At 34.9% G+C, this 144,179-nt stretch overlaps 1 pseudogene; it reads left to right on the top strand.

The window, feature by feature from the left end:
- Positions 1-95,444: 95,444 nt before the first annotated feature.
- On the top strand, positions 95,445-134,115 carry LOC150106758 (alpha-1A adrenergic receptor pseudogene; annotated as a pseudogene).
- Positions 134,116-144,179: the final 10,064 nt, after the last annotated feature.

Below are 144,179 nucleotides of genomic sequence, written 5' to 3'. Positions count from 1 at the left end.
AAACTCAATTTTGTCCATTTCAAAAGAACACTTTTGTTTCAGACAGCTGTATGAAACAAACTACTTGATAGAATGACTTGCAAGTTCACATGGATACGTATGATAGATGTACCAACGTAGAAAAAAATCGTACAGATAGTGTTGCAATCTATGGTCGAGGCCGAGAATCTTTTATACCACCCTCATATTTGGAGTATCTCATGTATTATGGTCTCATGTTGTAGATTCTAAAATTTCCCTTTCAGTAATGTCACATGATACATTGGTACAGATGAACTCATCTTAGCTTTTTAATATATAATTCAGTTATGTATTTATATAATATATAATTAAGCGCTTGATTTCGACAATGCGTCGTGTTATACGAGTTCCTGAGTTGATAGGAATTGTTAATAAGGCATAGCATATACTGTATATATATATATATATATGGCAACACCGCTAATGATAGTATCTGATAGTAGCCAAATCTCTGCGTACTTCCGTTGATTTAAGAAGGGAATTATCAGAAAATTACCCGCCCGATGGAAGTGTAGATGACGAGAAATAAAACTGTGGAAGACTGCTCAGTTTACTTCGCATTGATCAATGTTAAAGGAGGAACGAATTTTTTTATGAATTTTTATGAGTATTTTAAAAAGTCCGTGTAATTTAATTATGTGATTACGTTAAGGCCAATAAATTGAACCAAAATCGATGAAAACACTTTAGACCATTCCGAAAACAGTTTTTAATAAAGAGAAGCTTCTTATTCTATACAACCAGAAGTGTACATATGAAAAATATATAAAACTGGGATATGAGTCCAAGCGTATGTGTGTACCAGCATCTGTCTGTTTATTTATGCACTTCAACATTATGAACAGCATTTGACTGCTGCCTGATGCACGTGACAGTATCACTGAAACTACAGCACTGCAGGAGGAAGAGGATCATGCACAAGATTGTCCGGAGCATATCCACCGTGCTACAACACCAGAAATGTTTAATCACTGATAATCATGTAGCCAAATATAGCTCTTTGATGTTATAGATTGACGGAGGGTGTCACGAGAATCGTGTCACGTAACAACATAATACAACAGTGGGCGAGAAAGGAGTAACGGGAATGCACAAGGACCTGCTATGGATGGAATATATCAAGAAACACCTTCTCTACACATAAATGATATCAGCTAATCACAAATATATATGAGTATAATTGGGGAAGGAACACTGATAATGGATATTTGAGGCCCAAAAATTGTTGCCTGATTCTATCCCAGAAGAGCCAATGGACTAACAACTGTGAATTAATAAACCAATCATTAGTATTTTTACAAGTTAGTGGTAGGTAGGAATATTTTTTTCATACATGTCCTATGATAGCAATGGAGCAACTTCTGTCTATTTGAACATGATTGTAGACGAGGTGCATCCATTCCAGCTCACAGTTCATCTCATCTCGCGGTGATAAATTCCAGAGGTCAGTAGGCCATATCGCAAGCCATGGATCTTTTTCCAATGCTTCAGGGATCGTGAAATGACTTTTCCATACTTGATCGTCCTTCCCAATTATTGTATTTCTACTTATTTGTACATCTATGATTACAAAATGACCCAAAAGGAGTTTTCCCAAAATGGATCCGCCAGTGTGATTTGAAGTAAATGAAGGATGCCATTGAGTCTGCATCTATGTGGAAAGTTTTCGAAACCTTGACGAGTCCTTGGCCTGTCTCCGACAAATGAATTATTGTAAGCTTTGTTAAGTTTTAACATTTGACATTTTTTAACATTTATTAATAAATAAATTTACATGTTAAAAAATTACTTTATTAAAAATTATAAAAAAAAAATATTTCACCCTCACCACGAACAAACACCAATAATAAAAGTTTCGTATTTCACAGAAATAACGCGCGCAAGCATACGATACACTGTCCAAAGAACAGTGTGAAGCGTAAACGACTATCGGCGAGTCTACCTTCAATTGGCGCGATCATTCTCACACCGCGTTAGATCGTAGTGCATTTGTTTCGTGTAACCATAATTGATAAAATATAATTCTTTTCATATTTTCAACAGTGACACTCGTCATAATTCAGCCTTGTATCTATAATAAATAAATAATTATGTTATTTTAACGGAATAAAATAAGATTTGCAAAAAATAATTCATCCTTTTGTATCTCACAGAAATAACGGGCAAGCATACTATAGACTGCCCAAAGAGCAGTGTCAGATTCACCAGTTACGTGCAGTGAGAAGCGCAAACGAATATCGCCGAGCCTGGCTGCAATTGGTTGAATGTGATAATATGGAGACTGCGTTAGATCTGAGTGCATTTATTTCGTAATCTAAAGCGTTAATCGAACAATTCCAATTATTAACTATTCAATCAATGTCAAAACATAAGCTGTAACCTTTAACATGTTGTACTGTATTTATATAATGTTGTATGCATTGTTATTATTTATAAACACAAACAAAATTTAATTTTTTCATTTTTTCCTTAGGGGTGCTGCAGTGTCGCAGTGCTTATGTACGGACCGCCACTACTTAATGCATTTGAAAAATAGCCATTAAAAGGGCACCTCACAATGTGTAACTCGCATCAATTAATCATCATACATAATTATTTTAAAAACAGTAAACTCTGAAATTGATTATAAAAAAGCAACATGAAAATCTACGTAATAAAATACTTTGGAATTACTTTTTGTTCAGAAAATAGCAATAATTTAAACTATGATTTCCATAATTCATATAATCATAATTTGACTTATATGAATTATGGTTTACTTCAAGTTTACCGGAATCCTTAACTATCCGAGACATTTCCAGTAATACCCACTTGGTCATTAGCCCAATGATTCATTCTCATGAAGAACACAAAATACGTCTGGAAATCATCAAGTCCATTACCAAAATGATTTCCTTAACTTAAAAAGGCATTCGTTAATTGTCTTCCTGCTCAGAGAGAGAACGTTCACTTCATTAAATTTAACAGGAATATAGTTAAATACCATTAAGTTATTACTGAAAAGGTATATTCATCTTTCTGCACACTCATAGGTTTGCATCGTTATTTTCGCTCTGCGATTAAAGATGTCTGTAGCTATTTCGACTTCATTTCAAATAAATAAATAATAAAATGATCACTGAATAATGGTCTTCCCATGCTTGTAAGCTAGGTGGCATTTAGGTTGTAAATATGCTGTTGGTGGGTGATTGCAGGCTCCGTTTTTCTGTTTACAGAAGAATAGCTGAGGTTGCTGAAGTCAAACCTCTCATTTCCCAGAGCGTAAATAAATGAAAGCTCTAAATACTTATATGGCATTCTATTTTATAAATTATTTTTTGTCTATCTATTTAGTATTATTATTCATAATCTTATTTATAACGGAAGCTCTGTTTCATGTCATATTTAGATATTTTTTGTGCGGCAATACTTTTTTTCGTAAATATTTGTCAATACATCCTCTTAACCCCAAACAGAAGTCTACTAAGTTCATAAGGGCTGTCAAATAATACTTTGCCATTTCCTGTAGAAATAGGAGAGCACAAATCAATATGAAATAGGCACCAAACGAGCAGTGATAACGTAATCCAATGGTAGAGATCCCCTGTAGGCATTCATTAGAACCACCTCAGCTTTCTCTTCTCGTTGTGGGATTTAAATGCAAACAATAGAAATCGTGTTCGAATGGGTGCAATGGCCAAGTAATGACCTGAGTGCCACAATGAATGTAATAGTCAGTCGAATGACTTTCAGAGTGCGTCTGTTCTCGTCTACCGTTCAACACTAATGATAGTTCGTCGAGCCGCTTCCTCTGCGAACGAACACCCTGGCTCGTTCTCGAAAACATAGAATATTATTTTCTTCGAGGCGTTCCCTTATTTGAAGGAGTTATGTCGTTTTAAATAACAAGGATGTTCATAAATGAATTACTAAATGAATATCACATTTTAAAATTAATTATTAGAGCAGACAGCGAGATGAGTGTCCTCCAGTTGAAAACACTAGGGTTCGAGTGTCATCAACGAAACAAGGAATGCTTATTAGAGTTGATTTGAAATTGCTGCTCGAAGAATTTAAGGCCATGAGAATAGAGTAATATGTGAGTTTACTGTATGTAGTCTTCTGGATATGTCTCTTTTGAAGGATAAAAAAATGCAAGTGTTCTTGAAGTAAAATGCTTAACATCTCTGCATATTTGATTATCCCCGTCCTTGAAAAACAGACAAAACCGAAACGAGAACAATCATTGGATAGCTATAGTATGCTATAAAGATAGGAATAACGGAAGATTAAAATACTCTTCAGTCATCCCTATCTTCCTGTAGCCTATCAGAAAATAAAGTGTGCCGTTGTGTCCTATCAGATAGTAAAGCTTGCCCTGTCCCAGGTGAAACAAAACTTATTGAAACCATATCTATCTGTAACAATTAATTTGGCTGAACATAGAGAGGATGATATGAGAATAGCGATAATTGGAGTTTGAACTATTAAAAAGACCGTAAAATCATACTATGCTTTAATCGAAGATATTCTTTAATCTATCAGATAACTTGGAGTAATAGGAGACACACACACAAAATGTATTCTGTGTAGATCTGAATTTCCAAGAGAAAATATATATATATATGTGTATGGATATATCGATTCAGCGGATTCTCCGCTATATGACACAAATGAAGAAATTTAAGAAGAAAAAAAACAAAAAATATATACATTACAGAATAACAACAGCTATAAATTACGATGCCAACGTATCTTAATTTATATGACATTTGATGGCATTCTGGATGCCATAATATTTGGGCACGTCATGCAGTCATGATCTCGTGAATGCCAAAACTGGATAGCCGAAAAGTGACAATCAGATATGTTATAGCCAAGGTTAGCATTAAGATGGACCAGACTTGGGACAATTTCTTTTGATTCCACCATTCTTCTCTCCAGTCCATCGTAGCATCTAAAATGTTTTCTGATTTGTTCCAGATCATTAGATGAATGACAGAATTTACCTCGTTAGGAAGAGCAGAATTAAGAACGGGATTAGATCGCGCGCTGGCTCTAGTTCTGCCATACGAAATGTTTCTCATATGTGCTTCCATACTCAACTCAACGTATTTCTCCGCCTGCCTAAAATAGGGTACATTGCAGTTACACCAAGGAGGGTAAACTCCGGGATACTTTAGGCTGCCATGTTTTGGTTTAGCTGTACTGGATAATGAACGGAGTTGGGTTAGAATAGTAAAAGAAGTGTGGATTTTAAATGTCTTGAGAATTTTAGCTGACTTTGGTGAAATGCAGCTGATATGTACGGTAGAAATATAAAGCCTTTTACATCCGTACTATCTTCAGTGCGATGACCAGTCGTATTAAATAGCAGCTGACAACAGTCTGTTGATGATAACCGCTTTTCTGAAAGGTTGTAAACTAGTTCTTTGCTTATCTCTTCTTCAAAAATGTAACAAAACTTTATGCACTGGGTAAGAAGTGACATAACCTCTTCTATTTGCCTGTAGGCACATCAGTAAATAGAGAAATAGCATCGAAACTTGCCATATTTTTATCTTTTTTGAAGATGTGTCTTTAAAAATCGAAACAAAGTGTTTAGAATTCTTGAGAAAAGAGTTAGCCAAGCATGGTAAACATTTAAAAACAGTTAAAAAATTTTAAAACTGTTATGCACCCGATGAAATCTTGTAAGAAGAATAAACTAGTTGTGCATTCAAATAATAAATAGTAATCATAAATAATAAATCTTCTTCAATTCAATTAATAAAGATGCGGGAATATGGAAATTTTAGACCAAAAATGAACGAGGAATTCACAGGAAGTTTCAGTTTCTTTTCTTAATGAAAAAAAAAAGAGTGAATAAATTTGTGCGCTTTTATGTGTTGGTAGCATTTACAGAAGATTAAAAGGAAGAAAAAAAAAACTGAGTTATTCTGTGATATTAGAAACACAAAGAGCATACCACAAGTTACAAAGAGAGAGAGAGAGAGAGAGAGAGAGAGAGAGAGAGAGAGAGAGTTATTATCAGTGAGAAGTGAACCATAAAGAACTAAAACGTTTCACATTCGAAAGAGAGAACAAAATATTCGAATCCCTAAATCAACTACAATAATGAAGAAATTTACTAAATAAAAATGCGTTTGTGAAAGTCAGTCTTCTATTGTATGTTTATGAATAAGTCAAAATAATAAAAGATATAAAACCTGCTGGATAAACACTCAGTTAAATTTTAGAAAAAGGAATTTTCAAAGTAGGATTAGTCGCAGCGTGGCATGGCTGATTTCAATACCTGAGCACCTCATTTTATTATGAGCCATTAGACGAAAGAAAATATCGTATCTCCTAGCAATCTATTTCATTTTTTCATTTATTAATACAGATTGTTGGAGATTTGTTATATCCAGGCAAAAATCCAATTTCTGAAAAGATCTTTATTTGATTTACGTTAATGTGAGATTTACGTGAAGTGAGAAAGGATAACGAGTGAGAGAAAAAGAAAGAGGATAAAAGTAGAGAGGGTGAGACAGAGAGAGAGAGAGAGAGAGAGAAGGATTATTATATATCTCACGTATTCATTATGACAGGTTGACGTTAATTGTTACTGAATCACAATGCTCTGAGTTCGTTAGAGAAGCAGGGAAAACTTTGAAAAGCTCGATGGGGGGAGGGGGTAAAAAACGATAAAAACACGTTGTGTTTTCAAACCGCCTTTAGTAAAGAGGCTGATTCAAAAATGTGGATGAAGAAGCGACAGGACGCAGACAGTAAAAATATTAAATTAAATATATTTGGAGCGTGACAGGAACAACGATGAAAGGAAAAACTACGTCATACATTTGACGTGGCGATAACGAATTTAATTCAAAAACGAAGTGCGAAAGACGGTAATAATGCGAAAGGATTATCAACAGCACTGGAGTTAACGAACCACCAGTCCAGTTTCAAAAGACTGTCTGTCCGTCGCCTTTCGGTAAAATTCTTAATAACGGAAAATTCTGTTGAAATAGAGGAGACGTCCTCGTTTGGATAGGAAACAAGACATCAAAGACTACTTTAGAAGAAATTTCCTTCAGCAACGAAATTATTATGGGGGTGAGGGGGGATTCGCTTTCGCAGAAGAGTTTCCAAAGCCTCACATTTATAAAGTTTGATGAGAGTAAATATTAAAACTGAAACTTCTCCCGTTTGCACACAGTTGCTCTTATTAAGTGATATCAATTCGTAGCATGTTATTGAGTAAAGAAATATCAATTGCGTGTGTCCATATGCTCACACATTTAAACTTGAATTTGCATGTTTTGTAACATTTGGTCTTAACTTTGCATACTTGGCAACAATTACCTTTAATATGTGCACATGGCTCTGTCTGTTTGTGCAAATTCTCTCATTATAATCCTGTGAATAAGATTTGAATTCATCGGACATTGCATGCATAGAACTTTAGAGTGAAAGAACAAAAGAAACAAATGAAGAAAAAAAGAGAGAGAATAAAATAAAGCAAATGAAGGCAAAAGAAACTTCAAATTATGAACTCCAGTTTATGTTTTATTTCACAAGCTTCGTTCCTAGTTATCTGTCACGCAGAAAAGAAAGTTATTAAATTTTCAATTTGGTAAAAACTCTTTCAGCCCTCATTAACTCGTAATTTGAGTTGACAGTCGATTCCCATCGTCGTTAACATTATTTAAGTTCATTGCTACTGAAATTTCTAAACATCAAGGCGAGAGAATTACAGACAACTGCTTCCATCTCGTATTCCTAAAGCCTAATGGAGTTTTTTTTCTCTAAAATAGTATGAACTCTATGGTGTATGTTTCTGAGTTGAGGAGTTAAAAATCTCTTTTAGGAGAAAATAAAAACCTACTTACCTGCACCAGGTAGGTAGGTAGGTAGGTAGGACAAAATTGCCGATTGAACTGTTCTTATAGTTCATGATCAGAAATAAACCAATTTTTATTTTGGCAGTCTCTCATTATGGAAGCAGAAAAGCTTACTAGCAGAGAGAGGCAATCTAAGATTTTATAGGAATGAGTTTAAGAGATTGCAAAGATTTTTGGAGGTTCTTTGAAACTTTTTACTATATGAAAACGATATCCTACTTTATCACTTTCCCTTCTATGAAAGTTTTGGAGAGTTTATCAAGTTTGGCAACAACTGATGGTTTTACTTTATCCTAAATCCAGTTATTGTAGCGATTGGAAAGCGGAGATATTCCAATAAAGCTAGACTCTTTTCTCTCTCTCTCTCTCTCTCTCTCTCTCTCTCTCTCTCTCTCTCTCTCTCTCTCTCTCTCTCTCTCTCTCTCTCTCTCTCTCCCTCTCTCTTCATAGACTTCAGCAGTATGCATATTGGTCTTCTTTACGTAATCTTCTTCTTCTTTCGTAACCTCGTAGCTAAAGCCGACCTACGATGAAAGAAAAGTGTTTTTTTTTTTTTTTAAATAATTTATTTATATTGCTGAATATCGTTTACAGTTCGTTAAATACTTTATGCATCGATTTCTCTCTTTGGTCGCTTTAATACATTCTTCAAAAAAAAAAAAAAAAACTCCAGACCTTATCATTTAGATACAATTTTTCGCACTTTTTGACAAAAGAATATTATATTATTTGATAAATGATTTTTTTTGACTGAGCATACCGTTTTAACTGGCTAACCAAATATCTACGAGATCTTAAGCACTTCAATTTGACTGTAAAATTTTATTTTTTGCTTCTTGCTTAAAATGAAGGATCACGTCAGAGTTGGTGATTTCAACAATGGAGAAAGTCAATCATAATAATTATTATAAATAAATAATGTAATATAAATAATATAATAATATAAAAATCAGTCCAAATGGTTTGATTGCCTTCGTTACATCAGACAAGTATAAAAAGTTATACAAGTATAACTCTTGTAAGAATACTTACAACCACACATTATAAACGCAAATTTATTTATTAATATTTCCATCAATGAATGGTGTTTTACTTTCTCATATTTTACTTAATGATTAATTCTTCAACCGTAAAAATTTAACATTTATATGGAATATTTATATAATTTAATTTTTTTTCTATATATTATTATATATAATATATAACATACCGTAAATTAATCCTATAAAACTCTTTATACTTGTCTGATTCATTTTACTAATGATGTAATGAAGGCAATCAAACCATTTGGGGACTGATTTTTATATTATTACATTATTTATTTATAATAATTATTATGCTTGACTTTCTCCATTGATACAATCGCCAACTCCTGACGTGATCCTTCATTTTAAGCAAGAAGTAAAAAAAAAAAATAGAACGTTCTCATAGCTTTGACGTCATCGCTCACCTTTTGACGTTTTTGGTTTTCCTGTTCTTTTCTTAGTTATGATTTTTGTAATGAAACGTGCGCAGATATCACGTATATCATCATCGATGAGGGGTATGGCAACTTCCATATAAAAACATTGAATGTGCCGTGGATACTCAATTAACATTAATATAAGTCATATGTTTTGTCGGCGGATACATTTTGAAATATCTTATTAAGATATTATTTTCTATCTTCTTGGGTTTCTCTAAACTATTCAAAAACTGCTTACAAACACCCGAAATAGATAGATCTCTGTAAACCTTTTCGTCATCGCGATTTAATGTAAAATTTGACCTTACCTAATCTTCGTACGCATTTTGACTTGCAACATTATGAAACAGTATAAAATAGTACACATGGAAAGCGTAATAAAAGACCAAAATATCATTCATAATAGTCTAAATTAATCACATGAGTTTTTCTTATCTTTATGTTAAAGGTACATTGCAAAAAAGGCATACATTCCTACATTTACATGTTGAAACCTGTTTGGATCTTATAACATATTGAAATTTCTCAATTAATTTGCGTTAATACAATATTTTAAATAAATTAATAATACACCATTTAATATTTTTTATACATCGGAAAGATATTTCAGTTCAGTTTAAATAAAATTAGGGTGTTCAAAACTGATCTATTACTCTTAGTTTTTTTCTTGCTCATTATATTATAATATTAACTTTTGTACTGATACGAATTGTTGTTGTTGTACAGTCAAAATATTCTGAAAATATGAATAAATATTTAACATTTGACCATTCCTTCAGGTTATTGACACTTGAAATTTCATCTATAGTTTGTTAAAAATAACTGCAAAGTTTTGATTTGCCATTTGTTTCTCAATTTTGTTTTTACTTTGTTATGTATTTTTCCAAGTATTCAGCACGTTCAGTCACTTATCAAAATCATTAACTCACAGTTAATCGCAGTGGGAGCTTACGACACTGCAGCACACCCAAGGGAAAAATGAAAAAATTAAATTTTGTTTGTGTTTATAAATGATAACAATGCTTACAACATTATATAAAAGCAATACAACATGTTAAACGTTACAGCTTATGTTTCGACATTGATTGAATAGTTAATAATTGGAACTGTTCGATTATCGCTTTAGATTACGAAACAAATGCACTGTGATCTAACGCAGTGTCGGAATTATCACGTTCGGTCAGTTGGGGCTAGACTCGCCGATATTCTTTGCACTTGTCACTATACGCAACAAGTGAATCCGACACTGCTCGTTGAGCAGTGTCGCTACAGATAAATTGTATGCCTGCCGCGCAAAAATATTATTGAAAAATGTATTAATATTAAATTGATTAAAAATATTATTTGAAAATAATATTTTTAATAAAGTAAATTTTTAATATGTAAATTTATTTATTAATAAATTGGTTATTTATTAGGAAAAAATTAGTTATTTTGCTTATTTTGCATATGCAGCATCCCCACTTAAAATTATCACCAGCTGCCACTGGTTTATCGTTTTGATATAAATCTATACTTTTCTTTCGTTAAAACCTCGAAATAATAAAAAATCAACTTCTTTCTCTTAGAAAAGCAACAATAATCATGTTGCTCTTGCAGCTACTTCTCATCAATTAAATTTAATAAGATAACTTAATTGAGTACAGTGATATCCAGATATAATGAAGAGAAAGCACAATAATAGATAAATATAGATAAATGGATCGATCACAAGTTCACATTTTTCTCATTATTGATCTCGTATAACAACTCACATTCCGATAATTCTCCTCCAGATAATCAAATATCTAACGCATTAAAAACACTACATCAAATGTTTATCCGTCAAACTAAATATCATCGCCATCCTCCAGATTTTTGATACCTTTACGAAGCTGAATAAAATGATATCTTAGGAAATACTATGAAAGGAGTGGAACGCATCTTAAATCTCTACAAGGCTTTGTTTCGCTGCAGGGGCAAAATCTGCGAACGTGCTTACACCACCAAAGGAAAATCCTGTTTTAGCTTTTCCACGGCACGTGATCCTCGAACGCTATCTCCTCGCGGCACCTTCACAAGTACTCCGTTACAACAGCAGACAATACAGTCGTCCTGAAGTATTAGAAGCTTCATCGATATTTCAGAGGAAACGAAGCCACCAGACATAAGGAATATCTTTCTCTCCATTCTGGCCCCGAGCTCTTTTAGTATTCTCCCTCTTTTGCAATCAGAAGGGTGTGAAACCTATCAAAAGATAATGTGAACGCTGCCAAAAATATAATTTACATAATGTCCTTTGGTTGAGTATTTTAAGAATTTGCAAATTCTTAATGAACTTTGACCTATTCATATCACTTGTGAAATACTCGTAAAATCATCTGAAATCCCCCATCACTCTCTTATTGTTAACTGGATAGTACTCTTGGAGAGGCTGTTTCAAATTAAACTTCATTAATAATTTGAGAAGCTTAAATTAGACTTTCAGTTAATCATCAATTTGAAGCTTTATTCCTACATTTGCTAATTTGATGATCACATGACTTTCTTCGGATCGTCAATATTAATTGGCCATCCTTTTACCTTCCTGCTACCGCAAAAATACTCATGACTGTACTTTAGCTCTAACGATCTGATATAATTTGCCCGAAACATCTGTTAGGACTTTTTTCAATGATCGAGGGATTAGTCTGTGTCGAAATGATGTGCTTGTATTTTCATTTGGAAGTTCTGGTTTTCCTCAGCAAAGCCAGTTTGTCTGCTTTATTGGAGTAACACAAGCACACATCACAGTCTTAGTTTCCTCATTGCACTCCAAACCATCTGAAATCACGAAAACCACGTGCAATTGACGAAACTAATTGTCCTATAGGGGATATGGAAAAGCTACTTGCATCATGGATAGATGACCTGAACCAAAAGCGCTGTCCCCTTAGCACTATGACCATAATCGCTAAGTCTCTTCAACATGTTGAAGGAGAAAGGAGAGCCCGATTACGACTACGAATTCAACGCTTCTTCCGGTTGATTTGCGAGATTCAAGCTAAGTTTTGCGCTGCATAAAAGTGAAAAGTATGGTGAATCTGTAAGTGCCGATGAAAAGCCTGCCAAGGAGCTTGTGGAGAAATTGGATAAAATTATTACGGAGGAAAATTATTTGTCACTCCAAATATTTAATATGGATGAAACCTCCTTGTTTCAGAAAAAATGCCCGAGCGGAACATCCACAAAAAGCTAAAATAAAATCTCTGCCTGGTTTCAAAGCTTTTAAAGACCGTATTATGTTTCTGTAAGGGGGGTGGGGGGGGTAATGTGGCTGGATATAAACTGCAACCATTTGTGATATGGCACAGTGAGAATCCAAGAGCCTTCATAAACATTGGGAAGCATACTCTTTCAGTTCATTATGGAGCAATAAGTCGTTAATGTCTCAAAAATTGTTTGAGGATGCCTTAATTAACTGTTATGCGAGTGAAATGGAAAGCTATTGTGTGAAAGAAAATGTGGAAATTAATATTTTATTAATTCTACATAATGCTCTAGGTCATCCACCTTACATCAGTGATCTTCACCCCAAGATCAAGGTCATGTTTCTCCATTCAAACACTACTTAATTGATTCAACCGATGGATCACGGAGTTATTGCAGTGTTTAAGGCTTATTATCTACGAAGAATCTTTATACAAGCCATTTTTGCCACTGAAGGAAATGATCAGACTCTCATGCAATTCAGGAAAGCATTCAATATTTATCATGCTCTTAAAAATATTGCTGTAACTTAAGACGAGGTGACCTCTCAATATATGAGTGCCATACTAATAAAGAAATTGAAAAGGTTTGTGCACGATTTTGGAAGTTTTGAAAAAAAATAAGACCTTTTTAAATTGAGTGAAAAAATAGTGGGTCTAGCAAACAATCTGAATCTCGAAGTGAATGATGATGACATAATTCAACTCATAGAAAGTGCCCCTGAAGAGTTGACCAAGGAAGAATTGGTCTAATTGAAGGGTTGTTGCAGAAGAGGAAGAACGAGAAAAGAAAGAGGGAAAAGAGAAACAAGAAGAGATAGTTAAACAATTCACAGTGAAGAATCTTGCAGAAATGTTCTCTGAAGTTAGCGATGTTCTAAAAATGGCTGAAGGCATGGACACAATGTTGAACGCTATTTTTTAATAGAAAGGAAAGTACATGATGCGTTTGTTTGCTAAACAAATTTATGATGAAACGAATAAGAGAAATAAGCAAAGCACATTCGACATTTTCATAAAAAGAAAAAAAAGGTTACACCAGAAGAGCCACAGCTTAGTCCTTCACATAGGGAAGATAAGGAAATGTGATTGTGGAGGAAGATTTCGGTGATTATTCACCTGTTTTATAGTGGCAGTAACAGTAGAATTTTATAAGGTTTAAAAATTAAAATGACAGTATAATTATTACGGTTAAGTCCCTAACCCTTATGACTGTTGATTTGTATCGACTTACGTCCTGCTGGATGGAACGGAACCCCGACATAAGTCGAAGGATGACTGTATATTTATGCAAGGCAGCCCTTCCGTCCCGGCTTGAGTCTTGTGTACATCACTGCATATTATTTACTCGAAAATAAGCCGTTTAATGAACTATTTTTTTCTTATCTTCTTTACTAATACCAATAAACGTAGTTCAGTTTTAATTAGGAAGATCACTGCGTTTCTCTATTCGCAACTCTTATTAAATAACATCCTTGAAATATTTCTTGGATGACATAATCGAACCTTCTACACCAAATGGGAATACTTTCCATATATTTTCTCCTCTATATCGCCTCTTCGTACTTTAATTTCTTTACGAGGGATTGCATTTCATGGTAACCGTGCCGTATTTCATATTTCTCATTGCCACAAGAATGTAACCCTCCGCGCTTAAATTGTAACGTTCACAAAAAAAAAGGAATGATTGGAAAAACAAAACGTTCACCGTTCGTTGACATTTTTAGCATCTGTGTTATACTCTTCAGGTGGAAATGCACATGATTCCAGCCATGATAAGATAACAAAGCTCTGTATAGTTTTATATATTTATTGCTTAGAACTGACGTCTGGGACCGGAATGCGTTTTGTTGTATATGAGTGCAGACACAGATGAGAAAAGAAGGATTGCCAATATAAAAAATGATGTATGTATTATGTTTTGTTGTATTCTTTTGCCTTGTGTGGTTTCTTTTATCCATTCTGTATTTCCTGATCTATTCTCTAGCGTGTGTGTTATTAAAATCAGTATGTTTTTGTTATGCTTTCTTCCGTATCATTCCAGAGAGAGTTCTTCAGATGAGATAAGAAATTTCTTTTCATCATTCCGTGCGTTCCAATTTCTATAGGTGTCATCGCATTTGCTAGGTTCTATGTCCTTAAAAAAATCAAGTCTATTTCTCTTCTCCTTCAACAATTCTTTCCATCTACATCCATTCATCCGTCTTAATTTCTAGTATTATGTGTATCGGCTCACCACCGCAGCGAAATGACAAAAACTCACACACGCAAAGATAACATCATGCATCATCTGCCCATGATGTCCACAACATTATACTTAGATGACACGGACGAGGAATCTGTTGAAGATTGTTATATGACAGAGGAAGAAGAAAATACAACTGAATGGGGGGGATGTGTGGAAAGAGAGAGAGAGGGGGGGGATAAAGAAAGAAAGAAAAAAGAGAGTTTTTGTATCAAGTAACTATTTTAATTTATGATAGTGCTTTACGATTTTATCACAAATTGGTTCGTACAACACAGAAAAAATGTAATTAGAGAGCAACTTGTATATTTTTATTCTGCTTGTTTCTTATAAAGTATATTATTATGCCGTTCATTTTATAAGGAGAAGCGAAATTGGAAAAAGATAAGTTTCATTAATTAATTTTATTCTTTTTAGAGGATGTTTTCTAAAATATGAATCTTTCATGTTGGAAATTGAGCAACTCTATCAGAAACTACACAAAATGAAATGCTACGAATGATAACAAATAAGTTGCTATTCGTTAGAAACTCTGCTGCTTTTGTTTCAAGAATATGAAAGCAGAGTTTTCAAAATAATGACTAAAGGAAATAGTTGGAGCAAAAGTCAAATTAAACCATCAGTAAAACTTCTGTGCAAGAGAGTTATTTAGATGGACTAAATGCAGTTAGAAAATATCACAAAATACCTTAGAAACTGTGAATACAAAAGGGTGGATGAAATGCAACTTGACTTTGAATAAAAGCAGAATACTTAAGTAAATTAAATTCTAAATGCAGATGTTAAAATAATACCTGTTAACTCTTATGTATCCATCTTGATTCTGGATGCAGTTTTCCCAATGTTGAACTCAGAATTAGAAAAAAAAAAAACTATATCGGCCTAAATTTTACCTATTCTTCCTGATACCAGAATTTTTGTTTCTTTTCATCACTGTTAAAATAATATATCTGGAAAAATAACTTTTTAGGAACTCAAAAAAACTGGGACGAAGTCTAAAGCACATCCTTCCTTGAAACTTAAACTTTCATGGACACTCTAGAGGGCATACAGGCTACATTTTCATGATGTAAGGGTATATCGGTAGATGAGAATCCACTCCAATACTAAGCGAATCTCTCAGGTGGTAGATGAGGGAAGTCCTAAAAGTTTTGTAATAAAAAATAAAGAAGGATTCGAGAACAATGAGTATTTCACCCATACTGCATAAAATACCTCTGCGATCCTACCACTTTATTTTCAGCAGTGGATTCACTCCAAACCCATTGTTCACATCTACGCTGTCCAGCAAAAAAAAATCAGTGCCGTGTTCATGACGAAGTCAAAGGGTCTTGTTCTTGAAATATATTGCATTCAGCTTTGCATAAGAAGTCAGGAAGACACGGGTTTGAGTTTGCAACTAACTTCTACATAGGCACTTGGAATATCTGTGATTCAGAATGATTCTCTTGACATCATTTGCAGAGAGACGGAGAAATAGTAGACACCGAGAATTAGAGACTAAATTAGGCCGGCCTGCTTGGCCAAGTGGTTAGCGTAACTGCTCTCCAGCTCAAAAGGCTGTGGGTTCGAATCCCGCTGTGGGCATGGATGTTTATGATTGTCTGTTAAAATACTAATAGTGGCTAATAGTGGTGATGGATAGTAGATGGCGTTTGTGTAGATGATGCGGTTCTCTGTAGTGGGTGGATTGAGTAGTGCAGATGGAGGGTTGTAGAATGGGTGCCCTCTTTCGATGAGTCCTTGGACTCCCTGGCGGTGTCACGTAATAATAATAATAAAATAGTTTGAAAACGAACATTTTCGAATTCAGGAGAATAATGGCTAGCTATTTACTTCCGACAGTAGGAAGGAATTCGAATTACAATGGGGTAAATCAATAGAAAAGGTTGGTGGGATAAAGCTTCATATTACTGGTCTATAAGACGCACAGACCTAATGGATAAAGTGGAAAGCTCTACAGAAACCTACAGGCTAATTTAAACTACCTGTCAAGAAAACATGAAATACTGCTGGCTTCTAGAGAAAACTAAGAGACCCTTGAATTTCAGTGTCAGCATGAAATTTAATCATAAGCGGGGGGGTGCAAACAGATACGAATGCTAAAGAACACAAGAGATCACATAGAGAAGTCAGAAAGCATATTATTCAAGACAAGAACAGATTTTATGCTAAGAAAGGTAAGATACAGAATCTCAGACGAAGAGGCATAATTACGGAGGGGGTATATTAGGCTAGTTTGAGAACATAAACTTTATTCCTAAATTGCATGCCATCTAGAACAGGAATGAGACAGTCCTAATGAACGAACATGAGTTTAAAAAGAGATAGATGAGAAGAGCACTGTGAGAAAGTGTTCCAGAGAAGACAGAAATAGGAAAATTTAGAAGAGAATGCATACTTGGTAAATATTGAACTTTGCTCCGCTTAGACATTCAGTTGGAATTGAAACTAAAGAGGTTAATAACTTAAACGCTCCTGGTGCACGAAAGCAAGCAGACTTAATTAAGGGGCAGGAAACCGAGGGATAAGAATGTTTCATGGGTTGATTATACTGATATATTTGTATGTTTGTATGAGCGACACAGAGAGAGAGAGACAGGGGCATGGCACAGAGACTGGAAAAGAATTCATATTGCTACCTGTCTACATGAAGGATAATGTAAAGGACTGTGAGAACTATAGAACCATTATTCTAAACATGATCGAGACCAAAGGCAGAAAAGCCTGAAAAACAGTAGATTGCGAACAGGACAGGAACACCGAAGATCAGATCCTTTTCGACAGGTGTGTCATTGAAAACAACAGTCTCTCTTTGGTGATGTGCTTTATAGATGAGTCAAGGACATTTATCTGAGTTCAGCACGTTAGATTGTAGTAGATGATGATGAAGAAGGAAATGAGCTTTCCTCAACAAGATATCAGACTGATAGTTAAATTCGTTCAGGAAGCAAATGGCCACAGTGAAAATGGTTGTAAGGTTGTTTGGATTCGCTGGTAACGATGGTCTCTGTAGCCTTTCCTGTTCGCCCTAAAAAGTTATGAATGTGGATAAATAGCAAATAGAAGAGCAGATTATGGTATAGTGATGATATAGGGCACGTACGTATTGAGAGAGAAAAGAGCTAAAACGAATCATTTAGATGATTCTTAAGATCTACCACAGCAGAGGTTAGAAACTTGCATCAGAAATCCAATCAGAAAAGGAACTGTAATGGGGTGTTGCTTATTGCAGGTATGTAATATCAGCGAATTATTTATCATCTTTCATTAATGTGAAGAACTGGTGTTTTTGAAGACATCAGTAGAAGAATGGGAAGTGGCCAGAAGAGTTTACAGACAGATAAAATCTAAAGGGATGAATCAATCATGCCAACAACGAAGTTGAATGCTGTCATTAATATGAATTGATAATAGTGAAGATTCGTTTTGAGGCTTCAAGAAAACCTTCGAATATAACCAACAGGTAATTCGTGTTGTTTTTGTTGTTATCTGAATTTATGGCCGAAGCATCTAAGGCTATGAAGTCTCGGTGTATTCTTCGTTAATTGTTTTCTTGGTCAGGTTGCCTGTATTGAAGGATAAGAAAAACACGAATTTTAAAGGGAAACATTTTAGGGAAACCTCTCATTCTAAGGTTTCCCTTAGTATGAGACTGACTGACTCATATTCATTTGAAAAGATCTTATAAAGGTTCTTCGCGTTGTATACGGGAATCGAACCCAGATTCAAAGGGCTCTTCGATACCTAGTGAGCAGTGGACCCTCCGGCAATTTGCGTGTAACATCACAGAGGTGTAAAATGATCAACAGTGTCTGTTGATCTCCAGTGCAAGAATCGAGTGAAAGGTTATGTCGAATTATTTAGCATTAAGTTTTTTTTTTCATAGAGTCTTCAGTTCTTGTTGTTGTTGTTTTTCGAAATCTAACACACCTGTGAGTTTATGGTCCCGAGTGGATTTTAAAATGTAAAATCCAGTTTAAAATTGGAGGCATCATCTTGAAGATTGTGTGGAAGGTTTCAATGCATTTACAGCCTAAGCAACTAAGATTTCTACGTATTCTTTTCTAGGAGAGAAAAAAAAATCCTTCCACCTTCCTATGAAATCGGCCAACTCATTTGTCGATGAAAGAAACTTATAAAGACTGTCACTCCTCGCATCCGAACTCTGAATTAAACCCAACTACACGACGGGTTCGCTGGAGAAAATGGAAAAGAAAAGGGAAAAAAATGCATAGAAAGGAAATGAAGAAAAGAGAATAACTGAGGGGGAGAGATAAAAGTCGGTATTGAAAATAGAGTGACAGAGAAAGAGAGAGAGAACATAAAAGGCGTTAAAAAGAGCAGGGAAATTCAGGTTTTCAAATAACCCAGCCAACGAGTGTGATTGAAATTCTAAGTTCAATGAAATTCACCCCATTCAGCCAGTCGGTCCACCCGTTAGTTAACACCAACGCTCTGGTCTTTCGCATGTTGTTTAGTGAACGGTGCGAATTGTGTCACACTCGTGCGAACGGAATAAAACCTGAATGCTCAAAGAAATGGCATAAGTAGTCGGTTGCCATGACAACGACTCTATTCATTACATTTCGAAGCACGTGGTAATGTTATTTATAGCCCACTACGGCAATGCTAATACGCTCCCGGTTTTCGGCGTTCGCTCCTGCTGACCACAGAACAATCGCCAGGTCGCAGTTGCGATAAAGAAGGCCTTTTGTTTTAGACATGCGAGTTAAAGTGCTATTCTGTTCTGTGCTCATTAACCAACCCCGGAATCGGTTTCAAATCAGAAAGGTAAAATAACAGAATCTGAATGATACCATAATCCCTAGAAGTTTCATTTATTCTTCCCCACTATCATTTTAAATCGCCTATTCTTGAACTACTTCGACCTGTTATACTGGCGCTTAAGAAGGAACAGTTCCTTCACATATCCTCTTACCATTTTCTAATAATAATTATTCTGCGGATATTGGAAGTTATTATGGACTTAGTATTACTTCGAGATTTATTTGATAGATTTAGGGTTACGTCTCGAGTTCTCCCTTCCAGCAATTTCATATTAGCTCTGGAATTCATTATTCATGGATATCAGTTCTAGGATTCATCGTTCAGGGATTGAATATTAGTAGTTCTAAGCCTCATTATTTAAGGGATTTAATATTTGTGTTAGGGTTTAGGGTTCATCTTCTATGGATTCAGTATTAATGTTTCAAATATTTTGTAAACTTCTATAAAGAAGTAAAATACTGTACATCACAAATTATCTTCTTCTTGGGGAAATCGGTAATATTCTTTTTCTGAATGAATAAAGATGGCATCCATAACACTTAAGCCTTCATTTTTTGGTCGACTATCAACTTGTAGGGAACAAATCGCGAATTCAATTTACGAAGGCCCAAACTCTGGGTCAAAATGTTGTGCACAGTTGATTTTGGAATCCCCAATTCATCTTCAGTCAATCTCAGGAACCATTTCGGGTTTTCTTTGATGAAATCACGCACTTTTTGGATGTTAACATCGCTCAGTCCAGTTTTTGGACGGCCCGGCTTTTTGTCATCCTCATGCCTCTCACGACCACTTTGAAATCGTTTAAACCACTCGTAAACTTGAGTACGGGATAAGCATTCATCACCGTATGCTTTTTGAAACATTTCATGCCTTTCGGTAAAACCTTTACCAAGTTTAACACAAAAGTCATTTGCAGCTCTCTGTTTGAAACTCATTATCCGATGGTTATCAAAACCCTGTCACTCTTGGCACTATAACTCGGCTTTTAATGAAACAAATGTGATAAACAGTTGACAGAACACTAATGAAGGTTGCCACTTTCGACAACAAAAATACAACAGGTGGCGCCACTAGTTTCTTCTATTTTCGAAAAGTTCGGTTTCTTTTTGGACAGAGGGTGTAGATCCTTCTGTAAAGTTTCGAAAGGGGTATTCTTACTACCGTCTACTCAGAATAATTAAGGAAGGGTCACTTCTCTCCAGAAGGAAACAGCGATTTTAGAGATTAACAATGAATTAAATATCACTGTAGAACTTTATGAAATGTATGCAACCAGCATATATAATTCAACCATAAAATTCACAGTTGGATTATAATGTGTATCACTTGTATCCCGATTCAGTCTTCATAGTTCACAGTGGAAAGACCCGGTTTCCCATCTACTATACGATTTAAGAGACTGCTCCTGCAGAAGACAGTTATTAAGCGTAAGCGGTGTTCTCTCACAAAAGGAGCTAAATCTACCAGGATAAACATAAATGGCTTGCATCACACAAATTATACCTCGAAATGTAATTGCCTACGCGTTAATCCGAAATAATTATACTTAACTCCAGTTCTTGAGATAATGTTTAGCCAATTCTAAATAATTTCTCTTCCTTCAAGAAATAATTAACACGAGGATAGAATCTTGCACTGTAATACTTCCGGAAGAACTATTAATAATACAATCGTAGTTTTCATAGTTTAACATACATCTCTAGGCGGCGTGAGTCTCCATGACTACAATCTAAGAAATAATAATTCGTTTGATATTAATTGTTTCAATTACAATCGAAGCAACTCTAGTTTATTATATCAGTTCATTTTGTGTGTTCTGTGAACTCTTGTGTAAACTCTTCCAGAGAAGACATCTTAAGCTCGCAACTTATGTAAGTCGTTCGCAGTTATTCAAAAACTTCTTAATTTGCAGAGATAATTCCCAGGTTACGACACTTGTAGAAAATCGTTATTCGTTATCCAGATGAAGAAGGAATAGCAGCTGCCATACATGAATGTTTAAAAGCAAAACACAGTTTTCTGTTTTTCGTTTTTTTTTCCCAATAATTCCTCTTTGATTATATATATAGAATTTCCAAGACAGAACTTCGATATTTTAAATGCAATTCTTTAAACCAACAGTTTCTGAATCGTTTAATCACGCGTGCCAATTCTGAGCAATAGAAGTGAAGATTGGGACAAATTTTTACATGTTTTGTGGCACACAAAATTCGAGACAAGGATTCATGTGCAGCGAAAATTTCGGGGCATGTCTAAGATTAACCCACTTTATGATAATTGTAACAGTAAGTTTAGAAAACCAACGGAAATAGACCATCTGCTGAATGCCTATTTCCTAAATTAGATGAAATTCCCTAATGCACTTATTGCAGCGTAGTCTAGACTTTGCATCGTATGATATTTTTCTATTGGATTACGTGTAATGATAAAATCAAAATTAACTTAAGAGCAAGATTACAGACTGCAGACCTATGTCTACTGTTACTCGAAACAAAACATTGTTGGTGTGCACAGTAAGAGCAGAGTTATACATTGGACATTAAAAGGAGCTGCACAAGACGCTCGTACTGAATTTCTTTTTCCGAAACAAAAAAAAAAAATCTTGTAACTTGCCATTCACAGTATGTATCGATGCTGTAACTTAAGCTTAAAAAAACTAATAAATATTTCCATTTAAAATATCAGTATTAACTATGGATCTAGCGGTTTTGTAAAACAGAAATACATGGAGATGAAAGTCTAAAATAACGGAAGTAACCGAGGCATTCAGCGTGCCCTATATCATATAAAAGAAGTAACTGAAATAACCCATAAAAGAACTTCTATCTAATGTCACTAAGAAAACTTTGGATGGAGGCAATAGCCAGTAATCCACCTTTGAAAGGACAGTCATCATCCGCCAGCCCCCTGCCAGCAGTAGGACACTACGATTCCTAACCCCGCATCGAATTTTGCGAAGAATGTGAGGTTGCACCATTATCTCAGTCTTTTCAATCAAACCTGGCAGATGATCTCAAATGGAGGTGGCAGGCTTTTCTTTACAACACTTAGAGTCCAACATGTGCTCATACTACACTCCGTCGCCTGATATGATACTCGCTGTGAAGATAAAGCCTGGAATATTTGGAAGGATATAAAAAAGAAAGTATAATCCGTATAATGGAAGCAAATAAGCATCTGCGTCTCATCCAAAAGTTTGCAGGAAATCACTGCATCAAAAGTTTAGATCATCCCCAAGAAAAAAGAATCAGGAAGAAAATACTGGTGAATCAGCGATAATAATTGTTTACCTGTATAATTAAGTGGAACCAACACTCTAAGAATCACCTCAACGTGAACCATATTATTTTCAATAACCACCTTGATATCGGGAGAACCTCATATTGGCACATTTATCTGCTATAAATCAGAGATAATACACATTTGAAAACATACGAAAAACAAATATTGTTTCCTCTAAAATATCACTTAATAATTATTAAGTGATTCAAGATTCAGATTTACAGTAATCTTTGAATGTTTTCATCTCACTTGAATGAAAGTAGCATTGCCAGGTGCATTAATTTTGGTGATTTCTGAAGGAACAAAAACAGCTCTTAAAGCACTCGAACTCCTTATGATGAAACATTAGTAAGCAATGTTTATTTCTGAAAATTTCAAGGGAAGTTACAAATGACTTCAATGAATATTCTGGAGTTAAATCATTGATCCATATTTGTAACTAGATGTGACAGGTTTGAGAAGACAGAAGACAAAAATAATAAGATTCTAAATTGTGGTATGCACACCTGTTCAAGCAAAATTTAAAACATTTAATGAAAGCTAAAGGAGTGTTTTGTTGACATGGTGTCAAAAAAGACTATAGGCAAATGATAGTTAGAGGTTTTTGGATCAGGATAAGAATGAATCATATAGAGGAGTCATTAAGAGGAGTCACAGACAGATAAAATCTAAAGGGTTGGCAGGATTCTTCATGCTACCGTGGTTTCATAAATACAGATCAAACACAAATAAAAAAAAGCCAACAAATTCAATGTTTTCTTGTGAAACGGCGAAACCAATCATTTTCACTATCAACACCACCTTTCTCTTATCACCAGAGTACTCCGTTCAAGGTGGTTTTCAACCAAGGCCTCAAAAACTCATCATCCAATATCACAAGCCTGATCACCAACTTTGTCGTAATGGCAGGACGTAAGTGAAGTCTATTAATATTCATCATGTGCGTTCTTTTTATTATTAAGCTAATTTTTCTATATTAGCATCATATAGAATTACGACTTTGAAAAAAGCATACGAAAGTATGGCAGTACTGTGTGTGTGTACGTGCGTGCGTGCGTGCGTGCGTGCAGCAGACTAAGGTCTGGTAGGCTGTGTTGCGGTATAGAATAACCTTGGTAGTACGACGGTACAGGAATAAATTGTAAATTTTCCAGAGAACGTTTTCAGTCAGACTGTGGCCAAGTGTGCAAATGGTGTATGAAAGATTTGAAAGACGTTTCATAAACACACATACAGATGTTCCAAAAGATAATTGGAGCACACTAAGTGTTCATATGGATGAAGTACATACGAGTTTGGTGCGCTCCAGTTACCTTTAGTTTGATTATTAAGTAGTGAAGATAGTTTTGCGCCACTCAGGAAACTTGAAGGCACATATCAAAAGAATTTGCTACGAAAAAATGTCGTTACGAAGAATGGTTCATGAATTGAAACTTTGCCATGTTATTTGCAGTTTAACGATCAATTGCAATTTAGAGATTTACAAAGATGCTTATTTTGTATTTACCGCTTTAAATATTTACAAAAAATAAAATAAACATTCCCTTTGCAAGGTCTGGTTTTCGGAATAAATGCCACATTATCATATTCGGGTATATAAAATAGGCGAGGAACACTGTTCTGTGTTTTGTCTCTAGAACAGGGTTTTCGGATTATGTAACCCTTAGCTCTACTCTAATTATAGTAATTTTTATGTTGTCTTTCTTGGATGAGATTCGCATAAATAATAAAAATAAATAAATAAACCCTGAACTAAATAAACACTGAAATAAATAAACACGTTTCATGCCTGAAATGATACATTATATGATGCATAAAAAATTATCCTGTCATTTATTCAAAATACGGAACGATTTTGTGAAAAGAAAAAAAAAATTTACTTGCATTAGCAGTGGTTCTCTTACACTACTAAGAAAGTTTGCAGCTGTGAATATTGACTGGTTCCAGCTGTCAATATCCGGAGTATGTTTCTAATCTCTGTTACAGACATGAAAAATGTTCTGAAAGACAGCACATACTTTAGACAACTACCTACTGCCCTTAATATCTATTTCCTTTAAAACACTACACAGTTTTGGATTTAGCAATATAATGAATATTTATAAAACTATGAAATCCATAGTTTATTGTTTTATGAACTAAGGCGCCATCTGCTGGTAGTAATTCCAGTCTTCCAATGTTGATATGGGAAAAAAAGCAAAAGCCGAAGTACCATTTAGAGAGCTTTTTAATATTTTTTTCTATATTGAAAACAAAATGTTTCCCCAGTAATTTAGAACTTAACAGAGAATACCACCTTAAAGCTAGTTATGAAAGTTCTCTCATTTTGTGTTTCTCATCGAACGGTACAATCTACAAAAAGGGGTTAGAAATTCATTTTAATCTTTAATTCGCAAAGAATTTAAACATATAATTACTTATATTTTATAATATGAATGATTAACCTCAATAAGAAATACAACAACAACAACAACATGAAAAGCGCTCATTTTATTCAGTATTTTTTTCTAATTTGTATTATTGAAAGAAATTATAAACTAACCGATTTTAAAAGTATTGTCTAAAGACTGTTTTGAGTATATTGCTGTATAATTGTTTTTGATTTATATTAATTATGAATAATCAACATTAAGAACTATTCATGTTTTTATTTTTTTAATCAGTTTATTTCCTAAATGTCTTTCGAAATCAAGCAGTTGTTATATAGTTGGGCTATTTAATATTTTCCTGAGAATTATGCACAAATGATTCTTGGACATCTTTCTCTGTATGTTCAATGGTTTCTAAATCTTAAGTGAATACAGAAACCAACGTTGCAGTTAAGGGAAAACACTGCTTAATCTTTAACTTAAATATCACACCACAAACATGGAGAAAATGAGCAGTGCTCGTATATGAAAAACAGCAGATGATATTTTTTGAGTGATAAAATATAATACAGGGTGAGAAATTGAAATGCTGAATCATCTTTGTACTTCATAATAGCTAACATGTCCGGTCGTTATGTTGGAAATAACTCACAGCGTATTCCCAAAGAATTTATTGTTATAACTTGTCTAGAGTTTTCTAAGTTCGTTTCCGTATAAATACGTTTCCCTCACGATCTGCTAACAGTTCTCAAAAGTGTTGACCTCCGTGGTTGTTTCCAGGCAAAAAGATTCATTAAATATTTATCCTCTTAAATCATTTTTCTGACCTGAAGTTAAATAATTTAACTTCAGGTCAGAAGTTTTTGTTTTTTTATGGATTTAATATAAGGTAATTAAGTCGACAGGGTTGTGAATATGGTCTATTATTTCTGTATATTCTTAGATCGTGCTGTTCTCTGTATTAAAAATATAGATTCCACAGGAAATACGACCAGAAAATGAAACGAAAATAATACTATGCTAATCAGTAGCGCACTCAGGATTTGATCTTGGGAGGGGGATCGAGTTGAGTAGACGATTTGAGAATACACACTACCCATCGCATACGACCTATGGCTGAGCATCTGCAATGATCGCTAATTCATAAGTATTATAGAAGACACGACACAACATAAATTAAAAAAAATGAATTTTAATTAGGAAAAGATTTTTGGAAAATTTTCTAGTTTTTTTTCCCTTTTTCTTTGAGGGGACCAGGCCCCTTGTCCCCCCCTCCGCTGGGTGCGCCACTGATGCTATTATGCTAATATAAAACGATGTGTTATTTCATCGGAGGAATAATACTGATGATGCATTGTATCATGGCGAGGGAGAATGATGATAATGAATTATGAGGAATTTATGTATTTAGCGTATGGCTCACACATGAAAAGTTACATCATATTAATCCTTAATATATATGAACATAATAATAGACACATGCACAATAATAACATAATAATACAGTCATAAAAGACACACACTCAAGAATAATGATGTTGACCAAGTGATGATGAGGAAGAATACTCATAATGGATTATATGATTGGCACTTAATATGAACGAAATTCTAGAATTTTGCCACATATTTAGTCAAAGCGATTTTTCCCAAGACTAATTAAATTATGTGTTATCATATTCCGTTTCACATCGTTCAAATGACAGATATCTCGAAAGAAACATGAATATTATTAGTACATGCTTATTCGATGAATAAAAGCAATCCTGTATTAGATAGACATACATTTAGTGTGTTCCATTTCAGAAAATCCCGGTAGAATAAGAAACCATTGTCTTTTCCTGTTAAGTGCCATCTCTATCCAGGAGGTTGACTATTATGGATCTCTTCCTGAAGTCCAAAATGTGCAGTAGAAAGATAGAATGGGGAGTCTCTGATCTCTTCCGTCTCTCAATTAGTATCCCATGTATAGACGTGCATTTACAGGGCCTGGTTTGCCTGTTTTGAGAGAGAAAAACCATACCTCCGAATGATACTGGCTAACTCACCATTTGATTGTAAACACCACCTCATAAAGATTCCTCTCGTCATGAACGGGATTTTAACATGGATGTTTCGAGCCAAAGAACTCGTTTAAAGAATTCAGTTACGGCGACACTTAGCAACCATTAAAAACATGTAACGTAATATTTAACAATGTTTACAAAAAAGGCCAGAGTTCGTTATCACATGATAGGATTATCTTTACTTTAAAACTAAAAACAGCTCCAGAAAAAGAAGAAAGAAAGAGAGAATATTTTTAATGATAAACCCCTACAGCGATGTCAACAAAAACACTTAGTGAGCCATGGAAGCAACCTTTAAAAAATAACAAGGCGTATCACTCTGGAGCGAACTTTGCCTACTTACGCTGGGAGTAAGTAGTTCAAATAATTCTTGTAGTGCTGAGCTACTAGACAATGAAGTCCTTATCATGGATGTATTCTTATACTGATGCGAGTAAGCAGACTTCAAAGTCGTTTTAAGAGGTAAAGATAAAAGTATTTCATCCTTCGTATAATATTCAAATTAAAAACTATATATATATATATATATATATATATATGTTTGGTGTTGTTATTACAGCTTTCATTTCATCAACTTCCTGTTAGATCTCTCTCTCTCTCTCTCTCTTTCTCTGATTTAATTTATGATGATTTTTCTAGATTATATTCTAAACAATTTGTTGTAAACATTCTTCGGATCACAATGCAATTAACGTTAATCTATCCCAGTTTTTCTTTCTTATTGGACGTAACTTAGGTTTAACTTCATTTTTAGGTCTCCGTTACTTCCCACTGTATCTGTTCCATTCTCTTTTCTCTTCATTATTATTCGCGTATTTCTCTTTTTCTCTGTAAATAAGTAAACTGCTTCCCTGCAATGCAAAGAGAAAAGATAAATGACTTTAGATTTCTACAAAGAGAGAGAGAGAGAGAGAGAGAAGCCACTCCGGAAACCACTGTATCTCATTATATAAATACGCTACAATATTTTTCACTTTTCCATTAAATCAAATAATACAACAACCAACTGTGTTGTCATTGTGGTTCACCAACACCAATCACGTTTATCTCGTTTGATACCGTAATGCACTCGTTGTTGTTGTTTGCATATTGAATTGTTACATTTGGTTAAGGCATACTGACTGTTACTGTGGCATGCGATTAATCCTTTTCACTGTCTCACTGTCTTCACTTCTTTTCGCCACATCATTAACTGATTTCTTATATATTATAAAAAACGCCATATGCTGAATGAACTTTGTCCTTAATAGTGAGAAACGTAAGTTTTTCAGATGGTCTTTCACTAAAATTATACCATTTACATCACTTGACTTAATGTAAAATGGGGAAGAGTATCAGCAAAATACTATCAACTCAATATGATACCAACAAACCCTACGTCAATGTTGATAAATGAGGATAACGTTGACGGAATTTATCATTCTACAAATATCATTAGATCGAATCTCAATCTTCATTTCGATGAAATGGTAATCCCTTGCTTTCGATTTAACAGGAATTCTCGTTTATAACTCGAAATTTTAGCTGTGAATCGAATGCAGCGCATTGTAAAACTGTTTTCCCATCTTAGAAAGTCGACACCAGAGCGCAGTATGATCATTGTACATTTTGTAAAAGAGTAATAGTAGTATTTTTGGGACACTCACGTTTTGCAGCTCATCTTTCTATGGTGAACTGAATGCAATACTATTCTTCATCGTCCAAGCTATGTTAAAAATCACATAACGTTGCACATATGTAGTCCAAACAGAGTCAAGTTTATATAATATCGAAGTCTATCTATAATAGAAGAAAGAAAGAAAAGAAAAATCATCAGTTGATGAATAGCCGTCTGTGTGTTTAGAGATACGAGTTTGAGGATATCGTATATTATAAATGGCATCCGTAGGTGCTCTTTCTAAGCAAGAATTCAAACAGAATGCTCTCAGTCCTCTTCCTTCATCCGTTTCTTATCTACTACTCTTTGCATAGCACTCTGTAAGATAAGCAACCCCGTATTTCCTGCGGCATTTATTTTGTTATAGACTGAATGCATTAAGTTATATCTTTCCAGTCCTTTTATATTCTTTTCTCTGTGTTCTTTTAAATCCACTCTACTTCTTCCTTCCCGGAGGCTTTTATCAGCTCAATGACGTGACTACCTTCACATTTTTCATGCGGTTTAAAGCTTCCATCTTTTATTCTGCTTTCAACTTCGGGTTTCCCATTATGCAGATTGCTATTAAGAAAGTTATATTAAACTTTCTTAATAGCAATTCTCATTTCAGTAATATTTAACGGTTTAGTGATTAATAAATTAAACACGTTTAAAGACTATTCATTGAAATGAGAATTGCTATTAAGAAAGTTTAATATAACCGCAATGACTAAAACATTTCCAGCACATCAATTAGTTCCATAAACTATAAAATTTAATTAAAATGTATTTATACTTTATTTTTGCAATACAAATAATTGACAGGAAAACAAATAAAAAAAAGAGAAAGACATCGTTCTTCCTTCATTTCTTCCGATAACCACATTATATATATTTTTTTATTTCTTCGGCTAAATCGTACAACTAACTATTACGCCACGATAGTTCGCCAACATCGATCGCACTAATCTCGTTTTTATTGAAATGAAATGAGGAAAGAATTGAATTGTTTAAGCGCAATAAATGATAAAAATCAAAAGGATTAGAGAGAAAATATACAGCGAATGGAAGCCAGAAGGCTCCCAAAGAAAATAATTAGAACCTGAAGGAGAAACTAGACCTGGTTTTCCGGGTTGTTAACGTACTTTTCCAACCCAACAGTTTGCAGGTTCGTATCCACAATGCGCCTCGTTCACGAGAGATGAATTACATAGCCCGTCTGACACCACTTCCTCGCTTACTTTAGGCAAGAGTGACTTGAAAAAGTTCTGTTTGGTCTCTTAGAGAAGAGTTTATAGAGCATGTAAAAATAAATACATTTAAAAAAATGTATGCAGAGTTTGGTATTAATAATATTATTTTTTATAATCGAGTTTGATCCTCTTTTCAGTTATGAATTTGGTTATTGATCCCATTTGTTGCTTAGGATTATTAGGTAGCATTGCTATTATAACACATATACGTCTTTCAATACGTTCGAACCTATCAAATAACTTAATTGAATTAAACACAGAAGAATAAGCAGGAAAACTAGGTGGTAACTTCTGTTGTTCAGCATTAAAGGTTTGTATTAGTGAATAATAATGCCTTAATTAATTCACTTTGGGTTTTCTTAAAGTTCACACGCTGAGGGATAGCTAGATGCAATACTTTATACAAAAGCCAAGATTACCGTGGATTCTCTTGTGAATTGCAACATCAATTATCCGGTTTAGAGTAGCATATAATTGGAGAATGTAATCAAACTCTACTAGTAATGGGAAAACTTGATATTTTTCGCTAATAATTGAGGATAGTTTTAATAGAATGGAAAGGCTATGCATTGTTTTATATATGCTTAAAATAAAACCATTATACACTGGAGAGATGCAATATTTGGCTCCGAATTTACATTAAATTACATTTAATTAAGTTTAATTTACAGTAAATTGGATTCGGTTTATTTTTGGACTAGTCAGCACGCGCCACTTTTCCGATGAGAAGCAAATAGTGCATAATATCAATTTAAAAAAATGTTCATCACCTTACAAGATAATGATGTTGAGTCAGAAATATCACTATTCTGCAATAAACTTTAGCATGTAATCCCACGAAAGTTTATAAGATGAAAATTAGTAAATAATCTACACTAGCCTCCAAAATTAAGTGAATGATCGTAGTCCTAAAATAGGAATATTTTGTCAAACAAAATCTATGGTTAAGTTATGATGCTAAAATGTATGGCTTAATCCAAAAAGGGTTAGGTTATGATGCCATAGCTATTATTCGAGCCATTATTTCACACTTTAAAAAACGAAATTAATAAAAACATTTTAAATAATATAATCTTTAAAGTAATCAAATGGATAAAACTTAAAAGATAAATTTAATATTTGTCCGTATAAAATTTAATTTCCAATAACCGAATTCTTTTCTTTAAAATATATAAAATAGTTCTGATTTCTATGTAACAACCCGGAAATCAGAATTGTAACATTGTTTACAAATGTCGGCAATATTTTGTTTACGGGAGGTTTACAAGTGTTTCTCCAACATAAATGTTATCATTTGTAGAAAACAACTCCAAACTAATAAATCTTATAAGCAGTTCGACGAATATTTCTTTTGTAATGATCGCATCAACCTTTTTTTGCAACAACGCAAATCGTCAATTTAGTTGCAATTTCGTCGTGTCATCTATAGCTTAAATAAAATCCAGATAAGTGACCATTTCGTCTGTTTCTGTTTCATGGTATTTGTCATTATATTTCAAAGCCTGTCAAATCTATTTCCTCGGGAAAGAATGTAAGTTTCGATCTAAATGTCCTTCCGTTCAGCATTCTAAGTTTGAATCACGTAGAAAAAAATCAACAGATAAAATAGCCATAGAAAATAATCTTTATAAATTGTGTTCTTTCAAATAAAAATATATTTACTAAAGATACGCAAAACTCAACAAACTTATTAACCAGAAAATGAGGAACAAAATATCTATACAGTTGTTCTGATGCTAAAGTAACAAAACAAAATACCATAATTGATTCTCCAGTTCGGTTCAAGTACATTAATCATAGAGATTTATGTTCTTATGTTAGCGACACATATTGTAACACCATTAAGGTATATTAAGCTGTCGCAAAGAAAATAACGAACCATGTTCCATAGATCAATGAATTATAAATGACAGTCCTAAATTCAGGATATTGTTAATAATATCGGCGTAACATTACAATTTTGTCCATGCATTGTCTTTTGTCAGAACACTTATCCGGTAAAGAATGAGGAGAAAAACGAGCGATAAATAACTGGGATTAAATATTTGAATGAAATCGTGTCTTCAGCGACTGAGATTGCATCATTGGCCTCCCTATCTAAACATTCTTGGCTAATTCTTAACCAGAAAAAGACAATGGAAAATTCAATGAAAAAATTAAATTATAATTAAATATATATGTAATGCTTCTTACGTCTATATAATAATATGTGTAATAATTATTACATATACATTTTCAGAGAAAAACGTTGGATAGAAGGACTCTTTTCACTGACGCTGTATACAAAACATAAGTTAGTGGAACTCGATCGGAACATCAACTTATATAAATGATTCTATCAGAGATTAGAGTAAAATTATATCCTTATTCAGAAGATTAGAAAAATTGAGAGCCTTAAAGAGTGAAACTGCTGTTACACTATCAACATGTGATCATCGGAATGCCTAGCATATTGCTGTCAATGACCTATCTAGCGGAAGTGTGTAGAAACTGTAAAAATCAATCATAAATCTGTTAATTCTTTACCCTTTTTCTACGAGAGAATTAAAAAAAAGTATCTTTTGACTTACATCGCATTCGCACGGCACAGTCTACCAGAATAAACCTTCACATCTGTAGCCACTGAAGTCTCGCTGTAAGCCTGTTGAGATCTCTAACACACACAGAACAAGTCTCTTCTCCCACAGACAGAGGAGATATGCAACAGAACGCCTGCTGCTGGTCGCTTATAGGAAAACGGAGCACAATCCGCGAAGCTTCTGTAAATGGCAGGTGTTTACATGCGCAGGCGCAGGCAACTCGTCGGTGGATGACATTTTTCCCTGTTTTATTTTTACTTTCTGTTCTGGTGTGTGTGTGTGTGTGTGTGTGTGTGTGTGTGTGTGTGTGTGTGTGTGTGTGTGTGTGTGTGTGTGTGTGTGTGTGTGTGTGTGTGTGTGTGTGTGTGTGTGTGTGTGTGTGTGGATTCACGCTTAACGTAGACAAAGTTTAGGATATGGATTAAAGTTATGTGAGAGAGAGTCTGCGCAAATGAGATGGGATAAAGCAGGTAAAATACGCTAGTTTGAATCAACTTAATGACAAAAGAAAAGTTAGAAAATACGTATTTTTGTTCTTAATTTCTTATTTATGTGATTTTAATTTGTTAATATTTAAATCATAGACTCTTTCTAAAGATAGCATCCGATTCTTTTAAAATAAAAACAAAATGTGTATGAATTCTTTATAATTCTGATTATAACTATTCATTTAATGTAATTCTCTAATAAAATTCTTTCGAAAGAAAATCAATCACGTTTTTGAAAACAAAATGTATGTAAACGAGCGAAACATAAAAGTAATATACATTTTTAGTGTTCTCATTAGCCACCAGGTGGATGCACTTGTGTTTAAGAGGATTCTAGATAAAACCAAATAATAAATAAAAAGTTTCAGAAATATTTTCGAACAATTCCATATGTAAACTTGGAGGCGGGGGGGGGGGGAATTCTAAACTAGAATTATTAATAGATGATAATTTTAAGAATTACATGTATTAACCTTGATCATATTTATGATGCAGTAATTTGAAACTGCATAAAAGATTTATTAAAAAATACACATAAAATGAATTTATAAATTATATGTATTTATTTATAAATTTTATAATAATAGATTATAAAAATTTCTTCTTATAATTTCTTATAAAAATTTTCATATATTAGAAATGAGAAATTTATGATTAATGATATTTATAATAATATACCATTATAAATTTATCATTATACAGATTTATTATTTTTTTTATCTTTGAAAATGATCTTTGTAGTGGATGTACGTGCTGAACCAATTACTGTATTGCTCGAGATTGTTGTGTTTAAGAAGCGGAAGTTATGTCATTTTTATGCAAACTTTTTAGGTAGCTACAAGAATCTGGTTCTTTTTTGAAGGAGTGTCAACAGAGAAATTCACTTAAACAAAATAAAGAATATTCGATAAAAACAGGCCAACATGGTCTTTGCTTCCTTCTTCTGGCAGGAAGACGGCATCCTGCTGGTAAACTTACGGCCAAAGTGCTGATCGCAGAGTGGAATAACTACCGGCTGGAGTTACCGAATTAAATTCTACTAAAAAGTTTACTTTTCAGAGTTTCCAAGATTATTGCATCTGACAAATGTTGATTAAATTCTCTGTCACAGGTCTCGACAGGAATTACGGGTTTAACTTAATACGTTGTGAGGGTTCTGTGAAAGGACTCATGTATTGTTATTCATTTTTCAAATATGTTAAAGGAGAGCGAATTATAGTAGTGATTCTAGTTATAAATATTATCGTTATGTAATAATATATCCGAAGCACCTAAATATCGGAAATGTTGTTGGTTAATGGTAGTACGTCTGAAGTAATTAAATATCAAAGTTAATATTGGCAACAAATTATTAACACGATTTAAATTTCACAAGACAGTTAACGTAATACAAATATCAGAAGCACAATCTACACAATGAAAGTTGAATTTCAAGGAAGCGGAAATTCATTAGCTGAGGAATAAACGAATGCTTACATTTAGCTACACGTATTTGCACAAGTTCAGCAGAAACCAAACAAACACCGAAGCGCTGAATCCTTTGTGGGATCTATCAGGCGCACTCTACAAATATAGAAAATATATTTTATGTGTTCGAATTATTTTGGATTTCCAGAGAACTATTGACTAGCTCAATTGTAAAAGATAATTTCAAAGGAATTCAGAGTCATTTTTTCCTATGAATACCATGAACATTATAAGAGCGACATGTTTTCGTCTCAAGAAAGGTTATTGTCAAAGGAAATTATGTTTTTTTTTTGTTTTTGCTTATTTTTATAGGAAATAAGGAACTAAGTTTCAACAGCAGCGAAATCTCTTGCATTGTTTCAAGACATGAGAAAGGCAGCGCAAATAACTGGAGTCGAAAGTATGTAAAGGTAAAGGACTCTGTGTGTGTGCGTGTGTGTGTGTGTGAGAGAGAGAGAGAGAGAGAGAGAGAGAAAGCGCTGAGTAGTTAAACCCTTCAGTGATACAGTGGTAAGACATAATAGTCAAAACATTTGCTTCACTCTCAAGAGCACAGAGTTGTAACATCAATTAATTATATACAGTTTTATAGAAGAGATGCACCTTGTTTATATTTTTAATTTTTCCCAACACTAGTTACGATTTGATAGGAGAACATTCTCGCTGCTATTCGCTGGCATTATTTCTCTTAACAAATACGTCTCGTGATGGTCATAAAATCAAAGAAAAATAGCATGCAAAACTATTATGCAAAGAGGAATTTAAAGCCATTAAACTATCAAATTTATGAGAAACCGCAAGTATGCGAATCAATAAAAAAAAACTGCAATCAGCACGTTTGAATTATCCACATGCTCCATTCTCTATAAAAAAATAATTTTTCTTTCCTCTTCTGGTAATAATGATGTAAAGAAAAAATAGAAAGAACAAGAAACTATATATGAATATGTTAAACAAACTAGCATTTAAATAAGAGGTAAAGAATTAAATTAAAAAAAGGGTTGGTTGTTGGTTGGGAATGCAATACTAATACTAATTTTAAAAAATGCATGCCTTTATTTTCCGAGATATGCACTGTTTAAATTATTTTAAATTAAGTACATAAAGTTTAAATATTAATATTTAAATTAATAACGTTAATTTCCACTTTATATTTATAACTGCATATCGAGCATGTAACGCATCGTATGGGTTATGAAAAAAAAATGAAATTCTAGGATTCTTACGTTGAAAGAATGAAGCATGATCAAAATGTCTGCACTACGAATTTTAATTTCGTTATTTTTTTTTCCCTGCTTCCTATTAAAAAAATGGCTTAACTGACATTTGTACGGAAGCAGTTTAGGTGATGGTCTACCGAATTTCAATTAGTATAACAATTTTTTTTTTCTTTTTTGCCTATAAGTAATAAGCAAGTTACTTATTTGTCATGCGTCTTTTTTTTATGATTTGTCTTAAAAGGAAGAGCTAATTAATAGGAGAATTAAAAGTATAAATTAATTTTTAAAAATATTTGTTATAGACAACGTATTATTCAGATCATTACGTACAAAACAGATTCCTTTTTTATAATATTTTGTCATTTTTAAGAGAATTTGTTTCGGGACTACCCCATGTCGATTTACATCTTCTTGCGGCAGATGTTCTTGTTCTGCATGTCACTCTCATATATCAAAGGGGAAAAAGAAGAGAAAAAATTCCCCGCAATACTAGCATTATTGACCATTCACTGTGCAAATATGTCTTCAAAGTCTGCTTATTCTTTCTCGTGTGACGTACGATACTTTTAGGAACGTCTTGTTATCTTGAGCACCGCACATTTATGCGAGTGCGAGGAACAAATGCTCCCCTTATGCCGATTTTTCAGAGCTCCCAACCCTTCTCACAGTTTTATTGCGCTTTGTAGGCTTATCGTTGGAAGCAAATTACGGCCACCGAATTCTAGGAAAGAAATTTAATTGGGTAAATGTCACACGGCATGTGGTATTCCGTAAATTTATTAATTCATTATTATTATTTGCATTCGGTTTATATTAATGTTTATTCCAGAAGGACAAAATGTCCATCGTACTTCACCAAGAAGCACAAACTAACGTCTGAAGTAAGAATATAAATAAATCTGAACGTGAAAGGGCTTTTGTAGCGCAGAAGAACCATGGGACAACGTGTCCTTCGATTGAAAAAGGCGATTCGCTTCAGTTGGAGATGAATTTCTATAGGGACGTTTTTTCCACTTAAAATAGGAAGTTAGACGATTTCATTATTATCATAAATTTTATATCTTCGCAATTTTATAAATTTTCAAGGCTTATATCATCTTTTTAATCTTATTTTATAGATTTATAAACACAAAAATATTTTATAATATACCACTATATTAACTATTAATATCTATTAATAACTATTAATATTAACTATTAATGTCCACAACTGCTGGGCCCCATTTTCATTGGGGCTCAGCAGTTGTGGACATCCAAGAGGTGCAGATCTGGGCGATGACTAGTCTCACAGCAGAAGAGGTCCATTTAGCAATAAAATCGCTAAAATCGACAAGGCTGCTGGTGATGATGAAATTCGGCCCGAAATGCTAAAAGCCTTAAATCGAGACGGCGTTCTTTGGCTGACGTTCTTGAGTGTGTCAGGCTGCTTGGATATCTGAGCGAGCATCAAAGCAATGACAGACATGCATAATAATACCAGTCTTTAAGAAGGGATACCAGAGATTGCAACAACTATCGTGGAATCTCTCTGCTCAGCCTACCTGGAAAAGTATATGCTAGATGCTTGGAAAGAAGGTGAAGGAGCATAGTTGAGTCAAAGTTCCAGGAAGAAGAATGTGGCTTTCGTCCTGGTAGAAGCACAACTGACCAATTCTTCACTTTAAGTCAAGTCTTCGAGAAATCTTGGGAATATGCCAAGAATGTCTACACATGTTTTGTGGACTTGGAGAAGGCATATGACCGGGTTCCTCGGGATAAGCTTTGGCAAGTAGTAGAGGAGTACGGAGTGAATGGCCAATTATTAGCTCTCATCAAGTCCCTGTATGAATACCCGGAGATTTGTGTCAGGATAAACAGCACAACGTCTGAACCTTTCTCAGTCTCCGTTGGCCTCCGCCAAGGCTTTTCATAATATTTACGAACTGGATTGATAGGCACAGCCGAGGCAGTGAGTATGTCAGAATTGGAAGATGAAGCATTGGACATCTGCATTTTGCAGATGACCTAGTTCTGCTTAGCTCTTCCACAGATGACCGCCAGAGGGCCCTGGATAGGTTTGTAGCTGTTTGTGCAGAAGCTGGAATGAAAATCAGTGTGGCCAAAACTGAAACATTTGTGGTCTCAAGACAACCATCCCAATGCACTCTACATTTGAATGGAGTCCCACTGAGACAAGTGGAGAAGTTTAAATACCTTGGGTCCATATTCACGAGTGATGGAAAGTGGGCCGTACAGCTAGATAGTCAGATTGGCTCAGCAAAAGCAATATTAAGGGAGTTTGGCCGTTCGGTAGTATTGAAACGGGAGTTAAGCCAGAAGGCAAAGCTAGTTGTCTTCAATACCCTCTATGTCCCCATCCTCACTTATGGTCATGAGAGTTGGGTAATGACTGAAGGAATGCAGACACGAATCCAAGCGGCTGAAATGAGGTTCCTTCGAGGGGTTTCAGGGCTGAAAAGACTCGACATATTCAGAAGCTCTTCAATTCGGGAACTCTCAATACTCAACCGTTGCTTCTCCGCATTGAGAGATCACAGTTACGTTGGTACGGGCACCTGGTCACACGAAAGGCTCCCCCAGCAGGCCATCTTTGCCAAGCCAGAGTGGGAGGCCACATAGAAGGCCAAGGACTCGCTGGATAGATTATATCCAAAACCTTGGGTGGACACGTTTGGGAGTCCCACCAGAATACCTGAGCTTGGTGGCGGAGGATCGTGACCATTGGAAGTTTCTCTTGCAGCTGCTGCCCCCACAACCCAATTAGAAAAGGTGGGCCTTGAAGATGTTTGTATGTATGTATACATGTATGTATATTTACAATTTTTTCGAATAATACAAAAATTACCGTTTTAATTTTTACATATAGAAGCTATAATAATTCGTTTTCTTTCAGTTTTAATGTAAATGGGAAATCCAGGGTAATGGATGGAAATTCTGTAGCCAAATAAGTTTTAACTGAGGCTCGGCTATTGCCGTTACCCTGGGACGTTGTGTATCACTCTCTTAGGTTTTTTCCGAATTTTTGCTCCCGGTGAGGGAGGGGCTTAGATTTCGGGGGATTTGCCCTGAGAGAGCATTTTGAGTCTCCGGGGAGGGTGTTCTTCGGCATGGCCTGGTGAGGGGCTGTGTCGGTGGATGCTTTTCCCTAGAATATGAGCGGTTCTACTCGGTGGTGAGGGAGCTCGTCACTGAGTGGAGCCAACACTGAGTTGGACGGTCTTCCAGCCACCATGGAGTGGTCTGGGGATCGTCCTAATTTTTATAGATGGCTTTACTTATTCAGTAGCCAATGAAGTTTTAACTGAGGCTCGGCTATTGCTGTTACCCAACCATGACTAGAGCTTTTATCTCAGTAACACCTCATTTGCACAGATTTTTCTTCAATCAGATGAAGGGATAACGAGTCAAGGACTTGGTCCATCTTCCCCCCCCCCAAAAAAAAAAAAGTTTTAATGTAGGTTTTTCGTAGACTTCGGTATATTTATTTTCTCTATATCTAATTTATTTTTTGATTTGTTTTAACATAGCGAAATATGTTATTTTTTGGAATTACATTTAAAGTATATAGATAAGTTCTATTTTGTGTCCATCACAAGTGAAATATCCCAAGAAGCAATTAATAAATTACCAATTATGAAGATCAGGTCCTTTTAAAATTGGCACCTGTTTTGATCTTATATATTGACGAACTGTTAACTTGTCGGTTAACTGTATTTGGTGTTTTTCCTTTCGTTGTTGTTGAATTAAGAAATAAAATCAGAATTATCTTACGTGGAGATATCGATATGGATTGCTAATGGAACTTGAAGATCTAATAAACAATCTCGCTACGAAGATCTCTTCCCTTCTAATACCACAATAAAGTGACTGACTTCTTGCGAGCTATGTTGATTATGCTGTTTATGTCCCAGAAATATCAGCCAATCCAAATGAACCGAGAGGAATCAAACTAGCTGTTTCTTCCTTGATTACCAAAGTATGTGAAAGTTGTTGGGTGGGGGGGGGATCAGAAATAGTCCTGGGATTAGTGCCCTGATAAGGGTCTCAGGCATCATTCTATCTTTTGATCCTAATCTAAATTCCTAATTTTATGCCTCTAGATCAAATTTATGATAGTCTATCTCCTAATTCAGATTCTACTTACGATGTGATTAAATCCCAAATAGGACTAATCTTGTTCATATCACCTGTAGAGGTCTCAATAACAGAGTTATATTTCAAGAAACATTATCGCCTTGATAAGAAAAGCAATCACTTCTTTGATGACATCAAATGACCAAGGATTCTTTCACTAAATATTTAATAAAAGCTTAGGAGATGGTTCTTATTAGCAGTGTAAGTTTTAAGTCTTTCCGATATTTTTGAAAGAAATGTTTTGAACTATAAATATCATTTGTAATCCTGTGTTTTAGCCATGTGTGAAGGGCTGATGAAGATGATTATTTTGATACCGATTCCGATAGTTAATTATAATTAAAATCTTGTGCATCGATCAAGACATTTCTTTCTCTGTTGAATCGTTCCATTACATTCTGATGAGCAGTTAGAGTGTACTTAAGAACAAGCACCTTGTTTTCTGTGGTTGTGAGTGGGTTGATGAAGAGCTGTGCAAACAAAGCTGCTTGGTTCACATATCGGTAATCAAAGAATGATCAACAACGAAATTAAAATTATTAGCAAAATATCAAATTAAGAGTAAAAAAATTCTATAGATTTACTGACATTTCATTAATTTTCGACGACGAAATTTTCCATGATCATGAGAAAAACAGAATTTTATCACATTCTGTTTCAATGGCTGAAATCATTGCTTATATGCAGAAATATAATTTAAAATAATTTCTAAAGGTTACATTGCTAAACCTTGTAAAAATATGAAAGACGTTACATCTTGAACTATCAGAAAATAATTTTGAATGCAGAGAGAAATGTAAATTGGAGAATTCATCGAATAATAAAATATCCTCATTGTTATTGTATTTGTAGCCAAAGGACTGTCGCTAATAATAATAGATCCATAATAATAAGTTGTTATAGAGTACGAAACCAAGCTAATTAAATGACTACAGATTCTATAGTGAAGTTCATATTTTTACGTATTCTCCTCAAAGTAAGTTTGCATAATATATTCTTAAATAATAGATATAATCTTAAAGTCGCAGACAGACAGAAAAAAATATGTGAATGTCGAACATAAAGAGACAACACAGATCTTCTGGATGCAATTTGAATGAAATAAAAATGGATCTCTATGACACTCATCGACTCGAATAGAAAAATGGCTTGTTTAAAGGTGCAATGATTATAAAGAAAACACAGGGTTATCTGAACAGAAATAAATGAAAACTGAGTATACCATATAGAGCTCATCTATGAACCTAATTAAAGAAGTGGAGTATGACTATTTGAACCAAGTCAACAGTTAGGAACTCAACACATGAAACTGTACATGTTAAATATCAATTATTTATATTTTAAACGTGATTCAGAATAGTGCTCTTGCATTCCTAATTAAAACAATATTTTAAATAATTTTATATAATTATAGTTTGTTCTTAATATAATTAATAAAAAGAACAATTTAAATGTTATATATTAAAATATTTAAATAAAACTGCAAAAAAAATTAAATATACCTTTTTATTTTAATTCAAATTAAATATCATTAGTTTGAAGTTTAGTGTAATCATTGTTTAATGTTTGTCTTTATTTATTTATAGATAAATGGGTGTGTTGCTTTGACAAAAAAAAATGCGTTATCTAAAAACACTCGATTACGTTCCTAATGAAACTATAGTGAAATGTGTTTTTTAAGAATTTTTTTCTTAGCTTTTACTACCTTAGTTCCTTCAAACGGAAGTTTATTGTTTTGAATTGAGAATATAACAAAATACAGCTTGAAAGTAATATTCGCATATATTATTTTCTACTTGGAACAAGAAATTCCCTTGATTAATCCCTTTATCTGTATGAAAGTAAAAAATTGTTTCCTATCCTGTGTTGGTTAATTCTAAGCAAAACAAATTTTGTGATATAAATCTAGTTGACCTAGTAATTACTAATGTTACCGTAATTTACACGCTATCCAACTCCCATCCATCCCTCAACACTATCTGTCTGCTATCGAAATTCGATAGCTCACACACAGAAGATGAGCTGTTGTCATAAGCAGAGATGAAGACACACAATCCATGCCATATGCCACACTGACCACATTTTGTTGTTTCCAGTCTAGATAAACAAATAGTTTCTTCCACCACAAGCTGTTCTTCCTCTCGGCTAAAGTTTTATTCCACTAGGTATAAAATGCGTGTGAAACGTCTAGTTTGGAACTTTCTTAATAAACAGTATGATAGTGGAAATGTCATGAGCATTTTTAAACAATGAATGGTGATAAAACAACAATACAAAAAATTGTAATGCTTGAAGTTATTGTAAAAATAGTAGCTAAAATTCGGAAATCTAATAAAGTGAACTAATTTTTCGCGAAAAAAAAAAAAATTCTAAAATTAAATCAAGTTTAACCCACTGTCAGTATTAAACCTCTTTCAATGGTAAAGTAAGTTTTTTTGTTATTTCCTATCTAAATTATTTATTTTTATTTGTTCTAAAACAAACTTCATGAATCTGATTACAGGCATACCTCAGCGTCATGTGGTACATTAGGTTCTAATGTACCATATGACACTGAGACGTCTATAAGACGTACCATATGACGTCTGTAATGCTGTTATAGACGTCTTAAATCATTACATGCATCGACAAGCAAATTTCTGGCTTGTAGATGCATCACGTAATGGTTTAAGAGCGTTTTTAAGGAGTCATATATGCGCGTAAATGACGTAAGTAAAGCACTTATTTACGTCAGATACACAAATAAAAAAACAATTAGAATAATTTTCGCAAACAAAAAACGTTATTCTGATTATTTTAAGAGAACACGCTAAGTTTGGTCCTCAATTCTACACCACTAAAAGTTTTTCACTTTCTTTATCTGTCATTGTTCACAACAATAAAGTAAAATAACAATTATAAACAGTCCACTAACTACTCTGCCACCTAGTAGTCCTAATCAGAACTAAATATTTTTTATGAAAACATGGAATCATATCATCAGTTTTAGTCAATCAAACAAGCAAAAATATATACGCTTGCGTGCTAAATGGTTGGAAAAGTCTCAACTTTAATGCTAACATTTTTTTTGCATGACTTTTATAAGCTGGGGTGGTGGTTGAAACGGAGAGAAATCGTATTTTGCTACATCAAATGAGTATTGAGAAACGGTCTAATGGACCAGACTAAACATATCCTCACTGGATTGTCTGAGCAGGAACAACATTCGTTTGGATATTTTATTCTCTTCATGCTTTGTCTTAATTGCAATAAGATACCTCATGAGTATCTCTGCCTGCCTTATTCAACTGTTATCTTTCTCCCTATATGAACTTTTTGAAAATAAAATTTTGTGACACGAAAACCCTAAACAGTGCTACTAACAGCTTTGAGCGATTCAGCAAATTTGATATCAAATGAAATTCTATCGTACCGAAAAGATGAGACAAGTGAACCATGTTATCTATGAGGGAAATTAAACCCCCTCATTCCAATAAATGAAAGCCTTTGTTATCCCAACAATCTAAGGAGATTCGAAAACGTATCGTATATACTCGAGTTCAGTGATTTTCGCTTTTGAATTCTCTTCGGTGGATTTCTGATGAGCGTACCTAATAAGAATTTTAATAAGCATACAACTGATTAAACTCATTTCGCTAATGCAGTAATTACATAAAATCTGACAGCCGTAGGCATACAAATGTTAAATCTTGGTATTCGTCTGTCAAGCAAATCGGCAAAACGAAGATCATAGTGTAGTAATAATAATTTCTTCATCCTTTATCAATGCGGTCACGAACCAATTTCTTACGGTTCTATTAATCGACGATTAATGCACTGGTTAATTGTGGCATAAGTCTAGCGTACAACGTTAATGAAGAGACAATTTGATCTTCTTGTAATCCTACGTTTATTTCGCTAAACTTAACAGCTATCCGTAAATTGTTAATAACTGAACGCAGATCAGTTAATCAAAAGAATTATTTAATCATTTTAGCTTTATGGAGCATTGTAGATAGTGTACCTTCCTAAAGTATAATATTCCATTATTTAAATTTCGATATAGTTTGGTAATTATATAACAGTAAAGCCTAAACCGTATTCCTGTTATGCAATATATTATAGTAATGTAGGGACAACATATGTGATAAACAAACTGATAACTTCGAATTACACTAAATGTTGATTTAATAATAATACTGTAACGTTATAAGGACTTGCAACTAATGGATGATTACTGATGACAAATGAACATTAAGTTTTACTTCTGGTGTTCAAGAATTGTTCCATATTGTTCTTATGAATTTCTGACGTCATTGATACAGTGTTAGTAAAACGATCATAAATTGCAATAAATTTTTAAATATATAATTTTAATATATATTTTAAATATATAATTTTAATATATATTTTAAATAAACAATTTTAAAGAATAATTATAAAATTAAATTCAATTAAAATTATTAATTTATTTTTAATTAAATTTCATGTAAATAGTTTTTTAATTTTGAGAGAATCAAAAAAGATAAAAAATATTTTTAAAACACCATTGAAATATTTTAATCAATAAATTATTTATTAATTTTATACATGTAATTGTAAGTAGAAGAGTCATTTACTTTTGTTATTATTGTAAATTTGTTTTCTTCGGTAGCGTGATCCATACATTAGATCAGCGGTCCTTAACCTTTTCGAACTCACGGAACACTTCTGATTATAAGAAAAATTTGGGGAAAACCAAAAGTTTTAGCGTCATTAACCTAACAATAAAAATGGAACTTATATTTTAATGCAATACTTGAGCTTGTCAGCTTTTTCAGATTTCAGCAATATCAAGTCTAATATATGTGATATAGCTACTCTCATCTCTTTGTCTATATTAGTAAGGCTTTCAGCGCTTTTTAGTTTTTATATGGGATAATATTTAGAAACCGAGCTCACACAAATATGATGCTGAAAACTGTAACAAAAGTTTCAGTACCCTTGTGGAGAGAGCTGGGTGTTCGGCTTGGAGAAAAATCCAAAATTCCTCAAGATTTATTTCAAAGAATTTCATTTTTAGAGTACGATCCGTTGACAAGTTAACTAATTGTTCTTCTTCTTGCAAGGAAAATTCACAACTCGATGTATTAATTACACTCAGAACTGTGACTTCTTTCACCGGCGGAACACTTGTAATCAGTTCGCGGAACACAAGTGTTCCGGGGAACACAGGTTAAGAACCACTGCATTAGATGGACCAGTGGCGTAGCCAGGTGGGAAGGGGGGGTCCGCCCCGGGCGGCACTTTTCACGTGAGACACAATTTTATTTTTTCGACGATTCTTTTATTTATGTTAACTTAGTAATTTTTATTACTTAATTAATAATTAGTTTTTAGCAACTACACTTACAACTAAACTAAACATAAACATAGTGTTTTAATTTATTTCCCTATACGTCGTTTTGACTTTTTTGTAGTATTTTTGGTGTGTATTGAGAGGGGCGGCAAACTCAGGAACCACCCCGGGCAGCAAAAGCTCTAAGCATTGAGATGGACAGACAACAAACACGTGTAGTTATTATACACATACACGTGGAGAAGTAACAAAAAACCATTCCAATATCCATCACTAGAGAGTACGTCCGTCAGTGATCACAGAATAACAAGCGAATAAAAGCCAACAGATGATCGGTTTACAGAGATGCGGTATAATAGTTTTCTTTCAAGGTCAACTAAGGACAAGAAACGATAAAAATAAATTGAGTAACGATATCTTCTGGTCAATTATATATTTTCACAAAAATCAGAAAAAAAACTGATTATCACCTTATGTACTTCTAAATAATAATGAAGGCAAATTAATAGAGGAATAAAGAAATAAAAATCACATTTCGTCCATTGGCAACAGTTGGTAAGCTACAATAATATCGCAGCTCTCTCATAATGCTTCCTCATTATTTTGACTATATCGTTAGACGTATTCCATCAATGAACCACAAATATTATTGAAGGAAAATACAATAGTCGTGTTTCCTTTCAATAAAGTCGTTGCTGGCTTTAGAAATGTTCGAATACATGAAATCTCTTTATCTGTCTCTCTCTCGATCATTCTGCAAGCGGGTGTTTTTTCTCAAAACGAATGTAATAAGACAATAAGAAAAAAAATGGGGGAGGGGGGGATAAGTCAATAGTATTTGGCTACTTTGAATGACACAGATGGCGCTACTAGCCTCTATTACAGGTGGATAAAGCGTCGCTTCAAATCCCATTCCAATATGAATATTTCTGATACTCTTTACGTGATCGATCTATTCATTTCGAAATGCAACACTGTCCTGCTTAATAAAGGTCTGAAATGGCTCTAAAATATTTATTTTGTTTATTTAGTCGACAGCACAGCTTAATTTGTAACGTCGCTGCTTATTTACCGCAACGGTTTTCAGGTTCAAATTCTGTGGAAAGCATAAAAGTTTCTTTTAAAAAAAAACTCCTCTGATTATCTTGCATCGTTCCATGACTTTATAAGGTGTAGATTAAAACAATAAATTAAATTTTAAAAAATACATTTAGATATATGCATGTTTTTTTTTTCAGGAAAAAAAGTCCACATTTCAACTTTACATCTTGCAAAATAAGTATACATATACGAGGAGGAGGCCTGAAAACTTCTGATAAACACCTAGAACAAAAATTATATTAAATCAGCTGATATAATCACAAGAAAAAACATATCTTAACGCCTTTAACTCACATGTTTCTTCAAATTGTAATAATTTGTTCCTTTTGTTTTAGGACATATAAGATGACATGTCAGAGGTTTTGAAGAAATTCGAAGACCCCCTATGTCTTCGAATATGTTCGAATCATCACGTTTATCGTGCTGCAAGAAACGTCCGCAACAGATTCACCAAACTCTGTGTGAAACTTTAGGGGACTGTGCTCCAGCATATACAACAGTTGACAGATGGGTGGCCAAGTTTAAAACTGGGCAACCTGAGACAACAGATGCCTCCAGGTCAGAAAGATCTTCCACCAAGATCACACCTGAAAACATCGATGGTCATTATTCATTGGGGTCATTATTCACCACCATCTGGACATGCAGAGTCTCTCAGTGACGTAGATCCCCATATCTTTGAATGCCGACGATGTGCTATAATCTCAAGGGATGTTTGGTCATTTTGAGAAATCAGGTGCACATTTTTGGCTCGTATTGTGACCGTTGATGAAACATGGCTTCATCGCTATGAGTGAGAGAGAGATCAAACAACAGTCAATGGTGAAGACACAAAGATTCCCCACGGATAAAGAAGTTCCGGACCCAAACGTCAACAGGGAAGGTTCTTGCCATTGTATTTTGGATCAGTTTATTCAACAGCATCAGTTTATTCAACAGCTCTGAAAGAATTGAAGGAGGTACTGAAGGAAAAACGCCACTGGAAATTGACAGAGGCGTGTTGCTTTTGTAGGACAACGGATCTGCTCACTCTGCTCATGAAACCCAACAGACAATACACAACTTGGGCTTTCTATGTTTGCCTCACACATCCTATTCGCCAGACCTGGCCCCATTTGACTATTTCCTATTCTCAAATTTAGAGAAACGCTTGAAAGGATCAAAATTTACCACAGATGATGTAGTCGTATCTGTAGATGACGATTGAAAACTGAATTTGCTCAACTAGGGAAAGACGTTTTTCTCAGAGGATTGCAAATGATGCCACAACATTGTAACAAGCTCATTCCTTTGAGAATAAAACGGCGCTGGAGAATTTATTATTATGAGATATTTCTCTAAGCTATATGTTTTTTTATAAAACAGCATAACGTGCTAGGGCCATCCCTAAAAGTTTGCACACCAGATTCCGTTGTTTAAATAAGCATTTATTTAACAAAACAGATTTACAAGCCTTCAATATAATCTCTGTCTTATCAATTCTGGTAATTCTTGTCTTCTTGTTAGAAAATGTTTTGCTTAAAACCGTCGTCAGTGGTAATGAAACATTTTCTCCACACAGTGGCTCTTTCAACTTAAGAAAGAGATCGAAGTGCGTAGGGTTTATGTTGTGGGCGTGAGCCCACAACATAAACTTCACATTCACACTTTTCCATAACGATCAAGCACTTCACATCCACACTTTTCCATAACGATCAGATACCGTAAGTGAAATATGTATCCTCATATTGTCTGGAAATTGAGGGATCCAGCGCCGAACATTAGGCATAAAAATGTCTTCTCGAATTTTCTTGTAGCATACAGAGCTCAGAGTTGATCCTACCCCGAAGGTAATCTGTCTGTCGCTGCCGCTGATGCCTAAAGTAGGCGATTAGTATCATTAATATTCTTCAATTGTTGATATTCTGACTTTTTTAAAACAGGAGAGGCTTCAATGCTTTCACTGTGAGTATTCAAATTTTAAATGTTTTAGTTTCAAATTTCTTATCTGTGTTTTTCTGCGGCTCTGTTCAAACCTTTTTCGTGTTCAGTCTAGTAACTATACAGTTTATGTGAGCATTCTTTAATATATTATAGAGAAATATATAGAGTTATTTCTATAAGGTAAAAATTGTAGACATTCTACGAGATATATATCATTAAGTCTTTACGCGAATACTTGTTATTAACTTTAAAATCCTTGTGCACTTATATTAAGCAATATTAGTTGGATCGTAAATCCAAACCTTCACTCAGTCAACTACGCCAATAATATCAAGGTACAAAAAAGTGTCCATATTATTGTTTATTCACTACCTCCATTTAGCAATCATTAGTATTGCTTAATAGTTTTCATCAGTTGAAATAGGAAAACATAATCAAGCAAAGTGCTTCGAGTCAGTTCCTTTGAATTGAAGAGTCCTATTTAACGGAGTTTTCTTCATATGACTGCAATATCTCAAAAGAGAGAGAGAAAGAGAGAGAGAGCCTTGCTAGATAACAGGAATGAATTATTCATGGTAGTCTTATCGCTTTCTGATCAGTTAATTAACATTCTGAAGAAATTCTTTCTTTGTCTCATCACTGCATGTGCTTACTCCATGTCCTTTTATCTAGTGACTCCTACTTGTATGTGTGTGTGTGTGCGCGCGCGCGCGCGCTCTATTCCTCTCACGTTCTCTTTTCTTCATTTCTATTGGCCACCTTAATCCTTCTTAGATGCTGAATGCAGAGAATATTTTTTTTCTTCCATCAGATTTTCCGTTGCTCGCTTGATGTCTGATTTAAAGAAATGTCAAATATGCAGAACAACTGTCATTTTAAAATCGGAGAAAGTTTTGGAAAACTGATGCCTTTGAGTAGGAGCCGTAAAAGCAGAACTATTTTCAGGAAATATTAAAACAAAACATGGATATAAATCAATCAAAAATGTGCTTGCTAAGTACCACAAAAAAAGAAGAAAAATAAATCAATATGAAAAACGTTAGAAATAGTTTCCAGCATACGCCTACCTAACAACGAGAAGAATACGCAAGAAGAAAGGGAAAAATGAAAAACAAAAAAAAAAAAACTGCTAGGATAAATAACCCATCTTCTTAATAACACCAGTGGTTCCTCTATCGGAAGCCTATTCCAGAGCAATCAAACTTCATTTGAGAGCGTTCTAGAATTACAGCCAAGCCCAGTAAAGTATGAGATAAACATACTTTCTTTATTAAGTGTGTGTTCACCATTTCGTCTTCTTCCACTTGAACTACTGCGTCATCGGCAAATTACCCTGATCTTTAATAAAGGTAGTAAAATTTCTATTCGCTAAATGTTTTCAGAAATAAAGTCGAAGACAGACACTAACCTTCTTTCAAAAAACACAACTAAAAGCGTATCGTGGAGCCACACAAAACCTCCAAGCACTAACATAAATGCAAAAAGTTTTCAGCATCTAAAATACAGCAGTGTAGCCGCCAGCTATTGCTGTGTGGTCAACATAAATAAACAGCTATCTCTCTCTCTCTCTCTCTCTCTCTCTCTCTCTCTCTCTCTGATACAAGCTTTCCCTTCACATCAGTCAACATGCTTTCTCCTCTCCAAACAATCGAATAGTCCTGGTAGTTTCCTATTTAGTGATAATACTGATTCTGTTTACTAATGATTTAAATTTTTTTTTTCAATATTATTTTTTATTTTTAGACATCATTGTTACACGATTGCACACTTTACAGGTCTTTTATATCTTCTTCTCCTTCCCACTACCTTTAGCACAAACAGTTCACATATCTTTAGATAACGCATCCTTCTCCAGGTGGTGCCACACAAATAAAGTAAATAATGATTTATAATATTTTAAAATACTTAAAATATGATTTCATATGATTATAAATTAACATTGTAAAATGTAATTATAAATTATATGATTTATAAGATTTTAAAACTTTTTGCATATCCAAATTTCTACGAAAATGCTTCAAATTAGGGATGTGACATCATTCCGGTCATGATTCATTTTACATCAAGTCTTTGCAGTGTGTCCTTCGTTTCCATTGCCAATTTGCACCGACATAAATACAGCCTATACGCTGGTATTAAAAACCTAAAGAGAACACTATTTCAGACGAATCAGCTGGTGGAAATTTGTATAAATGACGATTTCGAGTAGAAAGCGGGTATACATTCAAATTATCGAACCGCGTGCAAATAGTTCACGTAGTAGCACTCAACAGGATAAAAGGCAAATGGCTGCGCTAAGCGAACTATGTTTGCTATGAAGTTCTTTTCGTGGTAGAATAACGTTGCTAACTTGTATAGCTCGTAATGACTCAAAGACATCACTAAATGATTTCACGCAGGGAAGAATTACTGGAAAGCTTGAAGAAGGCCGTAGAATTAACAATATTGCTAGAGAGTTTGCAATCTTGCATAGAGTTGTATCCAGGCTCTGGACAGCGTTTCAAACTAATGGAATGTGTTTCAGACGTTTTCTAAGAGGTCTCCCTCGTTCTACCACGGAGCATGAAGACAGAGTTTTAGTTATAACAGCAAACGTAATCGATGCATCACGGTAGGTCAACTTGCAAGTTGGCTCCATTCAAGCACAGGTACGCGAATAACAAAAAACTGTGGCATGACATCTGCGACAAGTAGTCCTATACCTAGGAAGGCCTGTAGTTTGCGTCCCTTTATCCCAGCTCATCGCATGTTGTTTTAGTGGTGTTGCATCCATGAAAATTGGAAAAGACACCAGTGGGCTAATGTAATCTTTACAGACGAGAGTTGTTTAAGTCTTTCCTCCGATTGTAGACGACACTTGATCTGGCGTGAAAGTGATACTACTTACCATCGTGAGAATGTTCTTGAAAAGGATAGATACGTCGGTGCTGGGTCATGGTGTGGGGAGGAATTATGCTTAATGGATGCACCGAGCTACAAGTGCTGGGAAAAAGTACTATGACTGCTGAACGATATTACAACGAAGTTCTTGAACATCATGTTCGATTGTGTCGTGGTGCTGTAGGCGACGAATTCATTTTTATGGAAGACAATGCCACACCACATCTTAAACGAGTAGTAGAGACACTTCTGGAGTCCTCTGGATATTAATCGAATCAAGTGTCCAGCAAGCTCACCAGATCTCCACTCCATAGAACACGTTTCGGATGCAACACGGAGACGAGACTCGTTGCTGCTTGAAATTCCCTTCCATAAAACAAACAAGGCCTTATCCTTACTCTGAAAGAGGAGTGGGTCAGTTTGCCACAAGAGCTCCTGAATCACTTGTTGCTGGTACAACGTTGCAAGAGGTGCATCGCAGTTCGGGGTGGACATATTCCATACTGAAATGTCTCTCCGCATAGTTTTCTGTAAGGTTTGTACATTAATTCCTTGACTACGTCCTTAGGAAATTTGTAACTTTTACGAAAAATGCATTACAGTTAATTTGTACGAAATTTATAATACATTGTCTTGTGTAAAATAATCTATTAGTATTCTGGCAATAAATGGATATTCATATTTGGCTGTAGTCATGAAAATTTTTTCGTACACAGATAAAAGTGTAGTTCGCCCTTAGCTTTTGGAAACCATTGTGTGATTGTTTCGTATTCTGTTCCATTTACCATTGTATACTGTGTTGGGAACAGCTGTTTCTCTTGGCAGTTTATCTTTTAGGCAAACTTTATGTATATGTGTTTGCTTCTTTTTTTATTTGTAAAGTGACGTATCGAGAAAGGAGACATTGTGATAAAAAAGGAGATCAAAAAAAAAAAAACTTGGAAAAATCTGTCATTATTTAAGTATGACTTTTTTCATTTAAAATAATATCGCCGGTTTTGTGGTTTGCCTTTATAGACACATTTGAACACAGAAGTCTTTGACGTGATAAACATTTTGTGATAAACATTCACACGCAAGCACGCAAAACCATATTTCTTTTTTACATACTCAAGCAAAGCCATCAAAGTCATGCTTTGGCTAGCGATAAAATCCATTCAATTATTTGTATGTCCTGAGCAGACTGCTGTTAAAAGAACTATTAAAATATTGTGATAGACTTCAATTCAATTCAAAGACCAGAATTCAAAGTATTTTAAAAGTCTTCATTTTTGAGTTATGCGTCCCTTTCTTTGCTTGCATTATTTTTATTGCAGTGCAGCCAAAGAGAAAAATCCGATATTGATTTTCTTTCTTTCTAAACACATAAAAAATAAAATAAAATAAAATGGAATCCTCTTTAAATATAGTAACTGAGCATCCTTTGTCTATAAAATAAAATATGGGTAGGAAGGATGAGAGTATACTTAAATATTTCAATGCTGTAATAGATACTGCGTAGGTATAACACGTGGCTGAATAGTCATCGTATTTTCAGTTCAGTATAATTTTAATGCTATACTCGACAATAGTCGAAATCACTTTTGCAGGGAAAAGTTTCGTTCTGACGCCTTTTTTTTAATTAAGAATGTGCTCTGTGAAAAAAATGTAGTCACATTAGAGAGCTTGGCCACTGAAGAAGACGTTCTAAATTCGATTCTAGTCGCTATGTAGAAGAACATTTTCTAACTTTTGTGCGACTAATCTGAAGATTACATTTTTCAGCAAGACGGAGCACCGCCACATTGGAACCTCCAAGTTCTTCGGTTTCTAAACGAAACATTACCTCAACGTTGGATTGGACGCACAGGACCCTACTTGGCACTACACTATTGGCCTCCAAGATCTCCAGACATCATACCTTGTGACTTCTTTTTATGGGGATACGTAAAAGACTGTGTTTATGTTCCTCCATTACCCGCTGACTTGGATGAGCTCAGAACCAGAATCACGGCTGCAGTAAATTCTGTGACAGAAGACACTCTCAGACGCGTTTGGGATGAATTCAGCTATCGGCTTGATGTTGTCCGTGCATCGAGTGGAGGGCACGTTGAGCATTTGCAATTGTGTTGAGTGAAACTTTAGGCCTTACTCCATACTTGGTAATTTATTTTGTAACTGTACCACCTTTTCATTATTAAATATAATTATTTGAAATCGTGTCATTCTTTTTGAAACACCCCATATTTTAATTTTTCCAAAGGGGGGGGGGGCTTTACATTCATAAGTTTGGGAAGCAATGATCTAAACAACCCAGAAAATTATAGAGGAATCACACTAACTCCAAACCATACTCAAAATCTATAAGACATTGCTTATAAACCGAAAAATTATTATGGGATACCTTTGAAAATTATAAAAGGAATAGCAATAACAATATCATACCAGAATTACATAAAGGAGTAATTGTTAATAGACAGATGATGAAAACTTTCGTATTTCCACTCGAGTTCATCAGATAAACTATTTTGCGCCACATCTTTTGATTAGTACTCTTAACTAAGTATTCAGACCCAGACTAAGTATTCATAGCGCACACAGATGAAATAGGTGCAGAATGACTCTCGATGATTTGGCAAGTCAAATCACTTAAGTAGCCTTTGCTTTGCATAGGATGCTGTGCTACTCGACTATCACATTCAGATTATCCAAAATCACCGAGATAATTTATGTTAAAATGCAGCATTGATTGCATTGCCTGCAATCAATGCTGCTATTGGCCTCTTGCCTTTAATACAAAACATCATACATCCCCTCCTTGGAGATGTGTTTTGGCATTAAGGGTAAATATTAAGATTAGTGATCAGAGCTTGCTCCACTTCTACCACGAGTTGCCTTGGTCTTGCACTACCTGTGGGATCAGCTAGTCTTCATATATTGCAGGCGCAAACTTGACATTTTGTCTGTTTGCTTACTTGGAAAAAATGGAGTAAAACCAGGTTTAAAATTACTTGGTATCTTTAACATAATAGACAATGGGTTGTTGTTAGATGCATATTTCACTATAAAAATCTGTATTCGTGCATGAATAAACTGTGCTGCTGCTGATGATGGAAATATTATTATTTATTCAATCCCTAGATCTAGGAAACGATTTAATTTCATTTTAATCTTCTTACTCGTATAAGCAATGATTTCAAACAATAATACTAAGTCAAATAAAATGAACAGAATATCTTTATTTATTTACTTTTCATTTATTAAATCATATTTCAGCATTTCTTAAATCATCATTTTAATTTTCACCCAATAAAACAGAACTTGTTCCTATGGAAACGTTACGTCACATCCGCCTTGACAAACAAGTGGAATTTTTCGATTGTAGAGAGAAATGTGCGTGACTATAAAATCTGATTTCATGTGCACTTTAATATAGAACTTAAACAAGTAAAAAATCTGCCTAGACTTTCTCAGTTTATAGAAACATCAAGATAAGCATTTTATTGTTTTGTCGAAATATAGTATGATATATTGTGTGAGTTCAAGTCCCTCATCATTGGCCTTTCGAGTATATATACAGTATATAGCTTTGTTTTAATTTTATTACTATTTTTTTCTGCCAAAGTTTCACTATCAACCTCTTAACTTTTTTCCTCGCTTACTTTTATAAAAATCCTTTGCTTTACTTGGCAGTATTTTTTTTAAATCTGTTTTCAGTTTAAAATAATTAGACTTGAGATTATATGATGTTCTTAACCCAAACTGACTAAATATAAACGCATACCCTCATTATTCTCTATAATGAGAATATTTTGAAAACTGTTTTCAAAATAAATCAGCACTGATTGAAAGGAAAATCCTTAATATGGAGCTATTTAAATTGATACTTTATTAACGTGATTGCAATGGAGAGATTTATTTTTAAATATACTATTTTATAAATAAACATATACATTTAAAATGCACATATACATATACATACATATATACATACATATATACATACATATACAATGCTTTTGTTTTTAAAAATATAAGTTCTGTTGGCATAATCATAATTCATATTAACATTAACTGCTCGGCGATAGAGATGAAAACATTTTATATAATATTTATGGAAGATTTATAAGGTGTTTAACTGTGTTTTCTTAAATAAATTTCTTTAAAAAACGATCTTTTATATGTTTTCTTTCTTAATTTTACTATTTTTTTTTCTTTTTAGAATATTTCAATGTTTTAAATGCAGAAGCGTCAATAGTTGCCTTTCTATTTCCATATCTTGTGTCCGTATAATAGAATCAAAGAAGAGAGCAACTTTGGATACATAAATTGTATAAGGCTCGTCTACATGCTTACGACCTGGACACTTACCGCCATCTATCGTACGATATTTAACTTATTAAAAAATAGAAGTAGAATTGTCATATTATATATATAGTAATGTAAACATGGCGCTAAATATGAACAGCTTAAAATTAATAAAAGCATAATTGAGATTTTTTTAAAAAAAAAAGTCATGTTTCAGAATTCTGAATATTTTTATGTTTGTAGACTTCCAACATAAAATGTACTGCAAATATACCTAATAATAATTCATCGAAAAATATAAAATAATAATAAAAATAAAAATAAACTACATATACTACTGAAGTTTGTACAATACTGATATTTAGTTATAAATATGAAATATTATATTTTTGAATATATTATTATATATTTATATTTTATATTATTGAAAACTAAACTTATCCTAAATAACTCTTCTAACCTATTTATTGACTAAAAATATTCTTTAGGAAATAAACCTAATAGAACTGCTACCTAGCTCACTAGATATAAATATTAAATTATTACACGCAGATGTATTTACGACGGTTGCTATTATCATTACAATGAACAATTATGTAGCACAATTATTACTTCAGATTTAATAGGGATAACAACCGTACATTAAGAGTTACTGATGAACTTTCAAGTTGACCTGCGCTTATACCTATTATTTATACAAATGCCGGTCTCTCTCATTTTCTGATACTTTAATAGCAGTGCCTGTATAACCAGATGGTATTGTTTTTGCTTTCATAGCCAAACAGCAAGAAAAAAGACCATTATAAGTTCATTTCTAGATTAACGTTTTTCTGATCATCTATGCGCCATTTTAGAGTTATTCATCTCGAAATAAACTGATGTCTTACTTCTCCAAAGAAAGATCGTGCTTCACTCTCCTCACCTCCATATCCTCCTCCTCTCCACCTACAAAAACAGATGGGTGGGTGGGGGTGGGGGTTAACAAAAGAAAAAAATAGGCTATCAGAAAAAAAAAAAAGATCATTGCACGTTCGATTTTAGTTACTGATTAGAAAACGTTTTTTTTTCGGACGACTTCCTAGTTAGACAATCTCCAGAACCCCCCCCCCCACGAAAATCCTTACACGTCAGGCGAATCTACATAGAACGCATGATAATAATAGGAGAGCTATGTTCATGGAATGATGATGGCAACTGTCCGCTATAATCTCTCCTTAGTGAGATGAAAATTATCGTTAGCCATGAGCTCAGCGACCAGTGATGGCTAACAAAGTATCCCAACTTCTTACTGATATCTAAAAAATCAGAATCAGTTAGCAATAAATGAGCTTTCCTTTTAGGGAATAAAACTTATACGATTATAAACTAGGGTGATCTGAAAAATTCTCGGCCTCGACTATATGTGGCAAGACTATCGGGAAGATTTTTTTTTCTCAGTTGTCTGTCGTAAGCATCCATGTGAAATTGCAAGCCATTCTATCAAGTAGTTTGTTTTAAACAGCTGTCTGAAGCAAAAGTGTTGTCGTATTTCTTGAAATGGATACAATTGAGTATCGTGCCGTTATAAAATTATTTTTATAAAAAGGTTCAACGCCAAACGAAATTCATTCGAAGTTCATAAGAGTTTATGGGCACACTTCTCCTTCGTTTTCGACAATTAAGAAATTGGCTGCCGACTTTAAATGTGGCCGTACCAGTCTTGAAGAACGTCCAAAAAGTGTATCAACACCAGAAAGCATTGATCAAGTGCACGATATGGTATTGGATGACCGGCGAGTCCAAGTGCGTGAAATTGCTGAGACTATAGGCATTTCAAAAGAACGTGTAGGATATATTTTGCATGAAGAATTGCAAAAAGCTTTGCGTAAAATGGGTGCGCGCTTGTTCACAGCAGATCAAATACGCAATCGCATGAAAATGTTTTGGGATGCTAAAGGCATTTTGTTTATTAATTATCTTGAAAAGGGTAAAACAATAATTTGGGAATATTATTCCGATCTTTTAACAAGATTAGACGAAAAACTTCCTGAGAAAAGACCCGGTTTGTAGAAGAAAAAAATCATCTTTAATCAGGACAATGCACCTGCCCACAAAGGTGTTTTGGCAATGAGAAAATTAAGGGATGTGCACTATGAATTGTTGAAACATCCACCCTATTCCCTAGATTTGGCTCCCTCTGACTGCTATCTCTTCCCAAAACTAAAACTCTTCCTCTCTGGTCAGATATTTCTTCGAATCAAGAGGTGATTGTAGCTGTGGAGGGGTATTTTGCATGACTTACTGAGAACCACTACAGGAACGGGATAATGGGGCTGGAGCATCGCTGGAATAAATGTATTAGTCTTAAGGGAGATTATGTTGAAAAAGAAAAATAATTTTGAAATTATAAATTATTTTTTGTATTGTTAGGCCGAGAACTTTTCAGCCCACCCTATAAAATATTTCGTACACACGCACGTATGCACGCACACACACACACACACACACACACACACACACACACACATGGTGTCCGAAAAAGAACTCTGGGGTTTCAATGAAATTTATTTTATAACATTTTGAAGCAGAAATGTATGTGACATATATCATCAAAGTACAATGTCGCAGGTTAGATTGCCTGTTAGTTTAACTCAGTGTGTGAACTATTTACAACCCTACAGACATCAAAACCGAATTCGACCTCAGACTGCACTCGGATAAGTTTATCCAAAGGAATTGCTTCTATGGGTGCTGTTATTCTTTGCCGCAGGTGCGCAAGGGACTAGACGTTTTCTTGATATATAATGTTTTTTACGTAGCCGCAAAAGAATAAATCCATTGGAGTCAAATAGGTGGCCATTCTATCTATCTATTTGTGGATAGATAGAATGGATTAGAGAGGTGGCCCTGTCTATCCATTTTCCTGGAATTCGGTTGTTGAGTGCAATACGCACAATCGCTGCATAATGTGGCGGAATCCATCTTTGGAAAATGAGGCCTTCTACATTCTCAATCCAGGGAAGCAAAAAGTTCTCTAACATATCTATCCCGGTATGCCACACTGTAATCGTCTTCTCATGGAAAACAAATGGTTCAACAATGCAATCATGCATTATACTACACCAGATATTGATTTTTGGACTGTTACGGATGAACTACACCAGTTCATGGGGATTTTCTGTCCCCAACACCCGACAACAATGGCGATTCACAACTCCATGCACATGAACCATTGCCTCATCAGAAAATAAAATGTTCTGGAGGTAGTTGTCATGTTCAGCAATGAGGTCTAACATGGTCACAAACTGAACTCTTTGTGTCCTATCAATAAGCTGGATGTGATGAACAAGCTTCAGTTCGGGTAAGCGTATGCATAAAGCTTCAATCTCTTATAAACAACATCACGCACTGTTGTTTTCGGAATATTTAATTGACGACTCACACTATGATCCAAACGTTTCAGGCTACACCGGAAAGACAATCAAATTCGTTCCACGTTTTCTGCCCTTGTTGCAGGAATACCCGGTTAGTCCTTTTAAAATATTTTCCTGTTTCCAAGAGCTGTTAATGCCATTTATGGATGCTTTTGTCATTGGGAGCATTCCTACCATACTCCGCCTGAAATTTCTTTTGACAGTTGTCACTGACTTCGTTTCTGCGAACCATAGCACACACTGTGCTCTTGTGGCAACGCAAATGGATAGGCAGAGAAGGTCCGTTGCTTGGCCACTACACAAGCCTGATTTGACTCCAGTGGATTTCTTCTTTTGGGACCACCAAAAAGATATTGTATATCAAGAAAAAATCCAGTCTCTTGCCCACCTGCACCACAGAGTAACAACCGTAAAAGTAATTCATAGGGTTGTTGTTATTCTTACACACTTACCCGACCCCATATTCGTTGGAGAGAAAACAAGGATCGGGATTATTGTGTGGAATGTTAGAGGGAAGCATTCATGCCAGGAAGGATGATTTTAGTTTTTGGTCATATCAGATGTTTGAATCAAGAATATTGACACAATAATCAAAACATGGAAAGGAAAAATGGAAGTCGCAGAGATCTTATACGGCACAGAGATCGTAGATATCTTATATGTGGCAAAAGCATACGTATAATACTTTAAAGATTAGCATTTCGGCTCACACAGTGGCATTCAATTATTGATATCAATTTTAGTTCTTGAAATTAATTTTTAGAAGTATTTCCTCAGTTTTCAATTACCCTCTTGAAATTCTTATCTACCTATTTTATTTTCTAATCTGGCAATGTACATAATAAAAATTAGTCATTTCAATATTTAGAAAGGCTATATTCTTTTAATTTCCAACTTCCCTTGAAAATGTTTATAAAAATATAAATATGAATAAAATAAACAGTTCTGTTCAGTTCATAAATTAAAACTTTCAATAAAAGTGGCTGAAATCGGTTGAATTACGTTGAATTATGGTCGAAGCAACTCAGCATATGATGATAGTGTACTTATGTCTGTAAATTGGGTGTGGTCTTGTGACCAGTTTTCCTGACTACATTATGAAAAATCCCCATTCCGGAGGGGGGAGGGGACTTCTTTCACCTGTGAATGATATCGAATCGACTAACCTACCCTCGGTTAAAAATAATCTTCTATGAAGACTCCTAAGCAAAGTAGATGAGACTCGAACCTGGGTTTTTATCTGACCGAAGTACAAATGTGACTTTATTAGCAATCGCGAGGATTGCTAATAAAGCACATGAATGTGATTATCATCCAATCACCATCACTAGTTTAAAATGCTCAGTCTTAATACTTTCAGACAACTTTATGAAGTCTACCCAGCAAATTTCATTCTTCTTTATCCTAAATTAGCATAAATATTCAAATTAATAATATTAAACATGGGATAACCATCTAATAATTTACAAAATATGGTTATATATACAATGGTTCACTCAGGATTTAATCTTGAAGATGGGACCGAATTGAGTAGACGATTTGAGACACACTATGCATTGCATACGACCTATGACTGAGCTTCTGCAATGATCGCTAATTCTTCTATTTCTATACTACTTCATAAGTAGTATAGAAATAGAAGACACGACACAACATAAATTTTAAAAAAAAGAATTTTAATTAGGAAAATATTTTTGGAAATTTTTGTAGTGTTTTTTCCTTTTTCTTTGTGGGATGACAGGGCCCTTCCCCCCTCTGGGTGCGCCACTGTATATATATATATATATATATACACATACACACACATTGCTTGGTAATAAATAAACAGACATCCTCCATGGGCAAAGTACATCGTACCATGTAACTAGTCACATGAATGTAGCCAGTATAAATTGCAGAAGTATTATGTTCCCAAGTCGTGCAACTGTTCCTATCTGTTCGGCAAATTGTAGTCAACGAGTGGTGGACAACAATTTGCTGATTATCACTGATGGTTGACCTGGAATGTTGGCCAACTATCATTGATACCATAGTGAGATGGAAGCGCGCAGGGAGTCAACTGCAAATGCTACCCACAGTGGACGACTCACCACCGAATCAGACTAGGGCGGTACAGAAAATATGTAAAAACCGCCATTTGTCGGCCGATGCGTTGAAAGTGCGGGGTTCCGGGCATCTTCTGGAACATGAATTCGCACAAAAACAGTCAGAACCGAGACTCGCACCATAGGTTTCCATGATAGGGCAGCAATACGCAGCCCCCCCCTCACACACACACACACAATAACCGAACCAACATGCAGCGTCGTCTTCAGTGGTGCAAGGAGTATGTACGCTGAGAAATGGAAGCTTGTAAAGCTATATTATGGAGTGACGAACCACGCTAAGCCCTCTACCAAGCAGATAGAAAGGTGTGGGTGTGGAAGATTCTCAGCGAACTTCTCTTACCAGAGTGCGTAACCTCAACTCTGAAACTCTGAGGTGGAAGTGTGATGGTATGGTTATATGATCCAATTTTTGCTAATTTAGCCTCTGACCTCTGTTTGAAATGCTACGAACATTGACCTCTGAGAGATATCTGAACATTCTAGACAATGCAATGCTTTCTGCTTTGTAGCTTTTCTATGAAACTGTTTTCCATTATCTCCTGACTGCGTGGTTTGTGGACATGAACGTCACCACACTTGATTGGCTTCCACAGAACTCTGATGTCAATTGATGAACTGGAGTGTCAGGTGAGGTCAATGGATGTCCGCTCCACAACAGTCCAGGACCTCGCTACATGTCTACAGGAAGAATGGTCCAAATTTTCCATTGATCGCTATCGTACGCTTGTAGAAAGTAGGCCCCATAGGATATCTGCAGTCATCTCAGCGAAAAGAGGCCCTACATGTCATTATGGTGGCCGTCATTGACTTCTTTCCAAGCTTAGTATATTAAATATGCTAAGTATAAAAAGTATAAATACTAAGTATAAATATAAAAAGGTATATGAAGCGCTTGTTTCCCTTTTTTCAAAAACATAATTTATTAACACACACTAAATATCAGTTTCTGTATTATAACCCCAAAAAATATAATTAAAGTAATGAAATATCACCGAGAGAGGGAGAATGTCCCATTTCTTTTTACTATACAGAAAAGAGCTTAGTAAGCTTCATTTAGCATTAAATAATATTTAAAAAGAGATGATAAATATTCTAGCATTGTTTTAAATCCAGGTGAGAAAACGATGGCTGTCCTTGAAACTCTTTTTACTATACTGTAATTAAAAATACAAGAGAACACCACGTGCAGTAGCACATGGTGTTCTCTTGTAAGAATGAAAGCGTTAGTGCACTTTCATTTTTACCATGAAAATATCAGAAAGGATTTTAAAAATTAATATTTACGCCCCTCGTTATGATAGCAGCCTTACTTTAAAATAATGAGGATTTGGTCAGCTTCGAATTAAAATTTCAGCTATTTCATATCAAGAGTGTTTTCGTCTATGTCGCCCATTGCTATAAAAAGAGACAGAATAAACATGTCAAAGAATAACATTTGTGTTGGTATTTACCTAGTTACGTATCTAGGAAAAAGATGAAGTCATTCAAGTTAAACCACAATGTCAACAAGGCTTTTGAAACCTCTTTAGGAGATTTCAAATGCGATAATTTCACACAGTTTGGATATTCAAATAAATCATTGAACTGAATGGGGTAGCATCTCCAGACAGTATTATTTTCTTTTAGTTCAAGGACGTCTGTATGTCCCCAAACCTTTTTTCTTTCATTTTATTAACGGAATGAATTTATGCAACTTATAGATTTTTTTCTTTTTTTTTCACTGTTAAATATCGAAATAAAGCTGTATCGTTGAAGCTATTTTTGTGCTGTATTGACTTGAAAAACCTATACTGAAAAACTCAATTGCAGCGGGATCACTTAGCGACACCATAATTCATTAGAATTTGTCTCTATATTTCCACTAGTCGGCAACACTTAAAGCTTTTTAATAACAAGTACCGACTTTTCTCCTATTTCATACTGTACGAAACATTCACTAACTATGGCGACAATAAGTTTCATCATGCAAAGAAGAAACTATTGTTGCCATGGAAATGCAGAGGCATTATATGACATCCCTCTTGATCATCACAAGCAAACAAAGCCATTTCAGTTTTGTTTGCTTGGTATAAATTGTTTAGTTTTGAAAAAATGAATAGCACGTCCAATCAAAGGTGGTATTTCCTTTGCATACTACCTTTGATTTTATAAAATCGATGGCTGCGGACGTCAAAAGATATCCTACTTAAGTAAAAGTGTAAATCATTTCTTTTATACATCGTTTTGTTTGGTATTTTATCGTTACTCTTCTCCGTTATGTAAAACAGCAAAATTCAGCTAAACATTCTACTGCTTCTTTATGTCAATTTTCAGTAACAAAATGTTGTCAACCTACAACACATAAGCTTTAAGTTTGGAAGGACTGTGCCGATCATGTGATAAGTCCCTCCACACATAGCAAAGGGACGGCGGAATTAATAGTATGAGATTACCAGTGAAATCCAACAGACTATACTATATTATTAAAATGAAGAACTAGTGTAATTTTATTATTATGGAATTGTAAAGGTTATTGGTATCTGCAAAGCATTATTATATTAAAAACAATTCTAGTGAGATAACTTCGAACTGACTAGCTCTGTGGGATGAACATCATTCTCAGTTCGATTTACGAGCTGTTACCAAAATTACCAAAATTTCACCATATTTGGAATTAAATTGAAAATTTCCATATCCACATAATTTGCATTATGACTACCTGCCTGATATCATGTGGAGCCGCTTTCTCCTTTACATTGATTCCAGTAAACGATTAATGACCTTGATGAGATTTATCATGGTCGTGATACAAGAAAGCATCCCACAGTCCCTGAATGAGGATGCAGAAAACTTATACATTTCACAGCATGTTTCAGAACAAATCCCGTACATCGCCAGATTCTAGATGGGTGACGCCTTCCGCATGTTCCTCGAACTAACTCCTTGTGTTCCTGATGACATTATCTTCCTTGAAGATTCCGTCTCTATGTGGTTACTGCTGCAACGTGGCTCAAGCCTTTACACATTGTTTTGTTTAGGGTTTTGATCGTTAAATACGTCCGTAAAAAGGAAGATGAATGTCGTCCATCAACTCCCATCAACACTCTAGAAAGCGATGAAATTGATTGAGAAGACTCAACCCACAACCAACTTCCAAATTTTTCGCTACCTGGAGACCCATCTACGGTCTTCTTGAGGTTTATTCTACAGCTGACATTCCCACTAACTTTAGCCACTTTTGGACACAGGCCAAGGAAACATTTTAAGAAACTCCATGCGGTCACTCATTTCCAAGGCAATTAATTGTGTCTGACAAAAATGTCTTCTAACCAACATCTCATCTTATGTTGTTCCTGCTGACCTTTGTGACTGAACCATCATTTTCCTCTATCAATTATTTCTTCATCAATTTCCCTATAATTTATGACGCATCCAATGGTTTCTGTATTCTCTCCCTCACACTCTTCCTCCTATAAATCAATGACCCTCTTTCTCAAACTTCAAATCCTCTCCATAGTTTTTGCAATGACAGTACTCTCCTCCTTCTCTTTTTTGGAGAAATGCTGTAATAGTCAAATGATTAATCTTCATGATATTTTGCATGACCATTGTTTGAGCCACTGGTCTCCGCATCATTCTCAAATGAGCTAAGATAATATAGTGAATTTTAATGCCGTCAAAGCACACTTCTCTCTTATTACCCGAAAGGAAGATCTTACTTCACTTCCTCTTATTTAATTTTGCAATTTCCAATCAACATAAGTTCGTGAGCTTACTTCCACATGTAGCTTACCCCGGCATAAACATATCTTATGCATGACCTTCTCAGTCTCCAAAACTTGGTGGTTTTTCCATTCAAAAACACGACCTCTTTCCTGCTCGACCTCTAACACTATAAATCCCAAATCCAACTGACCTTAGAATATTGTTCTCAAATTTTGAGTAGCTCACCCAAACCCTCCCTAAGAATTCTCGGTAGTCCGCATAAGAGGAGAGTGCACCTATCTGGTTTTACCACCTCTCATTTGTAGGGTTAATATTAAATAAAAGCTGGCAAGAATCATATTTTACTTTGCATTCATAATTTATTAACGTGATTTAAAAAATTAAAAGAAAAAAAAAGAAAGAAAAAGAAAAAAAAAGAAAGAAAAAGAAAAAAATTAAATACAGGAAGAAGTGAAGACATTTTTTTTGTAATGTGCAGATACTGAATACTGATTGTGCTTTTTTCCTGAGACACACACACACACACAGACCTTAATTATTTTGTAGTTTATTCTTGTTAAGGTATGGTAATTTTTAACCTTCTCTTCAATTCAATAATGATAATGGAAATACGAATCTATAGCTTATTACGATAAAATAACAATTGAATGTACTTATTTATATCTTCATTTAATTCCAAATATTTATAACAAAGGACTTGTACCCCTCGCATAATGGAATCCTTATATAACTGGGAATATAATACACCCTCTGTCCAAAACGAAACCGAACTTTTCGAAAATAGAAGAAACTAGTAGCGTCACATGTTGCATCGTTTTGTCGTCGAACGCAGCAGCCTTCATTAGTGATGTGGCAACTGCTTATGACATTTGTTTCATTACAAGCCGAGTTATAGTGCCAAGAGTGACTGTGTTTTGACGAATGGTCGGTCGTCACAATATTCATGCCGTACGCGACGAATTCTCGCTATCAATCGCTTCAAAGATTCGAGATAAAACTCACCATTGACATTGGCCAGGTGAAACGAATCTTAGAAGCAAATCGTAGAAGGAATCGTAGAAGCAAATCAGCATTGTCTTTACTTTTAACTTCTCCAAGCGACTTTTTTTCGGATGCCCCTCTTCTGCTGGTCTCCACTCAGCACTCTGGCGCTTTGTTTCCACTCATACTCAAAACACCACGTTTCGTCACCAGTCACGATCGTTTCAAGGAGGTCTGAGTCCTTACGAGCGGTTTTAATGAGGTACTTGCAGTGTTCAATTCGATACATTTTTTGGTCGTCGGTTAACTTGTGGGGAACAAATCGCTAATTCAATTTACGAAGGCCCAAACTCTCGGTCAAAATGTTATGCGCAATTGATTTTGGAATCCCCAATTCATCTTCAATCAATCTCACGGACGATTTCGGGTTTTCTTTGATGAAATCACGCACTTTTTGGATGTTAACTTCTCTCATTCCAGTTTTTGTACGGCCCGGCTTTTCGTCGTCTTCAAGCGTCTCACGACCACATTGAAATCGGTTAAACCACTCGTAAACTTGAGTACGGGATAAGAATTCATCACCGTATGCTTTTTAAGCATTTGATGCGTTTCGGTAAAACTTTTACCAAGTTTAACGCAAAAGTCAATCGCAGCTCTCTGTTTGAGACTCATTTTCCGACCGTTCGTCAAAACACACTGTCACTCTTGGCACTGTAACTCGGCTTCTAATAAAACAAATGTCATAAACAGTTCACACAAAACTAATAAAAATTGCCGCTTTCCTCAACAAAAAGATACAACAGGTGGCTCCACTAGTTAATTCTATTTTTGAAAAGTTCGGTTTCTTTTTAGACAGAGGGTGTAACATCAACATCGTTACCATAACTCGGTGGGAGACGAATCTCATCGGCCAGTGTGAGACCAGCATCCCATTTACTGGAGGCCTGAAATGAGCGTAAAACTTCCATGCTTGGTCTCTAGAGCAGTTTTTTCGGACTAGATTAAAAAATAAACAAAAATAAAATTTACAAAAAGTAAATTTCAATAATAAAATAATAATAAAATAATAAATAAAATAAAATAATTCCTACCAGCGGTACAAATATGTAGATTTACAATAATAAAACCTTTCTTACCTGGGTATTAAAAAATAATAAGAAATGAATAATATAAGAACGAAGAAATAAAAAGATAATTAAAATTATGCTTGCAATGCGTGAAATAAATGAAAGATATTAATTGTAACACAAACACACTTTCAGAATGGGAAATTTCACAGTTGTTTATAAGCTGTAGTTAACAGTTTAATGTTTGATTTTGATTTTAGGTGGATAAAATGCCAAAAGTTTACTCTGGCCTTGTATCGTTTCAATGCTTGCAAATCATTAGTGTTTGATATTAGATGATGCTGCCCTCTTGAGGATAAACCGCGCTCCATATTTTAGAATTCTTTTAAAAAAATTAATAATAATAAAATTAAATAAATAAATAACTACATATATAAAGACACAGTATAAAAGATTACGCCAAAATTCGATACTTGAAATTACTAACAGAAACACAGAAACGTCAGACGCATAGAGAAGAAGCAGATTACTATTATGTCGATTATTTATCTCTCAACACAATCTTATTGAATATTAAAATGCACTATAAGACTTCCCTGAATTTCACTTTCTTGAATAGTAATCTATCAATTGATTTTTGATAATTCAATTAATTATTAAAGTTTTATGTAATATTATAAAAACAACTCTAGAATATCTGTATATTCCTTATGGGATATCATGCTATTCTATAAAGGGCCAATCATGAACTATTAATAAACTTAACAATGCTAACTCAGCTATAAATATGTATTGTATTTTCCTGCCATCTAGTGAACATTGTTGAAATTTCAGATATTTTCTCATTATGCGATCTATAACTATTTGAAGTAATATTTTATGGTGATGTTATATGGTGTACAATAAAGACAAATACAATCACTGATTATAACTACTGTCATTTATTATTTCATATTTCATGAAATGGATCATTTCATGGATAATAGGGGTGAATGGATCATTTCATGGAAATGATCCATTTCCATGAAATGGATAATAGGGGTGACTGAAACAAAAAAGACCAAAACTGGTGAGATCTTTCTGAGCAATAAATACAAAATGTTATATTCAGGCAATGACAATCAAGGAAAAGAAGGAGTAGCCATAGTATTCAACACAAAATACGAGGCTAATCTTCTTGAATGGCAGTCAGTCTCAAGTAGAGTAATGTGGGCAAATATGAGAATGGGGAACTGGACAATGAGACTTATTTGTGCCTATGGTCCCACAGAAGGTTCTACTAAGGTAGAAGTGGAGGAATTTTTTGAGGCTTTAGAAAAAGCAACTGACACAATGAAAAAGGAAAAGTTGGTCCTTGTTGGGGATCTAAATAGCAGAGTAGGAAACGATTGTGAGACATACAAAAATATTTTGGGAAAATTTGGAGAAAAGAGCAAAGCTAATAATAATGGCAAATATCTGTTGGATTTCTGCTCAGGACATGGACTGGTTATTACTAACACCATGTTCCAACATAAAAATGTGCACAAATTCACATGGAGAGAAGAGGCTAGGAATAAGAAAAGTCTCATTGACTATGTTATTGTTGATAGTGATGTGTTCTCCCTGGTGCAGGACACCAGAGTGTACAGAGGATTTGAAATTGGAAGTGATCACTACTTAGTCTTGAGCAGGATAAAATTGAATTTCATGTTCAAAAGAATAACATGTAAGAAAGTTTTAAAGCGAATAAAAGTTGAGCAGCTCTCAGATGTGAACTGTAGACTAAAATACAGAAATATTATTGAAAAGAAAATGAAAGAGTTTGAGAACAGGAATCAAACCTTGGAGATTCAATGGCAAACTCTGAAGGAAACATTGATTGATTCTGCCAGAGAGGCATGTGGTGAGGTTGTGTGCAAGGATAAAAAAATCAGAACTCCCTGGTGGACACAGGAAGTTAAAGAGGCAGTGAAGGAAAAGAAGAAAGCATATCAAAAGTTCCTGGAAAATAAGTCAGCCTTTACTCTTACAGAATACAGAGACAAATGTAAGAAAGCTAAACAGTGTGTAAAACTAGCTAAACAAAAGTCATGGGAGGACTTTGGCAAGAATATAGAAAATAAATATCAAGAAGGTGGCAAAATATTCTGGAGGTTGTTGAAGAAGCTTAGGAATGGAGGAAAGAGTGCTGTAAAAGGAATTAGAGATGATAAAGGTGAAATGAAAACAGGAGAAAAAGATATCCTTGAAGTATGGAGTAATTACTTTGAAAAACTGCTAAATGAAACAAGCAGTGATGACAGCACAGTGATAAAAAACACTGACCAGGCATGCAGTCAGGAATACATATCCATACTTGAAGTAGAAAAAGCCATCAAAGGCTTGAAATGTGGAAAGGCAGCAGGAGTAGATGATATTCGACCAGAAATGCTGAAGTATGGTGGTATAAGAGTCTTACAATGGCTGCAGTGCATAGTTCAGAAAGCCTGGACAGAGGGACGAATTCCCGATGATTGGAGTAGAGCTCTCATAGTACCCATATATAAAAAGGGAAATAAAACTGAATGTGAGAATTACAGAGGTATTTCCCTACTGAGTGTTCCTGGCAAGATCTATGCAAGTATACTTGAGAAACGGTTGAGAAGAATTGTGGAAGGAAAGCTTGGTGAAGAACAAGCTGGATTCAGGCCAAATAGAGGCTGTCAGGATCAGATCTTCACTTTACGACAAATAGTCGAGAAAGCATGGGAATATAACAAAGATCTGTATTTAAGTTTTGTCGATTTGGAAAAGGCATATGACAAGGTGCCAAGAGAGAAGCTATTCAATACGCTGCAGTTATATGGTGTCAATGGGGCATTATATCAAGCAATACTTAGTCTTTATTTGAGTTGTGAGTCAGCAGTTAGAATTGAAGGAAGTACAGAAAGATGGTTTAATGTTAAATCTGGTGTGAGACAAGGGTGTACATTATCCCCTCTGTTATTCATTATCTATATGGATCACATTATGAAGGAAAGTGGTATTAAACTTGATATCAAAATTGGAGATGTTAATGTTAGCTCTTTGCTTTATGCGGATGATGTTATACTTCTAAATAAATCCGCTACAAGTCTGCAAGATTCTCTGACTAAATTGTATAGCTGTTGTAATAGATATGGTATGAAGGTCAGCATTAAAAAGACAAAGACAATGAAAATAGGCAGAATCATTGAAAATGTCAACTGTGTTGTGAATGGAGAACCTGTGGAACAAGTAAAACATTTCAGCTACTTAGGCACAATTTTTACTGAAGATGGTAAACTAAATATAGAAATAGACAACAGAATCAGCAAAGCTGGTATCGTGGGAAGTCAATTGAATAAATTCATATGGAATAAGAAAGAAATTAGTCGGAACACTAAATTAGCTGTATACAAGACTGTGTTCAAACCAATTTTAACTTATGGATCTGAGAGCTGGGGCAGAAGTAAAACACTTGACCAAAGACTAGAGACCGCAGATATGAGAGTCCTGAGAAAGATTAGAGGCGTGAACAGATGGCATCAATGGCAATATCATATTAAAAATGAGGATATTAGGAAAGAACTTGACATTGTCAGCATCCAGGAATGCGTTAGCAGAGCTAATCTCAGATGGTATGGTCACTTAAATAGAATGGGAGAGGAAAGATTAGCAAAACAAGTGTTCTCTGCCAGGTTGGCAGGAAAACGACCCAGAGGAAGACCAAGATATAGGTGGATTGATACGGTACAAAGTGCCTTAGACGATAGAAATATAAGATCTGATAATGTTGGAGTCTTGACAAGCAACAGACTGATTTGGAGGAAAATTGTAGATAGGAAGTTAGTAATTATGTAATTTTTTCATGTAGTACTGTCATATCCTGTACACCCCTTGAGGGTACATGGCAGGAATTTGATGATGATGATGATGATGATGATGAAATGGATCATAAAAACTGACGAATCACAAATAACTTACTGCATGTTTTATTTTCAACTTGAAACAGACAATAACTGTCAAATAATAAAAAATAAAAAAAAAATTCGGCGCTTTTGTACCGTTTTTGAAGTTTCTTAGTGAACTTTTTTTTATTGAAAATTGCTAGCTGGAAGTCACATACGCCAAGGGAATTCACTATTTGTATACTATCAGCTCTTGTATTTTCTCCGCTTTCTTTTGCTCTACAGCAATATTTGGATTTGTGTGTTGATCCGAATGGCATGTTTATTTTTGTTCGATGCCTTTAAAGAATTTGCAATGTCAAACACAAGTCTCTCGATGAAAGAGTTTACAGTGAAACGGAATAAAAAAGAAATCTTTACTCTTTCGAAAACATCTGACGATGTTGTCGAAATTTACTGCGACCTCGAAGAAGGAGAAAAAATTATAATAAATGTATTAGGAAATGTGGATAAAGGTGCGAAAAAATGCTAAATAGACTTTAATTTTAAACATCTATGTTAATGAAATATAAAGTACGGGAGATAGTTATAAAAAAAAGTTAGTTGTTTTTTTTTTAATATATATAAATTAAATATGAAAAAAATGTTTCCATTTAATTTTTAATTTTTAAGATATTCATGACTGTCGGAAAATAAATATGAAATATTCTCTTAGCCATTTAATAATAATTAAAGTGTCCATAGCAGAAGAGAAAACCGGAAGTCTGCCTATCTACTAGTTTTCTCTTCTATTTGTTTGATTTGAAAGTTATGTTGATGTTCTAGACGTAAAAGCTAAACTTCTGTGTTAAATAAAGTCTTATGCAAGTATTAAATCCGTACTTAGTCGTTTTTTATTTAATTATTCCGATGTACGTACCAGTTTGTCATTTCAAATATTTATGTTATAACACCGATATTGGAAATAAGGGATAAAGCTTTTTTTTTTTAAGTTTCATTTGTATTACTTGGAAGTTTGTTTTTATTATAAACGGCACCCTAAATTCAAACTTAAAAACATAATTCTAAAATTCATGGAAAATAGAATTCGTGCCGACCACAATGCCATAATTGATCTTCTTTGACAGCATAAAAATTAAAATATTTACATTTTTTATTCACGATAAAACTGTTTGGTATTTTGTTGCTTATTACTTATGCAAGGGATGGGAGTTTTTCCAAAAAACATTTATGGTAATATTAGAAGATATCTTTATTTAATAGATATCTAGTCCTATTTGCCTATCATAAGTTTGCTTCCATAAAACCTCAATCGTTATTCTACGAATGGCCACTTGTCAAGGTTAATAAATCATGCAGAATGTTTGCAGAATTTTATGATGATCGGAAATATGAGACATTTGTATTTATGTTATAGAGAAGTACAGATAATCAATAAAATTCTCATATACGACATGAATTACTATTCTTCATTTTAATTTTATAAAATTTCTGTTTTTTTCTCTGTTTATATAGCAGTAATAATTAAAAATAAACATTTCCTGTTTTAAAAAAAAATTGAAAGCGAAATATATCAATTTTGTTTCTTTACACAAATTATTTTTTGTATTATAACAGCATTACACATAAATATTGGCATTATTTTTATTTCTAAAACAAAATCTACTCTAATGTTCTTTCAAATACAAGTACAGAAAAATTTAGATACAATGCTTAACTCGTAGTTAATATCCAGATGAAGTTGAAAAGGATATTAGGACTTTAAATTAGTTATTTTGGCTACTACAAAGCCTGCTGTTAACAACTGTTATTGCATCGAATTTTGTTTCCAGCTAATGCATACTTCATTCGTTTAACGGAACTGGCTTTCGACAGGTTTAAAAAAATGTTTTTCGTGTTATAGCCTCATTGCTGCTTTTACAAACATCAATTAAAGAAGCGTCAACTTATTTTTGAATACAGTATATCTAAAAATAAACATGACCGAAGGGTAGATCTATGTGTGTCGTTATATACACTGTTGCAAAAATTATCAGGACACTCAAATTTATTCCGAACAATACATACGTAAAAAAAAAAACAGTTGCGCACACAAGAGGACCTCCTCATAATGATTTTAGTTGTATACATTACTCTAAATAAAGCGTGGTTTACGGTTAATCAATCCACTTTCGACGTGGTGTTATCATACGCCCTTCATCAAGCAATTCGAGGACTGCAGCAATTATTGTGTCCGAAATCAATTATGGCTTGACAAAAGTTGCATCGTACTGTTCGCCAGTAGGATCGACTCTCTCTCTCTCTCTCTCTCTCTCTCTCTCTCTCTCTCTCTCGCTCTCTCTCTCTCGCTCTCTCTCTCTCTCTCTCTCGCTCTCTCTCTCTCTCTCTCTCTCTCTCTCTCTCTCTCTCTCTCTCTCAACCAGTAAATGAGGACGTTCACAACTGTAGATGACAGCATTCTTTTGCTTTTGATAAAAGCACTGCTCTACTATATATCCCCAACGATGTTCAGGTTCCACATGTGTGTGTGGTGTGGAACCCGCTGTCATTGGGTAGCAGACGTCTGAACATCTATAGAGAAAGTAATAACAACTGAAATTTGTTATTTATGCAATTTATCAGTGACTTTATTTTTCAGTGACTTTATTTACCCTCTCACCTATTAAGTGTTGTTGCGATGGTATTATGATGTGAGAAAAAGTCATATGATATGGTCATGTGACACTGTTCTACTGAAAAAATATACACCAAATAAAATGACATTTGAAACAGTTCTGTATGATCAATGCTTTGGTGGTGGTAGTTCATTGGAAGCAACCTAACTGAGTATTAATATCTTGCTGAAATGAATCAGTGATTTTGCTTCACAAAATGAAAGTGTAAAGATTACACTGGTCCTCAGACATTCCAAACAGTCTCAGGCAGAACCGTATATAGCACTACTGAATACATTTATATGTGGGTTGAGGGTCACACTAACGTGTTCACCTTCACTGAAAGAAGTGATTCTTGTTTTGATTGAGAAGTGATACAAGAAATCTTTATCGACAAGTATAATGGAATATCTGTACAAGAGAGTGGCATCTGTTATCCTACCAAAACAAACATTTCTTTTGTAAGCACTATGCTGCTGCAGAAATAAAGTTTATACATAAAGTTATATATTGCGATAACTCTAATATTAGGCTAATAGCTGACCTTAATTTTTGTTAGACGTTTCGTGAGCACGAAGGGCGTAAACGAAGATTTAATTAGGAAAGAGATAGCTTGAAAAGTGTCGAATGAAGTTCTGCCTCAGATGACCGTGTTGGATGCAAAACATGTGTACCAGCACAACTGGAGAGAAATGGCATCCAGAGCAAAAGCATATCGGTTGCCTTTTCTTGCAATTTGTATATTAGTTCAAAAATATTTGTAATCAAATAAAAATTATTAGCAAGTAATACGTGTTAACCACCATCGTCTTTCTAGGGGTCTTTTTAGTAACTTCTTTTTAGTAACTTCCTATCAACAAGTTTCTTCCACATTAGTCTGTTGTTTGACAGCACTTCATTATTGTTAACTTTTATATTTTGATCTTCTTAGGACTTCTAACTGCATTAATCCATCCAGATGTTGGTCTTCCTCTGGATCCTTTCCTGCTAACTTGGCATTATACATCTGTTCTACTAACTTTTCGTCTTCCATTCTGTTTTACTGAATACAGTCTTAGATTAAATATGAACATACTTTCCACATATAGGAAAGTATTATTAACTAATAATACTTTCTTATATGTGGTCTCTATTCCTTAATCAACTGTTTCATTTCTAACTTAACCTCCATAAAATAAAATCCATTTAAACACTGTTCTTATTTTAACTAATTTCTCCTTTTTTCCATATAGATTTGTCCAACCTCGTGATTCATCTTGAAATATTATTAATAAAAAAGCAGCTAAAATATTATTAAAATGCGAGTAAGAAAAAAAGATTCTCCATCGTTGTAGAGCAAGGAACTGCAATGGTTTTCTTCACAATCCTCATCTAGAAAAAAATTTCAACACGTTGCTGAACATATTAGCGCTACGATTGATTTAATAGTTTCAGCTATAAAAAAAACTGATAGTAAGTTGCCATCCTCGTCTTTCTCTGTTAAAGCATTCCTTTATCAAATTTGCAAATAATGTGTTTATATTTCGCATGAGCAGAGATGACCATATTTCAAACGAGTTATTTATTCAATCTTCTGTCAACATTGCACGAATTTTCTTTGAAGATGATTAATCTCATAAGAAAGGCGGAAAAAAGTAACCATAAAGAAAAGTAAAGTATGAATAATCACTTCGGATGTCTTAATTTTCATTTCTTTCTCAATTACTCTGACAATAATTTATCTCCAAGAAAAATGGTTTCCTTAATGTACATACAGCGTTGTACATTTGAAATGCATGTCTCAATAAATCGATGTAGAAACAACAAGCATTAGATAATGAATGCTTCCTACATCTATTAATACATTACGTGTTCTACAAGTGTCTCATCGATTACAGAAATATTTTCTTAAAGACTGCATCAAGATGAGATTATAAAAAGAGGGAAAAAAGCAGTAAAAAATTCCTAAACAGATCACGTTTTTTATTGTGATGTCTTCATGTTTAACTAATGAAGGATAAGTAGAGGATGTTTATATTTATAATTTTATAACCGTAATAGAAAAGAAACGGTATAAAAGAAATGTCTAAATCTCTCCTTCGATTCTCGTGTAACAGACAGCTTTACACGTCAGTGAATGGATAGTAAGAGTCTGCAGTTTCGCCACAGTAGATGGCGCTGCGATCGGTCACATGACCGCAGTACACAAGTAGATCAAAATGCGGATTTACGTCATAGATGCGTGAACGAAGCATAGAGTGGTGATTGAATTTCTTACCTCAAATGTGAGTCTGAATTAACACCAGTGTGAAAAATGCCTACGGAGACGATATTGCTGACGTCAGCACAGTTCGAGTCGGGTCAGACACTGGAAGAGTGATCGAACGACTCTTCAAGTGTTTGACCAAACTCGACTACAACATTTTTAGTTAAAAATTAAAATAAAAATTTCATGTAATCATATATATTGCCTACCTTTGCTGTACGTTTGGCAATAATGATTTTTTTTTAAATTAAAAAAAAATATTTTCAAAAGTGCAACAAAGGTCGGTAATACATATGATCACTTCTTTAAAATTTGATTTTAATTTTTTAAATTACAAAATAGTAATTTAGTAAGTTGATACTAACAACGTTTTAAAAACGTTGTTAGTACGTTGCTAATTTAAGATTGTTATCTGTGTTAGTCGATTGTTCCAATACGCCAATGTATTGACCAACCTCTAACAGACGTGCGTTTATGAAACGGACCTAACAAAGATGTTCTCTTTTTTTTTTCTTTTGCCAGAAGCTTTGTAACAAGTCAATATTTGTGACAGCACCTGTCAACAGATACACAGCAAGCTGTTCATAATAATGTAATTATTACGGCCATCAATATTATCTATATTTTTCAGTCTTATATATTATACGTATTTTAAGAATTATTTTGACTGTCACGAAAGAGGGCGTGCCAACAGATTATACGGTTTTCTAATTTACTCGCAAAGCTATGAAATCACTGAATAGTTTTGGAAATGCATATGAAATCCTAACCTATAGCATGTTAATTAAATTATAAAAATTTGTAATATACAGTATAACTGAATTCTGTCTTTATTTTTAATACATAAACGAACTTCCTGTATTCTCTATTGTTAGTGTATATGGAAAGATACGAAAGGAAGCATTTACTGAGTACGTTCTTTTTTTATAATTCTATAATATTAATAATAATAGTTTTAATATTTTGCTAAATAGTCTAAGGTCATTTTTTTCGTAAATTAATTCTGGAATAGTATACCATAAAAAAAAATAATAACGAATTATAATTTTCTTTTTCAAATTTCAAATCTAAGTTATTGTGAGAAAGCTTGGTAATGAATGGTGAAATATTTAGCGATCATCTGTGATGAATAGACAACAGTCTCCATGGAAGTGCCTGCGTAGCAAAATAAGTGTTTTTTTTTTGGGGGGGGTTTTTTTAATCTTGAATAGACAAAGTGCCAAGCTAAGTGGGGAGGGAGGGAGATGTGTGGTATAACTTTCAAACATTTTGCGTTGAAATAGTAATAGATAACAAGATCTTAGAACAGGTGAATTCATTTAACTACCTAGGATGTATGATCACATATGAAAATGAAAAGATATAAACCTAAAAATTGAAAATATTTAAAAATAACAGGTGTAATTAACCCTATATTTAAACCAAACCTAGTTCAAAAACAAACCAGACTAAAAGTATACAATACATTAGCCCTACCAGTCTTAATGTATGGAAGCGAAATCTGGACAATAAAACAAAAAGACAAACAAAGATTAACAACAGCAGAAATAAAGTTTATGAGAAAAACTGCAAAGTATACTCTATTTGATCACAAAAGAAACGAAGAAATTATGAAAGAATTAAACCAAGAATTAGTTATAGAAAAATTAATAAATATAAACATAAATGGATGGAACACGTTCAAAGAATGAAAATAGAAAGATTGCCAAAACAAGTCTTAAAGTACAAGCCATTAGGAAAAAGAAAATCAAGACGTCCTCTTAAAAAGATTCAACGATGACTTCTAAGGCCGGAACAGGACACGCTAGGCCTAAATCCTTGATATGTATGATAATGATGATGATGATTTTGTGTGGAAGCTTTATCACATATATATTATTTTTGAAATAAAAAAAAAATTTAAATCAAAAATTAAAACCAAAGTAAGTGCTATTCTACCGAACTGTGCGTACCCAAAGGTTATTACATTTATAAAAGAATTTAATTTTATAATAAGAAGGCATTAATTCAACATTAGATAATGAAACACTGAAACTTTTTAAATAACACGCGGATGAAATTTATAGCACGTGAGTAGCGTCAGTGGACTAAGGATTATTAAAGTAAAGCATCCCTCCTCCCTTTGATGATACTTCAGGACTTCATTAAGGAAGACGGTGGCCTGACAGCAGATCAACATCGCAGAAGATTGCCTAAATATTTTACAAAACATCGAAGTCACATTTTGAATCCGTAGCATGTCATAGTTGCAAACGAAACGCTTGTGCTATTTACTTGACCAAAAACAGGTCAACCAATAGAATAATTTAAAACAAATTATTTTGTAAGTTAGCGCTAGCATTCTATGACGTAACAATTCGTTCCTATCAGTAATAGAAGTCTGATGTAATTATTATTTACAAAGTTTACACTTTAATAATATTTTTTTTCGAATTAAAACTGAATTTTTCAAAAAAAAAAAAAGTAATCTAAGAGAAGAAAACAGAATGGAAGATAATCTGGTCAAACCAAAATAAATTAATAAATAAATAATATCAGCATTCATTTTAGACGATATACTATTACTAAGGTTTTTCATGAAGTTCCTTCTATATATATATATATGTATATGTGTGTGTGTGTGAAAAAAATAATTTAAAACTTCCAGAAAGAATGAATAAATAATTAATTACGGTCTACTCGTTTAAGCAGTTTCAATGACTTGCCTTCAGAATTAAGATATACGGTGTACTTAAGAAAAAAGAAACGGAATAACGCCCATATTTTATTCAAAATTGCTGATTCTACTTACAAAATTACAACTATTTTGCTGTAGTGTTAAAATAAAAGAATTTGTAAGTTAATAACTTTCAATATCTTTGTTGATATGTAAAACAAAAACTATCGCTATAATAAAATGTCTTGATTTGGAATTTTGTCGTCTCCTTAAAATGTCCTTTTTTTTTCCTCTTAACTTTCCAGCAAGGATAAATAAATCCATACAACATCCAGTGTTTCTGTTTCTAGGTCCACAGAGACTAAACTGTCCCTGCATATCTTGCAATCAATAAATGCTCTAGATTGTCTGCATATTTTGGATTAAAAGGATAAAAGGAAATCATACAAGAGATTTTTTTTCATTGAAAAATAAAACGTACATAATAAATGTAAACAAAGAATAATAAATGGATAAACCAAGGCTTATAACATTGAAATACAAATCTTTGGAAATAAAGAAATTCAATTACACGATTGAATACTAAATTTATTTCAGGTCAGGTGATTTATTTCCCTTCGACTGAGTTTTCTTAATGCAGTTAGAGGACCTGGAAAAGATTTTCAAGGCCATTTTTTCCCCAATCTATGGGATGATATACAGCGCCTTGACCTATTTTACAATAGTAGTAAAGAGTAATCGAGCAGTCATTAGAAATTGAAAACTGAAAAAAGAATCAATGTAAAAATGACAAATCTGACACACACATAACATACGTAGGACGACGTCGGAACCTAACTTCAAACATAGGAAACATCCCAAGTTAGTAGGCTGTGACAAAAGTAACTAGGAAACTTCACTTCCGTAAACATTTTAGAGGACTAAACGTAAAAGTAAAGAAGAAGAAGAAGAAGAGAACAAGATCACAACATTAATATCATAAAAATGCAAAAAGTTCGGAATTTCCTAGCACTTCAACTGAAGAAAGACGCCAGACACGAGTCTAATAAAGCGAAGATCAATTGCAGCTGACGGAATTGTATTTCACCATAGCATAGATGAAAAAGGATGGTATGTCGATTGTCAGGAATTACTCCTGAAGAAGCTAAAGCTACGAGTCTAGTGGATTATGTCTTTTAATTGCATGTTTTTTTTTTCTCCAATCAGCTTTGCTATTCGAACCAATTATAAAAATCTTCTACTCTTCTCACAGATTGCTCTACAAAAGTACAGTATTCACATCAAAAGATACTGTATCATCTTCGCTAAGTCGGACAATATTAAACCACTATTTTTTTTTCTCAAAATATGTTGAGTTCAGTGAGGTAAGGTGGGTTTCTAGATGTTAAAACTTCATACATTCTTGATATGATAGGATATTCACACTAGTGAAATATTGTGTTTAAATTATTCTATTTGGTTCTGCTTTAAACTGTTTTCAAAAACCTAGCAATAAATAATAAGTAAATTATTTAAATTCATGCTTTAAATTATGTGCATTAACACTATAAATTGAAATGAAAAATATTTAGCTTATGACACTCAGTATATTACATTGTCTCGGTTATAACATGAAAATGCATTTCGTTCTTCACAGTCACTTGCTATAGCATAATAAACGTGATTTCTTTCGAAGGTCTCCTATTTTCACTCTATAGTAGTATTTTCTGAGGCAGGATTGTTATGTATCCTGTAAAACATACTCATCATACAGTTCTATTAATTGTATTTCGATTTATGATTTTATCCTACAAAATACAGTAGGTCAGTGGAAGTAGCGTTTGTTTCATAGTGCTAGACCGACAGAAGAAAGACCTAATAGTTCGATTCTAGTCACTGACCAGAGGTCCTTTTTTCCAATCATTTCTTCGACTAGTTCCCAGTTAGTTTATCGCTGGCACGAGCAAGTGTATTTTCTCTTCCTGAAACTCGTTTTTTTTTTGTCCCATAAACTCAATTAATCGACCGTGAAACCCACACTATTCATGCAGTAACATATTGTGTTACGGTTATGGCAGCAATGGATGCCGCTTAAAATTGGTGATAGTCTTGGGCCAGCTATCTCTGATTGGCTACTGGTAAATATTGAAAATCCACTCAGTCTCCAAAAGTTAGTGCTAAAACGGCCTGGTCTACTCCTTACAAGGTAATAAAAGGTGTTAGTGGATTTTTTTTTACTACCAAATACGGCAATTTTGAAACGTATTTATTAAATGTGTTTTTAACAAGGTTATATGAGCACCTCTCTATATTTATTAAAAATTAAATAAAATATATTTTATATATATTTTAATTACTTTTATTTCTTAATTGTTTAAAAAAAAATAATACCAGATTAAAATAAAATACAGAAATTAGAACACCTCGTCCTCTTCCCATGGCCGCTAGGCAGATAACTGGAAGCAATCCAACCGCCTCTACTCATTGCTAGTTCGACCCTTAGCTTGGCGCTATATAAAAGATGCGTTTTTCCAGTTTTTATACTGTTTATCGTTTATTAAGGGTCGTCTGTTTTTTTTTTTTTTTTTTTTTGAGTTCTGGAGTAAATTCTTCTGGGAAGTATACTGGAAGGATATTAGTCCCTTCTCTAATATGGCCAAGCCAGATGAGTTTTTCTTGAGAATCTGTTATGATATTATTTCTTGCACTGCCGAAAGAACTGCTTCCTTGTCTCATTTATGAATTTGTGATAGGATGAGTGAATGGTATTTTTGGAGATGTCTGTAATTATTAGCAAACTCTTTCTTCTTTTCAGAAGTTGTTTGTTTTCTGAGATGGTCCAAGTTTCATTTCCACATAGGAGTATTGAAATAATCAGTGTGTCAATAAGACGTAATCTGACCATAGTAGGTTTTTGTAGCACTATTTTTGCTTTTGCAATGTTTGTTCTAATATCCTATCTTAATTTTCTATCTTTGTTTAAAAATATTGCATAGGTATATAAATTGATCGCTTCCTTCTATAAATTTAGCATCGAGACGGATTTTTTTTTCAGTTTCTGCTATAGCATTTCCTTCTTGGTTAGAATCATGGAGATTTGTCAATGTTCCTGATTTTTTGATTACTTATGGTGATTTTGCGAACCTTATTGGTGATTTCCTGGATATCTAATTTGCTTCCCGCCAGAAGTTCAATTTCATCACAAAACTTTAGATTGGTTTATTTTTCTTCCTCCTATTTTCACTCCCAATCACAATTCTTTCGTTTACAACACTTCGAGAAACAGTTAAATAACTTTGGTGATAACCTGTGTTCCTGCTGACGCCATGCTCCATTGGAATAGGCCTCCATATTTTCCATTAATTCAACGATCAAAGGCATAGGCCTTGAGAATAGTTATGAGATAGTTATTTCAATGTTGCAGTGATCGTATATTAGTTTACTTTAACAGTTTTCAATTTCTCTTGAAAAACAAAATGGTAATATGTGCTACTCGAAGTTTCTCTAATAAAAAATAAAAAATGTTACTTAGTTATTATTCAAATGTGACGTCATTTGTCACCGGTCACTCTCATACCTCGTTAGGGTTTTGGGAGTGAAGCCTTCTGCTAGAAGAAGTGACAGGGTCTCAGATGCCCTTTCCACAAAGAGTTAATACGACACCACAAACCTGCATGCTCGTAGATGGATGCGAACAAATTAAATAAATAAAAATAAATAAAACTATGGAAATTTGCACAAGCAACAGTCATGAAGATTTCACTTAACCAATGCCAATTGCTACTAATATCTATAGTGTCTCCCGATCCTAGGATGCAGTAGAATTATGGACTACCGGTTAGATAATCAGTTCAGCATATAATGCATTCTTATATATTATTTTAATATTATTTTCTTATTCATTTATTTAATTTTATATAGCTTCTATTAAATATTTCAAAATTATAGCAATATGGGTTTTTTTATTCCAAAAACTAGGTGTTTGACCTCGCAACTCCAAAAACAGACTCTGTGTGTGGGTGAGGGGGTGCACGCGAACTTTTGTTATAGATATAAGTTAATGTTACAACTGTCTGGTCGATCGTGAAAGTGTAAAAGTATATTTTTCGGCATTAGTTAAAAACCACAGGTTGGTTATTTCGGGCTCCATCGCGTAAGGCGCGCGCACGCACACACACACTTATTTTTTTCTGTTATATGTTTGAATAAAGCGTGGTTAAAAAAAAGGAATTTGAATCTGAGCTGTCAGTGGAATCTCTTATATCAAAGAGCCTCCGTACTCCACGGTAACTACGATGCCATCTGATCGGAAAGACCTGGGTTCCAATCTCGCGTGGAACGCAAAGGGAAAAAAAAATCTTTATAACTACTTTTCAACTGAAGATAAGTTCGCTCCTGGCATATAGAGATGCCATAGTTTCCTCTTATAAATTGGGTGATTTATTTGGTAAAACAGGGAAGCCGGAAAGATGGAAATAGGATTGACACACTTGATAGTAAGCGAACCAAGGCATATGTCTTGGTTCGCTATGCTTGTAAATCAAAACAACCAGCATTAACCACAATATTGCTTTAAATATCTGCTTAGAGATTTTAGTTGATGAGTAAATATCTATTTACTCCTTAACTAAAATATCTGTTTGGGAAAAAGCAATTTTAAAAAATAGGATCTCTCTCTTCTTTACACTTTTCTAGCAATGGTTCATTAGCTAATAAAATCAGATAGTTTTTTTTTTAATTTGAAGTGTTGCTTACCAGCATTTTTCTTAGTACATATCTTTAAAGAATGTAATATTACAGCCAGTAATTAATCTTTAATTACCGCATAAATAATTCCTAACTTTTTGACATAGAATGATTATTGCATTATTGATCGAGCTGATGGGAGAATGTATTGCCGAAGGGTATAAAAATGAAAATAATTTTGTTTCACTTGAGTACCCATTACAAAAAATAAATAAATAAACAAGCAAAAAAATCGCAGAAAATCAATCCATCATCGAGTTATACATCTCTCGATGCTTCCCGTGTCATTATTAGACTTCTTAAGGAATGCGATTGAATGCGCCAAGGTAAGAAAAGATGTCAGGTGGGTGTAAGAGGCTTTGAATGAGGTGGAAATAATTGGAGAACTTTCGCACGAATGTTAGGGAAATTAGAACATCTCGAAGAAAAATAAATTTCGGTACTGGTAGGAAAATAATAGACGTCAGCTTATGTTTGTTTACTTGGTGCTTTGTAGGCTGGAACTGAGAGATTAAAAAAAATTAAAAACGGAGCAAATTCTAAATTATGCATTAACTTGCTGAAAGTAAAAAAAAAAAGTGCGTATTTTCCATATATACGTAGGTTGCTCCAAAAGCATTGAACACTAAAGAATAAACCATGCAATACATAGTATGCTTAATCCTTTAGCAAAGTGTAAGCAAAGAAGCTTTGCCCGTGAAATATCTTCACGAGCAAAGATCCAGTTGTGAAGATACTTCACGCACAACTTTGTTCAAAACAAAATGGTTAAGACACCGAAGAGTTGGACAAACATGTAGGTAAGAAAGTCCGTTTTCTGCATGCAAAGGATGACACCGACAAAACTTCACACTGAGGCTGGCCTGCACGATGAGCTATTCACACCTAAAATGTGATTGGCAGGTAAGAATTTAAGAGACTACTTGAGTCCAAAATTCGCATATGTTTGTCTCTTGACCTAGGAAACATGCGTTGGAAACTTGTCTACAAGACAGAGAATAACAGCTGTAGCGTTATGAACTACAGGGTATCCCAAAATTCATGCAAGAAGTAATTTTGATAGAAAGGTTTTTAATTAAAAATTGTAATTTCTTATTGATTCATAAAGTATACAGTATAGGGTTATGCATGGAATAGCATATCGGGTAAATGGCCTCCACGGCTTTGCTGGCACATACGCACTCTTTTGTCGAAATTTTCCATGACCGTTTTGCATAAATGTGGCTGAATTTCGTTGATACAGCGCTCAATTTCCTCCTTCAAGGCGTGGGTGGTCGTGGGCTTGTTGGCATAAACCTTAGACTTCAAAAAACCCTAAAGAAAAAAGTCCAACGGCGTTAAGTCACATGATCTGGGCGGCCAATTCTGATCACCAAAACGGGAAATTACACGACCAGGAAATGACTCATGCAGTAATTGAATTATTTCTCGGGCTGTATGGCATGTGGCACCGTCTTGTTGAAACCACGTGTCATCCACGTCCATATCTTGCAATTTAGGCACAAAAATCTGGATTATCATGTGTCGCGATAGCGAGCACCATTAACTGTTATTGCCTTACCAGCCGCATTTTCGAAGAAGAATGGACCGATGATGCCTCCAGCCCAAAATCCACACCATACAGTGACACGTTGTGGATGCATTTGTTTCTCAACAATCACTCGTGAATTTTCTAAACCCAAAATGCGACGATTTTGTCGATTAACGAAGCCATCAAGATGAAAATGAGCCTCATCGCTGAAGATGATTTTGTTCGAAAAATAAGCATCCACTTGTTGTTGTTCCATAATCCATTCAACGAACTCTCTTCACTGTGTGTGGTCATTTTTAATAATCCTGAACTGTCAGCTGTCACGCCGTCTTTTTTTTTCTCGTTGGCAACACTTTACCGCACAAATGGCGCTAAATTTAAATCTTGCGTGAATTTTGGGATACCCTGTGGAATCAATGCCTGAAAATATGACAAAGTTAGGTGGAACTGAACATTTCGTAACTGCCACAAAACTATAAATAAATGAAAGAATCCTCATTGTCGATGAGACCTTGGAGTCACCCAGAATCAAATGAATTAGAAATCAGTTTCACCTCATTGAAAAAAAATTATTCAAAACGTTTTCGCCGATGTAAACGGTGTCTCAAAAATACCTATGGAAGCAGTTTCACGACTACAATGCTTCCAATAAACTCAGGAAGGCTGTTTATCAGAAGAGAGTGGTAATACTTACAACTGGCCATGTTCCACGAAAAGACAACTTCACAAACACCCCGAAATATCCAGCATTAGTTTCCGCGTTACAGAATATAAGACGTTCAGCATCAGGAACACTACCCTAACCTACTGTTTCATCGCTTCCTAAAAAAAGGAGAATTAGGATCTTAATTTTGGAAGAGGTCCTTCAGAAACAAAAATGCCTCGAAAAGGAACTAACCTTGCAAAAAATAAAAACATTCATAAAGAACTTTCGCGAAACCGATCTTCAGGGATAATAAAGTTAGAAGAGTGATCAAATTAAAAATTACATTCGTTTTCATATACATGATTTTGCAATGTGTTTGGGAAGAGGCTTATCCCCAAAATTTGCATAAAATTTATGAAGAAATTTGAATCTTAATGAATTTCAATGATTATTCCCTTTAATGTACTTTTTTTATTCACAATTTTCGGAGTTTTTATTTGGAATTATATCAGAAGCAGCTAAAGTTGTGAAGTAAGCAAATTGTGTTTGTTAACTTCCAGAATTTTCTTCTTGCCGGTTTGTCTATTTTGTGGAACGAAAATCACGAATTTTCATATGGAAATCCCCCCCCACACACACACATGTTTAAATGTTTGCAAAATCATGTATATGAAAACGAATGTAATCTTCATTTTTATTACTCTTCTAACTTTATTACCAATTTTATTCAAATATTTTTACAATATTCGTACACCTTTTTTGTATAAAAGCTGCATCACGAATAATAATTACTCGCCATTTAATAATTTTTTGATATTAAATTGTGAATTGATTAGAGCGTGAGTGGATTGGATTATGATTTTTCTGGTCATTTGTCGTTAGTGTATGGACATTATATTATAAATGGTAATGGTAGTGTGATGAATCACAATCACTGATGTTTATCTGAAAGAAATAGCTGTTACGCAGGTAAGCTATTTCCTTAATCTATGGATAAACTTGACACGAATGACAATCCAAAAACTGGATAAAAATCTTGCGCTTGAGCTGCTTAAAAAAATATTAAAGAAATCGAATGGATCAGGATACTTAAACCTCTACTCAGTAACAGGTAATGACACAGAAGGGAATGACATGAGACCAGAGGAGGGAAAACTTGACTTGGTGGTTTCCCCACCCATAAGAGTTCCATGAAGTACATGCACGCAAAAAGCGCAAAACAGACGAAACACGTAGAGATGACAGGATGGATACTGACATCCCTAATAATGACCTACCCTTCTAGCTCTGTTAAAGAGAAGATGCCTCTAATCAAATGGGCAACACTCCTTTAAGTCATGAGTGATCAAGAAATTGTCTACTCATGGGCTAAAAACACTGACGAGGGAATAAAGATCCACCGTAGTGGAAGATTTTAGCCGATTAACCAGAGTAATAGACAGTCTAAATATGCAATACCATACCTTCTCCCTCTACTCCGAAAGAAATCTAAAGGTGGTTCTGAAAGAAGTGACGGAGGACATCACTACGGAGGGAATAGCGACTGATCTCTGCTGTCACCGTCTGCCTCCTGTTAAAGTTAGTAGAACGTTTTGAGCTGACAAGAGACCAATGCCACTGGTCTTGGCGGAAATTCTAAATTCATATAAAAATATCTATGACTTAACATCGATCTGTGGGCTCAGGATAATACCTAAACCTTTAAGTAAAAGAACATCAGCAGGTCAGTGCTTATAGATGTCAAAATATGGGCATACTCAGAAATTATGCAGAGCTGATTACAGGTGTTTAAAATATGGTGAGAATCACTCCACTAACACCTGCACTAAGCCTAAAACCACACCTGCTAAATGTCGTGCCAACTGCAGTGGCCCACATCCGGTCAATTACAAAGGATGCACCTACTATCCAAAAAATCGGCTTTAAATAAAAATTAATCAGTCCACCTCTGAACCTTGCACACAGCTAAAGGATGCAGAATTTCCTCAAACTCCTCGTAAACAACAAAAGGAAGCAGAGTTTCCGTAAACTTAATCAAAAGTTATAAAGCAAGCAGATATTCATCATAAGGGCAATTATGGGCAAATGCATCATTACGCCGAAGTGGCTCTCCCCATGAAAGCAACATGCCAAGATCAAACACATCCTAACCTGACTGCGATCATTACTGCTTCTCTCGTTACCATGCTTCAAGATTTCAGTAAATCAAACCATCACTAACCTCTACAAAAAAATTCCTTCAAGAAACTCTCTCTATCTTAACGGCACTCAATTATGATTAAAAATAAATTTCTTCCAAATTCCCTGCTAATTACCGCTTGGAATGAAAACGATTTAACCAACACGACTATAGAACTTCAACAATTTTCAATAAGATATAAACCAGATATTATACTGATAAGTGAAATCCACCTAAGACCTGCACATAATCCAAAATCGAGAGGATACCTGCTCTACAGAAATGACAGACTGGATTACAGAGGCGGTGGCACTGCCATTGTTATCAAAAACTACATTAAACACTTATCAATAACAAATAACTCATCAATAAACAACTCATCAACAACAAATTTAGAGATTACAGGCATTTAAGTACACACTAACATAGCTGGTAAGCTCAAAATCAATGCTGCTTACAACTCACCAACCAGAACTTTACTGTCGGCTGATATAGACGCCATTCTTGGCATCAGGGAGTCCATCAGCATCGTTGCGGACCTGAATTCAAAACATCGAGCTTGGAACAGCAAAACAATCAATAAAAACGGCCTCATTCTATATAATTATGCAGGGTCCAATTATATTGTAATGGCCGGTCCTACTAAGCACAGTCCTATTAGCAGATCTGATGTCTTAGATATTGTAATTCTACAAAACGTTAAATACCAATACAATGTTCAATCACTGAATGAGTTGTCCTCAGACCACAACCCTATTCTACTTGAATTAGGCAATCAAGAACGACTATCTCCATATCACTCCTTCATAGCATGGAAAAGATTATCAAAACTACTCATTGAATACAATGGTCCTGTACCCAGCATAAAATCAAAGGAATAAATTGATAAAGCAACAGAAAATCTCACTAATCAAATGAACAAAGCATTAGAAGCAGTCACAAAAACTTCAACTATTTATAAGACTAACCGTATTCCATAAGATATCATGAATAAAATTAGAGAGAAAAACAAAGCAAGGAAAATATATCAAAACAGACGTGCTCCCCAAGATTAAAAAACTCCTCAACAAACTGAACAATTCAGTCAGAGAAGCTCTCAAAAATCACAGAAATCAGCAGTGGGAAAATAAATTATCATCTATTAATTCTGCAGATCATTCCGTCTGGATATTTTTAAAAAATCTCAGAAACAAAAAACGCAAATCTCTCTCTCCTCTATCCAATCAGATCAGTGCGTACTAAATCCTAATCTGATCTAAAAAAGAAAAGAAAAAAAAAAATATATAAGGGTCATCGCCATGTTAGACGATACTGAAAAAATCTGACAATAATTCAAATCTGATTACTCCTATTACATATTATACTGATAAGTGAAACCTGAAACTTGCCAACATCATAAATTAATTTCTTGGGATGTAATATTTCCCTTCCTCTTGCAACATTTCTGACATTGTTCCAGTTCACAAGATACACAAAGACCCTCATTTACCTCAAACTTATCGCCCCCATCAGCCTACTATCAAATCTAGGAAACATTGCGGAAAAAATTATCCTCTCCGGACTTCAAGAATCAGTTGGCAAATTAAATATCATACAGTAGGAACAATTTGCCTTTCGTCGAAATCGTGAATCCAAATACCTTCAGCAACCATATCAAGAACATCTGTGTGAAAGTATCCAAAACTATCGCTCAACTCTACTTCTTGATTAATCGACACAAACTATTTCTATAACAGATGGTAATTCGTCCTATAATTACATATGCCTCTCCAGCTTGTAGCCACACCTCCAAAGTTAACATATTAAAATTATAACGGGTGCAAAACAAATGCTTGCGAATGATACTAAATGCTCCGTCAGAAATGATCAGATTCACCGGGATACCAATATTCCATATATCTCCAAATTCCTTCGCTCATTAGCAGTAAAGTTTTTTTCAAAAGCGGCTACGAATCCTAATCAGCTGGTACAACAAGATGCAGATTACAGCGAAAAACACCTCTACAAGTGCAGAAGACCTAAAGTCATTCTACTTTCCAATGATATCGCTTAATCTCTCACCCCCCCCCCACAGGGCAAGCTAAATGTTTTTTTTTCCTACCAATGTTTTATCTGTGCCAGATACGGGGAGTACAAAAGCGTTAAGCTTCACCGTTACAACAGTACCGTTAAACGAAGGTATTTTTCATATTAATCAAGGTTTCAATTTCCAGTGCGAACAGTGTGTGTGTGTGTGTGTGTGTGTGTGTGTGTTCGACTTGCCAGTGCAACAGTTATTCATAGTGCAGCACTGGTGCGCAGTCTCGCTGATGATAAAGGAAATTACGGATAGCCAAATGGCCATTTCATACTTTTTTCTTTCAGTTCTAGTTCCTTCCTGATATTTTTCAAAATATAAATTGAAAGTGAATATATTAGTAAATAAGTAAATATTAAATAAGCAGAAAACTGTTATTTTAAATAGTAATTATAACGGAAATACGAAGAGTCAAGTGGCGCCATTTATATATATATATATATATATATATTAATCCTCCAGAACACAAGGCAGATAGCAAAAAGGGTTACTGTATGAGGAGAAAAGTATGTGATGAAAGTGCCATTACATCGCGCACACTTTTTGGAGAGAGAAAGAAAGGAGAAAAAAAAAGTTATTGATCATGTTAGTGTTTGTTCATTGCTTGGCACATCAATGAGGCAGGGAAAGAATATTCCAGTAGCACACAATAGAAATGTTGCAGGCAGCATCTGTGTCATACAATATCCGGTTGCAGATAGTAGAGGAAATCGATGAATCCATTTTTACTTCCCCTGATATCAGTAAATCTGACTGATAATCATAGCTAATAAGAAAAGCAGTTTATTAGTCTGAACGAAATAAGTCAATTAGAAATATAAAGCCACAATGCAAACCAGACAGAAAAAGACATCGAAAAGCAACTTTTCGTAGTAATAAAAATAGGTCAGAGGATTTGGGTCGGAAGAGCTAGCGACATAGAAAGAAAGTCAGCCAACGGACATCATGCATGAACAAAGAATTTTAAAAAAGTGTGGAGATAGAAGTTAAAACTTCGACTCGACATAGCATAGCTTTCTCTATCGCAATGGGCATTTTGTTTATTATTTAGTTGTAAGGACTGCAATTTTATAGGTGGGAAAGGAAGAGGTATTATAAACCATTGCTTTTCGATAAATACGAAATAACGTTCTTTACTTATAAAAATGTTATTTCATTACATTTGTGTAGATATTTTGAAAATGTATTATCAAGGATTGAATATACCAACACGTTACATTTAAAATAAATATGGAATTATAAAAAAGTATAATCAGTAATTACTGATTTATACATTTCATTCTTAATAAGATTAATACATCCATTTGTACTCTAACTCCAATTAAAATAGTATATAAGAATTAAGTTATCACTTCATTCACGATTGTAATGACGATTATTTGTGAGTGGTTTCAGGTAAATCAGCTTTTAAATTTCCTGCTGATGAAGTCTAGCCTTCGACTATGGCAGTTGGATCGGTTTTCTTCAGAAGCCCTTCCATTTCCGTTACAAATATAAACTTGCTCGGAACACATTAGCAGTATTACGTATGCTTACGTAGTGCACCAAAGTCTACTTAGGAATTTGGTGACTACACTCGAGTCATATGTAAAAGTGCGATGCTAGACAAAACTAACTATTGCTTGATAATTCTAATTATATACCGTATCATGATGAGGATTGGAAATCAAATCAAAATATCGCTCATTCGAGTTTTATAGGAGTAATACCACGAAGTTAATAATAAAGGGGAAAAAAATCATAAACGGGAAATAAAACTAGCAATAAGTCGCTTTAAGATATTTAGATAACACTAGAAATCCAAACTGAAATCATTTGTAAATTTTATAATTTTTATTTTATTTTTCTTTCGCAAAATCAGCTCGGAATTATCCGATTTTGATTCGAAAGAACTAGTTTTGAATCCAGTGAACGCTAGGAATGAAGGCTATATCAGCGAAAAGTGAGTCAAAGGGTAGCAGTTTTTTTCCCCCAGAAAAACGGAAAAACGGATGCAAAATATACTGTTAACAAACATAATACACATTGACTGCATGGCCTAAGTTGCCTCCTCACTATTCCAATCATCACGAATCTTTTCACTGCTTTGCATTCTTCCAATCAGCCTAAATTTTGACGTTGGAAATTATACGTTGAAATACGAGTGGAGATCTCTATGGGCGAGTGAATAATATAAGCAAACAAATTTTAGAAGCTGACAGCTAAAAACTGTTCACTAGACAATCATTTATTAGATTTCGTTTGTCACTTTCTTAGCATGCCATTGTTACTGTTGTTGAACTTTGTCACCAGAATTATTATTCTATCTAGGATCGTACACAAGCATGAACTCCACAAATTACCTGTTACTAATGTGTACTGAAATGAACTTTCTATAGGTGCTGGAAGTTGTTTTCGTGTTTTTGAGCTGGAAACTACAACAACCAAGCGAAACTCCAAAACGTCAGCCTGAGACCGGTAGGTTTTTAGGAAAATTTATCTTTAAAATGTAAAATTATTTTTTTATTATTGTTAAAGTTATTACTTATAATTTGATTATTTCTTATTTATCTATAATCCATTACTTATAGTTTTATTATTTTTTTTTTAATTTTATTTTCTTAATTATTGTTGATTGCTATCCATGATAGCAATCACTTTGGTAAAACCATCCCAATTTTGGTTTCCATCAAATAATTTTTGTGATGATAAAATTTAGCAAAAATCTTTTGAAATGATTCAGGGTAATAACTCCATTATGGCAACTGAAAGTTAATAAAATTTGATTTTTACGATTTCTCCTAAAATTTATCCAAACGATTCAATTTTGGTATCGAACGCACCTTTTTAAGTTTCAAATATGCTACAAATGGATTTTTTTTTTCACTTTGTTTTGAATTACAACGTCCGCGCTGTAAGCCTAGTGGCTCTGCGCTTCGCAACCATATGCCCGAGGAAGGAGTGTCCTAGGTTCGATTCTTGTCGGTGACGTGAAGAGCTGAAGGATCTTCCTCAGCCATAGCCAAGTTAGCCGGTCTTGGGCGTGGACAGTGGGGTTTTTTCCCCAGTTTATCCTGGGGTTTTTAATCCCGCAAAGCAGGCAAACCCGCCTTGAGAACTCAACACTACAGGACATAGGTTACACCGGGGCGTAGGGCTGGCCGCCTTATCCTGTGAACGGTTTGAGGTCCGATGATTAATAAACCCTCGACACCGCAACTATACTTCGCGTCATCCGGCCATTTTGTGAAATAACTTAAACCCTAGTTTACTGGTGAAAAAACTTTGTCACTATTGCATGAAACCAGCTAACTCATCTTCAACTGAAAAGCTCTTAGAAAAGTTCACTGCATCATAACTCAGGTCATTCCCAAGGACATTGTCGTTACCTCCTGATCTACACACACTGCAACCAACAATAAATAAGGATTTTATGTAATCCATCAGAGAAACGTAATTTTGGCTCAGTCTTTGTAACTGTTAACGAAATGGACCTTTTATGACTCTCTAAGCATATTTATTTACAATACTTTGTTTTATTAACAGTAAGATTGAAGATAAGATGGAAGATTTAACCTCCATAAAAAAAAAGATTTTATACACAGATATTCATATCGAAAAATCAAATAAGAAATAAGAGTAATTGTTTATCGCATAAATTTCAAACAGTTCTGAAATATTAGTGTTTAAAATGTAAGTATTAAATATAACGTCCTCTCAGAAATTTTAGTTATACGGGGTGGTCCATAACTTCACTAAGGGATTTAAAATATGAATAACTTATAACTAATATAAAAAATTTCCAGGTTTTGTATTTCATTATAACAAAAACTAATAAATAAAATTGATAAATAAAAAAAGTTATTAAATGTTTAAACCTTTTCGTGACTTATGGAGTCATTTTGTACATTATGCACATACTATTGGAATATAAATGTGGCGTTAAGTTGCCACTAATATTAGAAGAAACAGAAAGATGTTCAGAAATTTCTTTATCTTCTTTATTAATGATAGCATGAGAGCGTTAGTTATAATTTAATATAAAATTAAATTTATATATAATTATAATGTAAATTTAATAAACTCGAAAAATAATTTAAAATAAATCAAAATTTTGGAAAATATTTTAGTAAAATGAAGTATATTTAGAACACCATATTATAATCTGCTAACTTTTCATATTTATAGAATAAAGTTTCAGCGTACTTAAAATTGCTAATTTTTTTTTCTGTTAGAGTGTTAGTGAAATTTCTAAAATCTAAATAAATAAATAAATATATTAAAATAATATTTGGAATTTCAACTTTTAAATTCAGTTGCTAATGTGCACGAAAAGAAATCGATAGCGATGGTCGACAAGAATATTTCATTATAAGTTTTTTTTTATAATGTGTGATCTGAAATAAACTGAATACCGCTTATGAATTACATCAAAAAACTAAATCCTATTTGGAAGTCCAACTTTTAAATTCAGTTGTTAATCTGTACGAAAATATTAAAATAATATTTGGAATTCCAACTTTTAAATTCAGTTCTTAATCTGTACGAAAAGAAATCGATAGGGATGGTTGACAAGAATATTTCATTATATATTTTTTTATATATATAATGTGTGATCTGAATACCGCTTATGAATTACATCCAAAAAGTAAATCCTATTGTTTCTTCAGAACTCCCAGCATCCTCCGGTGACATCCATTGGAGCGCAACAGACGAGCGTCACTTAATCCCGTGTCCTGTCTCTAAGTCACAACAGCCGCTCCACTTGTCGACTCTACAGATGATGACGATGTGCGTGTGTGCGTGCATGCAAGTGTCACGGGGCACAGCAAGAAACTATTGTCACTACAATATTATCTTGGTCGTTTTAGAAATTTTCAAAGTGACCAAGAATTTTCCTAAAAGGTTCGTATCTTCTCTATTCATTTTTTTTTAATTGTTGGATTCTAAAAGAGTAATTTTTAGACTGATTTCTGTAAGCGTACAAAATTACAGATTTTTGAGACATATTCATTTTTCTTTTCGCTTAAACACTTTATTGTTGCTGTAATGTATAATATGATAATTTAGAGAAAGCAAATTATGTTTTAAAAAGATGCATTAAGTTAATCATAATTAACTTAATGGTTTTGCGTTACCAAAATGTCGACGCGAAATCTTTTTTTAATAGTTAATAAAAGTCAACTTTCTCGAAAATTATTTTAAAATAAAAATGAAAACTTACCCGTTAGCAAATATTTGCTTCTATTTAAATATCGTTTGGTATTTCATAAAATAACAAATAATTCGTAATTCAATTTAGAAATTATGATTAAAAAAAAAAAAAAACATTTTAACAATTCCTGCAGCTCTCTAGGAGATTTCTAATAAACAGTAAGATCTGTACGTAATATCAGTATCACACGCAGGTGTTGCTACAAACACCTTTTATGACGTATGCTTGCAAATCGAAGTGTAGTGAATTTCGGATTAGTTTTATTTATAATGTAAGAAGAGATGAGATTTAATGTATGATTCATTTAAAATTTAGTACATTGGTTCCCAGAAATGCATCTATCAAATTAGATGTTCTTATTTTATATTAATTTAACACAAATGCATTTCTGTAATTTTAACTATCATGTTTCGAAACATGAAAATTGATCTAAATAAAACTTACATTTGAACTTCACGATCTTTCTTTTCAAGAAGTGTTTTAGATCCATCGTTAATGGAACTGTTAGTAATAACTAGGTATTTAACATGTTAATGAAATCAAATAGTAATTATATGTTACAAAAGGCAAGTCGAAATTAATTAAATTGCTATGTATTTTTTTTTCTTTCTAGAAATTCCTGTGGACATTGCCAACCCTTTACGATTGCATTTGTATCACCTTGGGTTAATGTATGCTGCTGTTCTAGCCTTTTCCTCATCATTATTTCTTTATTTTAATAAATAAATATAAATAGAAAAGCTTAGTGGATAACAGAAAAATGGAGATATTTTTCCCATTTGTTGCAGTAATAACTGACGTGAACGTTGCAATTTACAATACAACATCACCTTACCAGCATTTCAATCAAACCGACTTTCCAAATACTCTAATGGGAGATATGTACCTTCTAAGTTTGGTTAGCTTAACCTTGAGAGCCATTGTGATATCGACTGTTATTATTATGACCATAGGTGGCAATCTCTTGGTCTTAATAGCTGTATGTATTAATTCCTCATTGAGAAATACCACTAATTGTTTCATAGTTAATCTAGCTGTTGCTGACCTTCTTTTGGGAATAACAGTGTTGCCATTTTCTGCCAGTTTAGAACTTATGGACAAAGAATGGTTGTTCGGACAAATGTTTTGCAGCATTTGGGCAGCCACAGATGTTATGTGTTGCACAGCTTCTATTCTTAGCTTATGTGTGATCAGTGTTGATCGCTATATAGGAGTCACCCGTCCACTTACATATTCAGCCATTATGACTGCTAAAAGAGCATTTGTTTCGTGTACCGCAATATGGTTGTTATCAATTTTCACATCGATTGGACCATTGATTGGATGGAGAGAACCATTTCCTGATAATCCAGCCATTTGTAGTATAACCAAAGAAACGGGTTACGTAATGTTTTCGGTGTTAGTATCCTTCTACATTCCTCTCACAGTTATAGTGATGGTTTATTATAAAATCTACAAAGCAGCTGTAAAACAGAATAAATTTCTTGAAACAGGAATCAAAAAAGTGAAATCTTCCTGCGGAGACACCAATTCCATGGAAGTAACTCTGCGGATCCATGCAGGAACACATCACATATTTTTGCCAGAAATGAATGAAACTCATTACGATAAGAACACTGAAAAGGTCACCCTTCAAGGGCTACAAAGTAGTCTGATTAAGTTCCGGAGACAAACGAAAGCTGCCAAAACACTAGGAATTGTCGTTGGAGCTTTTATCATATGCTGGTTACCTTTCTTTATAGTTTTGCCACTTTGTAAGTACATTTTGCTTATATACTTAAGAAACTAATCAATAGCTGATCATATCTAGTATACTATATTTTTCCTTAAGTTGATTAGTTATCTAAAGATGAAAACGTTATCTACATAAATATATTTTCTTCATGAGTGATCACATTTGTGTCACCAAATACACAAATACTAAAATCAGCAAAATATTAATCTGTATTAAAATGAAATCATCTATTACTTTCTGTCTGAAGGATCATTCTTGAAACCACAGACACAAACATGTATAAATAATTCTACAAAAAATTTCTATAGAATAACTTATAGAAAGTTTCTATTGATTCGTATAGAATTTCTATAGAAAACTTCACTGTAAATAATTCTATAAATTATAGAATAAAATATATCTTATTATAGAATAAATAATAGAATAAACTATAAATTTTATAAAGTATCTATAGAGAATTTTATACAGAATAATTTATATCTTTTTGTGTACGTAATCTCACTATATTTTTTTTCTTGAATACAAGATCATTTTTCGCCTATTTAACAATATTAAATTAAAATCGGTTGCCATCTCTTAAGGCGGCATGAGCTTACAACATCTCAAAACTGCCTTCTCAGTTTTTGAAGATCTGCATTCTAGATGCAGATTAGCGTGTACTAAGATTAAAAAAAAGTTTATCAAAAATGTTTCTCTGCAGAAGCTAAGATAATCTCTCCAGAGGAAAGGCAGTCTCACACAATTTAGAGGTCTTTACTCTATATTTGAAACGTTTCCTGTTTCCTTCCAAAAGTCAACTGAAAATCGTGACTGAAAGATCTTTCACGGTGGCCGTTAGCCTTGAGCATTTCCAGTAACCCCTTTGTCCCGGTGTATAATGTGTTGTATAGTATTATCAATAAAAGAATATTTATATTGTTTTATACGATAGCAATACAGTCCAATGATATTATAAAGGTACATGGCTTACCATCTGGTGATTTTAAGAGAATTAACACATATAATTCTATACAATTGCCTGTAAATTATAATATGTATTTAAATTATAGAGAAATAATCCTCAAAATTTCTGATTGTTTGATAGAAATCAGAAATAGTCTTGCTACACCTTTAGAGAAATTATACTTAATTTTTATATCAATTATGGCTAAGTGTGACCCTCGGAGGGCAATGGATATAGCAATGCTGTAGCCAACGAAGTCCTAACCGAGGCTCGGCTATTGCTGTTACCCTCATGCTATGAACAGTGCTTTAATAGCTCAATAACACCTTATCCTACACTGTCCTCTACAAATATAACGGGGAAGATGAAAAGCATTCTTGCTTCGCCCCTTTAAGCCAGTCCTTATAAGGACTATATAAATCGGAGAGGCGGTGATTATTAATACCCTTGGAAGGTAATGGATGGTAATCAGGGTGACCACATCTAGTACTTTCGTACTAGATCTAGTACTTTTTATAAATTTTTAATGTTCTAGTACGTTCACCAACAGATCTAGTACTTTCTTCCTTCCGAATAATAATAACAACAATATTAGACTTAGCCATATGAGTTTAATATATTTCTTTTCTCCCATCTCCCCATATGTCACATTCGGTGACATATGGGGAGATGGGAGATGGTGTTACTCATATTTTAATATGAGTAACACCGGATAGACTTAGTTGGCTTTCTTCGACCAAGAGGAGAGGCTCTGGAACTGTCGACCTGGATAAAGGGTGGAAGCTCTGGTGTGAGCCCGATAATGTCTGCTCAGGTGGATGTGGGGATACTCACAAGCCCCAAGCTGTCAGACTGTGTTGCTGAGCGGATCCCATTGGGGGAACGGGTATGTGTGTTAAGGCTTCAGATGAAAAACCATGATTTGGTTGTGGTGCAAGCCTATGCACCTAATCTGGAGTCAGAATACTCTGCCTTCCTAGAGGAAGTGGATGCTACTTTTGACAGGGTGGCAGACATGGAATCAATCCTGCTAATGGGTGACTTCAATGCACATGTTGGAACAGATGACCAGACACGGATGGGTGTGGTTGGGAGGAACGGCGCCCCTGACCTTAACGCGAATGGGTTGAAATTATTGGACTTCTGTTGGTCTAACAGCTTGTCCATAATGAATACCTTCTTCAAGCACCGAGAAGTCCATAAGTATACCTGGTATAGGGATACACTAGAACAAAGGTCTCTGATTGACTTCTTTATAGTCTCAGAAGAGCTATTTTCCTCAGTGTTGGACGTTCGTGTAAGAAGAGGGGCAGAACTGTCAACTGACCACCACCTTGTTGTGTGCACTCTACTCCTTCAGAAACCAGATGCTACCATCAACGCTGGTAGGCCTAAGCAGCTATACTGCGTGAAATGGGAGGCATTGGAAAATGAGGCTGTGAGGAAGCATTTTGCAGATGACATTTCCTCCAGGTTCAAAGAGATTCCCAAGCATACTGCAGATGTTGAGGACTAGTGTAAGCTATTCAGAACAGCTGTCACTGCCTCTGCACTCTCATGCTGTGGCAGAAAGCGGATTGGCGTGGCAACGGGCAGTGAGAAAATGATACCCTGGTGGAACCAAGAAGTCCAACAAACTGGCAAAAGAGGAGTCCTACCTAACATAGCTTAGGGTAAGGTCACCTGAGATGCGTTTGCGGTATGCTGAGGCACGAAAAGCTGCTGCTGAGGCAGTAAAGACAGCGAAGCAGAAGGCTTGGGAATCCTTTGGAGAAAGATTAGACTCATCCTATGCAAATGCAAACAAAGTATTCTGGCAGACCATCCGCCGCCTTCGAAGGAGGAAATCGTGCACAGCAAGGGCAATTAAGGCCTCTCATGGTGCACTTTTAACAAACCGAGAAGGATATCCTCCACAGATGGAGGGAATACTTTGAGAGCCTTCTTAACCCGGGTGGTCCAGAAGTTGTGGACATTCAAGTGGTGCACATCGGAGCAATGACTAGTCTCACAGCAGAAGAGGTTCATTTCGCAATAAAATCGCTAAAATCGGGCAAGGCTGTTAACGATGATGAAATTCGGCCCGAAATGCTAAAAGCCTTAAATCGAGACGGTGTTCTCTGGCTGACTCGAGTGTGTCAGGCTGCGTGGATATCTGGGCGAGCACCAAAGCAGTGGCAAACAGGCATAATAATACCAGTCTTCAAGAAGGGAGACCATAAGGATTGCAGTAACTATCGTGGCATCTCTCTGCTCAGTCTGCCTGGGAAAGTGTATGATAGGTGCTTGGAAAGACGGTGCAGGAGCATAGTCGAGTCAAAGTTCCAGGAAGAAGAATGTGGCTTTCGTCCTGATAGAAGCACAACTGACCAAATCTTCGCTTTAAGGCAAGTCTTTGAGAAATCTTGGGAATATGCCAAGAATGTCTATACATGTTTTGTGGACTTGGAGAAGGCATATGACCGGGTTCCTCGGGATAAGCTTTGGCAAGTAGTACAGGAGTATGGAGTGGATAGCCAACTATTAGCTGCCATTAAGTCCTTGTATGAATGCCCAGAGTTTTGTGTCAGGTTAAACAGCACAAAGTCTGAACCTTTCACAGTCTCCGTTGGCCTCCGCCAAGGGTGTGTTCTGTCACACCTCCTTTTCATAATATTTATGGACTGGATTGATAGGCACAACCGAGGCAGTGAGTGTGTCAGAATTGGAAGATGTAGCACTGGAAGTCTGCTTTTTGCAGATGACCTAGTTCTGCTTAGCATTTTCACAGATGACCTCCAACGGACCCTGGATAGGTTTGTAGCTGTTTGTGTAGATGCCGGAATGAAGATTAGTGTGGCCAAAATTGAAACATTTGTGGTCTCAAGACAACCATCCCAGTGCACTTTACATCTGAGTGGAGTCCCAATGAGGCAGGTGGAGAAGTTTAAGTACCTTGGGTTCATATTCACGAATGGTGGAAAATGGGACGCAGAGCTATATACTCGAATTGGCTTAGCAAGCTCAATATTGCGGGAGCTTGGCCGTTGGGTAGTATTGAAGCGGGAGTTAAGCCAGAAGGCAAAACTGGCTGTCTTCAATACAGTCTATGTCCCCATCCTCACCTATGGTCATGAGAGTTGTGTAAGGACCGAAAGAATGCGGACACGAATCCAAGCGATTCGTGTCGGCTAAAATGAGGTTCCTTCGAGGGCTTGCGGGGCTGACAAGACTCAACAGAATCAGAAGCTCTGCAATTCGGGAAACCCTCAATACTCAACCGCTGCTTTTCCGTGTTGAGAGATCACAGTTACTTTGGTACGGGCACCTGGTCAGAATGCTACAAGAGAGGCTTCCTCAGCAGGCCCTCTTTGCCAAGCCAGAGGGTCGGAGGCCACGTGGAAGGCCAAGGACTCGCTGAATAGATTATATCCTAAACCTTGGGTGGACACGTTTGGGAATCCCACCAGAATACCTGAGCTTGGTGGCAGAGGATCGTGACTATTGGAAGTTCCTCTTGCAGCTGTTGCCCCCACAACCCAATTAACAAGGTGGGCCTTGAAGATGTATGTATGTATAATATGAGTAACTACCTTTTATTTATGCACAGCGTAAATTAGACCCATTGAAAAGATAAATCACCCCGACAATGGTCAGTTTTTAGACATAGAAATGTATATCTAGGGGCGTTACGAAGAACTTGATAGAGAATGGCAACTATTGAAGACTGTAGAAGCATTTGAAAAAAGTTTTTTTGGAAATAAAATTTTTGAAATGAAAAATGTTTTTTTTTTTTTGGAATAAAGGTTTTGAAATGAAAAATGCTATAGGAGAACAAATGTTTCCTAATTTAGCAACATTAGTTATAGCTGTATTATGCCTCCCTCATTCATCAGCAGCAACTGAAAAACTATTTTCAACAATAAAAATAAATAAGAATAAAATAAGAAATCAACTACAAACTCCCTTGATGAATGGACTCGTTGTGACAAAAGGAAAATTGAAACTTTCATCAGCGACAGATTTTACTATTTCTTAAGAGTTAATTAATTTAGCAAAATCTACTAAAAATAATGAATAAATACTTCCAGTGTTTTTCTTGTGAACCGGCACCCCTGTATACGTATATATGTAAATAGCATATTAAATAACTGAAAATATAATGTCACATTATTTTAAATACTAAAAATCATATATTAAATTAATACACATATTAAGTGCTAGAATTACAACTGGGACTTTTATGATGAATGACAACTGTGGCTCTTCGACTCATAGATGACTACAATGAGATGAGTTTTGACTTTTTTCTTTTCATTTTTGCCGTACATGTGTTAATTTAGAGGTTTTTTACATTGAGTTCATCTATGATAATAAGATATTGATATCTTAAAATGCCAAAAACAGAATGAAACTAAAGCAAATAAAAATCTAGTACTTTTTTTTTTCAGATTTAGTACCTTTTTCTTGCATAAGCTGGTACGAAATATTTTTTCTGAGTGGTCACCCTCATGGTAATGCTGTAGCCAATGAAGTTCTAACTGAGGCTCGGCTATTGCTGTTACCCTCCTGCAGATCAGAGCTTTAATAGCTCAATAACACCTTATCCCTACACTGTCCTCTACAGATAACGGGGAAGATGAAAAGCATTCTTGCTTCGCCCCTTTAAGCCAGTCCTTATAAGGACTATAAAGTATGAATATGAACGCTTTAATTTTTACTGGCTTGTAAAAATAGATGATACCTGTTTCTGTGTGGCATAAATGTGTAACTATTCGTTATTCATGTATAACATGTGTGTACGCATATGGACAGTATGCTGCCGGGAGTGTGTGTGTGCATGTTATTAAGCAAAATTATTTGATTTTTACTGATACATATAACATATATAGGTATATGTGATGAGTTTTTAAAAAACTAGCCCGAGCTATCGTAAAGGTTCAGAAAAGCACTAAACTCCTCTTTTAGCCCTTACTTTTGGAAATCAGTAGGCAGACTGTCATACCCTAAGTGATAACTAGTAGTTGAGTTACCTTCAGCCGAGAAATTTGTAGAATAAACAGAGTGACAATTGTACGGACAAATTGCTACTCTCTGACGTTCTGAAACGTAACCTACCTTATTCTGAAACAAAATGTTGATCTACGTGGTTCAAACTCCAATTACTGGTACAAATGGATTTAAACTTAATTTTACTGCTCCAAAGGCCTTGAGAAGATCTGGGTTGGAATCGTGTCTAGGATACGAGATAGCGTCAAAGTTTTCTCTCCGGGAAGCTCGTGTTTTTAAACCGAAGGGCATCGTCGAAATCGACTAAACTAGGGAGGCTCAAATTGAATGTTTGCATGATTAAAATTTTAAATTTAATTAAATAAAAAAATAAATAAATACGAAGTTCCTTCCTGTTTTACGCTTATGTGCATAGACCAAAGAAGTTTTCGAAATCATATAAATCCAGTCACTAAATTAGAAACCTTTATGCAGATGAACGTAAACGTTACTTACGCAGCGTATATGCAAAACAGTTGGTCACGTGTTTCACCACGTGTTCTACGCAGCTATTTAAGAATGCTGCTTGTCAGTAATCGCCAGTAGTGTTGATCACAATGAAAAAAAAAATAAATAAATAAAGGCTTATTCGGAGTTCGATAAAGGGCTTATTGTGGTGCCCGTCTGGCTGCAGCCAGATTTTTGAAAAACAGCAGAGCTGACTGGTTTCTCAAATGGTAAGATATTCTGGGTGCTTAATCAGTGGAAAAAGAACTGACATTGCTTGTCTAAGAGGGATAACTGTTGTGCTCTAAGAACTTTCTTAAGTCTTTCAGGAACGAGATCGCCGTCGTCTGAGAAGGCTTGTAAGGACAAACAGAACTTCCTGTGTGCAGCAATTGACCAAAACATTTAATGAAGGTTATTTCCGACCCATATCTCACCGAATCAGGGGATCCGTAATGGCAGTCGCAAGTCTATATGGAAACTGCTGATTTCTGCGAGGAACCGGAAAGTTCATCGACAGTTGGTGTCAGGAACATGACTGAACATTGGATATCTGGAAAAAAGCCATATGGTCGGACGAGTCACGTTACTCCTTGTTCCGTACCGATGGCAGACGGAGAGTTTGGCGGCAGCCCCCATGAAGCAATGATTCCAGCTTGCCTTGTAAACATCTCAAGTTTCTGGAGGTGGTGTCATGGTATTGGACATGTTCTGTTGGTATAGAACGGTTGCCTTGATATTGCTGGAAGATTGGGTGTCCTCTAAGGGATATTTCAACATTGTTGCCGATCAAATCTATTCTGCAATGTTGACTTTTTATCCGGCAGGTGACGGTTGTTTACTATGCTACTGTCTATCGCGTAAGAATTGTTCAGCAGTGGTTAAGCGAGCATGTCAGCGACTTCCACCATCTTCCCTGGACCTTCATTAATAACTTTCCCTCAAAGCTCGGATCTGAACCTAATTGAGAATGTATAGGATATGTTAGAGAAACAGATCCAGTAACAAAGTCCTCTTCCGTCATATCTGATAGAATCTAAATGATGAGCGCGTGGCATGTTGTTAGACACAGATGCAATCCAGCACCTTGTGGAATCTATACCAAACCTCATACGTGCTATAATTCCATCTAAAAAAATGTTTAATAATGTATTAAATAAAAGTTTCTAATTTAGTAGGATGAAAAAACCCAATTTCCCGGGCGAAAAAATCTTTCCACCTTCATACGAGATTTGCGAAGTCATCTTCATTTGAAAATCCCTGATAAAGGGTCTTCGTATCGTAGACGAGATTCGAACGCAAGCCTTTCCAAAGGCATCGTCGAAACCGACTGAGCTACTAAAGTTATCTACACGAAGTTACGTATGCTAAAAGTAAAAACGAAATCAATGTATAATACACAAGTTTTGTTTCAAAATGAGGTAGGAATACAAAATATAGTTTTTCATTATTAATAGGAATGTATTAATAAGAATTCTGTGTGCTTCAGCACGAGTATTCTAAAGCACACAACAATACTAATTTTTTGTGAAGTCTTTACAAATCAATAAAACAATACTGTATTTCAGATTGCTTTTAGGTGCAGACTCACCAAGCTGAAATAAACCAGAAATAATGTTTGTCACGAACTGCAGTTAAGTACCAAGATAGAAAAATTGAGTAAAAGATAAAACGTACAGAATTTTGTTAATGTCATGTAGAAATCTGTTAGCCAACACTTCTCATATTTTGGATGTTAAAGATGACTAAAAATACTAGTGTTACTTCTTTCGTACTTAAAGCTAACTCAGCAGTCGACTATCCACCTTTAATTTATTCCCTCCTATCCCAAAAATAAATTATATCATTGATATTAATTATAATATCGAAATATAAAAATAATAACTGAACAATTTTCGTGTTACTTAGCTAATACTGAAATTTAATTGTCATACCTTTCTAAGAATATAGAAGTTATGCAATAGGATATAGTCTTTATTAATAATGAAATCCATCAAACATTTTCTAAGACACCCACACTCTAAACATGCTTACACAATTATACATCGCATAACTCTAATCAATACTGATGGCTTCTCTTTGAGTCATAGTTACTAAGAAAATTTTGAAGTGTCAAGTAAAGAATAAATGACACATGTTCATGATTTATGATAAAGTAGTCATGTCATCATTCAGAAGAAGCAGACTAGAAAATTGAATGAAATTGTCCACCAATCAGAAGCGAGAAAGTATTGAGTAAAAATATTTCCCAGTTCTCTCCAGAATAGTTTACCTGTTTTTGGTCCTCCTTCTTCAATTTATTATTTCATTTATTCATGCTGGATGTGATTAATGGCCACATCCAAAAGCGTGGAAGGAGCTATCAATTGAATGTTTTAAAACTCCATCATTCATAAAGCATGGAAGTGGTCTGTGCAGCGAGTACTTCTCCTCGATGTGATTCATCAAACATTCATGCGATGTAGATTGCCTCATTTTCCCTTGTGTACTAATAGAAATAAATATATATTACGCCACGTACATTGGCGTTTATTATAATTAAATTTTTTGTCATAAATCTTATGATAAATAGCCCATCCAAAGTTTTAAGCTTCAATAAAAATTGTACCTTTCGTATAATTTCGTGTTTTAAGTCGGTATGTGCACCAGTTTTGAAAACGCATGGAATTTTTAACAGGCATTAATTTTACTCTTGATATTATACAGCGATATTTTAACGCCAACTGATCGAATTGGTTTACAAATAATAATTTTCAAGTGTTTTATTAATAAACTGTTTAACTTAGCTCACGCAAGTTGATTTATTTTCTCACATATGTTTCTTTTTTTTGTTGTTATTGTTGTTGTTTGTATGTTTGTTTCTTTATTCAATGATAACTCTCTCCCATCCAGTAAAGGTTAGACACTTAACTTCCATGACCGCTGGCAATGGATTTAGCGTTAGCCAAGTGGAAAATCGTGCTCTAGAAAAGCATACCTCAAGTCTTTTTCAAGACCATAATTCCTGCTATCCCCAGTAATAAAGCGTGTGTTCGCTTAGCTGTTTTTTCGGTTTAACGGTGGTAAATATCAGTGTTTCTGGAAGGTGAAACCCTTTTCGGCGTAAGACTGCCTGACGCCTTCATTTTCAAAACTACTATGTGTTCTCTGCGTATTAGGGGGGGGGGTGAATAGTAGAATAGAAGAAACAAAAGTAGTATGAGCAGTGTTATCGCAGTAATAACTATTAAATGAACTATTTTAATAACCTACATAATAAATAAAGTCCGAAATGTGATACAGTTATGGAAATCAACTTTGTATCTCGAAGAGCCACCTTCAGGGAGGATCAGTAAGTGGATAAGATGTCTTAGAACGTTACTGCTTGTTTAGATAAAGTAACGGCAACCTATGGCAATTGAACACAATCCGTACGCGAAGGAGAAGCACTTAATGTAAGTCTTGAATGACATGGTTCAGTTCCCATTTATGATGAGAGAAACGACAACAAAAGCGTGTAACGTAAATGTGAATTAACCGGTCTTTGGAAGGTTTTCCACCTGGAAACTCGTTTCGATTGCAAAATGCACAACAGATCGAAGAACAGACACGGTTTCCACACACAGTAGTTACCGCCCCACTCCAAACACAAAAAAAAACTTGCCTTATGGTCTGAGACAGTCTATAACGTATGAAACGGCTACGAAATTAATAAATGGAAATATTACTATGACAATACTCCTGCACACTGAACCTTATCAGAAGGACTGTTTTGTACTTACTGTGCATACCTTTTGGATTTCATGTGATTTTTTTTCTTCCGATCAAGAGAATCATGGACTGTAAAATATTTGATTATGTGTACACAACAAAGAGAAATGCAGCTGAGTATCTATTAGCGACATAGAAATAAGTAGGTGGAAGAATTTTTCCTCACAAAAATTTGATTTTTTTTTTAATCAGACAAAACAAAAACGGGCAAACCGTGCAGAAAAATTCACGTAATTAGCACATAATGCACTGGCCTCATAAACGTAGTTGTGTTGGCTGCAATTTTCAAATAAAAATAGTTTCACTGGACGAGTAAAGATTTGTAAGGGATAGAAAGTATAGCAATAAAAAGTTTTGAAGAGCTAACAAAAGCTTATTACAAGAGGGGGATAGAGAAAGAGACCAAAAGTAGTTCAAATAAGATGGTACGCTTCCTTTCTTTCTTCTTTAGCTCGATTAGATTTCTGTTTCTTTTTGAAGCAAATACTTCTGTTGAACTATGTCAGTCAGTCTTTAATAAGTGCCACGAGTGTCGCAGCTCAAGTACAAGTTTACGACAAAAAATAAACAATCTTACGCATCTCTTTTCTTACCATAATACTTCCTTCCAAGGAACTTTTCGAAATACATCTCCAGAATAGAGCCTTCGTAAGTTTCGGCAATTCTTCAGACACTCAATTTCCTCATGTTTTTTTAAAGTGTAACATATTTAATAAAACCTTTTTATGGTATATTTCACAGTTTTGTCCTTTGTGGTCGATCATAGAATCTCATAAAATAGTATTCCTTTCAAATAAATGCAGGCAATCAATTGTATATATAAGGAGGATTTTTTTAAAATATTACCCTAATATCATGGGGTAGTAAACTCCCTCATCAGCAATGGAAAAATTATCTTCTCATCCTTCAATGCGTAAGAAAATTAGTTTCCTCTGAAGCAGGATGACACTTAGCGAGCTGTATTGGAAAGGAAAATAGATGTAATGTTAGTAAAGGAAACATGAACTCATAAGAGTGAATTTTAGTTTAATTTTGGAGTAGTGACAGTTATGAAAAGAAAAGATGGGCAAGTAATAAAAGATGATCTTACTCCTGACATATCTCCAAATGTACACTAGAACTCATGATAAAAGTCATTTGAATTATTTTCAATAAAATAATTTCGTGGGAGGGAATGTGAACATTAAATAGAATAGAAAACATAAATAACAAGAAAGATGAGCTTTATATATATATATATATATATATATATAAAAGAGGTTTAGGTGTGTGTGTGTATATATATATACACACACACACCTAAACCTCTTTTTTACGCGATAGATACGTTACTAAAAATTACGCGTAAATAGAATTCGCGTAAAAAGAACTACTGACTCCATAGGAAAAGTGAAGATTGGTTCCAAACCTGAAATATTAAGCAAAATATGAAAAAAACAACATTAAATTTGTTAGGATCATAAGATTTTTATTTACATTTCATGGAGAACACACATACATATAATGAATTTTAATAACTTAAAAAAAAAACATATTCATTTCAGTTGTTTGCTAAGGATTCTATAAAAAAATGTATGTTATTCGCTATCAGTTTCTGACAATAAACACGAAAGCTTTCGTTTTCGTGAGACTGTAATATCGCTAGAACTACTAGATATGGTATTGTCTAATCGACTTCCGCCTCAACTTGTGGAATTCTTCTTGTCATGTCTTGAACAAATGTACCACTGGTTGTTTCAGTAGTTTTAGGCATGAACTCAGTTATTAATCGCTGTGTTGATGCTTTAGATAAGTCGCGATATAATTCTCTGTATGATAACGTTAACAACTTAAGCTCACGTGAAAACTTACCAGCACGTTCTTCACTTGGATCATGTTAGGCAAAATAATTGCCTAAATTACTGGCCAGTTTAAGACCTTCTTTAATAATATCAGCAGTAAAAGTAAGATTATCTTGATCATTATCATTAACTTTTTTGCTTCCAGGAGTCTCAGAAACAATCTCCACTCTTTCGTCTTCTCTAAGAGGTTTATCAGTTAACAATTCTTCGATATCTGCCGATGTAAGATCATCGAATCCTTCTCCGCTAATTTCACATACCAAACTTATTATATTGGGGAATTCTGCAGTATGATTGAAGGGAACAGGAGCATTCTCTTTAACACATGCCGGCCAAATAGCTTTCCAGCATGCATTCGTAGTTTCTGGTCTCAATTCAGATAACGATAATCGAACCTGATCAATACAATCCATAATTGAAATTTTTTCCACACATCCATAACTGACAGTGTTTCATCATTATTGAGCTTGTTCAAAACGTACTGAAATGTTCGTCTGACATAATATGTTTTAAAAATCGCAATTATACTCTGACCTAGAGGTTGTGACAATGATGTGGTATTGGGCGGCAGAAGAAAAAAAATTGCACATTCGGGTGTTCTATGACAGGATGACCGGGTGCATTATCAAGAATCAAAAGCACTTTAAATTCGAGACCCTTGTCATTCAAATAGCGTCTAACTTCTGGCACAAAATGTTTGTGGAACCACTCAGTGAAAATATCAATGGTCACCCAAGCTTTTTTGTTGGCCATCCAATGAACTGGCAATTTTTGAAAATCTACGCCTTTCATTGGCCGTGGTCTTAATTATCGATTTATGAGCAGTGGTTTTAACATCCGATCTTCTAAAGCGCTCGAACAAAATAGGAGTGTTATGCGATCCTTTGCTGCTTTGAACCCACCAACAGTTTTTTGCATTTTTGATACGTAAGTTCTGTTTGGCATTCTTTTCCAGAAAAAGCCGGTTTCATCCATATTCCAAACTTGTTCACGAGTGTAACCTCCATCTTCAATTATTTTAGCAAGTTTTTGTGGAAATACTTTAGCAGCTGTTTCATCAGCAGAAGCCGTTTCACCTTTAATTTTTATATTATGAAGAGCATGTCTTTTAACAAACTTAGCCAGCCAACCATTTCTTGCATGAAATTCATATTTTTTCCTCGATTGAGATGAAGTATCTGGCTGCAGTTTTTTAATCTCTTCATAAAATCTCAATGCTGATTTCTTGATGGAATTTCCGTCAACTGGCATTCTTTTTTGTGCATTATCTTCTATCCACATCACTAAAGCTTTTTCGGCATTTTCTAGAACAACATCTCTTGTGTATGATGATAATTTCGCACTCGATTTTGTACCAGAACATACCGCTTTTCTAATAGCCTCTTCATTTTTCTTTATAGATCTGACAGTTGATTCACGGACTCCAAAATGCTTACCCACATTCGTCGTATCTTCCCCAGTTTGAAGACGATCTAAAATTGGAATTTTTATATCCAAGGAAACGTGTTTCCTTTTTTTTTTTTTTTTTTTTTTTTTTTTTTGGTTATCGGCAACATCATGTGAGGGCTGGATTAAAATCTTTGGTTATTGAAATGAAAATTTCAAAATTACATATAGCTTATCATTTATTATTTCTTGGCAAAATTATTCATTTTATAACGCGATTTTTATTTTGATTTCACTTAAAAAATGCAAATACAAGAAATGCGGTAACTGTGTTGTCTACTCAAACACCAAATTCAAACTGCTAAGAACTGCTTTTTTATGCGCAGTCAGTTATGTAATTCGAGGAATTCCCAATAAATGAAATTCGTAAGAATTTAGAATTTTCTTAATTGAAACGAGAATGAAAAAAAAAATCAGAATTTTCTTAATTGAAAACGAGAATGCAATTCTACAAAATTCTCAGAATTTTCTTGAATTACGGATTTTTTCCTAACTTAGACTTTAGGTTGGTCGCGTAAAATTGAATAAAAATTGTATAAAAAAAATTATTTTTGATATCCCAATTCGCGTAACTCCGAATACGCGTAAAAAAAATTCACATAAAAAGAGGTTTAGGTGTGTGTATATATATATATATATGTGTGTGTGTGTGTGTGTGTGTGTGTGTGTGTGTTCATGAGCATTTACTTAGTTACTTTGATACATTTAGAAAGATATTTAATGACTAAAAAACCGAGAATTAATTAAAAGTGTTAATGATGAAAAACACAACTACTTTCGTCTTTTTACAGCTTTCATCAGGTATCTTTTTAGGAAGAGAAAATAATAATAAAAACTGAAGATTCGAAAAAACTGAGATGCACAGATAAATTGCAGTACATAATTGAAATAAAAAACGTTGTATTAACATTGAAGTTGCTCTATTTTACGTGCCATTGTTTGTTGTATGCGTGGTAGCAGACTCTCGAGAGCGCCAGTACTGAATAACAGCAGTATGGCTATCAGGGATGTTATAGCTTAAATTGTTGTTTAAATGTTCAGGATTAAGGACGATCTCCCTGGATTCCACTATCTTTCTTTCAAATTCATCATGGTAGCGGAAAATGTTTTCATATCTATCCCCGGAAATTGAGTGTTCTTGAAAATCATCATGAGGATTGTTAGAGAAGAGAATATGACTGGATAAGGCACTGTCATGTGATCTTTTATAGGAGATGTCTCTTTTATGCTCAGCCATACAAAGCCATAGAAAGTTTTTTACCTTGGATATATATTATGTTAAAATGTTAAAGATACCAAGCAATTTTATATAAACTTGGTTTTTAATCCTTTTTCCCAAGTAAGCAAACAGACAAGTAAGTCAAGTTTGTGCTGCACGTTGTGCAACACTAGGCAACTCAACGAGTTGCCTAGTGTTGCACAACGTGCTTTTGCAACTCGCTGAGTTGCAAAGGTGGAGTAAGATGTGATCACTTTCCTTAGAATTTTCCCCTAATGCAAAGCGCATCCCCTTGCGGAGATGTATGATGCTACGCATTAAGGTAATGGGCACTACCCATACCAGTTTCAACCTTTATTGAGGTCTCGTCAGTGGGAGCCAGACCTAAAAATGCCAAGGGTGAAATATTTAGATAAAATATTTATAAGCTCTGTATTACTTCACTCCCTTTACAGTTTAGAGGAGTTGTGTAGAGGAACTGGAGAAGAATCGACTTCTCGAGTAGCGAAATATTTTTAATCAAGTGACTAAAAAAAGCAATGTTTTGAACGAAATTTAAGCATCTTCTGAATTGACTTGCTTGAATAGCTAAAATTTGAAGAATCGGAAATCTGGATCAATACCAACCAGAAGTGCTGACACAATAAAATATTTCTAAGCTTTTCTCCAACGCCACAGAAACAGGATAGAAAGCTAAGTTTGTTTTTCTAGTGCTAAATATACACATTTGAAACACACACATACAGAAAGAGAGAGAGAAAGAGAGATCTAGTCAGCTTTCATATATGATTATATATATTGCAAAATATGTTCTTTTCTTATGATGGAATAATTCCACAAATTTTAAAAACGATTCTGAATATTAAAAAAATAAGTAATTAAAATGTATAACTGGATTCCCTACATTAAACTTTCTGGTTTAGTTTACAGCAAATAAATAATTTTCTTCGTAGAAATTTCTATCTTTCTCCGAGGTCTACAAAAAAAACTTTCAAGTGGTTCTGCGGGAGATTGGAGAAAATACGTGGGTGGTCTGAAAAGTTCTCGGCCTCAACCATAAATGGCCACACTATCGGCAAGATTTTTTTCTATGTTGGTACATCTTCATAAGCATCGATGAGAAATTGCAAGTCATTCTATCGAGTAGTTTTTATACAGCCGTCGGAAGCCAAAGTGTCTGTATCCCTTGAAATGGATAAAATTGAGTATCGTGAGGTTATAGAATTCTTTGTAAAAGAAGGTTTAATGCCAAAAGAAATTCATTGGAAGTTCACAAAAGTTTATGGGCACTCTTCTTCTTCTTCGTTTTCGACAATTACGAAATGGGCCTCCGAGTTTAAACGCGGCCGTACCAGTTTTGAAGATGCTCCACGTGAAGGACGTTCAGAAAGTGTAACAACGCCAGAAATCATTGATTAGTGCACGATTTGGTATTGGATGACCAGTGAGTCGAAGGGCGTGAAATTGCTGAGACTATATGCATTTCAAAAGAACGTGTAGGATACATTTTGCACGCGGCACCCATCTTTCTCATTTTGCAAATGAGAAAGATGGGTGCCGCGGAGATCAAAAACGCACTCGCATGAAAATCTCTGAACAGTGCTTGCAGCGTTTTAACAAGAATAAAACTGATTTTGTGCGTCGATTTATTACTATGGATGAGAATTGGATTTACCAGTGCACACCAGAATCCAAACAGCAGTTAAAACAGTAGAAAGAAGCCGGCTGTTCAGCGCTAAAGAAGACAAGGTCATGACATCGGTGTTTGGGGATGCTAAAGGCATTTTGTTTATTAATTATCTTGAAAAGGGTAAAACAATAACCGGGGAATATTATCCCGATCTTCTAACCAGACTGGACGAAACAATTTGAGAGAAAAGACCCGGTTTGCAGAAGAAACAAATCATCTTTCATCAGAATAATGAACTTTCCCACAAAGGTGTTTTTGCAATTGGAAAATTAAGGGATCTGCACTATGAATTGTTGGAACATCCACCCTGTTCCCCAGATTTGGCTCCCTCTGACTTCTGTTTCCTCCTAAAACTAAAAATCTTTCTCACTGGTCAGCGATTTAATTCGAATCAAGAGATGATTACAGCTGTAGAGGGATATTTTGCAGATCTTGTTGAGAACCACTATAGGGACGGGATAATGACACTGGATCATCGCTGAAATAAATGCATTTCTTAAGGGAGATTATGTTGAAGAATAAAAATAATTTTGAAATTATAAATTCGTTTTTTTCATTGTTAGGCCGAGAACTTTTTAGACCATTCACGAACATAGCACTTTCATTCCTGAGACTTTAGTAAATCAGAGCTTAATAGACGAAGTACTTTTAAACACGTGACCAAAATTCCAACACTATTTTATCGGTTTCATTTAGAAAATAATAATGTCAAATTGTATATTACGTGTACAAGATGAGTCGTCTCAGCAATAAATCAGAATGTTCAATTACTTTTTTTTGACATCTAACAGTTCCAACAACAAAAGGTTCTTGAAATACACAAGTACTGTGGATAGGTGGGCTTTAATGTAGCTGTACAAAACAATATTGGAATTTTCGTTATATGATTCCATACACGAAGGATGGCAAACGTATTGTAAATTAGTCTTAGGTAGGATAAACGGGTATTTTTTTAATATTTATTTTTACATTATCACCAGAAACTTTGTTTTAGAGCCCAAACAGGACCTTTTTGTAATCCACTCCAGTCCTTCAATAAGTGGGATAAGTAGTCTGATGCCGCCGATGAAATTTAACTCTCTCCTAAAGACAATTCACCTGCCCACGCCGGATTTGGAGGAGGGTACGCTAACCTCTCTGAAAACCAGGCTAGCGATATTATGAATTAGGTTTTGCATAACAGAAGCAATTATTATTTTCATTTGAACCATCCTTATATTTTGAGTACCTTGGTTTTCTGTAAGACTTTTTGCAAGAGATGAATTAATGGGAAGAATAAGAGAGAGAGAGAATGGTAGAGAATAGGATGTAAAATTATTTTAGCAGTATCTTTTAATATCATAACTAACAGCTTGTTGTAGCAAACGCTTTAATGTTGTAGGTGATTAAACAGTAAGCTTTTATTTAGTTTAGTTTTAATTTATTATTTTGTATAAAAATTGTAATCCTGCTGACATTAAAGAATTTTTTTCATAAAATCTAAAAACACTATCTAACTGAACTGAAATGGAATAACACAAAAACTAAGATCTGACAAGATAAAAGTCCTGTAAAACAGCACACATTTGGTATTTAATTAAAATATATTGTAATTAAAATATATCTGGGGGGGATTATAAGATGACATATATAAAAAAAATTATTTTACACAATTTTGTATGACAATTTCCCATAATTTTGTCATACAAAATTGTGTAAAATAATTTTTATATATGTTATCTTATTTTAATGTAATCTTTTTTTTCCTCCAGGTATATTTTAATTTACTTGTATAACACGCTACTGCACGCATATTTGGATTCCATTGTAATCATTCGCCCTAACTCTATGTTATTCTTAGTATTGTTTGAATTAACTGTACTGACGATGTCCTAAGATACTTAGGATGAAATATTTACTTATTAAAACTTATCACTGTGATTATTTCGTGTGTTTGTTTAGTCATGAATTCTCTACAGGTTTCATTGTACAATAAATGAATACTGCACTGCACTAAAACTTCGACAGTTAAATTTAAGGTTTAATTATTATTATTAAAGACAACCAAGGAGTCAGGGAATCATCTAGGGAGACCACACTATTCGCACCAACTGCCATACGTATTCTTGAATTCATTTGCACACATAACATCCAATGGCAATCCATTCCAAGCACGCACCACTCTATAAAAGAAAAACCAAGCTCTCCCCTCCTCTTGACGGCATTTATTCTCAACTTCCAAGGATTCCCTCGCGTCCTTCCCCCACCCTCCATAAAATGAAAACTTCCACCTGCTGAAATCCAATGACCCTTTCAGAAGTGGGTAAGTCTCAATCATATCACCCCCCCCCTCTTTCTCCTGCTGTTAGTGTCTACACTTCTCAGTCTGTATTCATAATCTGTATTACACAATCCTGGTGTCATTTTAACAGTCTCCTTTGCACTTTCTCCACTGTATCAGAATCACTACGAAATTCAGGAGACCAGACTTGTGCACAATAGTCGAAGTGAGATCTTATGAAAACCTTGTAAAGAAGCAAAATGACTTCCTTATCTTTGCATGTCAAAGTTCGCTTCAGTATTAAAATTATCTTTTGAGTTGTATTTGCAATATTTCTTGTATGGCCCTTGAACTTAAACTTGCTATCTACTAACACTCTAAGATCCATAACCTGATCAGTTTCTTCTCACATAATCCCACCATTATAATATGACATTGGATAGCTAATCACGCCTTACGTTTACTAACATTGAACTGATAAAATGTTCACATGCCCACAATTCCAGCCTATTCAAATCACTCTGCAAGTATTGTATATCATGAACACTACTGATTACCCAGCCCATCTTTGCATCATCACCAAATATTTGTATGTCGTCTGTCAAATCCTTTCCAATATCATTAATGTACAGACTGAATAACAAAGGACCAAGGATTGATCCTTGAGGCGCACCTCTAGTTGCCTTGAATCTTGCAGATTCACCTCCCCATACACGACATTTTCATATCTGTCAGTCAGCCATCGTCTTGTCCATGCCAATAGTTTATAATCCAATCCCATATTCTCCAATTTATGTAGCAATGTTGTATTCTGTCAAAAGCCTTACCAAAATTCAAACGTATGATAGTGTATCCATTCCCCCTTGTCTAGTTCAGTGATAACATTATTATAGAATGTGAACAAGTTGCTAAAACATGACCTTCCCTTGGTAAACATATGTGTTCATTGCAAAGTAGAGATTCTCTGTCAATCCATTTATGAATGCGAACCCTAACCGACTTTTCCAAAATCTTCATCACCACCACCACCACTTCAAAGATACTAATATGTCGATGGTTGTATATATCAGTCTTTGCAACACCCTTATGCAATGGGATAACTATATCTTCCTCCTACTCCTGTGAAATCTTCCCTGTGGAAAATTAACATCAGTATATTCTCAATTTGCCTTTGCTGTGTTTCAATATCCTTGAGATACCGAATTCCATAAGAGAATTAAGCAAGTTTTCTATTGTGCATCTATCCTTCCCTCTTATTTTACTTGCGATGTGCTAATGTTATCGTTTAATTAGTATTATGGTAATGTCACAAGTCTTATTTAGGCAAGCCAGTAATTTCATCCACAAAGAAACAGTCCTTATAGTATTGTGCTATCTCCGGAATAAACCACAATTAAAAATCAGGGAGAAAAAATCACTTCATTCTACTAGCTTCTTGTGCTCTATGGCGTACCTTGTCCAGAATAAAGATATTTTAATTTGCAAATAAACTGCAACTGAATGATTTCTAATACACTAATGAGGTTGGTGGAATTGTCGTTAAACTGATGGTGAATGTCATGTCCAGAAATCATGCAGGTGACTCATTGTTGATATGCTATGTAATGTCTATCGTAATCTAGTTCCAAATCTATTAGGACCAAAGTGTAGGCAGATCACAATTGGGTTAAAATTAGCAGTCATAATACCTATAAAAATAGTAATAATTTTAATTAATTCAAAACCATCTAACATAAATATCTCTAAAACAGAAGTCGAGACTCTCAACTACATTTGATAATGACAATAGTTTAGTATTGAAAGCAGATAAAAATTATCATCACTGTAATTCAAGATTTTCAACGATTTCAGAAGAAGATAATAGAAGAGAGTTTAGCGTGAAACACTCATAATAAATTGAATAAATAAATTAATGATCAAATAACATCGTCCCATTCCATATAAATACAGGAAGTCCCATAAGTAACGAAGGAGTTTAAAATTTAATTACTTTTTTATTTATTAATTATTTTTATTCTTTTCTTTTGTTATAATGAAATGCAGAACCTTGAGATTTTTTGTTTTATTTTGGAGATTTTTCACTGCCATCACAGATAGAGAAACAATGGAACTCCTAAGGCACAATTTTGGCGAGCGGATAATTTCGAGAAATTCTGCAATTAATTGGTCATCACATTCTCCAGATCTGACCTCCTGACTTCTTCCTATGGGGTTACTTGAAGGGAAAGATGTTTGTGAATGAGCCCTAAACAATCCAACTGCTGAAGGAGAACATCCATCCAGAAATTAGGCCTTGAAGCCAGAAACATTAACAACTGTCGTGGGACATGCCATAAAAAAGGCCTGTCTTTGTAAAGCCGAAAATGGAAGGCATTTACGTCATTTAGTTTTTCATAGGTAATAAGAAAATCTCAGGTTCTGTGTTTCATTATAACAAAAAGAATAAAAATAATTAATAAATGAAGTTATTTAAATTTTATATCTCTTCGTGAAATATGGGCAGCCCTGTATTTGAAAATGGCCATTGAAAAATACAACACTAAAAATATGGCTACAATGTTTAAAAATATTGCGGTGTCTATAGAAAGCACTTTTCTAATAGAAGTATCGTGTCTTCTAGGAGAACATTGGTCAAAACACTTGTTAGGTCTAATCTCGCTAATATGTCTGTCGAATTCAAAATGAGATCCTTTACGAGTATACTGTAGATGAAATGTTTGGAATTTCTGATGTAGGAAGATGTTTATTCGGACATGAGTGATTCGAAGTTTCGTTAATTGCCAGCTACCTAATATCTTGAGGAATACCTGGCATCTACAGTTGGTCTTAATGGGATGCCTTCGTGATGGAATTTAGGTGCTCCATGGAACGACGGAGATTTTTGATGTTAGAGATCATTAATTTCTTTAGGCTACTTGTAAAAGCCCTTAATCAAATCATTTGTTTTATTCGATGTACAAAAAAGCTTGGATTTTCTTACGAGTAGCGGAAAAACATGAGGCGATTTGGTAACTCACGACAACGTGTTTATTGAATTTAATAACTATACTCGAAAATATAAAGAAGCGGCTGAAATGGAAAGATGTCCACAGTGTAATAAGAAACGAAGCCTGATCTTAAACCAACTATGTTCAGCCTACAAAAAAGGACCTCTAGAGACTTGGAATCAGGTCAAGATAGACATTGCATACAGATCAACAATGAATCACATGTATGATAGCTCGACATGGTGCACTATCAGTTTAACAACGCTATTATCAACGTCCCATTGTGTATTATATTCTGTTGCTATTTGTTTTAACATTAAACATATTTTCATTTCTGATGAAGTATTTCATACAGCATAAGAATTTAGTAGAATAAAACGGGTTTTACTTCGTATCTTTTAACTGTGGTTTATACCAGAGATAGTACCATGAACAATACAAACCATAGGAGCTTGATGCCCGTAAACAGTCTTTGTTTAGAAAATACTCATCCGTTTCAAATATTTATTTGGAACGAATGAGTTTTGATTTTCTATTTCATTTCCAATTCTTGTTCATCATTCCTCGTAAATCTAAGATTAACCTACTGGTATAATTCTTCTCTTTCAATTTCTGCACTCATGATTCAGGCAAACTGGAGTTGATTATATTCCACTGATTATGCTAAAATCTGTGCTCCAGAATTAATACCTATGCGGTATCGTCTATTCAATCTTTCCTGCTGGATTAGTCTAAAAAATAATGATGAAGCTAGCCAACAAACTACTGTGAACTTCAATGCAACCAAAACACAATTCTGTCTAAATCTCTAGCAAGAAAAATCTCAAGTCACTTTCCCTCAAATATCCAAATATGCTGACATTTCTCTTCTTGGACTTAGCTACACCTCAGTCTTTACTGGTATCAACACATATTAGTGGTATCTTCTAGATGCAGTTTTCCTCTCAAGGCACTACTTTTTACCTATATAACTGCTTATATTGTAAAAATAAAATATCCTTCCAACCACGGAATAAATGCTCACACATTTGGGATGGTACACCCAATGTCTCGCTATGACTGTATGACGCAGTTTAAAAGATGACAATCAGATTAACTAATAATGTATTTCTCTCTCTCTCTCTCTCTCTCTCTCTCTCTCTCTCTCTCTCTCTCTCTCTCTCTTTGAACATGCCATTCAGGTGGTTTAGATCTTGATTGTGGGTCATATATAAAACCACATTACTCAGCATTTCATATCAACTCATTAAGACAAAGAAGAAAGGAAGAAGTGTTAGGTTTTTCCATGAGCTCAGCTATTGGAGATGGCTAAATGAAGACAGTCTACCCACCGATTTTCAAAAAATACTTAAGACTAAAAGTGCTCCACCTACTACTGCCTTTGTTGGGGATGACCATAGACAATTTCTTTTAATGGGCGAACATCGTAAGTCTTAACTTTTTTTTTTGCTAGAACACGTGTAGTTTTTTTATTTATCATCTTATGTGATTGTCAGGAACTTTGATTTACCTAATGATTAACCTAACTGATAGTTTTCCTGGTGGGGGAGTGAAAAGAATAGAAATTTAAAAATTAAAGAGAATAAATAAATATAGCACGTTCATTCAAATACACGAAATGATTTTTCCATTGCGGCAGAATATAAACAATGCGATTGCCTGCTGAATTATTATTATTATTATTTCATACCCCTCTGTCAATCGTGATGATCAGTTTCCTGATACGAACCCTACAGGCATGAAAAGACTACAGTGACAGTACTACATGAATACGTTTACGTTATTCATGTAAACTAATTACCTACATTACTAATCTATGAACAATTTTCCTCCAAATTAGTCCATCACTTGTCAATACCCCAATATTGTCATAGCTAATATTTCGGTATTCTAGGGCACTTTTAATTGAATCAATCCGGCTAGATCGTTTTCTTCTGGGTCTTTTCCTGAAATTTTAGCATCAACAACTTGTTTTACTAACCACTCCTCTCCCATTCTATTTAAGTGACCATACGACCTCACATTAGTTCTTACACATTCTTCAATGTTAACAATTCCAAGTTCCTTCCTAATATTTTTATTTTTAATATTCTGCTGTTGATTATATCTGTTCATTAGCCTAATTTTTTTGAATTCTCATGATCTGTTAGAAGTGAAAGAATAAAGGAAGGTGATTTGATGTAAATCGGAGATAAAATTAGGGTACACATTATCTCTACTTTTATTTCATCAGGATGACCATCCAGCAAAAATATTTTGTACCAACTTATACAGAAAATAGGTACTAAATCTGAAAAAAAATGTACTAAATTTTTATTTGCTTTCGTTTCACTCTATTTAGGGCATTTTACGATGCTACTACCTTATTATCATAGATGAACTCAATGTAAAACCACCAAATTAACAGCACGTACGACAAATATGAAATGAAAAAAAGTCAAAACTCATCTCACTGTAGCCATCTATGAGTCCAAGAGCTGCAGTTGTCAATCATCATAACAGAAGTCCCACTTATAACTCTAGCACTTAACATGTGCATTAATTTACCATATACTTTTAGTCTCATTTTAGTGTTTAAAATACCACTTGTTTTCATTGTTGTGTTGATCTTATAACGCGCGAGAAGTGTTTGAATAGCGAAGAATATATTTTCATTGGCTAATGCCAGTTGGAGTGCATGAGAATGGGATCGGGGGGGGGGGGGAGAAGGTTAGCGAACAGTGAGAAGGGGAGGGAAAAAAGAGAAATCATGCTTGTGTCACTGAAACTTTCATATTATTGTTATTATTATTATTATTCGGAAGGAAGGAAGGAAGTACTATCTGTTGGTGAACGTACTAGAACACTAAACATTTATAAAAAGTACTAGAGGTAGTACGAAAGTAGTATGGTGGTCACACTGTTCATCATCTATATGTGGGTCGCATTATGAAGATAGCCATCTCATTCGAGTCCACTTTAGTATGCCCGAAAGGTTACATTTTGACTGTTAACTGTTGACTAGCAAGATGGAGGTTAGTCCCTAGGACTTTTATCCCTTTGTCGTTAAATTTTTTTTTTTTTATTTATTTAAGGAGAGAGATTTTTGAGCGCCTAGCTCGCCCGAATTAGGGCTGTGTAGAGTATTTTAAATCGGTGATCAGAACTTCCTTCGGGGCGTTTGTGTTTCCATCTGTCATTTTCATCGTAATTTGATGATTCTCAAATGAGTTGGTTGGGATGGAGGGATGACAGAGTAAAGTACTTAGTAGCTGTCTGGATGAGAAACTTAGGTATATCTGGTAAGTTTCCATCATGGCGTAGGAGAGCATTCTGATCATTCTGAGGCACTTATTCTGGAGTATCTGAAGTCTTTTGATGTTGCTAGGGAAGGTGTGATCCGTACGTTAGTATGGGTCTAATGACTGCTTTTTATATTCTCAGTTTGTTTTCTGTACTTACTTTGCTTCTTCGTTTAAGTAGAGGGTAGAGTTGGGCTATTGCTGAGTTGGCTTTGTTGCAGACATGTGAGATGTGGGGGGTTGAAGCTGAGTCGGTTATCTAGTTTGATTCCCAGGTATTTTACTTCTTTTTGCCGAGGAATATCAGTGTTGAACATAGTGACTGCTCCGTGGTGGGTTGCGTTCTTTTTTGTAAAGAGTATGGCCGTGCTCTTGTCTGCGTTGACATCTATCCTCCATTTTTGAAACCATTTTTCAAGATTTGTTGCTGCGTTTTGTAGTCGTTGTGTGGCTAGATGTGGCTTGAGTGATCTGCTAGTATCGCCATGTCATCTGCGTAGAAAGCCATGATGGTTGATGGAGTGTTTGGGACATCTGAGTAAATATTGAAGAGTGGTGGGGATAAAAGGGAGCCTTGCAGGACACCTGCTGTGATTCTTCTTGCAGTGGATCTGAGGCCACGCAACTTAACTTGAAACTTTCGGTCTTTCAGACAAGAGTCTATGATTTTGATGAGGTTTATTGAGTATTTTGCAGTTATTAGTTTGTGGATGAGGCCTTTGTGCCACACTTTATCGAAGGCTTTCGCCACGTCCAGGAAGATTGCACCTACATGTTGTTTCCAATTGAATACGGTAATTATGTATTCTATAAGTCTGTGAACCTGTTGAGTTGTGCAGTGACCTATACGAAATCCAAATTGTTCTTTAGGTATTAGATCTAGTTTGTCCGATTCGTCTTGTAGGCGTTTTAGTATTACTTTTTCTGCTATTTTCCCCCGTCCTGACAAGAGGCTGATAGGTCTGTAATTCAGAGGGAACTGAGGTGCTTTCCCCGGCTTATGGATGAGGATTATATCTGCCTGCTTCCAGTGAGTGGGAAGTAGCTGAATCTTAGCATCGCGTTGATGATAGCCACTAGATGCATTATTGTTTTGTGAGGGAGTGCTTTTATAATTTTGTTTGAAATCTGATGAGGACCTGGTGCTTTTCTGTTGTTGAGGTTCTTGATGATTTGGTATATTTCCTTTGATGTAGTATAGCTTACGTCACGGCTGGTGGGATGATGAAGCGCAAGTCCGCATGAGTGTAGTTTGTTGAAATTGCAGCTCCTGGGCGTCTGCAAAGGCTTCTGCTTTTTCATCGTCTCGGTAGACTATGCCTATTTCTCCATGGATTGGTTGTATGTTGGGGTGATCGCTGCGAATGGTTTTAGTCATTTTCCATAATGAGTTATCTTCGGTGTTTAAGGAGTTTAGTTTCCTCTCCCATAGTTGATTCTTATGGTCTTTGATCGCATATCGGACTAGGTTTGTTGCTCTATTTAGTTCTTGTTTATCCTGGGGTGATAGTGTTGCATGGTATCGACGTCTGATCCTGTTTTTGTTGTGAATAAGCTTTAGAATCTCTTCTGGGAGCAGGTTGGCTTGAGCGGGAGTGGTAACTGTGGAGGCTGTTGCTAGTCCAGCTTGGATTGTGTTTTCCAATTTATTGATCGTTATGTCTACTTCTTTGGGTGAGGAGATGGTTGGGACCGGGCCTGTGAGGTTGTAGAGTTGCGTTGAACTTCTTGAAATTTGTGTAGGATTGACCGGGGATGATTTCTGCTTCCCCGCCTAGGCTAAGCAGAACCGGATTGTGGTCAGAGCTAAGATCATTAACAACCTGTAACTGGAAATGGTGCGGGGAGTTCCTGAAAATGGCTATATCCAGCACGTCAGGTTTGCCCAGTGGTCCGTAGTATGTTGGTTCAACAGGACCTGTTATGGTGATGTTTTTTTTTCATAACGAACTTGTGTGGGCTCTTCCCATTATTCTTGGTGTTTCTACTGTTCCACACAGGATGTTTTGCGTTTAGGTCTCCCACGACTATTATTGCTTCATTTGTGTCAAGGAGCTGTGAGATGTCCGAGGCTAGGAGTGGTTTGCCTGGAGGGTTGTAGACTGAATATAGTTTTAGACTACCTGTGTTGTTGGTGTGTATCTCAATTCCAGTTTCTTCCAGGTTTGTAGTTGTTATTTTCTTGATCTCATTGTATCTTATGCTTTTTTTTTGACAAAGATAGCCATTCCGTCCCCTCTGGCGTTGAGCCTGTCTGTCCGTCCTAAGTAGTGTGTAGTACCTTATTTTGGGATTGTCGCAAGGCCGAAGGTGCGTCTCGTTGACTGAAAGGATGTCTATTTTATATCGTTCAGTAAACTCTTCTAGTTCTAGGAGATTGTTGTTTAGTCCGTTAGCATTACAATATGCGATCTGTATTGAGTTAGCTGTGGTAACCGTGTTATCCATTAATCATGGAGAAGATGACGTATGTTCTTGAGGAATATGTTGGTGTCAGCCTGATTGGGATTTGTTTTGCTAAAGGCCGTTAACATCTCTCCTAGAGTGGCAGCTAAGATTGCTGCGGGTTTTGGTTGCAAGATGCCGGTTTGTTACTTGTAGAGATCGCAGAAGCGTATGATTTCTCGGGAATAACAGCCCGCGTTTTGATTTCTGGTGTAGGTTGTGTGGATCGCTTCTGAGTGGGCGGGGGTAGTGCCTCTCTAGTCTTCTGCAGGTTAGATGGATGGAGTGAACATCCGTTGTAGTTGGCTGGGTGTTGGTCGTCACAGTTTGCACACTTAGCGGGTGTGGTTCGCGGCTTAACGCAAGTGTGCGAGGGATGGTTGTCACCGCACTTAACGCGCTTGTAATCCTTTACATAGTTTTTGTGCATGCCCATATTTTTGGCAGCGATGGCATTGACCAGCTGAAGCCTTTCTTCTGAGAGGTTCGGTCTTGGTGACTAAGCTGCAGACTACCTTACGGTAATAAATTTCTGTATGGTCTTTACTAATCTCGACTAAGACCAGAGGCATGGGGCGCTTGTCTGCTCGGTACATGCGTGAAATCTTAATTGGCTCTAGGCCTTGTGATCTGAGGTCAGTAGCTATTTCTTCAGCTGGTATGGTTTCAGCCAGACCTCTGATGACTACTTTAGATTTTTTTCACTCTTAAGCTGAAACGTGTGATATGGGACTTTCAGTTCGTCCATAAGTCTGGTGAGCCGGCGGTAGTCCGAAGTACCTTCTGGTTGAATCCGGATCCCTTCATCTGTACTCTTTGCTGATGTAAATTTGATGTTTGTATTCTTCATCGTCTCTTCAATTAAAGACCATTTTTCTTTTGTTCTTAAAATTACTTGGAATCCTCTCTTTGGGTTGTGCCCTGGAGTCAGTCTGTATTCTTTCATCAGGTTGTGCTGTTAAGTTCATTGGAGCTGTTCTTCCCAAGGGTCGAGGTATTATTTCAGGTTCTGCAGCTGGCGACTCCTTCTTGCGCTTCTTTCTGCTGATAACCTGGTAGTCTGTAGAGTCATCTGAGTCCACTAGGGGCTGGTTGATAACTGACGACATAAGCTTCCTGGTGTTATCTTGAAAAATGCTGGGGAGAGGGGCAGGGGATTGGTAGTCATCTGATTCAATCTCTGCTATTTGGTGTATTGCTACCTTTCCTGGCCATTTTTCTTTGCAATAGGCCACCTACATGCTTGAAGACTGCCAATAGCTGTTTAAAGTGTAGCTCATCATATGGAGTGTCCATGATTTGTCTTAATGTGTGATTAGAAGAGAGAAAAGAGGTTGCTCAGGTGATCCGATCAACTTGCAAGTAATCCTGTCGACTTGAGGGTTCACTAGCAAATCCCGTAGACACGCGTAATGTAGGTGTCTACCAGCGAAACTGACAAATCCCGTAGACTTACGCCAGAGTCTACCAGCTAACTTATATGTAATCGCGAAAATAGTCGCAAATCGAAGAAAGCTTACCTCTAAATATCACTGCTACTTGATTGCGAATTCATATCTTTATATCTTTCGTCACTTCTTCCCCTACCAACAAGTGATTCAACACAATGAAGAAAATTCACAATCCACCATGATATCCGGTTACATTTTGTATCAATCTGAATATTATTTGTATTAAAGCAATCCAGAATATTTAGTTGTATTAAGATTTCTCTATTTTTTTAGAATTTTTAAAAATATTTAATAACTTTTTTAATTTTAAATAAAATAAATGATGTACATTATTATTTCTTAAAAATTATGCTTTTTAATATAAAATACTTTAAAAAGTGTTTTTAACTAGATTATTAAACCCAATACAATGTAGTGTGACATCGGGGTATTATCATTTTTAATATTATCATTATTATTATCATTATCAGGTTTTTTATGCTTACTAAGGGAATTGTTAACAGTAAGCAAAACTACAGGTTCGTTATTTCTCAATCCTTGAATTCCATTTGCAATGGGGATAATGGATCGAATTTTATATCATATTCATATCATACGATATCAGATGTAATATTACGAGATTTCTTCAAAAGAGCATTCATATTCTCTTTAGATGCAATTGCAAGATATTTCTCATAATTTAATTGATCAGGTTTGTGAGTGCTCAATTCTTGTTTGTAATGAACAAATCAGCAGTCATCAGAAGTAGCATGATAGAGTATGCATGCAGTGTAGTCAGGCGACTTCCATTAGGATTATATCACAGCTAACAATATATCGTTATCTAAAATATCACAGGAAGTTTCTTGGTTGTACTGAATCTCGCATTTAGTATAGGCGAAGGCCCAAGTCAATCAATTCGAACCACGGCATTAACACCAAAAAATTCATTATATTAAATTGATTTTAGCGTCAAGTATACACACCAACTAGATTATTATCTCACTTGACGCTACTAAAGTCAATCAACAATGAACATTAAATTGAAAAATTTCTCATCCATGAAAATTTGACCAATAGTGTTCTTTTATATTTTGACTTTAATTCGAAGTACGTTCTTTGTGAGGATTGTTTTAACCCCTGTGTGCGATGACTCTCTATCACGTCTGACAAGGTGCTTCTACTCGCGTGCCTTATATGCAGAAGTAAACTCTTTAATTTCATAAGTAGCATTTGTAAAATTAACTTGGAATGTGATCAGACAGAGGAAACTTCACTCAATGACTTTCTCTGTTTGAATTAAAACCGGAGTTACATATATGTCGTCCCAGTGACCTCCAGCTATGGGTTCTTGGACTACTTGGAGTGTCAAATAATAATAATAATAATAATAATAATAATAATAATAATAATAATAATAATAATAATAATAATAATAATAATAATAATAACTATAAATGTTAAGAAGTCCTGTTTTGGACAGAGTTAGAAGTACTACATATTGTCTGTAAACTAGGATGTCGACTAAAGCCGCAATGGCGTGGGATTTAAGAAACTAAAATTTGTAAAATCTTTGTAAAATATAGATTTGCAATGTTTGAATCTCTAAGATAGGCGGTCCCAAATGGTATGCGTTATTTGCGCCCAAGGATGTCCTTGCTCATAAAGTATTCTGCAGTATCTCTTCCGTGATAAACAATGCCTAACAGCCCTTTTGTTTATTTTTTTTCTTTTTTTTTTCTCCTTCTTCAACTTCAATAATTTCCTTGATTAAATTCTTTTGTTTACAGGAAGACACAGACCTTCTTTCGTTAAAAAAAATCGCTATAAATAGTTTCGACAAATACTTCGAATGTATTTTCTGCTCACCAGCTGGATTCTTCCTATAGAATTTGATATTAAAAAATTAATAATTTCTTATTTCACTCACCTTATACCCATCGCATTTGGTACTGAGTCTGATAGCTATGTCTGGCTTAGCAGAAAAACTCTATTTGAAGATTATATTCAGAGACATACGTGTACTGAAATAAGACATCTCTGAAGCTTTGCAGACAGTTTATAGCCCCAGCAGAATGTGTTTATTATTCAAAAATCCTTCATTCCTCTTTAATAAGTGGGACGACGTGAAAACATGAAAACAAGACTTTCTTCGAATGATCTGTCGAAACCCAGACAAAAACATCATTCGATGAAAAATATACCATATTTTGAATAAGAATTTCCTTTTGAATTAAGAAGGGCAACTGCCCTTCTTAATTCAAAAGGAACGTCTTCTTAAAGAGAAGAAGAAAACACCATACAACAAGTCCATCGATTTTTGCAGACCTTCACCCTAACACTTTATGAAAATGGTTTCGGGGGATTGTCTGTCAGACTCAACAGAAAGTGAAGATTACCACCATGACCTTAATATTGTGAAAACATTGAAAGAACAGCAACTTCACGGCTCAGTATTCATTAACGTTGAATTTGAATGTGCATATCTTTTGAAACATTATGGTAAACTCTCTAAGCAAATTCTTCGCAATCTTAGAAAGGTAAACTTAGAAATAATTTAATGTTTCTTATTTTATAAAATATAAAATTTTATTATTATTATTATTATTATTATTATTATTATTATTATTATTATTATTATTATTATTATTATTATAAAATTATTTTATTATAAAATAAAGATATTCAACTTTAGGTTTGGAGTTTTAGGCTAAATTTTTCTTCTCTTCTTTTTACTAGACTGTAGTGTATACTTTATTTATATATTTATATAGAACTAAATTTACTATATATAAATGAACAAATATGAGGCAAGTATTTTAAAAATATAAAAGCAGATACCGTTAATTAGTAACTTACCTTAACACTTCATTGGCATCACCTTATTAACTTGAGATGGATATCTGCAAATGATTTAAGAGAATGCTAGCTCTCTAGACGAGTTATGCATGGCTTAACCCCTTAGTCTAACCAGCTGCCATAGGATTAGCTAACTTTCTTAGGTGGAAATGTCTTACGAAACTTATTATTAGGATGCGATTAAGTAAAATGACATTCTCCACAGTTGCACGATATTTTCAGAACTCTGAAATAGGTATGTATGCATTCATCGAGGAGCGTCACCATAATTTCTCCATCTTGCTATTTCAAACGGGGTAGACTTTTATACAGAGTTCTGCGACCTGCCGACTTCTTCATATAACTAATACTATACAACCCAACTTTACACAAATAGTTGGAATGAGATTATATTTTTATTCATCAAAATGTAATTTGTATTAAAGAGTTTTTTTTTTTTTTTGCAATTTGGCTCTTTGTTGTGATGACCTTTTAATATAAGACTTGATTAATTTGTTAAATGATGGTTTTACCTCAGTGTCGTTAATTTACTAAGTGTACCACTTTCATCTATTATTCGCATATATATTTGTGTTTGAATCTTGTTGTGAAGAGATATCAGACTACATTGAGTCAATTCTGTAAAGGAGAGTTCGATTATTTCGAGCAACTTCTAGAAAGTATATTGGTCGGAATTACAGCAGAAGAAATTAAGGCCGTGATTTGTGTGCTGGGCAGCCTGTGTTCATGAGTCTAGTTTCCCTGTTTTATGAGATGAAAAATCAGAGGATCGAGGTGGAAAAAACTTATCATCTCCATATGATATCGATTAACTCGACTTCAGTTGAAAAAACTCAATAAAGGTTCCTCAGATAAGAGTACTTTTTTTTAGCGCGAACACCTTGAATTTGGCTGTTCATGTACCGATGACTACAGAAATGGTACACCTTTTCTGTCTGGAAATTCTGATTTTTTTATTTATTTCTAAAACCAAGTATACCGGATTATTATTATTTCCTTACTTACTTTCCACCAGGAGAATACTTAATTCCATACAGCTACTGTTTGAAATAGAATTTCGGTTTATCAGGTAAAAATTCAGAACGCTCAAAGAAAAGCAAATTCAAAGCCACACGCAGAGACAGTGAGAAAAGAAAAGAAAATAAAATAACACGTAATTGATATACTGAGCAATCAATGTGGCCAAACTGATGCTCATAACACGAGAATCATCAACCCAAGTATGGGTTTCTATTTGGAGACTTTACCACTAAACCTGTGTCTTCTAGGGATTTAAAAAAATACTGTATTATAGACTCGTCGTACGCAATAATGAACTGGTGACAAGTTTGCTATCATATCTCAAATTACACAGTTTACACTGAAGCCTACGTTTGTGGTTCATATACGAGGGTGGTCTGAAAAGTTCTAGGCCTCGACCATAGATGGCAACACTATCGGCAAGAATTTTCTTTCTAAGTTGGTACATATGTTATAAGAATTCATGTGAAATTGCAAGTCATTCTATCAAGTACTTTGGTTTATATTTATACAGCGGTCTGAAGCTAAAGTGTTCCCTGTGTCCCTTGAAATAGATACAATTGAGTATCATGCAGTTATAAAATTCCTTGTAAGAGAAGGTTTAACGACAAAAAAATACGTGGGAAGTTCATAAAAGTTTATGGTCACTCTTCTCCTTCGTTTTCGATAATTAAGAAATGGGCTGCGAGTTTAAACGTGGCCGTACCAGCCTTGAAGATGATCCACGTGAAGGACGTCCAAAAAGTGTAACAACACCAGAAATCACTGATCAAGTGCACGAGGTATTGGATGACCGGTGAGTCAAATTGCGTAAAATTTCTGATACTATTGGCATTTCAAAAAAACGTGTAGGATATATTTTGCATGAAGAATTGCAAGATATATGCAATAAATGAAAAATCTTTGCTCAAGATGGGCGCCGCGCTTGTTCACAGCAGATCAAAATGCATTCCCATGAAAATCTCTAAAGAGTGCTTGGAGCGTTTTAACAAGAATTAAACTGATTTTGTACGTCGATTTATTATTATGGATGAGACTTGGATTCACCATTACATACCAGAATCCAAACAGCAGTGAAAACAGGAAGTTCGTTCTATCAGCAGGAAAGGTTATGGTGTTTTGGGATGCTAAAGGCATTTTGTTTATTAGTTATCTTGTAAAGGGTAAAACAATAACCTGGGATTATTATTCCGATCTTTTAACCAGAGTAGAAGAAAAAATTCGTGAGAAAAGATCCGATTTGCAGAAGAAAAAATCATCTTTCATCAGTACAATGCACCTGCCCACAAAGGTGGGCAGGTGCATTGTCCACCTTTGTGGGCAGGTGTTTTGGCAATGGGAAAATTAAGGGATATGCACTCTGAATTGTTGGAACATTCACGCTATTCCCGAGATTTGGCTCCCTCTGACTTCTGTCTCTTCCCAAAACTAAAAATCTTACTCGCTGGTCGTCGTTTTTCTTCGGTGATTGCAGCTATAGAGGTATTTTGCAGATCTTACTGAGAAACACTACAGGGACGGGATAATGGCGCTGAAGCATTTCTGGAATAAATATAATCATTTTAAGGGAGATTATGTTGAAAAATAAAATAATTTTGAAATTATAAATTCGTTTTTTCATTGTTAGGCCGAGAACTTTTCAGACCACCCACGTATATATATATATTCGACAAAGGGCTTATTGTGGGTGCTCGTCTGGCTGGACCTATGATTTTTGAAAACAACAAAGCTGACTGGTTTCTCAAAAGATGGGATATTCCGGGTGTTTAATCAGCGGGAAAATAACCCACATTGTTTGTATAAGAGGCATAACTATGGTCCTAAGACAGCCTATCAGGAACGAGATCGCCGTCGTATGAGAAGGCTTTCCGAAAACAGAACTTCCTGTGCGCAGAAATTGACCGAAGCATTTAATGAAGGCTGCTCCCGATCCATATTTCACTGAACTATGCGAGGAGAATTGAAGAGAATCGGTATTGGCAGTCGCATGCATATATGAAAGATATGGAAACCATTGATTTCTGTGAAGTTTCTAATTATTTTTAGGGGGGGGCGGTCGAGGCACTTTTTTAAATTCTGATTATTATTATTATTATTATTATTATTATTATTATTATTATTATTACATTTACATTTTTGTCACCGTATTGTAGCAGATAAGTACAGGTCTCTTCTATAATTAATTTTTTCAATAACTAACAAAACTAAAAAAAAATGTAAAGAACGTTTTAAACAATTACGTGTCTCTTGGCATACATCGACTGATTTCTTAGAGCCGTGGTTATTGTCACAGTTAGAAATAGCACGTTCATGCATTAGCGTAATAATTTGTAATAAAAGTAATGGCTGTGAGCTGCGTGTTAGTTTTTTAAAAGCCTCTGCAACAAAAAGAATTGAAACAAATCGATAAAATTGAAGTAATTTATCCAAAATTTGGATTTTGATGCACCGCCGACGAAGAAGCGATGTAAAACCGTTTGGATAAATATCATAAAGAATACCAGAAGAAACAAACGTAGAATTTTGCGAAAATAAACGTAAATCTTTAAAATTTTCAGATAAAATAATACGTGGTATGACGTAAGATGAAAATATGAAAGATTTGGAAGTTTCGTATCTTCCCTCATCTTCGCAAAGTAGGTTTTGACTTCATAAAAACGCTGTCTTCCTGGTGAGGAGTCCCATCTACGGCTAAAAATTACAAACATAGAACTGGCTCTCATCAAATTAATTTCTTCCCATCAAAAATAATTTTATTCTTCTCATTAAACTTTTTTTTATAATTGGAAATTTAAATTTCATAATTTTTTATCTACTGTATGTATATTGGATTCGTATAAATAAAAATGTATTTAACAATTTAAAACATGTTTCAAATATTTGTAGCATTTATAACACAAATGCTAAATAAGAAATATCTTTATTGTGATTAGTATACAGCACCTCATCTATTGTTAATGATATATACAGTTGCCATGATTCCATGGAAATATTAATTACGTCAAAAAACATTTAAGTGTCTTATTATATACAAAGATATTGCATATCGTGCTAAAAATGAAAATTGCAAAATGTAAATACAATGTGAAAAAAATATAAAATAATGAACTTGCTATCTCCTTTTTACAATCTATGTCTTTGTAATTAATTAAAATTTCAACAACTGCTTTTAATACTGTACAACAATTCCTCTCATATTTTTGCTTTTCGAATACAGTTGTGTTGATTAACTTGATCTGTTTTTTTTTTTTTTTTCAATTGATATGGCAGGGTAACTTAAAATTATTGTGATAAAAATCAACTAAAAATTCTAAAGAGTTTGCTTACTGGTCTTAGATGCATGATTTTATCTGGACGATTGATGTGACCATCAATCTGTTTATTGGAGGCCTGTATAAATTTTGATTTTCTTTTTGAAATTATAAAACACATTTGTGAAGTCATATTGAATGAACGAAATGCCTGGCGTATTAACAATGCAAATGCTTACACTTGAATGCTTTGTTACAAAGGCGGAAACTGCTGTTGCCATGACAGCGTCCAAATATTAATAATAATATCATAATTTTTTGTACTTCTCAATTAAAACAAAAAGAATTTAAGTATTTTATTATATAAGAATATACACGCAAAGTGGAAAAAAATAATTACCTTCAAAATGTATTTATGACCAATTGGCTGGAAAGCGGACATTATCCATTATCCTTATAAGAGTGGTCATTTTCTTATCATAATCACACCCACGAAAGGTTAGAGACCAACAATACATCAGTGACTATGATGGGCAGACAAAATAGACGCAAATGTATAGTAGACCTTACTGAAACGTTTACCATGACAGAATTCTCTGTCTTCTCATTTATATAGCATTCAGATGACTTTTTCCTGCTCCACCGAAGCTGTCTGACTGACCCATAATTTTGTGGTAACCACGTGACGTGGAGGCAGTCTGATTTCCACTTTTTTGCGTTGGAGGTTGAAATTCATTACTGAATCAAAGGAAACTGCGACTAATACAGGAGAGTAAGAGAAATTTCCACTCGTATAGAATAATATATGATAGCAAGTGAAATATCAACTAATACTGAATAATATAATTTGAGTGTGAAAAGCAAAATATCAACTAATATAGGATAATCTGAATTAATAATGATAATTCAAACACACAAAATGCTGGCTTGCTTTCAAACGAGATGAGAACTTATTGTTCAAAGATAGTAAGATGTAATATAAATACAATAAGTAAACATTTCATCAGTCTGTTTTGACTATAAAAATGATCCAGGAATTGTATTTATCCAGAGCCGCCTTCAGTTTTAGGTGGACTACGAGTACCAAGATATTAACATAAATATTATTACAGATGCTAGATAGCATTTCACTATATATGAAAAAAAAAAAAACAGGAAAGTGAAGTAAAGTATTTTTGCTTTATAGTGGAGGATATTATGGATCCAGTCATATTTTATAGCCAAATATTGAAAGCTTATTGAATAAAGACATTTTTCCTCTTTAGGGTTTTCCTGTCTGATGAGAACCAAAAGCTCAATACAGCTGTGAGGACCTAATTTAAACATCGTGCAAAGCTTGACATTTTAACAATAAGTGCATACACCAATGCAACTCTGATGCCGAGGATGATATTCTCACAAGCTCTCTGGTAAATTTCGAAGCTTTTCAGATTCTTTCTACATTTGGCTATAAAATATCGATGGATCCATAATATCGGTCATTTTAATAGCTTGCTTATGCCAAATTAAATCCTTTCAGCTGTATATTTTTCCATTATTTTCTTTCCCCAAAGCAACTCTGTGACATAATTATTCTTGTTTCATTATCAGGTGCTTTTTGTGAAGGATGTCATATTCCAGATCTAGTCTTCGATTTCTGCTTTTGGACCGGTTATTTCAATAGCTGCTTGAACCCTATAATTTACGCTTCTTCGAGTAAACACTTCAAATGTGAATTCAGACGTCTTCTCAAGTGCGAGTGTTTACTGACGTCCAGGAGTTCTCTTACTTCCACCAGGGCCAATCCCAACGTATGGTAGAGAACACGTATTAAAAGATAGAAATGTGCAGAACTTATAATTCAAGATTATTTTTTCAACAGAGTGATAAATGATTATAAGCCTATTAGGTAAACTGATGTAGAAGATTCAATGTTATTTTAAATATATGCTAAATGTATTTTTGACTTTAAGCTTATCGGTAGTAGCTTTTGGTACCTACTGTATTTTGCAAGTTACTTCAGGATATTTTATTACTAATACGAACCTGGACAATGTTAGATTATTATAAGGGGAGTGTCTCTTAATTTTCATGCTAGCCTTGTTGTAAAAAGACGTTAGATATAAAACTTACCAAAATGCAACAACACATATTTGTCAGAACATGGAAATAGTTATTATATTTTTATAGAACAATTTGTTGTGGTAATACTTTAATTTGGGATATTTTTACTTTATAAATTAAATGTAAAATAAAGCCAAAACCTTTGAACTTATGAAATTAAATGAGAATGAATGAAACAAAATAGTTCACAATTAGCTTTATAAGTAAGTTGAGTTTAGGATGCCTTTTTAAACATTATAAAAATTATAATGTTATATAGGCCTGTGGTGTACTTTATCGCATAAGACACTATTTCACACCTTCACAGCTAACTCTATACTAAGCCCAAATCTGCCAACCATGGAATATTGGTCCCCATATTTGGAATGGTGCACCCAAATCTTCTCCAAGATTGCTCTGCTCGATTCTATACCGACGAGGACAATCCGGCTAATTAATGATCCCTCTCTCACAGACATTCAGTTTCTGTCTTGTGCCTCTTCTGCGGATACTTTTATGGACAGCGCTTTGATGAATTAGTCACTATTATTCCTCCACTCTCCTTCAAAATCATTAAAATAAGGGCAACTGCTACCCAGCACCCTTTTACAATCCATCTTAAAACTCACCAAACAAACTTCACTGCCTCCACCTTCATCCCATCTACTTCCGTCCTTTCGAACAGTCTTCCCTCACTCTGCCTTCCACAAAGATTACAATCCTCAACTGTTCAAACAAAATGTGAACTGACTCCTCCTTTTTTCTATTCCTCTTACCCACACATGGGCACAAGTGTGCTACAGGTCTTGTGGCCTCTTGTGTGTGGACTAGATATAAAAAGCCGTATGATGCCCAAGAAAGACCGTTCTGAGTTCGATTCTCTAGTCTCCCACTATAGGAACGTTTTTTAGCCTTTCTTCAACAGATCCCGAATTAGTTTATCTATGGCAGGGGCACGGATTTTTTTCTCCTGTAAACTCAAAAAATCGACAACGCAGAACCCATGCTATTTCAGACAATAATATTTTTGGTGATCAGATAATTACTAAAAATAAGACACTGATCTACAAAACCATGATTAGCCCGATACTAACTTACCGGTCATCATCTTGAGGGAGAGAGTATGGTTGTCCAATTCTTCTGTTGGCTTTTGTGCACACAAAATTGGCATGTGGCCTTTGAATTTGTGACATTGCTCCCGCTAACGTCTAAGTATTTGGCTAGAGGTTGGTAAGGAATCGCGTACCGAACATGACTACTGCTGCGAGAGCAGCACATCTTGTGAGAACTGCGGATGCTCTTTTCTAGATTGAAGTTAATACACCACTTATTGAGCCAATCCTTTAGTTCAAGGACAGCAGAGTGCAAATTTTCCGTTATTACAATGCTTTTTTCGAATGCGAAATCTTTAGGAGCAGGATCATAGTCCCGCTCTTAATGATCTGACCATTCGAACATTACCATCAGCCTATGATAGTCAAAGAAGTTGCAAAGAAATTCAGCTATAAAAATGTTGAAAAGTAATGGAAAGAGTTTCAGTCATTGTAATTGAGGCTATTGAGATATGATTTAATGGGTAGAATGATATATGGAGCGAATTTATTTCTCAGTAATTTATGGAACAGACCATGATAACATAACTTGTCGAATGTTTGCGATGTCCAAAGAAAATTGCCACAGTGTTGTCGCTATTCGTGATCTATATTGATATATTCATTTACTTTGTTCATTTCATGTGTTATATAACCTTTTGGGGAATCCAAACTGTTCGTATGGTACAACTCGTATTTTCTCTGTAGCTTCCTGAAATTGCTAGAGGAAACTTGTTCAGAGATCTTCGATGCATAACAGCAGTCTAAAAGTATGATAGTTCTGAAGAAGTTAACAGGTTTAGAGATTAAGAAAATTCAAACAATGTCTAGCATTATGGGATGTAATAAAATTCCTGTATTGTATTTATGAAGGAAAATAAGTCGCTGTTCCTCTTTTGAAGAAAGCATTTGTTAACGAGTTGGAGATCTCGTCCGGTACTGGAATTTCTTGTGGGATGCACTGCTGCTCCAAACTGATGGTGAAAGCTTCTGCTGTTTCTAGATCACTGTAGGTTATCTCTCGTTCGTCGTGGATGGGAGAAAGAGGTCTTTTTTTCGTCACCAAAAGCCCTCATCATTCTTCATACAGAATTGTTTTCCTTATTAAAGGAGTGCAACGTCGATTCCCATTGCTGATTCCAATTTTAAGCATACTGGACGAAGTTCATTGTCCTATAGTTCTTGCCAATAAACTTCCACTATTGCTCTGTGGTTATTGCCGTCCTACTTATTTTACGCTTTAGATCTTTAATTTCTCTCAATAAGTGCCCACAGTGTAGTGAAGTCGAGGTAACGGATATTAGAACAGTTGATATTTGCTTTTCTAGGTTGAAGACTGCCAATTTGTTTTCCTTTAGATTTACGATTTGGGTTAAGTTCTTGAAGAGCAGCCTCCAGTTAACAGACGAAGGATAGTCTAGAATGATATGTTCTGAGCCTAGCTGGAATATAATGCGGTTGTTCTGAGTTGGGGTCGTCTATCGCACACAGTTGCCATGCGTATGTCAATTCACAAATTCACAAATTTGTGAATTTGTGAATATTATTTGTTTCTATAATTTAAATTATATGTTTATTCTCTCTTGTTTTTGGTTTGTTTTATTGATGATGTTTAATTTTCGACATTTTTATTAAATAGAATTTATTTTAGTTAAGTAAGCATTAAAATTAAAGTGTACACTCTTAATAGAATCGTTATGATCTAGAGTAAAAAAAAAATTAAATTCATCATAGTATGGACCGTCTCTATGCTTGTGTGAACATTTCTATGAAAGCTAAATGTTAATGTGATTGTAAGAAAACTCTGATTCCAAATATTAACAAACATCAAAGCAGATTGCAGTGAGATATCTCAGTATCAACTAGTGATTTTGTGCTGATCAGCGAAAAACGTTCGTCGTAGTACTTACAATCAGGGGCGGCTCGTGCGTAGGTACTACGGAACTGCAGCACCCCCAATTTTTCTCGCTATATAAATATAATTATTAATTTATTTATATTTGCTTGTAATATTTAATTTTATCATCAACAATCCTATGCAATTCTCTTATTTTGTATAAAAATGATAAAAATCCATCTTGTAGCACTTAGGAGGGCGAAGGACGCTAGCAGCACTGTGTTTACCACAGTGTCATATTGCTACGCGCGCAAGCATATGCACGCCATAGTGAGGTGTGAGCTACTAGCGTAATGCGGCACTGTCCGTCGCGCAGTTCCACTGTTGTTTATATGCAGTTTGCGTCAGTGGTAGAGTGTTCGTAGTGCTTATCGTGTTTACTCAGTCTCTTTAAATATTTGTACGTTACTATTAAAGACATAACATTTGTTATAGTTTTTATTTTAGAACATTATTGGGGTTATGATAATAGATTTTATTTTTAAGTAATTTTGAAATATACTAAACTGTATAATTTTATCGGTAATAAACAATATTTTTTCATGTTTAATTTTTTTTTTAATTTTTACCGTAATTTTGATATTTTATCGAAACACGTATACACTGTACTTACAATGTGTATGTATATGTCGAAAGTTGCAGCGCCCTCACGATTTCAAGCCACGAGCCGCCACTGCTTACAATTCTAATAAATATTGTTTTCTGTGAAAAAATACCATTTCCAGCAACTCATGTTGTAAGAGATATGTGCACTGCGATTAAAGAAACATCATTTTCAATACCTAAGTAATTTTTCCCAGGTAATTTTTTATTCTTTAATCTGTTTAGTTATATAGTGTTAATATTTTAAAGAAAAACACATTGAATTAAAGGTGTTTTGTTTTCAAATTAAGGAAATATATTAAATTCCTTTACAATTTATTGAATTTATTAAAACATTCATTGAATTCTACTTTAATTTCAAATTCAATTTTTGAATTTGAAAATGTATTCTGAATGTATCAAATACATGAAATATGTGTCAATGAAAGTTGTCTTTTTTTTTCCTCTAGAAGGATTTCAAAGCTAATATGAAATAAAATAAAATAATAATAATAATAATAATAATAATAATAATAATAATAATAATAATAATAATAATAATAATAATAATAATAATGATGTGTTTGTATAATGTGATTTATGGGAGATTTCCAATGTTGCATCATTAAAAATAATAAGAATAATGTGTTTCAATTACATTTGTCTGATAAAAAAAATGCAATATAATAATCCTATTTAATATCAGCCATGAAATAAATATTTTCGTGAAATAAAATTTTGCTTATTTCCAAATACACAACAATAATACATCGTTATTGACATCAAATAAACATCATTTCAATGAATTATAAATATGATATAGATATAGATATATATTATAACAATAGATGATATATATAAAATAGTTTTGTATATATTATATATATATATTTATTTATGTATACATCGTAATTCTTGAGCTATTTTTTTATAAAAATAAACTTTATTTATCACACCTATATATAAATTATATTGTAATAAGATAATAATTCATGAGACTTTCAGGAGAAAAAATGGCGGCCCGTGTGTTAGTGTTTTGTGTAGTGTATTACTGATGATGAAATTAAAGAGTCAGCTGAGTCATTGTGTTGTTAATTAGTGGCGATAGTTTTGAATGATAAATGATATATACAGAGGTAAGTGTTCTTCATTTTCTAAGGTTTTTTAAGGTGAAATATTTGCTACCGTTGCTGGTAGATCGATTTGATCTACGGGATATATATATAATAGAGTAACATTTTATTGCTGGTAGACACCTAAGAGTGTCTACGGGATCTGCTAGTGGATCCTCAAAAGTTCACAGGATTGTCTTTGCCTGCTTGGGGCACCTGAGGGACCTCTACTCTTTCTCCATCTGTGTATCAACACATTTTTATTTCTTGAAATGACAAAACTTCTAAATGAGACCCAATTCGAAGAAGTCTACAGGGAATTCCTCAGACTGGGAAAGCTACTGAGTGATAACTGGCCGGGAAAGGTTAAACTGTATGACACGTTTCCCCCTGAATGTGTCTCAGACGCTGTCGCTGAAGATCATTTAGAGTCGATGCCTTCTACTCCTTCAGACTTTGCAGAAGTGCGTGCTCACAAAGTCGTCGCTGAAGATCATTTAGAGTCGATGCCTTCTACACCTTCAGACTTTGTAGAAGTGCGTGCTCGCAAAAAGCGAAGAACAACAGAAGAACCGCACAATGACAATACTGTAATGGAACAGGATTCTCAGGGTTCGGACGCCGCTACCTCTCCCAAAGAAAAGGTGCCTCCGGTCATCCTTAGAGAAAAACAAAAGTGGGCAGCTTTACGATCCACAATGTCCAATCTGCATATTGGCTTCATTAAGGCCAAAAACATGGATGAAGGCATAAAGATTCAGCCAGCAACAGTGACAGACTACAGAAGGTTGACCAAGGAACTGGACAACAGAGGCATCCAGTATCATACCTTTGCGCTCAGTTCAGAAAAAAAATTTAAAAGTAGTCCTTCGTGGTGTCTGTGAAGACATTGACACAGCAGAAATCGCTGCTGACCTAAATTCTCAGGATCTGCCACCAGTCAAAGTGAGCAGAATGTACAAAGCAGACAAAACTCCCATGCCATTAGTCCTTGTTGAGATTCACAAAATATATAAGGATATCTACAACTTAAAAACAGTCTGTGGTCTCATCGTCACACCGGAACCACTCCGTAAAAGATCATCTTCTGGGCAGTGCCACAGGTGCCAAAAGTTTGGCCATGCCCAGAATCTATGCCGAGCAGAATATAGATGTTTAAAATGTGGAGACAGCCACCCAACCAATACCTGCACTAAGCCAAGGACCACCTCGGCCAAATGTGCCAACTGCAGTGGCCCTCATCCGGTGAACTACAAAGGATGTACTCAACACCCAAAGAACAGACGGATGGAGGCAATCAATCAGCCCTCCTCCTACAGTACAAGAACACCAGCGGCCCAGATATCAAAACCGGAGACTCATCGACCACAGTCGGAGACCTCCAACCAAAAGCAAACAAGAAGTTATGCCGATGTGACCCGTACAACTAGGCCAATTCCAGACCAAAATCAACCAAGAGCACCTAAAAACCTAACAGCTATTATCACGGCCTCACTAGCAAACATGCTACAAAATTTTAGCCTATCAAACCCTACTAAAACCTCCACTAAAAGATTTCTTCGTGAAACACAGGTCATCCTCACAGCTCTCATAAATGAATAGTAACAAACTCATTCCAGCATCTCTTCAAATAGTTGCTTGGAACGCAAATGGCCTCAAAAACAAAATCCTGGAACTCCGTGCCTTCACATCTAGGTATCAGCCAGATGTTATTCTAATCAGCGAAACTCATCTAAGACCCTCAGACAACCCTACAATAAGTGGCTATCACCTATACAGAAATGACAGACTACTCTACAGAGGTGGTGGCACTGCCATCTTCATTAAAAACTACATTAAGCACCACTCTGTGAGCATTCCTTCAACCACTAACCTTGAGATCACAGGAGTGGAAGTAGTCACCAGCTCCACTGGCAAACTGAAAATCTACTCAGCTTACAACCCTCCCCAAAAATCTCTTCTTCACTCTGATCTAAATGCCATCTTAGGCAACAGAGGGCCCACCATTATTTGCCGGGGATCTGAATTCCAAGCACCCTGCCTGGAATTGTTCAACCACAAACAAGAATGGTTGCATCCTTTTCAATTACTTAGGATCAAGCAACGCTGTTGTGGCAGGCCCCACCGAACCAACTCATCTCAGTACGTTCGGCACTGCTGATATCCTGGATATAGCTATCCTGCAGGATATTAAACTTCAGTACAGTATCATTTCTATGGATGAACTATCATCCGATCACAATCCAATACTGCTGCAGCTGGGAAATCAGGAATTCCTGTGTCCTCCTTCTCACTCCTACATTGTATGGGAAAGACTGTCAGCCGCACTCAAGGATCATATTGGACCTGTTCCTCACATACGCACAAAAGAAGAAGTAGAAACTGCAGTTACAAATCTCACACAACAAATTAATTCTGCTATAAAGGTAGCTTCCTCCTACAAAACTGCCCGCAAGCCAGATCGTTTGCCTGAAGACATCATGAACTTAATCAGAGATAAAAACAGAGCTCGAAAGAGATTCCGTAACACGTGTGCACCACAAGACAAAACAAATCTAAACAGACTAAATGGGGCAGTAAGAGATGCACTGAAAGCTCACAGAGACTATGTATGGGATGAAAAGTTATCCTCCATTTCACCTAGTGATCACTCCATCTGGGGACTACTGAAAAATACCAAAAACAAAGGCAGATCCCTTCCCCCAATATTAACTGATCAGGGCCTTGCTCACACAGATGTGGACAAAGCAGAGGTTATAGCGCACAGCTTAGAAGAGCAATGCAGGCCTTCGTATGGAAACCTTAACTTTGACCACATACATAAGATTCACAGCAAGGTCAGACACTCACTCAAACTTCCTATCACCAGCACTGACCATATTGCATCAACATCACCTGCTGAGATATATGACATTATTAAAAATTTAAAGAACAAAAAAGCTCCTGGACCAGACGGCATTACTAATCGTGTGATTAAACTTCTGCCCCGGAGGGCAGTAGTGTACCTGACCAGTATAATAAATGCAATTTTAAGATTTCACTATTTTCCTTCCACCTGGAAACTGGCTGACGTAATTCCCATACATAAGCCAGGCAAAGACTCACACCTACCCCAAAATTATCGTCCAATCAGTCTCATCTCAAATCTGGGTAAGGTTGCAGAGAAGGTCATCCTCTCACGACTTCAAACCTCAATAAATGACCTAAACATCCTTCCAAAAGAACAGTTTGGTTTTAGGCAACACCATAGTACTACCCAGCAAATCCACAGAATTGTTGAATACATCACAACCAGCTACAACTGGCGCCAGTGCACAGGTGCTGTTTTCCTAGATTTATCCAAAGCATTTGACAAAATCTGGCATTTTGGACTCCTGCACAAGCTTATCTCAGCCGGCATCTCACCTAAAATGGTTCATTTAATCCACTCATATCTTCAAAATAGATCAATGCAAGTAAAAATCAACGGTTCTACATCCTCCCAGCGCCACATCTTTGCTGGAGTGCCGCAGGGATCTCTGCTGGCTCCATTGCTGTTCTCTGTATACATGTCAGACATCCCACACAATCCGATGACTTCCATTTTGGCCCTATATGCAGACGATACGGCAATACTAACCAGATCTCTCAGACCCCTTTTCATTACCAGAAAGCTTCAAGAAAACATTCTAAAGCTGGAGGGTTGGTTCTCTAAATGGAGATTGGAAGTCAACCCCCAGAAAAGCTCAGCCGTTCTTTTCTCAAAAAGGCCAATGTCTCCTGTAGGAGATTTGTTACTATTCAATATTAAAATTCCCTGGCAGTCAGAAACAAATTACCTGGGTGTAATTCTCGACAAAAAGCTATCTTTCAATCAACACACCAAGTCTGCATGCACAAAGGCATCTAAAGTCATAGCACAGATCTATCCGCTAATTAATAGAAATAGCAAGCTCAGCAACAGAATCAAATTGCAGCTATACCAGTTGACGATTCGTCCTATAATCACCTATGCCTCTCCGGCCTGGAGCCACACCTCTAATGCTAACATCATCAAAATACAGCGAGTGCAGAACAAGTGCCTGAGAATGATTTTGAATGCTCCGTGGTATGTTATATGTTAGAAACATTCAACTCCACAGAGACACAAATATTCCCTATATCTTCTCTTTTCTACGATCCTTAGCCACCAAGTTTTTCCTAAAGACGTCCACACATCCCAACGATTTGGTTCAACAAGCTACAGCATACGATCCAACGGACATATTCAAATACAGAAGACCAAAAGCTATATTGGCCTCCTTTAGTGATGCATAATCTCCATGCCCAATCAGGGCGAGCATTCTGCTCATAAATTTTACCTTCACTGCAACCACAACAGATAGCGGGGAATATGAAAAGCATCTTGCTTCACCCCTAAAGACATAAATGTCAATTGTCAATTGTCAATTTTTTTTGTTCTACATGTCAAGCACAGTCTTTTCGTATCGTGTATTATTGATGATGAATTGTGAATTTAATTGATATGTTTTAGCGATTTTTTATGTTTATTCATTGTAATAGTAGTTAATAGCTTGCTGTTATAAACAGTCGCTTAATTTTCGTCAGTGCATTATCCAGCGTCAACAGAGTGCTCGATCATCAGAGCAGGTAAGACTTTTATTTCATCTTCAAAAACATTTTTCAGGCCCTCTCCTGTTCCCTGCCCTGTGTAGCACTTGGTGGTTGAAGGGCCAAGGCAGATCCTTCCCCCACTTCAAGTCTAGATTTAATTATGGATTCACCATATGAGGATCTCTCTTTCAAAGAACTTCTAGCTATTTTTCGGCAAATTGGTAACATTTTGCACACGAAATGGCCAGGAAGAGTTGAAGTTCATCAGATTATGGAGGTCGAGACAGAAGACCCTCAAACCTCCGAAATTTCTCCTCACAGTACACATGACAACGTCACAACAACTGACATAGATTCCAATGATTATCAGGAAGTCAGCAGATAGAAGAGAAAGAAAGAGTCTCTTGCTGCAGAACCTGAATTTGCACCTCAAATGGATACATCAGCACTATCTAGTGCAAGAACAGAGACAAATATATCGACACGGCCAAAAGAGAGGATTCCAC

This window comes from Typopeltis vanoorti, chromosome 5 (genome assembly GCF_054136105.1).
Source record: "Typopeltis vanoorti isolate ZY-2024b chromosome 5, IOZ_Tvanoo_1.0, whole genome shotgun sequence".
In the NCBI taxonomy this organism is placed as follows: Eukaryota; Metazoa; Arthropoda; class Arachnida; order Uropygi; family Thelyphonidae; genus Typopeltis; species Typopeltis vanoorti.
Note: the sequence above shows the minus strand (reverse complement) of the source record. Positions and strands in the feature narration are given on the sequence as shown.